We start from the raw sequence: 140,169 nt of genomic DNA, 5'->3' as shown, positions 1-140,169 counted from the left end.
GCCCTAAGCCGGGAACTGGGGCTGAAGACTCCCCATTATGTTCCAGCGTCACACCCACCGCCTCTTATCCTCCTTTCTGTGATTCCACTACCATTATCTGTAATGCTCTGGCTCATCTGCTGTGTGTTGCCTGTCTTTCCCTGGGAGCAGGGGTTCCTCTTCCTCATCACTAGATTCCTGATGCCTAGAATCATGCCTGGCCCATTTAAAACAAAGTTCAACAAATAATTCTTGATGAACGGATTGATTTAAATAATTGATTAACTACCAGTGAAGAGTCTAGGTTCTGGAAGCAGGCTGCCCGGGTTCTGATCTTGGCTGCTGTGCATTCCAGTTGAATGTCCCAGGGTATGTGCATTTGGCCTGTGAGCCTCAGTTTCCACAAAGTGTCGGACCCATCCTTGGTGCTATGAGAAGAATGAAGCAGTGTCTGCAGCACATGCCAACTTAGCCCAGGACTGGCATCTCCGACACAGTCAGTGACGACTTGTGGAATGAGTTAATGCCTTTTATTAGTACAACACTTACTCATTTTCAAAACACTCCCACACTCTTTCCTTTTAACTGATTCAGGTAGAACCTTATGGAATTACTGACACTTGACCATTTTTGACCTACGAAAATGGCAGTTTCACAGGGTTCTCTCCACATAGGTAGGCAGGACAAGAATATTACTGAGCTTGTTTTGCACATAAGTAAAATTAGAGTCAGGCAAAAGCTAGCGAACTTTCCCCGGGCCACACAACTGGGAAAGGCTGGAGCCAGTCTTCAATCCAGACCTTCTGCTCAGTGCTCTAACTGCGACACTTTGAGCCTTTAGAGAAGCTGGCATAAGATGCCAAGAGAACTTCAGAATTCCTTTGTTCCCTCCTGGGTGTAGGAAGGAGGCCTCTATCAAAACAGAGGTGCCAGCAAGGGGTGGGGGTGGGGAAATCATAGAAGGGAGCATTTTCCAGCTGAGCAGGAAATGAACTCATTCTGTGATAAGAAGATAGTTCCTACCAGGCCCCAGGAGAGCCCTATCCTCCAAGCATATCACACATTTCCCTTTTTCCCTTCCCCCTCTCTCCCTCTTCCTTCCCTTCCTCCCTCCCTCTCTTCCTTCTTCCTTGCTTCTTTCCTTCCCTCCCTCCCTCTCGCCTTCCTTCTCTTTCTTTTCTTCGTTTTTTAATTAAACAGTGACAGGATTCCTTTCTAGAAGTTTCACAAGGGGTGAAATCACTTAGCAACCTTAATTATTTTCCACTTAATAACTTCCTGGGGTGGGGGGAGAAATGTAGCCCCCAGTGGGTGAAGCGCCTTGCTGGTTAAGCTGCTCAGAGGCCGGTTCTGGAGTAAATGAAGCGTTTGACCAAATACTTCTCATATTTTCTCTCTCCCTGGTAAGCGCCTTTGTTTGGAGTGAACCTTTTCTTCTCCCCTGATAAACATGAGTGACTACAGTTGACTGCAATGTTTTCAGCTGGCTGTAGCTTCAAACGTTGGAGGGTTTTGAATTCCAGGCTTTTAAACTACTTTTTAAAACATGTTTTGCTCTCAGACACACCTAGAGTAGATAGTGGAAATATGAATTTCACCTTCAGATAAGAGAGACCTAGAGTGGTATGTCGGAGGGAGTCGTTCTCGTGGGGTCAGAGTGGCGTGGACCATTTCCAGTGGTGGAAACCCCGCAGCTCATTGCAACGTCCTGAGCGATGACAGGAACGCGCGTTGCCGCTGTCCAGCCCACCGCTACCAAATAACCACAGGAAACGCAGACTGAGGCCTGACCACGAGCCCCCACGCAGGTGCAAAGTCATGATCCTCAAGCCAGCCCAGGAGGGGGGTGTCAGGCTAACCGAGGGAGAAGCTGGGACCCAGAGAAGAGGTTAAGCAACTTACGCTGGGTCCCAATGCTCGGGAGTGAAGCTGAACCCAGAGGTGGCGAGCTTCCAAAGCTGGCCTGCCTCCTCAGAGGCCCTCATGCCTCGGACTGAAGGACTGACACCCCTTGAGCAAGCAGCTACAACTCAAGACCAAGAAAATACCTACTCTGAAGTGCTGCTGTGGTGATTCAATGAGATAAAGGGCATAGATTCTGGTAAGTGATTCCTTAAAAAACATTCGCCCATTTCCTGCCTCTCCCAGCTGGCAAGACACATTTGTAAATACCAAAGACAAAAAGATTCCGACAGATTAGGGCTCAAATTGGGCACTCATCTTGCTGACTGGTCATGTGATTGTAGGTGAGTCATGTAACCCTGCGTCTCAGTTTTCCTCATCCGGAAAATGGAGCTAATGGCAATGAATACGCATGGGGCTGTGGTAACAATGAAGGAAGAAAGGCGAGGGAGTACGGATTAACATCATCTATATTTTCTGGAAACAAAAACAGTAACAAGCTGGTGGAACGACAGAGGTTGCACTGGCAACATAGAGTGTTTGCTGAAATGAATGTCATGATCCGGCCTGAGTGACCTTCCCCAGCACCTGCTTTGTGCTCCAGCGAGCTGAGCTCTGCTGGGCCCCTGCAGTCAGTCAGCGAGAACTGCGTTTGCTGGGATTCTCCCATTTGACCCTCACCACGACCCTAGGAACTGGGTCCAGGTCTGAGTTCGGTTTCACAGACAAGGAAACTGAGGCTCAGAGAGACGTCATTTCTTCAAGGTCACTCAGCAAGGGCCCGGCAGAGTGAGAATTGAAACCCAAGCCGGTGCGAAGACCTCCACCCCACTTCCCAACCCCAGCTGCCCATCGCTCCACGGCACTCACTTTCTACCGCATTTCCATTCATTAAAGGGTGGGCATCCATCTTCTGTGTCCCCTGCTGAGCGACCTGACACCATCACTGGACAGCACAGTCCTGACGTCCTCACCTGCCCCCCTCGATGTTTAGAAATGTTTTACAAGGTCAGGACTTTGGGGAAACCTCCAAGGTTCTTCTGTAGCTACTGCCTTCACGACACAGCTTGCAGGGCTGCTGTCAGAGGTGAACAGGGGTTGGGGTTCTTTCAAAACAACCAAATCCCACAAAACAGCCTGGCTGTGACCTGTACAGACAACCCCCCCCCAACACACACACACACACACACTCCCTGAGCCTAGCAGTAGCGAATCCCTGAATTCTTGCAGCCCCTCCCCCCCACTAGCGAGCAGAGTGTGGGTCTGGTGGGATATTGCAGCCTCCTTGGTGTCGGGAGACACGGGAGGTTCTTTGTCATGTTAATGAATCATTTTAATAGAGGATTTTAACAGAAACATTCATCACCTTTTGTGCAACCAGGCTTTTCTTTTTTTGTTTGAATTAAATGGTTAAGTAGGTAATAAACGCCTATCAGCTCCACCATGACAGGCTGGTGTCCCTCCAAACCGTAAATCATCCCGGAGATTATTATTGTCCTGATAAATTAACGCGGAGGAAACTGGTAAGCCAGGGTTGGGGCTGGCTGTCCCACAGGAGCCAGAACAGCTGGTTCTCTGAGACACGGCAATCTGCTGACCAGTGTGGGTTTGCTTAGAGGCGGCCACGCTCCCACCCACTGAGGCCCTACTCCCACCCACCGTGCCGCAGTGCCAAGCCGGGATGGGCACTTCTCCCCCTCAAACGCTCACCCTCTCTGTCAGTTACAAAAGGCCCTACCATGTGCCAGGCACTTGACTAGGCCTGGGGCAACCAAAAAGAAGGAACCAGATGGCACAGTCGCCCCCAGAGAGTGAATGGGTTTCTGGGGGAGCCGGACAGGGACGCCCAGCGACCCAACGACACACTGTGTGATCACGCTGTGGTCAGCCTCAGGAGGGAGCTGGGCAGGCCCTGGCTCGGGGCCCTCCACGAGGAGGTGAATTTCTTCTGGGAGGCTGGGGTGGCTCTGTCCCGACGTGGCCAGACCGGGCCATGTATCCCGGAAGCCCGTTCTCGGTGGGTGTCTGGGCCAGGCTGCATTTATTTCCCTATAACAGAGTACCAGAAACTCAGATGGCTTCAAATGACAGAAATGCATCCTCTCACAGTCTGGAGGCCAGGAGTCCAACACTAAGGTGTGGGCAGGGCTGTGCTCCCTCCGAAGCCTTTAGGGGAGGACCCCTCCCGCCTCTTCCAGCTTCTGGTGGCCGCAGGCACGCCTTGGCTTATGGCTGCACCACTCCAATCTCAGCCTCTGTCTTCACGTCCCGTATCTTCCTTCTATGCCTGTGTCCAAACTTCCCCTCCTCCTCCTAAGGCCACCAATCCTAGTGAATTAGGAGCCACCCTACTCTAACACGACTTCATCTTATCACGTCGACTAATTACATCTGCATGGACCCCTTTTCCAATGAAGTCACACCCTGAGATGCTGGCGTTAGGACTTCTGCATGTCTTCTGGGGGACACAACTCAACCAGAAACAGAAGGCCTGCAAGAGAGGTTCTTGTGAGAGTTGGAGGGAGAGAAGGGACCACACCACTTTTGGGGCTCATGTCACTAGCACTGGGTGACCACCAGGCCTGCCACTGACCCCCTTCCCCTGGCTCCTCCTTCAGCGTGACTCCCGGGCCAGAAGTGTGTTTAGCTCCGTAGTGAAGGGCCCGGGCACTACAGGACCCTCGTCACACGGTCAGAGAGAGCAAGAGCCGATGTGGTTCCAGTCTGCCCTGGTGGGCTCCAGCTCAGACTTGTGGCTTCCAGCACGTTCCTGCTCTCACCCACGTTATTTCCACCTTCCATTCTCAACTGTCTGTCCTCCAGACCCCAAGTGGCAGCATGTGTCCTGGGCTCCTCAGGTCGCCCTCTGCTCTGTGCTCTCCTCCCCGACTCCCCGAAGCCCCTGCACCCCCCACTCTCTTCAGAGGATGGCCCCTGGCCTGCTGTAGGCGAGGGAGCAGGAAGCACCTGGTTGTGGACGCCCAGCAGCCCTTAGCTCCTGACCCAACGCACTGTGACCGAAAGCCCATTCCCTGCCTCTGAGGGTCACTCGCACTCCAGAGATCCCTGTGGGACCCTGAACCTGGCATTGTCCTGAAGCCACCCCAAGTGTGGTGTCCTCCCACCCCCATCCAGATGCTCCTGAATCAGCATCTGGGGGCTACTGCAGGGGGTCTCAGCCTCACACAGAGACATTTAGCCAAGTGGTTTCAAACAGGTTTCACACAGGTTAGGGGTCAAGCCAATCGTGTTCAAGTTTTGAGAAGCCAGCACCAGGGCCATCAGTGTGCCAACGTGCGTGCATTTTGAGAGGCTTCTCCATCAGGCCATGCTCTGTGTTCGTGGGGGCCACACAAAGTTGGAGGACGGACCAAGGAGACACCTGGCCCCCCAGGACCAGGAGAGCCAGTCGCGCAGGTTGCCCTGACCATGGGACAAGCAGGGCCTGAAATCAAGCCCACTAGGAAGGTTGGGAGGAATGGGTTCCTTTTCTTGTTAATGTTTTGGTTTGGAAGTAATTTTAGAGTTGCAGCAAAGCTGTGAAACCATTACAGAGTTCTGGTATGTCCCTCATCCCGCTTCCCCTAATGTTAGCTTCTCACGTACTCATGGCACAAGGGCGTCTTTTACAGATTCACCCCAAGGTACCCACAGTTAGCAGCTGCACTCCCCCCAGAGGGAGAACGAAGGGGCAGCTCTGCCTTCTACCCCAGGGGAAGGTATTCCAGGAGGAACAGCTTGTGCAAAGGTTCAGAGCAGGAAGTGTAAGGTCTGGCGGGTGCAGCTGGAGGCCGCAGTGTGAGGGGAGTGGAGGTGGGGGGGCGGGGGAGGTGGAAAGGGCGGCCAGCTACAGGTCCACATGCTGAGCAAGCAGTTTGGACTTGATGTGCACACCTGGGGACCCCTGGCGGTTTCTCAGGGTCCTCCCTGAGCCCCAGAGCTAGCTGTCTTCACCCCAAGAGAGTGGAAAGGGAGTGGGTGAAGATGTGCCAATGAGGAGACCCAAAGAACCCACAGAGAAGCTGGGTGCATAGGACCCGTCCCCTGGGATGGCCTCAGAGTCTAGCTGGGGCAGCCACAGGCTTTCCTGATGCAGTGAAGACAGTGACCTTGTCACCCAAGGGCTTTGCAGGCCACTAGGAGGCCCAAGCCCTCCCCAGGTCCAGCACGTAACTCTGGGCCAACCCTCTAGGAGGCCCAAGCCCTCCCCAGGTCCAGCACGTAACTCTGGGCCAACCCTCTCCATCCGAAGCACCCCACCCACCTTCACGTTCGTAAGAGCCCAGGAAATAGCCCCTCTCCCCACCGATGGGCCAGTTCTTGTCCTGCTGGGGTTTGCAGAGGCAGCTGTGCTCTACAGTCACCACTTAGTCACCCCTCTCAGCCGTGGGCTACCTCGCCTCAGAAATAAGTCTGTCTCCTTCCTGATAAGCCCTCAGGGGGAGTTTGGGTATCTCGGAGACAAGGTGTTGATCTAATTAGCTGAGTAAAGCAATTGACACTAAGGTGTGAATGACTGACAGGCCTCAGCTGGGGCTGGCGGTTTGTGGGTCACAAAGGGAAGCGGATGAGTCCAGACCAGTGTGCAGCAGAGGGGAGAACAATGGGAGGGACACAAAGGCGGCTACCCCAGAAATGCAGAAACTCCCAGAAGGGACTTACCTGGTTGTCATCTGAAAGTGGAAGGGTCACTCGCTTCTGTGCTTCTTCAGCTTTGAAGGGATTCTCTGCCCCCGCCCCCTTCCCTGCTAAGAGCCATCAAAGCCTCACCCTGGGAAGAGTCTTGCTTTTCTGTGGATGGAACTCTGTCAGCTCTATGCCCAAATCATCCCTAGCTGCCCCTCCAAAGGCACTCTAACTGCCATCCACTAGTGACACCAAATCCACCAACAACATACGCAGGAAATGACCGGGGAGAGGGTCACCTGAGTGGTCCAGGAACCCCTCGGGTAGCCACAGAATTCTTACGACCATTTTCATGTAAATGTCCTTTAATGTGAAAAGTAAACAGATATCCTAACCTCAAATCCCCTTGTACCAGCTGGATGATTTTAAGCAAGCAGTCAACCTCTGTGGGCCTTCGTGGTCCCACGGGTAAAGTGGGGCAGTAACAGTACCTATTTCATGGGCAGCTGTGAAGGGCACAATGGGATGACATGCGAAGCATTTACAAAGGGCTCTGTGGATGCGAGCTCTGGTCCTCAGTGGCCCCCTTGGCTGGGAAGTAGGGAGAAGCCCTGTCTGTCAGCAGAAGTGTCCTTGGGCATGACCTTCCAGGAAGGTCAATTTCGGAATGTGGCTCAAAATTTAAAACACACTTTTTACCAGCTGTGGGATCTCAATCACTTCACCTCTTTGTGCCTCAGTTTCCACATCTGTAAACTGGACTAATAGTGACTGTTTCATAGATTGCTATTAAGGATTAAATTAATTAATAAGCAAAAAGCACTTTAGACAATGCCTGGGACCTGGTAAATGCTTGATTAATATTATGGCTATTATTTGACCCAATGATTCTACTTTCCCAATTCTAACTCCAATGTTTAATTTTATGATTCCTCAAGTGCCATACAATATATGCATAGATATTTGGAATAGCAAAGAATTAGAGACTATCTAAATATCTACACACACGGGAGGGAAAATGTACTATAGATCATCCATAAACAGATTCTTTGTAGCTGTTATAACAGAATGACTGATTTGGAATGATGTTTAAGATGTGCCTAAAGTTTAAAAAAAAAGGTAACTAAACAATATGCAGTGTTATTCCGTTTTTATTTAAAAAATATGGTCAAACTACTCATTTCTGGGTACTTTTTACATGTATGTTTCAATATTTTTACAATGGGAATATATGGTTTATGTGATATAAAAATAATAGTAATATAATAATAAAGATACATTGACATGAAAACAGCCATAATAGCACTCCTCAGAGGAGGGCGGACATTGAGCTCCTCAGAGGTGGGCAGGAACCAACCACGGAATAGTCTGACTCTGGAAAGGGGGAGAGCCTGGCTCCAGGGGTCAAATTCCACTGCAGTGACCTGGAAAGGGCTGTCACATACTTTGCAGAAGGAACCTCAGCGCATCGAGTGTGACTTTCTCGTAGGTGATCTGTGGGCTGGGCTAGGAGATGCTTTGCTATTCAGAGGTGCAGGCAGGCAAGGCCTGGTGCCTGCAGTGCCCTGTATCAGCCTACACTGGTCACGTAGAGAGACCTACTGGCTGCTCAGACCCAAGAGACTTTGGGTCATAATCTTTTCCTTCCCGTCTCCCTCAGACCCACCTTCTCTCTCAGCGACTCACAATTCATGAGCTGGCACAGAGCCGTCCAGGTCATAAGCCTGATTAAAGTGAGTGTTATCGTGGGCTTTCTCCAGGCAGGCACTGTGTGCTAAGCACTTTTCAAGGCTCACTTCATCTCCTGAACAAGGCTGTGGGTTAGGTTGTCATCCCCCTTTATATCGTCAAAAACCTGAGGCTTAGAGACTTAAATCATCTATCTCAAATCACATAAATCCTAGGTGGTGAAATTTACAACTCTGTCACGTGTTCATCTTTTTGTACAAATGACTGTTTTTACAAATTGTAAAAGCTGGAATTTCAACTCATTATATGTTGAAACCATCACAAAACAATAAATCAACCAACTAACGTTCATTGCTGGCAAACTCTTTAGAGATTCATTCCGTTATCAAAAAATATATATTTATTGAGCATCTTCTATATACAATACACTGTTCAATTCTTCAAGTCCTGAGATGCCTGCTCGTACCTTCAAAACGACCTCAACCAGTCATTCAAAATGAATGAATGAGTGAGTGAATGAGTGAATGAATGAATGTGACTGACAATTTTTGGCATACACTTTTAACACTTAAGAGTTACTCTAAAATTCCTGGGTCAAAAATCTGGTAGGTGTATTCCCTGGATGAGTTTGGAAAGAGACAGACTGGGAGACAATGACAACACATTTTCAGAAATGTAAATGTACGAATGCTATAACTGTCTACCCTAATCCCATAAAACCGCAATCTACTGAATTTCAGCACTTACTTAAAACCTTTTACAATAATGTTTAAAATTGGGCTTCCTTATACTAATGTCTGCAACAACTCCCAAAAAATTACATGGAATGAGGGTGGAAAGAGAGAAAGACAGATAGACAAATATGAGAAAAAGCAAGTTTAGTAAAATGCTAATTACAGAACCTAGGCCATGGAACACGGGTGTTCGGTGTACCATTTTTTCCCGTGTTCTATTCTTTGAAAGTTTTCATAATAAAAAGGGAACAATCTGGACTTTCTCATGGAGCAGCATGTTAAAGAGTGTTCCTATGATTACTCATGCTGATGTCTCTCTCTTAATAAGCGAACAGATCATAAAATCTAGTTTTTAATCTTGTAACTCAAAAGGACACGTGAAATGAGAATGGAAAAAAATCCACCTGGCAGGGTAAAGCCAGATTCAGACTTTCATGTGAAGAAAAGCAATTGTCCTGCTGATTGGGGACTCAGGAAATTCTTTCACTGGGGGTTGGGAGGAGGGCCGATGCAGCAGTGGGGGCTTTGGCACAGCTCAGCTTGCTTGTCCTTCTCCCCCGCCCGGAGCTGTAACAACCTCGGGATGTGCGTGCCAGGCGTGAAAACTGAGGCACAGGAACAGCATCCACGGAGCAGGGAGAGCCTGCAGGGGGAGCTGAAACGTCCTGCGTGGGTCAGGGAGCCCAACAGCAAGAGCTCGAACATAACTCCCCAACTTCCACTTCTGCTCTATGAAAGAGTTTCCTCTCCTTTGTTTCTTGGGACTTACGAGTGGTTCGCCATTAGATAGCATGTCCCAAACGGTAATTCTTTGTTGTTCCTAAATAAACCCATTTTGCTGGAGAAATACCTGGCTGTTTATTGAAGTTCAACAGGGCCGGGGAAGACCTTGAGAATCCCTTAGCAGACAGCCCGCTGCCTCAGGCCAGCCACGAGAAGCAACAGGATGTATGAAAACTTTTTCTATTTTTAAAACTCCTCCTCTAAAGGGACTTGTACCTCTCATTTCTCAAGATTAGAAATATTTAACCAAGACGTCATCCTTTTGCTGGCGTGAGGATGGCAGGCTCTAAGATGGTCCCCAAGGATCCCTGCCTTCTGATAGTCACGCCTTTGTGTAATCCCTTCCCCGTGAGCCTGGGCTGGCCTAGGATATATAGCAAAGATCAAATGAGGCCTACCCCAATGAAACTTCTGCCTCCTCAGCCAGTTTTTAAGAATATAAATACCACCATCGGCAAGATTCAAAGGCCAGGGCCACGTAATGACTACCCCTCATGGCTCCTTAGTCTAAAGCAGGTTTCAGCTTGCTACGCAGGGTATGGAGCTTCTGACAGGCGAGGCTGGGCAGCAAACAGCCTTACCTTGCAAGGAGTATTTCATCTCAGCTTAAGGAATAAGAAGCACACGGGAACTATGCTATCTTCTTGGTTCCAGGGTTCAACACTCTTAAAACAGAAATGGAACAGTCAATGAACGGACAGGAGCTAGAGGACACTAGGAAACCCCATCACTGAATGGAGCCTGGGAATGAACTGGCACAGCACACCCACCCTAAACCGTCGCTGAGGACGCTACTGAATCATGCTGTGTGTTGCTGGAGCTTTTTCCGCTCACAGAGCACTCTTCGAACATCCTGCTATTTGTGAAAAAATGCTTTTACCACCACATGACATTGAGGTCTCACTCAAGCCCGTGTCCTTGCATAACTGGGGATTTTCTTGGAATGACATGGAAGTCAGTCCAAGGCATTCTGGAAGTCAGGGAATAGTTTTGTGAGCTGAGTGTAGGCTTCGAAGCCAGTTCTTGTGTAAGGAATGGGATCTGAGTGGTGGAAATGAAGCACATTGTCTGCATTTGACTTTTTTAAGTGCAATGCATTGTACAGCACAATTTTTTTGTGCAGTTGTCTCCTCCCCCATAGTAAACTGCAAACTCCTTCAGGGTAGGATGGGTCTTGTTTGGCCGTGTCTGTATACCAGCTCGCTTAGTTTCCTAGTCTGCTAATGGTTCCTGCTTAGTTGGGCTGCTATAAAGATTATATCCTTTATATGCTGAGCCTGTATCCCACACAGGGCGTCCTTCTAAGTGTACTACCGTGTTTTCCCCAAAATAAGACCTAGCTGGACAATTAGCTCTAATGCATCTTTTGGAGCAAAAATTAATATAAGACTTGGTATTGTATTATATTGCTGTATTATATTACATAAGACTAGATCTTACATTATAGTAACATAAGACTGGGTCTTACGTTAATTTTTGCTCCAAAAGACGCTTTAGAGCCGATTATCCAGCTAGGTCTTCTTTTTGGGGAAACATGGTTACATGCATTACCTCATTGAATCTGGGCAACATCCCAGTGAGACAGGTACTAATATTATCCCCATAAAGACACATAATATTTATGTATGAGGAAATTGACACAGAGGGAACCTGAGCAATTTGCCCAAGGTCACAGATCTGGCAAGTGCTGGGACCAGAATGGAGCCCAGGTAGCTGGGCAGTAAAGCCCAGTCTTCTGACCACATGCCCGACTGCTCCCTAGTTCAACACGCTAATGGACGTAGAGCACACGCACAACACAGCCTCTTCATCCAGCAGTCCATAAACTGTAGTGTTTGGTCACTATGTGCGTCCTCCACAGTACTCCATACATATCATGCAACATCCACTCATTAATATCTAGTGAATGAATTAATGCAATCGCTCATCGAAGACTGACTGAGTTCCCACAATGGGCAGGGTGTTTTTCTAGATGCTGGGAATGAAGCAGCCGACAGACTTGGCAGGCCTCTCCTCCGGATGCTTCCATTCCAACGGGAGGAGACAGGCAGCAAACTGAGAGTCACATACAGTATCAGAAACAGGGTCAGATGGCGATAGGAAGAAAAACAAAGCAGCCCAACGGGGAAGATGAACAAGAGCCGAAATGATTGAGTGTGTTTGGATACTTGGAATTTTAATAATGGGAGGGGCAGTGAGAAAAGTCCCAAAGGGAATTTATTTGTGACTTCCTCACACTTCAGTCATGTTAACGGCCATCCATAGCAGCAAAAGTTGTAACAGGGATTTTGAAAGGCCAGGGAGAGAGACGTTCCTGAGGATGGCCTGGGGCAGGCAGAAACCTCAGACCACACCTCCTCGCCCTGGCTTTCCGAGCCTAAGGCACAGTGTAACAGGAGGGCCAGCCCCCAGCAGCGGCTATCCACAGGCACCTGCCCAGCTGGCTTAGCAGACATGGAAGAGGCCTTGCGAACCCTGTATTTTTCCTACTCTTGGGTGAGTGGTAAAGAGGTGAGCACAAGAGCAGGATGTCGTCCACGTGTGACCAGCACGTAAGAACCAAGCACCCCAAGACAGAACGTTTAGTGGGAGCCAAAGGTAGCTGCTGTGCCCCAGGTGCAGCCGCTGGACACAGCGTGAGGGGCTCCTTGAGTCGGATTTACAAGCACAGGACGACATGGACAGCTTTCCTGGCTGCAGATCGTGCAAAAGAAGGTCGGTATTTGAGAGTCAGAGACAACTGGAGAAGAAGGAAAGGAAAACAGATGTGTGTACAATTCTGTCCCGACACTGAGTCAGAAAGCACACACGCCGTGTCCTGCAGGAGCTGTGATCTGCAGGCTGCAGCCTCCCTGCTTCTCTCCCTTCTTTGACACCCCCAGGGAGCTCGGTAGTGACTTCATTAGTGTCCAGTTCAAATGGTCCGGAGGGAGGGAACCGGCTGTGCAGTGTCCAGATTGAGGTTCGCCAAGGAAATCCGCAGAGAGAGCCCAGGATCAAACTTAAGAGCAAACAGAAACATCAGTCTTTGACCCAGGGCTTCCCCATTAAACAGGCATGGGTGGAATTCCATTAAACAGGCAATGGCTAAGCAGGATAGCAAAGAAGACCCCCCCCCAGTGCCACCCCCATCCACACCAGCACCTCACCGTCCCCTTTGTGGGCTGGTCAGATGGTAAGACCGTCCCCCCACCCGCCACAGAAGGCAGGGGGCCTCATACCATGTGATGGCCCAGTGATGGCGGTCTTGCAAGCTAACAGAGACTCACCTCAAAAAAAAAAGCACGGGAATGACAGAAGCGCGGGAAGGAAGCTGAAGGTTATCAAAAATTATCAAAACTCCCCAGTGAAGTTGGATTTGGCATGCAAATAACAGGCCCCTCTTCACACGCTCAGCCCTGGAGACAGAACAAGCGTCAGCTGCTGTGGCCGAGTCTCTGATGACACATCATGTTTGTCCTCTGCCTCTAGCATCTGAGGACGTGGCTGGCTTGGCCATCCCCAGAAGAAATCCATCTTGACAAGAACATTCTCATTTGATTAGTGAGGCATCTGAGCCAGGCAGGAAGAGAGGCTCTTCCCTGCCTCTCTGGAAAGCGTGTCGGGACCGACCGTGACACACGGAGAAGGGACATAACTGAAGGCCCTGTGCTGGGATCTCCCGGAGCAGAAGGTAATGTCACTGTGCAGGGTGTGCTGGTCACACAGAGTGCTTCCAGCTGGGACATGCAATGGCAGGGATCTTGTCCCAGGAGAAACGGTCTCATGCAGTGGAGAAGCTCTGCAGTTTGGGAGACAGGCCTGGATCCAAGTCCCAACTCCAGCCCCTTTCTTGCTGGGGTCCCTGGGGCAAGTTCCTTAACCTCTCTGAGCCTCGGTTTCTTGCTCCGTAAAATGCAGATAATACAAGCACCGACCTTCAATGACCTTTATGAGGACTCGAGGAGCCAGTGCACACCGAATGCTAACCAGACCCTCACACGGAGTATGCGCTCGCGAGTGTCTCTCATTTACTGTTAGCGTTACTGCACTTCAGCGCTGAAGGGCTTCCGTGTTCCAGCAGCCTGGGGCTGACAATCATCAAGCACTCACAGGCACTAGCTCTATGCCAAGTGCTTTACAAACATTGTTACCTCATTTAATTTACCGCAAACCTATGACCCAGGGACTGTTATTGTGTCAGAATATGTCTGACAGCAGCTCACAGGTCAGCTAATTAAAAGTGGATTGAACAATGAAGAAAATGGATTTTTTTTTCTCCAGGAAGGCAATGTCTACTGGTAGGTGGTCCCAGTCGGGCTCAGTGTCCCAGTGAACTCTTCAAGGACCCAGGCTCTTTCTACCTTCTTTCTCCCCCATCTACCACAGGCCAGCTCGTCCCCTTGTGGCCATGAGATGCTACTGCTGCTCCAGGTGTCTCACACACTGTGAACCATGTCCTGTCTGTGGCTCTGTATTAGGGAGGGACTCTTTTCCCCTAGGCCCTCGGTGTCATCTGCCCTCCATTTAGGCCCCTGGTTCCCTAGCAAGGAGCCAGCTGGAGGGTTCATCTTCCATGGTGTGAGGGTGGCTTTGCCAGCGAGAAGAATTAGGCGAGGGAGGCAGTCGCTAGCACCTTCTAAAATGCTAACCCACCCTTCACAAGGAGCACATTGAGGCGCAGAGAGATGAAGCAACATACCCAATAGCACATTGGTGGCAGATGGCAGAGCTGGGGTGATTCCAGCTCCACAGCCGACCCAGTCCTTCCCACCTAGAACACTTAAGAAATCCTTCCCTACCCAAAGTCATATTCTCCAGTGTTTTCTTTTTGAAGTTTTGTTTTCATACAGCGGTCTTTAATCCATCTTGAATTGAGTTTTGAGTGTGATTTACAGTAGGAATTGAATTTTTTAATATACAAAAAAAGTTACCACAGCACTATTTTTTCTGAATAGCTCTTTCTTTCCCCTTATCTTTACGGCGACCTGACCAATACCAGGCTCACTCAATAAGTAGAGCTTTGGAACAAGTCTTGATGTCTGGTCGGGTAAGTCACCCCCAACCTTCTCCCAAATTGTCTAAGTTATTGTCTAAGTTATCTGCCTTTGGTTTCTCCATTCGAGTGCTAGGATCAATTTGTTACGTTCCACTAAAAATGTGAAATCCAAAAATACTTATTAGAATTTCACTGGACTTAGGTTGATGTGGGCACAGTCTTACCTGTGTAATACTGAGTCTCACACCCACGAATGTGGCACGTGTCCCCATTTATTCTGGTCTTCTTTCATGTCTTAATGTTTTGTAATTTTCTCTGTAAAGGTCTCATCACTGTTTCCTTAGCTATATTCCAAAAACCCACATTGGAGAGAAAAGGATCTTAGACCTTTTCTGCTCCAGTGGCCCTACCCACAAGTGAGAGACTGAGAAGGCGTCTGGGTCTCTGTCGGGGATCCCACCTAAGCACCCCCAGGAATATGCTGCAGCCTCGGGAGCCGTAGGAGTGAGAAGCAGGGAGAGGCAGGGAGGGCAGGGGAGTGAGGAAGGCCGTGTAGAGCAGATGATCCTCAGGAACAGACAGCCCCAATTAGATGAGGGGAGATGGCACTCTGTGCGAGGACGAAATAGGTGTGGGAGACTGCAGGCAACGGTTGGAGCAAAATAATTGGGTGGGATTCCCCAATGGTGAGGAGGCAGAACTGGTTTTATAGTTAACAAAACCCAGGATCTGAAAGGGGTCAGAAAATAGCTTTTGGCCAATCAAGGCAGATCTCATGATCAAATCGACAGACACAGAGAAGATGTGAGCAGAGTTTGAGCATGTGCATATACTGACCTCCATTTTCATCACAGCTGGAAGATAACGACAACGGGGACAACATGTGGTGGGAGAGATAATGACAGCTAATATTCACTGAGCACTTACGATGGGCCAGGCCCCATCCGAGGCCCCTCACGTGTATTAACCCTCCCAACAACCTGTGAGGTAGGCACTTTACCATCCCCCACCTGAAAAATAGAGCAACTGAGGCCCACAGAGACTAATGACTTACCCAAGGTCACACAGCGAGCAGGTGGCAGAACTTTGGGGTGACTGCAGGGATTCTGGCTGCAGAGCACATGCTGTTAGCCGCTATGAAACCAAAGTGAATTGTGTCTGCCACTGGGAAGTTGGGCTACTCTCAGGGAGGTTTTCTTGCTTCTCGTCCTGACTGAGGAGCCTAGAACCCATCTTTTGAAAGAGACGCCAAACCAACTCCGCTAAACATGGTAGAACTAGGGTTCTCAAAAATTTTTTTCACTTTCCCGTTCCCGAGTCTTGAGATATAAACTGTTTTCTGTTCTCCATGATGAATCGTTTCCACAAAGTGACGGCTGATTTTACCAACCACTTGGGTTCAAGGAGCCGATTTTCCCAATTTCCCAACCAACTTTTCTTAGGATTCAGGAATGGGAAAGCAAAAAAAAAAAAATCACAAGAACAGGCAGAAATTCCCGCCTGGAAACCCTAACTGAAATAATTCAGTTCAAGGGGCTGTCCAGACACCAGTTCTACCTCCACACGTAGGATTCACAAACAGTTCCAAAGCGCATGGATATGGTTTCCAAGGTCATTAGAAGAAAACAGTACACGAGGTAGAAGCCACTGCTTCATTTGCTGCTATATCCACCACGGGGCCAGGGGGCATTTCCCACTCATGCCATGAAATAAGCTGGCAGCTAACTTTGTTTAACAACAGGTGGGCTGGGCATTGGCAGAGAGCAAGGAAAGAGAAATGAGTGACGCCCTCACAACGAGACCGTACTCAAAGCTACAAGACCCATCCACTCTATTTGTATTAAGCAGCAAGTCAAGAGTTCCAAAAAGCACCAGGCAGGAATAAGGATTTCTGTTTTAAGAACCCCAAGCTCTCTGAAGCTGTCAGGAAAGGGGGACAGAGTCACAGAAATACAAAGGTCCTCGTTGGCTTCTCTCACATGGGACTCCTCCCTTTCCCTTTTTCTTGATTACAAAGTTATCCCTACCTTATAAAATAATTCAAACATTTCAGAAATACAGACTGTAGAAGTTGGAGTTCCCCCAAAATATAATCCACTACCGTGGGATTATGTGACGCAAGTGGCTTTTTCACTCAGTGTACCTCGGCAGCACTTTGTTCTTGTCCGCTTGTCGAGTTTCCCACTGTATATATGGAAAATATTGAGTCATTTTTGTATTGGAGAATATCTGAGTGTTTGCAATTGTTTTTGTTTTGTTCTTGAAAACAGTGAGGTAATGAATAAATCTGTGCTGATTTTTATGGATGTGAATTTTTTAGGAGAGACATTTGTTGTCACTACAGGCCTTAGAAATAATGATTGCTCACACTGCCTGTGTCTTTACATTGTGGATGCATTTTATCCCCACTTTACAGATGAGCAAACTGAGGCTCAAAGAGGCTCAGAAACATGCTCAGAGTCACAGGGCTAGGGAACGGTGGGGCTGGGACCCAAAACGAGGTATGTGAAGAGGAAACGCCTGTGTCTAATCCGTATGATTATTGCAGCAACACAAGCTTGAAAGAATGCAAGGAGTGGGTGAGGGTGGGAGACGTCCACCAGAGTGGCCAGGCCTCTGATGCCGTGGGTGCTCTCAGCAAAGATGCAGCTTCTACCTGGAGGTTCCAGAGCTTCACACTCCATTCTGCTCAGATCACAGGGCCCTCGTTTGTCCATTGTGACCATGAAAACACAGGTAGGGATGGAGCCTCGGTCAGCCTGACCTCTGAGTGACCATCAGGATGTGTAGCGTGTGTGAGACATGAACCTTCATTGTGTCCGGACATGGAGAGTGGGGGCTGCTTATTATTACAGCGTAACACAACTGAGCCTGATCCCAAAGTCCTGTGTCTCAAGAGGGCACCCGAGCAGAAGCATCCAGGAAGTGAGAGAACAAGTCATAGGACTACGTGGAAGAGTGTTGCGGGAAGAGGGAACAGCAGGTGCAAAGGCCCTGAGATAGGAGGGTACTGGTGTATTTCAGGGGCAGCAAGGAGGCTCGTGCGGCTGGAGCAGGTCCAGCAGCAGAAAGGTGTCAAGAGATGGAGGCAGAGAGGTTTGGGGTGGGCCACTGTGAGGCAAGCACAATGGTTACAGCTGTCTGGAGAGGGGAGTCCCCACCACCCAGCACACCTGGCCTCCAGAACCTGCTCCCAACACCTTTAAAGTAACAAGGCCAAGGTGCGGCCCCTGGGGTCCCCCCGCCCTCCACACAGGCTGAGCACCCCATTCCACCCTCCTCCTCCCCACGGGCACTCCTCCTCCCTGGCTCGGGACCGTCCAGCTGGCTTCACGTTTGGCTGCAGGTCCTTGTTTGTTTGGGGCTTGCAGAGACTTTCCGAGCTGTTCCTCTCGGCCTCTGTTTATGAAGAAGACTCCGCTGCATGAGCCTCCCAGGGCTGTCCTGCTGGTCCAAGCATCTGTTCAGCTGAGTCTCTTTATTTACTTCTCCAGTAAACAACCAGGGCAAAGGCAGGGTTCTGTGGTATTTCCACAACTCCCACTGCCGGTGCCAAGATCTAATGGGATGCAGAGAGGACAAAGGACACACGAGGGCCCCGTGATCTGAGCAGAACGGAGTGTGAAGCTCTGGAACCTCCAGGTAGAAGCTGCATCTTTGCTGCGAGCACCCATGGCGCCAGAGGCCTGGCCACTCTGGTGGGTGTCTGCTGGCTTTGTCCCACCGGCGTCTATTCCCTCTTTTGCTGTGCACAGCACCCCACTGACCCCCTGAAGGACCATCACTGCCCTTTCTCAGTCCGGGGGTTTCAAAGCAGGCCTGAAGCCGGCTGCTCTGTGCCCGTCCCCTCCACACCCCACATCCAGGAACAGGTACATGGCTGAGGCCTGGCCGCTGAATTTCTTCTACCTCCTCCTGGCCTCTGGGACCCAGCAGTCATGTGACCCATGCTGGACCAATGTGACCAATGTGACCCAGGACTTGCAGGGGACCACATAGGAAAGGTGGGGTCTCTTTGTTTGGCTCAGTAAGATGGCAGGATGTGAGCTCACTGTTTCTGGTGACCATCTCAGCCACCACGTGCTGAGGGAGGAGGGAGTCTGCCTGAGAATGAAGACAACACAGAAGAAACCAAAATGGAGGGATGGAAAGATACAGATTTCTTCTGAAAGTAATATTTTAGCTCCTGGTCCAGCTAAGCCTGAAGTCCCTAAACTTAGGGGCCGAGTAGTTTGTGTAGTTTCCTGTCACTCCGTCAACAGCGCCCCAACCTAGTCACACATACACATCGGTAGATGGATACGAGGCAGTGGGGTGTGGTGGTGGCATGAACGCTGGGCAGGATGGGCAACGAGAAGGCAGAGGGTGAGGAGGCCTGACACACATGCCTGTGGTGGTGCTCCGTGTGTCTCAGCACCAACGCCAAACTCTTCCCACGACCAGCACGCCCTGCGGGATCTGGTTCACCACCTCTTGGGCCGCCTCTGCTCTTTCTCCCTCTTGTACTTTCTAGCCACACGGCCTCTATATCCAGTTTCTATGCTGTATAACAAATGGCCCAATTTAGCAGCTTCAAACAGCACCTATTTATTCACTCACACGATGTGGCTGGGTGCTCTGCTCAGACTGAAATCAAGGTGTTAGCTGGCTGTGTTCCTACCTGGAGTAGGAACTCCTCTTCTCAGAGCTCCTCTTCTGAGCTCGCTCTGTCATCAGCAGGATTCGTGCCTCGTGGTTATAGGACTATAGTCCCCATTTGCTTGATGGCTTTCAGCCACCGGCAGCTCTCGGCTCCTAGAGGCCACTTTGTCACGTGGCTCCCTCTGTTTTCAACCAGCACCAGCACCTCGAATGTGTCTCCCGCTTCCAGTCCCCCTGCCTTCTCCTCCTGCCTCCAGCCAGAGAAAACGCTCTGCTCTTTAGGGGCTCACCGATTAGGCGACACACACCTGGTGTGTCTCTGCATCTTCAGGTCAACTGACTGGGGACTTTCATTCCAAACGCAGAGTTCCTTCACAGCAGCACCTAGATTCATGTTTGGTTGAATAACCAGAGAGTGGGGGTATTAGGGGGCTGGCTTTAGGACTCTGCCGACCAAAACTTCCTTGTTTCTCAAACATCCCAATCGTACTCCCCCTCAAAGCTTTGTCCTTGATGCTCCCTCCTCCAGGAAAGCTCTGGCCGCAGGTGGCCCCGGCTCACCCCCTCCCTCCCTTCGTTCAGGGTCTCCCTATAAATGCCCCATCCTGGAGAAGCCTCCCCTGACCAACCAGCAGAAACATCGTCCTCGCTGCTGTCTAGCCCCTTAACCCTGCTTCGTTCTTCTTCATAGAGCATATGTGCTATTATAGACTAAATAAAGACGGCTCTGTCTCCCCCTCCGGACTGGTAAGCTCCGAGGGCAGCGACTTTGTTTGCAGAGACCGACACAGAGTAGATGCTCAATAAATATTTGTTGAATGAAAAGAAGAAACATGTTTCTTAAATTTCTTAATGGTCTTAGTCACCCCAAGGCCGTTCTTGTGTTTATCTGCCAGCCCTGGGCTCCCCGGGAGGCAGTAAGGCTAAGAGGAGAGCCCAGGCACACAGCCCGACAGCCTGAGCTCACAGCTACGGGCCTCTCAAGCCCGTTTCTTCCTCTGCGGCACAGGGAAGATAGTCTTACTATCTCAAAGGGCGTCTGGAGGTGCTAACAAAATAGTCCAGGTCAAATGCCTGAAACCCAAAATCAGAACCATAAGGTGCCACATTTCACACCGTCAGACAGGCACCAAGTGTAAAGCTGCCATTATCAAGGGGTGACGAGGATGGGTGCGACATCCACTGGGAGTGTGTACCACTGCAATCACTTTAGAGGTTCATTTGGAAAAATCGAGTGGAGGCGAACATGTGCATGTCCTACGTTCCGCCTGGGAGACAAGCACAGAAGTCCTTGTCACGCTGTTTGCAATTGTATCCACCAATATATAATCAATAGGCTCTGACAAAATACACACGCACAGATGGGACTAGCAACAATACGGCATCGATTGACTGACTGCCAGACACTAGAGTGAGCACTTTACATAAATAATTTCATTTCATCTTTAGCACCACTTTACAGGTGAGAAATGGAGGCTCAGAGATGTAGAAATTACTTGCTCCAGCTGGGAAGTGGCAAAGTTCTGACCTGCACCCTGGGTGGTGCGTAGGGTCGGGAGGGTGGGGGGAGAGGAAGGAGGAAAAAGGAAAACGAGGGCACAGACTACACAACAGCATCGACACATCTCAAAGAGTCAAAGAGTACTCTCTCCTGCAAAATGCTAAACCTAGAGCTGCCACATGTCCCAGAATTTCACTCCCAGGTACAGATCCAAGAGAAATAAAGACCCGTAACCACACAAACACTTGTACCTGAATGTTCATAGCAACGTGACTCGTTATTGGAGCGTTTCCTGTCTAGTCACTTACTTTCCTAATAGCCAGATATGTGTTCCCTGTAATACATCATTATGCAATTCACATCATGGATTTGGGTTTTTCCTTATAATATGAGTTCCCCACCAAAATAACCAGCCATGTGTGTGCGGGCACTTGGTGATCTTGCTCTTCGTTGAAGCTGTGGTGCCAAGAAAAGCCCTGGGCACCAGGAAGGTGCCTGTCTGCAGGGGCTGGATGAATCATGGATCTGTCACTCTGCAGATGGGGAAGTCTGGTGGCCTGTGCACAGTGAAGATGGGGACGTGGAAAACACCTTAGGAGTTTTTATCACCTAACATGACTCTGTTCTTTTGTAAAAGGTCTCTTTCTATCAAAACCAGTTGCCAAGACGTCTTTAAAATGGAAAACAAACAATGAAAGAAAAGCAGCAGCAGAGGGAGAAGACAAGATTGTCTTTATTTTTAAAGTCTCCTTAAATTAAAGCAAGTCTCTATTTAGTGTCGGCTGATTTTTCAAATAAGGCAGAGGCTAGACATTGGGGCAGCACTGGAAAACAGTTGTGGTGGGGTGTCTCTAGGTCATGGCTTCAGCAAATCCAACAAAATGGGTGGGGGGGAGGAAGAGCGACTAGCAGCCACGTGGGGCATAAGGAAAAAAGAAATAAAAAGCAGAGGATGAGTCAGGCTAGGCTGTGGCAACAAGCTACCCTGCGTGCTAGCAAGCAGAGAGGGAACCAGGTTAAGGACGCTTCCCTGGAAATCCACGGGACAACTGGATGCAGCGGTGGGCACCGGGGCTTCTAAAGCGCTCCCCAGATTTCCTCCTCTGGGTTGGTGTCCTTTGCTGGGATTTTGCTGAGCACGTCTGAGCCTCCCAACCTTGGCCTGTCCTTCTGTTAATGAGAGACTCAGGCTCCCGCAGAACTTCTCGACCTGGAGGCCCCAGCCAGAGAGATCCTGGAAAGTTCTACTGGAGGTCCTAAATATTTCAAACACCCTCTGAAATATTATTACTGAAGAAAAATAATCAAACCAGAAAGAGTCAAGCCTCTGAATCTAACCACCAATTTATAAGAACTACCAGGGATGGAAAAACATGTTAAATGATACCACGGGGATGCAATGCACAAACAATTGCACAAAATTCTCTGGGACAAATGACTTTGTGTCTTCAGCAAATCAATTGCCAGGAAAGAAAAGAAGGGAACCTATAGAATTAAGAAGACTTAAGAGACTTATCAACCAACAACCACGAATGGATGGACCTTATCTGCACTCTGAGAAGAACGACCTATAAAAACAATTCATGGGCTGCTCCGATGGCTCAGGCGGTTGGAGCTCCGTGCTCCTAACTCCGAAGGCTGCCAGTTCAATTCCCACATGGCCAGTGGGCTCTCAACCACAAGGTTGCCAGTTCAACTCCTCGAGTCCTGCAAGGGATGGTGGGCAGTGCCTCCTGCAACTAAAGATTGAACATGGCGCCTTGAGCTGAGCTGCCCCTGGGCTCCCAGATGGCTCAGTTGGTTGGAGCCCGTCCTCTCAACCACAGGGTTGCTGGTTCGACTCCCACAAGGGATGGTGGGCTGCGCGCCCTCCAACTAGCAATGGCAACTGGACCTGGAGCAGAGCTGCGCCCTCCACAGCTAAGACTGAAAGGAAAACAACTTGACTTGGAAAAAGTCCTGGAAGTACACACTGTTCCCCAATAAAGTCCTGTTCCCCTTCCCCAATAAAATCTTTAAAATCTCATTTCTTTAAAAAAAAACACACAGAAAAACAATTCATAAAATAATCGGGGCTATTTCAACAGTGATGGAATATTTGGTGATACTAAAAGACGATTGTGAACCTAAGGTTTGGCATGATAACGGGACTATGGTTATTTTTAAGAGTCCTTTTCTTTTTTTTTAGAGATACCTGTACATGTTCAAATACGTATGGATGAAATAATATACCTAGGATTTGCTTCCAAATAATCTGGAAGGGGGTTTGGGAAGGTGATGGATGCAGATGAAAAAGGTTGGCCGTGAGTTGACAATCATGAAAGCTGGTATTGGGTCTGTGGTGACACATTATAGTGCTTTCTCTCTAAAAACAAATACCATGTCTTCATCAATAAGATGATCCACAGGCTTACAAATATTTTGGTGATCTTATTAAAATTCAATTTAACTTTCTTCTATTGATCTGCTTTACATCATACATCCAGCTACATAATCACTGGCTATGGAAAATGGGCAAATGAACTCATCAATACCAAATGACCTTGACTTTGAGGCAATACCACATGGTGACTGAGAACAGAGAAACTATTCCTCTCAGCGTTTTGTCATTTGTATCTCTGACACTGAGCAATTTTATTTATACTTCTCAGATCTTTGACTCTCCCCTATAATATGGGAGAGAGTAAATGAGGTTTGTGTGCGTGGAGCCCCTGGCCCACGGTCTGATCATCAGCAAACTGCAGTCACTGTTAGGACCAGCGGCAGTGCTACCAGAAGAATGTAGAGTATGGTCTTATTCACATAAAAATGTATGCTTCTCCTGGCATGTGTAGAAAGACTCTGGAATATTGCAAATCGGTAACAGAGATCATCTCCCGGGAGTCATTCATTCATTCAACAAACACTACCGAGTGCCTTCTGTGTGCCAGGCACAGGGGACCTGTGGAGCCCAGGATGAGTCAGTCCCTGCTCTCCTGGGGTTGACAGAGTAGAGGAATGCAGGCATGTGGAGACAAGGGGAAATCGGGGGTCAAGGCTTCTTAGGCGTGGTCCGAGGAGATGTCCAGGTGGAGAGCTGAAGGCTGCAGGAAAGTTAGCCAGGCTGGATTAGAGGAGGGAGGGCAGAGAGTAGGGAGAGAAAAAGGAGAGAGAACTCCAGCTGCGAAGGGAAGAGCAAGTGTAAAGGCCCTTGGAACAAGAAGGAATAATTCCAGGCTCCCAAGGATTGCAGAGCCCAGAGCAGACAGATCAAGGTGGAACAGTGAGTGGCTGCCACAGCCAGAGTTTCACTTTTACTTCATACCCTTTGAATTACATCAGTATTTCATGAAAAGCATGTATCATTCTTATAATTTTTTAAAAAGTTAAAAAAAAAAAACCATACAAAAGAAAACACCTCATAAAGCCCCAAGAAGAAATTATTATTGCTTTTTCTCTCAAGAACGTATGTTAAAATTCACCTCCCTTTGCTAAAGAACCCACCTCGTTTAAATGTAACAAGCATGACATCCTCTCCTCGCTGGCTCACTGCTTTTCTTCCATCCTCCCCTCCCTCCTTTCCCCTTGTTGGTGAGTCAGACCCAATGCAATAATTGTGCCTCATTCAAAAGATACAATTTCCAGCTGACACAGAGGCTCTGGCCCTCAGACCAGTGTCAGGACGTCAGGCTGAGCTTGGGGGAAGCTTTTCATTCTCACGACCGAGTGTGGCTGAGCAGCGTCCCTGGGCCGCGCGCAGATGGCCCCCAGGAGGGAAGCCCTCGGCATCGTGCGGGGACTGCCCCGCAAAGGGGCATCTGCCAGTGTCAGCCACGGTCCGCGGCTGGGGTGGGGCACGTTTCTCCGGTTCCTCTCGTAGCTTGGGCTGCAGGGGGCTTCCACGGGAGGGGTGCACACAGCACGCGAGCAAGTTACCGGAGTGGGGCTAGGTCCCCGGGGCAGAGGGGCGGCCACGTGGGCGGATGAGCTACGCGTCCCGCTTCGGTCCCCGCGGTGAGAACCCCAGCAAGGCCCTCGCGAGGCTGCCCCTTGCGGTTCCTCCGCACAGAAACGCCAGGTGTGCGGGGCGCCTGTCCCCTGCACCGTTTTGATGCCCTCCAAGCGGCGCCCAGCTCGGACCGTCTCGTTCCATGTCGACCTCGTGCGGCCCCGGGCTCCTGGCTGAGCGGGGCGCCACGTGGCCGGAAGGGGCTGTCCTGGCGACGGACGGACGAGGAGCCGGACGGTTCTGGGCCCGGGACAGAGGCACCTCCTCGTGGTGCCCGCGACTTGGCCGCTGCTTTCAAAAGCCTTTGCTGCTCGTTGAAGACAATGAAGGAAAGCGCGCCGACCGCGAAGCCTCCTCTGAAACGGGAGGGCACGGAGGCCAGAGAAGCCGCGTCAGCAAAGAAGCCGCCACGAAGCGACGACACGTCCCGGCCGGACCAGCGGCCGTGCCTCCCGCCCCCGAGGTCAGAGCTCGGGGTCAGGACCCACCTGCCCGCTCCGTCCCTTCCCCGCGAAATGGGATGCACATGGGAACCACCCGGGCTGCTGGCTTAAATCCGCTCCCCGGCCTGCGCACGGCATCGTTCAGACGTCCCGGGGGCCGGGCCTCTGCGCCTCGGCCGGCGCTGTGTCCCCAGGACCGAGGCTCCCGGGCCCCAGGACCGAGGCTGCCGGGCCCCAGAACCGAGGCTCCCGGGCCCCAGGACCGAGGCTCCCGGGCCCCAGGACCGAGGCTCCCGGGCCCCAGGACCGAGGCTCCCGGGCCCCAGGACCGAGGCTGCCGGGCCCCAGGACCGAGGCTCCCGGGCCCCAGGACCGAGGCTCCCGGGCCCCAGGACCGAGGCTGCCGGGCCCCAGGACCGAGGCTGCCGGGCCCCAGGACCGAGGCTCCCGGGCCCCAGGACCGAGGCTGCCGGGCCCCAGGACCGAGGCTGCCGGGCCCCAGGACCGAGGCTCCCGGGCCCCAGGACCGAGGCTGCCGGGCCCCAGGACCGAGGCTGCCGGGCCCCAGGACCGAGGCTCCCGGGCCCCAGGACCGAGGCTGCCGGGCCCCAGGACCGAGGCTCCCGGGCCCCAGGACCGAGGCTCCCGGGCCCCAGGACCGAGGCTCCCGGGCCCCAGGACCGAGGCTGCCGGGCCCCAGGACCGAGGCTGCCGGGCCCCAGGACCGAGGCTGCCGGGCCCCAGGACCGAGGCTCCCGGGCCCCAGGACCGAGGCTCCCGGGCCCCAGGACCGAGGCTCCCGGGCCCCAGGACCGAGGCTGCCGGGCCCCAGGACCGAGGCTGCCGGGCCCCAGGACCGAGGCTCCCGGGCCCCAGGACCGAGGCTCCCGGGCCCCAGGACCGAGGCTGCCGGGCCCCAGGACCGAGGCTCCCGGGCCCCAGGACCGAGGCTTCGGAGCCCCAGGACCGAGGCTTCGGAGCCCCAGGACCGAGGCTTCGGGGCCCCAGGACCGAGGCTGCCGGGCCCCAGGACCGAGGCTGCCGGGCCCCAGGACCGAGGCTGCCGGGCCCCAGGACCGAGGCTCCCGGGCCCCAGGACCGAGGCTCCCGGGCCCCAGGACCGAGGCTCCCGGGCCCCAGGACCGAGGCTCCCGGGCCCCAGGACCGAGGCTTCCGGGCCCCAGGACCGAGGCTCCCGGGCCCCAGGACCGAGGCTTCGGAGCCCCAGGACCGAGGCTCCCGGGCCCCAGGACCGAGGCTCCCGGGCCCCAGGACCGAGGCTTCGGAGCCCCAGGACCGAGGCTCCCGGGCCCCAGGACCGAGGCTCCCGGGCCCCAGGACCGAGGCTCCCGGGCCCCAGGACCGAGGCTTCGGAGCCCCAGGACCGAGGCTCCCGGGCCCCAGGACCGAGGCTGCCGGGCCCCAGGACCGAGGCTGCCGGGCCCCAGGACCGAGGCTGCCGGGCCCCAGGACCGAGGCTCCCGGGCCCCAGGACCGAGGCTTCGGAGCCCCAGAACCGAGGCTCCCGGGCCCCAGGACCGAGGCTCCCGGGCCCCAGGACCGAGGCTCCCGGGCCCCAGGACCGAGGCTGCCGGGCCCCAGGACCGAGGCTGCCGGGCCCCAGGACCGAGGCTGCCGGGCCCCAGGACCGAGGCTGCCGGGCCCCAGGACCGAGGCTGCCGGGCTCCAGGACCGAGGCTGCCGGGCCCCAGGACCGAGGCTGCCGGGCCCCAGGACCGAGGCTCCCGGGCCCCAGGACCGAGGCTGCCGGGCCCCAGGACCGAGGCTCCCGGGCCCCAGGACCGAGGCTGCCGGGCCCCAGGACCGAGGCTCCCGGGCCCCAGGACCGAGGCTCCCGGGCCCCAGGACCGAGGCTGCCGGGCCCCAGGACCGAGGCTGCCGGGCCCCAGGACCGAGGCTCCCGGGCCCCAGGACCGAGGCTTCGGAGCCCCAGGACCGAGGCTTCGGAGCCCCAGGACCGAGGCTGCCGGGCCCCAGGACCGAGGCTCCCGGGCCCCAGGACCGAGGCTCCCGGGCCCCAGGACCGAGGCTCCCGGGCCCCAGGACCGAGGCTTCGGAGCCCCAGGACCGAGGCTCCCGGGCCCCAGGACCGAGGCTTCGGAGCCCCAGGACCGAGGCTCCCGGGCCCCAGGACCGAGGCTGCCGGGCCCCAGGACCGAGGCTCCCGGGCCCCAGGACCGAGGCTCCCGGGCCCCAGGACCGAGGCTTCGGAGCCCCAGAACCGAGGCTCCCGGGCCCCAGGACCGAGGCTCCCGGGCCCCAGGACCGAGGCTTCGGAGCCCCAGGACCGAGGCTCCCGGGCCCCAGGACCGAGGCTGCCGGGCCCCAGGACCGAGGCTCCCGGGCCCCAGGACCGAGGCTCCCGGGCCCCAGGACCGAGGCTTCGGAGCCCCAGAACCGAGGCTCCCGGGCCCCAGGACCGAGGCTCCCGGGCCCCAGGACCGAGGCTTCGGAGCCCCAGGACCGAGGCTCCCGGGCCCCAGGACCGAGGCTGCCGGGCCCCAGGACCGAGGCTCCCGGGCCCCAGGACCGAGGCTCCCGGGCCCCAGGACCGAGGCTTCGGAGCCCCAGAACCGAGGCTCCCGGGCCCCAGGACCGAGGCTCCCGGGCCCCAGGACCGAGGCTTCGGAGCCCCAGGACCGAGGCTCCCGGGCCCCAGGACCGAGGCTCCCGGGCCCCAGGACCGAGGCTGCCGGGCCCCAGGACCGAGGCTGCCGGGCCCCAGGACCGAGGCTGCCGGGCCCCAGGACCGAGGCTGCCGGGCCCCAGGACCGAGGCTCCCGGGCCCCAGGACCGAGGCTCCCGGGCCCCAGGACCGAGGCTCCCGGGCCCCAGGACCGAGGCTTCGGAGCCCCAGGACCGAGGCTCCCGGGCCCCAGGACCGAGGCTTCGGAGCCCCAGGACCGAGGCTCCCGGGCCCCAGGACCGAGGCTTCGGAGCCCCAGGACCGAGGCTCCCGGGCCCCAGGACCGAGGCTGCCGGGCCCCAGGACCGAGGCTCCCGGGCCCCAGGACCGAGGCTCCCGGGCCCCAGGACCGAGGCTTCGGAGCCCCAGAACCGAGGCTCCCGGGCCCCAGGACCGAGGCTCCCGGGCCCCAGGACCGAGGCTTCGGAGCCCCAGAACCGAGGCTCCCGGGCCCCAGGACCGAGGCTCCCGGGCCCCAGGACCGAGGCTGCCGGGCCCCAGGACCGAGGCTGCCGGGCCCCAGGACCGAGGCTGCCGGGCCCCAGGACCGAGGCTGCCGGGCCCCAGGACCGAGGCTCCCGGGCCCCAGGACCGAGGCTCCCGGGCCCCAGGACCGAGGCTCCCGGGCCCCAGGACCGAGGCTGCCGGGCCCCAGGACCGAGGCTGCCGGGCCCCAGGACCGAGGCTCCCGGGCCCCAGGACCGAGGCTCCCGGGCCCCAGGACCGAGGCTTCCGAGCCCAGCGCGGGTGGGCAGCGTCAGGCAGAGCGGTAAGGAGGCCCCGGCGGGGCCTGGCGGAGGAGCCATCGTCCCGGCCGTCGGAAGCCCGTTATCATTGAGGAGGGCCTCATACCAAAGCGTCCTCAGCAAACTATTTCAACAGTTAAGAAACCATTTAAAACCATTTAAAATACATAGTCTTCCAACACAAGAAAACCGTTTTCTTGGTATAAACCATTTTGAGGAACTATCGCTGCCACACCCCAAATTCACCCAGCTGCGGTCTGCTGCTTTCCAGACGACGCTTCAACAAGAGCCCAGCACGTGGACGCTCAGGCGGGACTGCCGGCTGGAGCCCCGAGCGCCTGCGCACTCGACTCCGGGGGGAGGGGCTTTGCGCATGCGCCCGTGGATCGCGCCGCCCGGGGGGAGGTGTGCGCATGCGCTCGCGGACCCTCAGCCAGAAAGCGCGGGAAAAGCGCGCGGCGGGGTCTGTGAGCGCGCGCTGCAAGTGCGGGGGAGAGCCGTTTGGGGACCAGTTGACTTCCGGTTCTTGGAGCTTTTCGTTGCTGTCGGTTTCCATGGCCTTTGCGCCCATGGGGCCCGAGGTGTCGTTCTTCGAGGTTTTGGATCAGCACAGGGCTGCCCTGCTGGCCACCCTGAGGCGAGGTGGCCGGGAGCCCGCGGGCGGGGGGACGCACCTGGCCTCCAGGTACAGGGGATCCGCGGGGGCGCACGTGCCCCGGAAGTAGAAAGCGCGAACTGTGCGTGGGCTGGCGGGGCTCCGGGGTGCTCCGTGGGGAGGTGTCCGCGAGCCCCTTCCTCGCTCCTGCGTTTCGGAGGCGCCAGGCTGCTCCCCGGGCGTTGCGGCCGCGGGGGGGCCCTGGCCCTCCGCCCCGGAGCCCCGAGGAAGCGCCTTCCTCAGCGCGCGGTCCCTTCCTGCGTTTAAGTCTTGTTCTGAGTTCACACCGGCCGAGCGACAGCCCTGGCGTCTTCTAGAATGTCCCACGTCTGGAATGTTCCCGAGCGTCCCCCGCTGGGCTCCACGCGGTAAAAGCAGTCACAGCGGTTCTCCCGCTGCCCGCCTTGGAGTTGACTACGGAAAAGACGTTTGTCTTATTGCCACATTTCGCTTAAAATTCTCGGTTGTTTGGCTTCCTTGGTCTCCTCTTCCGGTTTATCGGCAACGTGTTTCAGCCTGAACAAACGACTGCCTTTTTACTTTTAAGCCCGAATCAACTGTCAAAAAACCAAACAAAAACAAAAAAACCCACAAGCAAACAAATTTTACAAACAAGCTTTACGTGTAAGGGTTCAGTTTGGGGGGGAAGTCACGAGGGCGAGGGAAAGAAGGGGGTACATACCCCTCGTGTGTATTTCAGCCGTAAACGAATCTGATCGTATCGTCAACTTGGTCAATATTATCCTGCGACTCTTTTTCAACTGGAAAAAAAAATGAATGAGATGTGAGTCAGTTTTTATCTCGTGATATTAGAAAACAGCGAATGTTTTAAAACTTGTTTTCTGATACATGCATTTCTGATGAGAGCAAGTTCCCGTGGAAATTAGAACAACCCACATTTTGCCCATTTTTTTAGAGTTTATTTCCCGTCCTAGGCAGTGTGCTCGTGGTATTTATAACTGAACGTTTTTTGGAGCTGATGGCTTGTGAAATTAAAAAGTCAGTTGACAGAAAACTGGGCTAAGTCTTCACAGCTTGCTGTAAAACGGCCTAAGAGTTGCCAAATCTTTTCACGGTCGTGATTAAACTTTTTTCTTTTTTGTATCACTGAAAATTCAAGAGGGCTGATTTAAGGCATGAGATCAATTAGGGCAATGTGCTACAGCAAGAAGTATTTCTTTTGAAATATTTTTGCATTGCATTTTTGGGAAAGAAATTAAATTCAAAGCCAATATTACATCACTTTTAATTAAAACATGTATCAGGAGTATTTCAAGCCAATGTGTTTGTATTTAAGTAGGTTAATATGAAAAGTAGATTGAAACATATTTATAAATTATGTTGTCTAGTTACTAACCTACAAGAGAGATCTTACTTCAACAGGCAATTGTTTGAAAAGTGGAATTACAAGCAAATGAAATGTCACTGTAAATACTGTTGTGTTAATGCAGTACCTGTGAATATGTCAAACTTTAGTGGGAGATATCATTACTGACGTGGATGACTTAGTCTTTAAAAAAAAAACAACCAATGAAACAAAAAGTTATTTCAGTATTGATCTGGGAAAATGTTACATATTGTAGAGGCCTAATTTAGGATTAAGATTAAATCATGGTGTGTTTATTGTTTCAGTTCTGAGGTGCTTGCATCTATAGAAAATATTATCCAAGATATAATAACAAGCTTGGCAAGAAACGAAGCACCTGCGTTCACAATAGACAACAGATCAAGTTGGGAAAATATAAAGTGGGCATTTTGCATTTTTTATTTTTAAATTCAGTATCTATGTCATTATTTGAATTTATTCATGTTAGAGTTTTAGTCAGATTTCATTCTTTTTATTGCCTTTACCCTGCCTAAAAGGATTTAAGGAAGTTTACAAAATACATACCATGCAAGTAGGTTAAATAAACTAGAACTAGATAGGAAAGATAAGGCAAAGGGAAAACAATGCTAGGAACAAAATATGGAGCACCGAAAGAGGTTAGAATTCAAAATGTAAATGATAAAGACTTACAGTCCTAAAAATGGGCTCCAAACTTAGTCTAAGCTTTCCAATATTCAAAGGGGGAAATTCTCATCTACACTGCCACTTGCTCAGGGGCCCTACAACCAATCCTGATACTGAGAGCAAAATGAATGGATCTTGAACACAGAGCACATTTCAAAGGCTCTTTCTCCTAACTGATCTCCCCCTGCTAAATTATGTGTCCAAGAGGGTAAAATCAGCAAACAGCTTTGTCAAAATCCTGGAGCCTAGTTACACAGTTTGTTTTTCTGAGATCCTCAGCCTGTAGAATCTTTCCACTAAATAATGAAAAATACTACAAGAATAGTTCTCAGAGTTACAGAAACAGAATTAGTTTCGAGACTCCATAGTCACCATGTATTCTTTTATTCAATATAATTAGTATAAAATGTAAACTCTTGAATCATATTTTGCTCCATATTTTGCAAGATGCGTCAAGCCTTGAAGCAGCTGACACCTGGCCTGTTTGCCTGGTGCTTTCTGCCACCTTTAGGACAGGCTTGGTAGTTCAACTTAACTACCTAATATAAATAATTTCATTTAATATACTTCGGAGGTAAATCAGAAAAAAAATTTTAATTTATTAAATTAAGTTATTGAGAAAATTATTAAAATTAGCAAAATGCTACTCAAATTGTGAAATATTTGAAAATAGTTCATATACACCAAATGTCTTCCCAGGAAATACACAGATGCACACACACACACTTCATAATCAAAGGTCTATAATTCATTTATTTTAAACACTTTCTTTTAGTGACTCTATATGTGACAAAACTAATCACCTAATTACCACCTGGAATTATCTATGCTTATAACTGAGGTTATCCTAAAGCAGTAGTGCTTATACTGAAAAGTAAATTTAAATGATGTGCAGAAGAGGACATTAAGTGTATATTGTTTGGTGTTCAGAAATTAATTCTTTTTATTTTATTTTCTTGCTTTAAATAAAATGATAGGTTTGAAGATTCTGTGGGTCTTCACATGGTATCCCACTGTACCACAAGAAAAATCAAAAGTGATTCACCAAAATCAGTTAAAAATTTTGGTAAGTTCTTCTTTCTTAGTTTTTAGTGATAAATAAATTCAGTAATCTTCTGGGTTTTAGTTGTTCCTAGTTAAATAATTTTGTTTGTTCTTTAATAGATCACCCTTGTACTTGAAATAAATTGACAGAATTTTGCATTGTTCATAACCATGGGAGTAAATTGTGATTCCAGAATTTTCAAGGTGCATGACTAAGTAGAAATGTATTCTCTCAGTTTTGCTGTTCATTTAGCAATTAATTTTATCTGATTCTTCAGACAATTATATTCTGTACTTAACACTTCTATTTTGGAAAGGTAATTTTTTTAATGTTATGGAAAGTAACTGGGGGACAGTTAAAATCCTTGGTAGCAGTATGTTTTGAATTGCTAAAAGAAATGATGAGTAACTTGTTTGTTGCATCTTATTTTCCAGCTCTAATTCTTAAAATATTGTCCATGATTTATAAGTTAGTACAGAGCAACACTTACGCAACCAAAAGGTAAATACATTGTTCTGGTCTATTACTCTTTAAAAGGCAATATAAGATTCAATTAAATTAACTTTCATTGTATGTTTAGAAAAGTTACATAAGACTAAACTATGAGTAATAGGTTACTTTATTTATATGGGTGTTTCATCCAGTTAAAGCTTCCTGCAAACAATACTCCAATATTTGTCATATTCAAAGAGAATCTGGTTAATTAAAAATATGTTTTAAATTTTCATAGAGACATATATTACACTGACAGCCAACTCTTTGGTAACCAGGCCATCGTGGACAACATTATCAATGACATTTCTTGTATGCTAAAAGTGCCGAGGAGGTGTCTACATATAGTAAGTAGCATTTAATACAAACGTTTTACTTTAAGACAAACCGTTTGTATAAAAATTGTAATAGAAGAATACATGTGAAGTGTGCCTTCTTTTGATATTTTTTGGTACTATGTTTTTCTCACTATGAATTTAAATAATCTATTCTCAATATTTTCTCTTGGATGAATGAACCAAATTAGATGAATTACCAAACATTTTTCATTCCTAAATACTCTTACATATTTTCTCTTTCATTTCTTAAATTGCATCCTAAGCTAAAAATATATATATCAGCAGGTGAACATGAAAAGTGACTCTGCAGTATAAAATATATTCGTGAAAAAGCTTTCAAATGTCTATTATTTTTTCAGTTATCAACATCGAAAGGTTTAATTGCTGGCAATTTAAGGTATATCGAGGAAGGCGGCACCAAAGTGAGTTGTAGCTGTGCAACAGTAAGCATCATTAATGTTTCCACATGTTTTAACTCCCTTTCGGTCCTTTGTCTTTGAAATGTATTTTATTTCCTGCTTTGTTATGTAGTTTGGAGCTTAAGATTTTAAAATAAAACTGAAAGATGAATAAGTATATGCTTTACCATGTTGTACATTACATAGTTTCAAAACATGCCATTTTTGTCAAATGTCATTGAAAAAAAGTACACATTTCCTTTTAAAATGTACTGTTGTTTCAGATGGAGCATGGCTTGACCATTTTAGCATGGTTATTTATATACTCCTCATAACATTTTCTGGTTCGGAAATTAATGTTTAAAACTAAACTATTTGCTAGGCTTTAGTACATAGAAGGCCTTTGGTACATATAGAAGAAAGCATAGGCTTTGGTACATAATACTAAACTAGCACAGCAGCATGGAAAGGGCCAACTTACCAATTTGGAAAGGAAGAAGGTGACACCTACCATGTTTACCCAAAAATAAGACCTATCCGGACAATCAGCTCTAATGGGTCTTTTGGAGCAAAAATTAATATAAGACCCTGTCTTTATTATATTATATATTATATAATATTATATTTATGTTATGTTATGTTTATGTTATATTATGTTTATGTTATGTTATGTCCGGTCTTATTTTACTATAGTAAAATTTACTATACATATTTTTTTACTATATTTTATTTTTTACTATAGTAAAATTTACTATACTAAAATTTACTATATATAGTAAAATTTACTATAGTAAAATAAGACCGGGTCTTATATAATATAACGTAATATAATATAATATAATACCAGGTCTTATATTAATTTTTGCTCCAAAAGACACATTAGGGCTGATTGTCCAGCTAGGTCTTATTTTCGGGGAAACACAGTATGAGATACTGCATAAAGAAGTCGGTCTTTCCTTCTTCGGTTTGTGTTTTTTAAGACGCATATCCACAAAATTTCCAAGAAATTCTTACCTGCTGGAAAGTAGTTTGGGTCATGTGTTCTGTTTTCTTACTGAAGAATAAATCTGTTTCCTACCGTTTTCTTACTGAGGCATAAACCTCTGATGACAGGCATATTTTTTTTAATGAAAATATAGAATTTTTGTGATAAATTTTTAAATGTGGTTATACTTTCTTTTTATTTAAAATAAAAACTGTCTTTGTTAACTTAGGCTGTTGCTGTGCCATCTAATATTCAAGGAATTCGGAGTATCCTTTGAATAGGAAAATTATTTAAACTTCTAGAATGTTCACTCACTTATTACTTTGATAAATCAAACCTTCTAATGTATAACCAACAAGCTAGACCCTACAGTGGTCAAGATAAACACACCATGGTCCCTTCTGTAGAATTCTTTTAGGAGCTCACCATCTAGTAGGAAAGACAGGTATCTCCATATATGAAAAGATATCTGTTACATATTTGAAGATAAAAATGAAAATACTATATCGATAGCTGCTTTTGAATTGATCTATATGGCACCATTAATTAGTTGGTGGTTAAATTGAAATACTCTTGCCTTAAATTTGTCAGCCTTAACTTCACAGATTTAATTACAGATGCAAAATTTCTATTAATTGTGGAAAAAGATGCGACATTTCAACGACTCCTAGATGACAACTTTTGCAGCAAAATATCTCCATGCGTCATGGTTACGGTATATTATCTACCTTTATTAGAATCCAGGAATAATGGTGATCGGTAAGAGGGGTTTATAACATCGTCTAAACACCTTGGACAGCAATCTGTTACCAATATGATGCATCCTTTGGGGTTATAGAACAAGAATTTCCAAGGTGTTTATTTAAACATCCTCAAATCAGACTAAAATCAGGGTGATGGTCCTGATTCTTAAATACCGGCGATTTTCTAGGACCTCAGTGAGTTTGCACAGGCTCATGGTGTTTACCTCACTCCCTTCCCACAGGGACTATGACTGGCAAGATCTGCTCCTTGTTTCCCGCAGGTTTGTGTTCCAGATAATTTCATTAAATGTTTAAAGAATAGCCAAGAACACAGAAGAATACATTGAGGTAACACAGGGAGCTAAAGGCATCAGTTAGCAAAGGGTAGTAAGCCACCTGCTACAGGGTAATGTGGGAGGAGTTCAAAACTGGAGGGATGGATGATAACTGCTGGCGGAGGAAAGAAAGAAGTGAGAATAAAGGAAGGTTGGGCTGTGTGTAGGTGGAATGATGACAGAATAACAGAATGGATCAGGTTCCCCTCCCCTGTCCTGGCTTTCTTCTACTTTTACAGACCTTTATAAAAACCTAGATTTTTGAAGGACAAAAGCTCATCTACTTAAAATTATTTTGGCTTTTTAGGTTAACAATAAGTACGATGTTTGGGAGATGTGGTATGTTTGTGGAAGCAGTGAGGAGAGCTGCCCTGGAGAGGAAGCAGGATGTTAACTAACTTTTAAATTATTAATAAAATAAGGATATAATTTTATCAATTTCATTCTACTGGAATTAAAATGCATAATTTAAAACTTGCTTTTAGGGGAAGGGAGTACCTGATCTGAACACAAGACTTTTAGTCAAGAAGCTGTGGGATACATTTCACATCCCTATTTTCATTCTTGTAGATGCTGATCCACATGGTAATTTATCATTGCACTATTTGAAACAATCATAATTAAATCATTTGTTGTGTTTTTCTGATTTTAGAAAACTTCCATAAATATTTTAAAGAGAATATAATTATTAGATTAAACTTATTAGATTAATGACTAAATTATTTGAGGCAATTTATTGCTAATTTAGCCATATTAAGCGGAACCATACATTTTTCATTGGTGATGGCCACAAAAATAAAATTTACAGATGTTGAATATAATTTGAGAATGCCAATTATCTAACCTATAATATACAAGAAGTCTAATTTTAAAGTTAACTTTCTTTTAACAGGCATAGAAATAATGTGCATTTATAAGTATGGATCTATGGTAAGTATAGAAAAGAATTTTTCCTTTTTCCACTATTGAGATATTTTATATTCATTGGGGTTAGTTCTGCATTTACTTGTCAGCACCTAGTAAGCAGAGGGCCCCCAAAATGTACGAGGGGAGCTACTGTCCTAGTCTAGGGCCAGTCTGTTTCCCTAGCTGTAATTCCAGCTTCCACCATGACCAGTGCGACCACAGATGACAGAGTGGGATTAGCTGTGGGCAAGAGGCCTCATTATCCTCCACTGCCGGCCTACTCAAGTAACCTTGGGCCTCAGGGTACCAACATTGTCTGATCACCAAATATATCTCTGATAAAACTAAACGTAGCCTTGGATTCTGACTTTGCCAATTCACCTTTCTCCCACCATAAGGAGAAATGCAAACACCACCCAATTTCACCACTAGACTGCAACTACCATACATCAGTGTTTCTCAAAGTGGGGTCCTGGACCCAAGCGTCAGCATCGCCTGGAGACTTGTTAGAAATGCAAGTCTCAGTCTCTGTCCAGACCTCCTGAATCCAGATGTCTAGAGGCAGCCCCTCCAAGTGATTCTGGCGCAGGGTAAAGTTTGGGAGCCACTAGTATACACCTTGAGTGTCCCAGACGTACGCATGTTTATAGCGGATGCAAAGGGTGATGGAGCAAGGTGTTCAGATGTGGAATCACAGTAATACAATAATAAATGCAGATAAGAGGTTCATTTGTGGTTTTGCTTTATAGAAAATCAACCCAGAAACATTACAGAGTTTAAACAACCTTCACTGAAAGACTAGCTTAAGGAAGCGCCAGATGATTTTCTTCTGTTGGGCTCTGGGGTGTGAAGTCTTTAGTACTTGTTCTTCTAAATAAGTAAAAAAAATTTGGCTGCAAAAAAAATGTTCTAGTTCTCTGCAATTTAGCCTTACCTAATGTGCTTTTGCTTTTGATTTTAGTCTATGTCTTTTGAAGCCCATAATCTCACAGTTCCAGCTATTAGATGGCTTGGTCTCCTCCCTTCTGATATTAAAAGGTTAGACAGTTTAGTAGAACTGGGATATTAATGACTCATTGTAATGTGTCACAATAAGCCTCAAAAGTCACTACGAGGGAAAGCTCTTAACATTTTTTATTTACATTGTTCATTATGACTCAGGATTACATAGTTATGAATTAAATTCATTAATGTTTCTGTTTCGACTACTAAAATAGTTCACAAATGAATTTGGTTAATTGAACTTTCAGCTCACTGAAAAACATTTTTTGTTTTACCTTTATGGTTAAAAAAATATTTTGTAATTTTTTTATAGTTAGTATAAGACATTGAATCTAGTTAAATGGTAATCATTGACAACATCAATTAACATATGAATCAACTTTATCATACATTTAAAATTTTAATTTCATAAGAAATCTCATTTTAAGATTATGTAAAGTTTGGGAACCTAAAGTTTGGCGAGTTTGTTGTATATGTTCATTATAGAAAACAATACTAAGTAATAGATGTTAACTACAGATGAACAGCTTTACCCTTGTAGGTTATATTTTCTGTGCATAGACATATCTTTTTCACAAAAATGGAATCATACTCTAATGTTATTTTGTAATCTCCTTTTCTCGCACACATGGTGAGATCCCTTTTCCATATCAATAAATACATTTCTTTTCTGAGACCTCATTTTAATGCCTTATATCGCTGGGTTCAAATTCTGCATGTACCAGTGTTTATCCAGCCGATCCCTCAAAGTCAGGCATTTGGGTGGTTTCCAAATGTCTGTTCTGATAGATGGTGCTCTGATGGGCCCTCTTGTAACTGAATCTTCTCCTGCAGCTTTAATTAGTCCCATAGGCTAGATTCCCAGAATAGCTGGGTCAAAGGGTATGCACATTTTTAAGGCTTTGACTGCCCTCTGGATAGGTTAATTATTTCTCCTTCCCTGGAGAATAAGAGCCCACCTGTCCCCCCCCCCCGCACAGGACATCATCCCTTTTATTCATCTCTACTAATGTGATATTTAAGAATATTTTATTATTGTTTTGATTGGCCAGTGACAATGAACTTAAACATGTTTGTTGGATTTCTTTAAGCAGTGAGCAAACTTTGGTAACAGGTGCCGATTTCTTAAATATGGAATATGAACAGATTTGGGGTGATTGCCACTTCTTACAAAATGAGGGCACAAGAGAAAACTTCCAATTTTTGATTTTTGAATATTTACACTGTAATGAATCAGAGTTTTGTTCAGTTTAGTATTATGTGTCAAAATCCCTCGGGGGTGATTTATTTGTATGAATATCATTTCTAACACAAATTCAAGCCAAATGATCTCATAATTATGAAGGTGGAGGACTTACAGAAACACTAGTTGCAACTCATAAATTCCATTAGTGCTCTCAAAAGCCACTCCAAAATAAATGTGCAATCAAAGAAAAAAAAAGTGTGCTAGCTTCACAAACATGGCTTCAAGGGAAATCCTCCCTTTCAATCAAATTGTCATGCTATCCAGGAGCTGCCACTAGCAAGTGGTCATAATTATGGGGACATTGAAAAAGACTATTTGAAACTGGAGCTCTCCCAGGAAATCCGGGATTTGTGACTTCAAAAAGTAGTCCACACCATAAATCCTGACCTCTCATGTTCTATTTTTAAAACACGTACCAATATAAAATTACATTCTACTTAAAACAATTTTTAAACTAGATAGCTGTGTATGTGCGTGTGTGCACATATGTGCACACAGTGAAAAGTGAGAGATCTAACTTCCATGGCCCAGAAACTTCTCACTGAATTACAAAGAATTAAGTACTCGATGGGACCTGAAACCCCACAGAGAATCTCGCAGCTGGCCACGCATGTAGAGCTCTGGGGGCTGCCTTGGTGTTGATATACATGATGTTAGTGCTATTGGCATTTTATAACTAATGTCTGTCTTCCTGTCCTCTTCCTGTGAGTGAGCTGTGAACAAAAACAACTTAGAACAGACTTCCATTATGAATGTAACCCTTGCTGGTCTAGGACCTGCCAGATTCCCCAAATTCTGGATTTAAAAGGTGGAGCTGTACTAATTTTCTTACCTGTCATTTCTGAGTTTTTTGAACTAGTACAATAAATACAAGTGAGTATTTCATAATTCAAGTTATAGGAGTACTTTGGTTTTACTGATTTTTTTCATCTATTTTTTTCCAGGTTAAATATACCTAAAGATACTTTAATTCCATTGACAAAACGGGACCAAATGAAACTTGACAGTATCCTTAAGAGACCTTATGTTACTTGCCAACCATTTTGGAGAAAAGAAGTATGTTTCTTTTTAAAATTCAAGTGTTGTATGTTTTAATGACCTTTTACTTCAGTAGTGGATATTCACATAATATTTTGAATTTCAAACTTCTTTGAAATTTTATATAATCAACAACTAAGGTGAGTGTTGTTTGGGAGTACATGGTTGTGGAAACATGGAATTATGAATGCTAATAGATAAGATCACCTGGATAGAGCTGATCTATTTTTATCCTTATCATAGTTATATACCCATTGTCTATGGCTCTCTCATAGTTTAGGAAGAGAAAAAAGACAAAGAAATTATAAAAACCCCAGAGCATTCCTAGTTATTGAAGGCATCCACACTTGGTATTCCTCTGATATTTTCTAGTTGTTAACACCTCTAGAATATTCTGGCTGACCCTAAAGGCTATTATTGCCCGTGGTTTTGGAGAATAAAACAAATCTAGATTTACTAGTTTGTTGAGCTGACAGAACTATAACAAAAGACTCTGGTATGACTATATTTTACCTTTTTTGACAGATGGAAATAATGGCAGACTCTAAAATGAAGGCAGAAATTCAAGCTTTGACCTTCCTATCATCCGATTATCTTTCCAGAGTATACTTACCTAACAAATTAAAATTTGGAGGATGGATATAAAAAAATATATCAGAATATATCTCATGATTGCAAGAGGATTCTCATTCTTCTTCTTTTTTTTTTAACTAGTAGATACTGTTGTAGAAAAAACATATATTCATAATTCCAGAGGTAAAATAATTTTCCATTGATTTTTGTCAAAACAAATGCTGTAATTTTCTTTAGAAGAATTTATTTTATCCTTCTCTATAGAGACTGCTTTCTATCCCATGTTCTAGAGTAAATTATAAAAGAATGTTATTTTGAGTTTTAAATTTTATTTGAAAAAATATTCTTTACATGTTATCAAAGTCTACAAAAATATTTTACTTACTTTCTACAATACAACTAATGTTAAGGCATGAAATATTAGTAACAAAAATAATAATAACCTAAATTTGAGAAGTTGCAAATGAATTATAATGTCTGGCAGTTTCCTCTTAGGTGCATTTTTTATTTTTGCCTTCATAGTATAGAGGTCATATGTCATTCATTCACTTGTGAAATTAGTACATTTTATTAGGAATAAATATTTGGGTTGATGCAGTCTTCATTCTGTTTTTGAGCATACTTTTTATTAATAATATATTTATTTGAAAATTTTCTCAAGGGTTTGATCAGTTCTCACCCAAATTCAGGTCATCTGAATTCTTCTCTAGTCTAGGTTTATAGACAAAGAACTTCTCCAGTTTCAAGATTTACAGAAGCCTTGAATTTTAATAAGGCCTTTCTGTAACAATAAAGATGTGATCTTTTACCCTCATAAACCTATCTTAATTTCTCTAGAGATGAGTTTTATAATTTCATTCTGTACCTTCAGTAAACTTTTAACAGCACTGAAAATTTTCTTGTAATTGTAAGCAAGAATATGTATTTATAGGAGAAGGACAGAAATGTTTGGTTACTTATTCTATCAAGATAAATGCTAACAACATTAGGTAGGTACAAAAGTAACTGCAGTTTTTGCAATTGTTTTTAACCTTTTACACCATAATTACTTTTGCACCAACCTAATAGTAATGGATACCATTTCTGAGAACTTCTGTGTGCCAATCACTGCTTACACATTGTCTCATTGAACTCTCCCAAGAACCTTGCCTACCGAGACCCTATTACACCTATAGCTTACAGGTGAGAATGCTGAGGATGTTGCTTGTCCAAAGTCAGACATGGCTGAATGGGGACAATAATACAGTCAACCTCAGGAAAAGTACCAGCTGCTGAATATGAAGGGCTCACTGCAAAATGTAAGCATAGGGTCCTTCGTTCAAAAGTTAAGAATTTCAAGACAAAAGCAGCAGAGAAATCAATCACAGGACCCATCTTAGTGTGGGGCCCTGTGTGACTGCACAGGTTGGGCCCATGAAGCTGGCCCTACTCAAGAGGCTCTAGGAACGATTAAATAAGGTAATACAATAAAGAAAACACTTTATGTAACACTTATTATATACCAGGTATTTTTCTAGGTGCTTTATGAACATTAATTAATGTCATCTTCACAGAAACCCATGAATGTGCTAAGTACTTATCATCCCCATTTTACGGATGAGACAACAAAGGTACAGAAAGGTTAAGTAACTTTCCCAAGGTCACATAACTACTAAGCAGTGGAGCTGGGACTTAAACCCAGAGTCTGGCTCCAAAGCTCATACTTTCACCGTGACACCGGTACACGTAGAGTGCTTCATGTGTGGCCGGCTGTGCACACTGCTCGGGAAAAGTCTCCAGTTCTTATTGTTGGCTAGCTGTCCAGGCAAGGTCCCTGAAGCCAACCCTGTGATGTGAATAATTATGTTATATTCCCTGGTCACATCAGAACTAAATATTTCATTTTAAGAATGTTCTGGTATACTGTTAATTTGACTTGTGAGACTACAAAAAATCCTAGAAAAATTTTTTATAAATCACAATTTTTTTCTTTGAATTTATACTTTACATCTTCCATTAACATCTAAATATATCCTTAAACTTTGAGAAGTTTTATAAAGAAGAAGATTGCTAACTTAGAAATATATGGTTAAGTCACAAAATGTCTGGATCTGGATAAACTGTCCAAAGGGGAAGGAATGAAAAATCTACAAGTCATTAAAATTTGAAATAAATTTGAAAAAGGCTTGCAGATACATTCAGTTTAGATAATTAAAGTCATCTCAAGTTTATGATTGGAAATTTACTTAAAATAATTTTCATGTACTTGGGAAATGAAAGTGGAAAGAGAAAAATACACTATATTATATGCTGATAAAAATTAATGTTAGTTATTTGGGAATCATCTAGAATTCTAATTTTTAAGATTTGTTACTAAAAAGGATTACTATAAAAGAGGCAGCTATTGAAAATGGCAACTGACAACAGCTATCCCCTCTACTATCATCTACTGTATTTATTTTATTTTATTTTACTGTATTTATTTTATTTCCATAATTTTAATCAAGAAAGAACATTTGGATTAGAATCTGTTTTTAATTTAAGTGAACGAAAACTACTGCAACATGAAGGTGTTCAGAGTATCTTTTTTCCTTATGGGTTCATAATTATAACCTCATCAAATAGCTTGTGTAATATCCCCAGGTTTCTGGGAAATTTGACTCTCATCAATGATGATGCTAAGTGATTTCAGAAATCACGATTTCATAGGGGAAAAAAAACAAAATAGGCAAAAAACACTCCAGGATTTCTATCTGACTTGAATAGAATGTCTCAGTTGAACTATTTGATATAGAGACCTGTTCAGTGGTGCTGAAAAGAAAAAATGCTTTCAAAGCTAAGCCATATGTACATGTACATTTTTTTCAACAGAATGTTTTTGTAGTAAAGTATTGAGAAATATTAGTTCTGTTCATTAGTAAAGGTCTGGATCCCAAGTAAACAATCCTTTTAAAATGAGCCAAGGTTGACCTCTGCTGGCAAAAGCTCTACTGCTCTTTCAAATCCTCCCATTACTTGGGATGGACATTTCTTTAAGACATTTTCAAGTCATTGTTTTAAGGAATGGGGTTAAAGAGTCTGAGACACAACAAAAGAGGGCGGGGAAAACAGGATTTCTGTGTGAGACTGAGTCCTTGACAAGAATCCATTTTGTATCATCAGCCTTGGAGGCCCCCAATTCCTTTAAAAGCAAACTTAGTGTGTGCTTCTTTGCAACCAAGCTGTTAATATCTACACAACTTTAAACATATTAAAAAAATTTATTACAATTTCAGAAATAAATATCACTATAAATGAAAAGGAACTGATGGAAAATTACAAATATATTCCATTTCTATTCACTTAGAAATGGAATATAAACTGTGTAGTCATTCATAAACATCCCGTGTGTAAAAACTGCAGAGGGGTTTACCAGTGTGAATGATAGCCACGACCAAAACTTAATTTTAATTATTTTTAATAATTTTTCACCTATAATCTATGGCTCAATAATCATAGCCATGGGCACAGCTTGTAGCGATTACCTTTCTTGTTTCTAAGGGGAGAAAGTAGTACGACTCACCACAATCTACCATCTGTGGAGGTGTAGAGTCAGATTTGGGGGACAGGCTGCTCATCCCAATTCTGCTTCTACTCACTGCCCCTGTGGCTGGGACGAGTTACCAGCTGGCCTTGGTTTTATGGACTGGAAAATGGAATAACAATGATAGTACTATCCTATAGAGTCACTGTGACAATTAAATGAGATAATTCATGTCAAGTGTGTGTGTGAATACCACCCTTTAGAAAGAGTCAGGGGATGCTAGTTATATTTGGTTGAGCGTGCGGCTGCTGCTGTTCCACTGATAGTATCTACAAAAGCAGCTTTTCAACAGAGCCCTAAATAGGAGAAAGATTTGTTAAAGTAAGCTTATACAAGAATCTGCATTATAATAGGTGCGTCTGGAAGATTCCTCAGGCATAGAACGGTATAACTCAACAAATATTAACACTGAATATATGTAAGATACTGCAAAGGGTATACATGGGAGTAAGACATAAAGTTTAAAATCAAGGAAATTAGACGAGGCAAATACACTGCATTATGAGGCAGAATGTGATCAGCGCTGAGTGAGCTTGGAGAGCTTAAAGGAAGGATGGTATGAGATGATCCATTTGGGATAGAATGGGGGAAGGTGTGGTTGAAGAGGGAGTCCGTCTCAGAGGTGATTGCTGGGTTTTGCTGGTAGCAGAGTTAGGCACAGGACCCACTTCACTGGCACTGGCTCTTCTACTTACCAGCTTTGTGATCTCTGACAAGTCATGTTACCTCCCAGCCTCACCTTCCTTGTCTGTAGAATGGAGGTTATTATAGTAACTATAGGACTGCTCTGGAAATTTCAGGAGGGGGGTCATCTATGCACAAAATAACATTATTATTATTATTGCTATTGTTGTTGTTATTATTATTATTATTATTATTATTATTATTATCTAGACTAGAGGTTCTCAATCTTGGGAGCATCTTAGAATCATTTGGGAGCTTTTAAAAAATACGAATTCCCTCCGTTCCACCCCAGGTCACCTAAATCAGAATCTGAGAGTGAGGCCCAGGCATCAGAGATTTAAAAGGCTCTCTTAGGTGATTCTAAATACCTGCTCCAGATTCTTGGTGCTCAACTGCGGTGCGTGGCCCAGCAATCCCAGCGGAGACTTGGCTAGGAATGTGGGTTCTCGGGTCCACCCTGGACTTCCTGATTATGAATTTTATGACAAGATCCCGCGGATCCTAAAGCTCCCTGCAGATATCAAGGCTCTTGGTATGCAGACCACACTGAGTAGGAAAGGGGAAGATCCAGTGCATGTATCTCGGGAGATGCCTTCCTCTCTTTTTCTTCAGATATTCCTGAAAGGGGAAAAAAGCGACCAGCTGAAATTTTCGAAGTTGGCACGTGTCCTAACAGCCCCTTCACATTCTTATGGAACCTTACACTTAGCAAAAGTCTTTCACGTATGTTACTTCACTTGAAACTAATTAAGAACGGCCCTGGAAGTTAGGCATCATTATCCCATTTTACAGCTGGAAACAGGTCGAGAGCCTCGGATGGCTCACGATACCCCACTCGCAAACAATGAAGCCAAGGCAGGAACTCGGGCAGCGTCTTATCAACTTCTCAGAGGATGGCCTTGGACTTGAATTGACTTTTAATTCACTAGAGAAAATACTACCCTGCACCAGCCGGGGATGAGGATTTATCAAAGCGGTCCTTCAAATGTGAATTTTCGGCTAATCCGCAAACTGCTGGCAGAAGGACTTCCTCTCGGCGTCAACAGTGCTTCTGCGCATGTGCCACCGCCTTGCGGCAGGAAGAGCCTTTTTCTTTCTTGCCTTCCGGGCCAGACAGGAAGTGGCTCCGAGGCGCGTGCGCGGCGTCTCCACGGTGAATGGGGCAGTTTTCCTCCGCCGGCGTGAGAAGACCTCGGCCTCTCGAGATTCTGGCTCGCGTCGCTTCGCCGTCGCCTCCTCCGCGCCGGAGCGGGGTCGCAGGCTCCCGAGTCCCTGCCACTCCTTGCCACCGGCTTCCCGCCGCAACGCGGCTCTCAGGTAGGCCCCGCACCGCCTTCTCCCGCTACCCGCCGCCATGGCGCCGTCCAGGCCGGGTCCCCTCGGTCGAGTGCGCCCGGTGGCGAGGTCCTGGGGCGCGAGCCGGACTGTGGACGGGCTTCGTTAACAGTCGTTAACGGCGCCTGGGAGTGACGTCCGAGCGGGAAGGGCCGTGGCGGTCCCCTCGGGGCTAAACCCTCTCGTTTCTCTTGTGGGGAAACGGAGGCACGGGGCAGGTCCCACGGGTTGGTGGCAGCGGCTGTCGCTCTGCGCTTCCCCGTTGTGTGCCTGGCTTCTCACCAGACACCGGCCACCTCCTCGGAGACCTCCCGTGGCCCTTCTTCCCCCGGAGGGCATCTCGTTGCAGGCCGCCCGCCGCGGCCCGGGTCGCCCTCGGAAACCGAGTCCTTGTGTTCGCGTGTCCCTCCGCCGGGGGCTGGTCCGCGCCGTGCGCGCTCCCCCCACCGCCCCGGGCTCGGGCCGAGCCGGGCTGGGGCGGGGCGGGGCCGCCGTCCTCCGGGGGGGGCGAGGCTCGCGACGGGACCTTCCCGGGGGGACGGGGAGGTGGGTGTGTTAGTGAGCGCGGCCGCGGCCCCTGCAGACACGACTGTAGGGAACCGGACCCTGGCAGCGTCGTTAAAGCGTGACCTCCCGCGGTGGCCCAGTGATAGGGGACGTTCGGAGGGGCGCGCGGAGTGTGAAGGACAGTTGTGTCCACATCACACGTCGTGGGACCCCTCCACCGCGAGGTCTGCGGGCGGGAGGAGGACCCGGGTGACAGCGGCGCCGCGGGTGACAGCGGCCGGGTGACAGCGACAGCGGCCGGGGCTCCGGGGAGCTGCAGGAGCTGCTGTCAGCGCAGAAAGGAAGCGGGGCACTTCAGGGAGGGCACGTGGTCCGCACAGGCCCGTTAGCGCTTGGACGAGGCTCGGCCCTGGGTCCAGCGCTCAGGGCAGAATGTTCTCTGCCGTATCGGTGGCTGAAGAGGGGGAAGGAACCGTGGGTGACCTCACTTGGTTTTCGTAACCCTGGGACACGGGCGTCAGGGATTGTTTTTACGGATGAGAAAACCCAGGTTAAATAACCTGTCCAAAACCATACGGCTAGTCCCTGCTCTCTGATTGCAGAGTCCTTGTCTTGCTTTGTTTGCTGTGAGTTAACTGGTATTTAGAGTACATTCCTGAAACATTGAAGACGGAGGTAGTCGGCCAGCACTACGTCCTCTCGGGAAGTCGCTTTCCGAGATATTCATGTGCTCACAGCTGCTGCTTTTACCCAGTATGTCTGCACTTGCGTATTTTTCATGAAGCTCGGGAAACTCAAATGCCTTTCCTAAAATCTTAGCAGTTTCCCCATTCTGTGTTGTTTTCTTTAGAGATGCTACCCTGTTAGTGAGTCACTCAGCTCCTAGGCTCCTTTGGGAGAGGTGACTGACGTCGGTGTGAAAATACGGTAACTTAAGACAGAATGAAAATGTGGCATTAACACGTGCGTCATCAGGGGGTCATAATACATAGACTTTCTCCTTACAAGGAAAGTTGTTTATTGTACACACTTTGGCCTAGACACTGCACTGTCTACGTAGATAATCTGATTGGATCTGAATACCCCTGGAGAAGGTGTTAATGTTCTGTGTTAGCAGAACAGGAAAATGAGGTCTCTTGAGAATGGGGTCCTAGCTCTGGTGAGTGGCATGATCCAAACCCTTTTAGGCCTACCAGACCGTGTGCTCAAGAAAAAATTCAAAGTGGGATTCTTGCTGGTAAATGTCTAGACTTTTGGGTGCTCAAGCAGACCAAAGTGGGTTACTTTTTTAAATTGCTCCTGCAAAGAAATGGCTGAATCGCGGCCAGGACTGGTTGCTTTTGTAAGTATAATAACTTCATGCGGAGATATTGACCTAAACCAGCCTGCAGAAATAGTAAGAAGAAAGTGGACCCTCACTAAAGGGGACCCTGGAATAATGGGGCCTTCGGCTGGCTTTCTGTTGTATTTCTGGTGCTCAGCTTAGTGTCTCTGTGTCAAGAATGAGCGAATTGATTTTCTAGCTGGTGACTGAAAAAGTGCTCTGCTGTAATGCGTCGATATTGGTTTATTAATGGAAAATGCAGAAGGAAACTACATGTGGGGTGTATGGGAACTCGCTTACATTCACATTTTTCTGTAAATCTAAAACTACTCTAAAATAGAAAGTATATTTTTAAAAAACACTCTGCTTATCATATGCACGTATTTAGAGCTTTTCAAAACAAAGAGACCTGGCATCAAGCCATGTAGACTTTATTTCCCTTCTGTGACTTAATTAGCTTTATATTGCCTCTCAGTGATATTTGTTGCTTAAGAAAGGACCTGTCCTTAACATTTTCCATTCTTTTTTAGGGTCAAAATGAGTCTGTTTGGAACAACCTCGGGTTTTGGAACTGGTGGGACCAGCATGTTTGGCAGCACAACCACAGACAACCACAACCCTATGAAGGTACCAGAGGGGGCTCCTCAGGCTTGTAGAAAGCGCACAGGCCGGAGTTTCCCACAGCAGTGACCGCGGGAAAGACCGAGATAGCTGGGAGCCTCCTTTGGGGTGAAAACTCTGAAACTTTGTCTAGCCGCTTTCTCAGACATTGGAGCACAGAAACTGTGTCCCCTGGACTAGTGTCCTGTTCCCCCTGGCTTTCCCAATCACCAGAATTAGCCGAGGTGCTTGTTAAAATTGCAGGTTCCCAGGGCCCGGCCCACACTGTTGAAATCAGAATTTGCACGGGGAAGCAGGGCAGGCGATACGTATGATGAGGCACTTCGGGGCAAGAGTGAAGTGGTGGGCATTTCAGTTAGCGCACTGCTTCTAGTCCCAGCAGTGCTAGTACTTTCACTGGTTTATTCACTTCCTTTCCTAGCAAAGTAAGACAAATCAAATTCGGTTAGTTCTTGAGCACACGAGGAAAGTCCTCTCTGAGGTGTTTGGTGAGAAAGAAAGCAATTTTGAATGAAATTGTGATGATGCATGCATTTTAACGTTGGCTTTCTCCCTCCCAGGATATTGAAGTAACATCGTCTCCTGATGACAGTATTGGTTGTCTATCTTTTAGCCCACCAACGTTGCCGGGGAACTTTCTTATTGCAGGATCGTGGGCTAACGATGTAAGTGCTCCTTAAATGCATGTCCTGTCTTTTTGTATGGGCAATTTTAGCTTTCCTTTTGGCGCCATCCTTGCCAAGCAAATGAAGCCAAGTTCAAGTTCTTCCTGGCTCTTTTCTAGACATTCCTGCTCTTGTTCAGTACCTTGAAGTGTATTCCCAAATCAAATGTAGTATTCGTTGAGAATGAATGTTCGTGGTGGCATACGCAGATTTTCCTTCTAGGTATCCTGGAAGTGTTCTTCAGGCATATATTAAACTTTTTCAAGTTTAGATACAGCAGCGATTCTGCACAGACATTATTCTTACCTGTTACACACAAAAAAGAAAGACAAAAAAAAAATCATAGTGTACAAAAACGAGCTAAAAGCTGGTAGAAAAATCAGCAAAGGATCTGAAGAGGCACTTCAGAAAAGGAGCTCAAGGGGCCCATGAAACTAGAACCATTCAACCACATTTATAATCAGATAAACACAAATTTACGTGATAGACTTTTTTTTTCTATCAAATTAACAAAAATAAAAAATCTAAAAGACTTGTGCTTGGTGCTGGCAAGGATAAGCTAAAGCCCGACATGCGCTACTGGTTAGTGATGTAAAATGCTGCAGCTCTTCTGAAGGGTAATTGGCAGTATTTCTCGGAAATCCTTAAGTTTATACCCTCTCAGTGACTCCCGCTTCTGGTGTTTGAGGAGGAGCTCTGGTGTGTACTTTCTATGTGTAGCTGAATTAATCTCTACAGCAGCTAAAGCACTGTGAATCTACTGTCATCTCCAGCTTATGAAACTTGACATGAGGCTTAGAGATGTCAAGTAACTGGCCCAGCGCTCGTGTCTAAGTGAGTGGCCAAGCCAGGAAGCTGATCCACGCAGTTGGCTGGGAATCTGCTCCTAGCCACTACCCGATAACCGCCTCATTTGAAAAGGTCTTCATGCGTGAAAATTTAGAAAATTGTAATATCTATTAGCAATGGTAATTTTTGGTATGTCCGTATGATGGAATACCATTTTAAAAGTTTTGGGGAAAGTTTCTGCAACAGGGAGTCAGCAGTGCAGCGAGGGTGGGGGGGAACAGCAGGGAAGGAAGGTAGTCATGGTTGAGCAGGTTTGGTTTCTACATGTAGTTTTTGGAGAGACTTCAGTCGATTCTTTGCTTAAAAAATGTTAGAAGAATGTTTTTTGGCAACTGATGCAAGTGAGAAAAGCTGCAATTACCAAAGTGAAGATACTGTATAATCTAGTTTTTTGAAGAAAATATGTGTGCATAGAAGGACTGAAAACACACTGAACTATATCAACTCTGGTTTTCAGGTGGGCGGAAGGTGATTTTTGTTTCCTTATATTTATGAAGTCCCTAAAATGCATTACTTTTATAATCAGGAAAAAGGTGATATAAAAAGTCAAAGTAAAGTATTCTGAGAAGAAAGGTAAGTTCCACTTCGGTCTTGATTCTCTGAATGGTGATGGATGGCATTCTACTTCAGAAGATAGATATAGCTCATAGCCGTGATGAGAAAATAATCTGCAATTTCAGGTGAAGGCCAAAGAATGTGTGTTTGTTTGTTCTTTTGTTCTTTCTAAGCAAAAGAATGGCTTAGAAATAGGAATAGGAAAATAGCTCCTTGCAAATACTTTTCAATTGCTTCATTCTTGAAGTTACTTAGGTTGATATGGGAAGTCCATCTGTATTTCAGTTGCACCCCATTAGTTTTCAGGTGTTAAATACACGTAATTTATCTACATTTCTGTGTTGGCATTAATTTGTCTTCCTGTAGGTTCGCTGCTGGGAAGTTCAGGACAGCGGGCAGACTATACCGAAAGCCCAGCAGATGCACACGGGGCCTGTGCTGGACGTGTGCTGGAGCGACGTAAGTCTCCTTCTGTTCTGCCTGCTTTCTTCTGGGAGGGATTCAGAAGATCTGCGTGTTTTCTGGTTTTATGTAATCCAGAACACATAGCTTGTATGCACGTTACAGGAGTTGTAAGTTTCTTAACGTAAATGCAGCAGTTTATTGGTGTTCCTCATGTAGTCAGCTTTAGCTTTAATCTCTCTGAAAGCTTTTCTCACATCAGAATCCATTATTTTATTGACACGGTACCTTGAATGAAGGATTAGATAATTTCTTGAAGCGTTTCCTACCTTTAAATGCCATGAGCTTACATTGTTTTAAAATGTACTGTCTCAGAAAATAATCGGAGGGGGTAAAAATGATCATCTGCTATTTTTAAACATTTGAAGTCTTTTGGTTTTTTTCCTCCCTGATCCTTGAACATCAGCAGTGTACGTGAACATGTTCAAATTTATTTGCCTCTGCTTCGCTCCTCCGTCCGTCCTTCCTTCTTTCCTTTTTTGTGTTGGTGTTATTGTTGATTGAGGAGAGGTTAAGGAAAGGACTGTTTACAGAGAAACCAATGGGAAAAGTGAAGTACCTATGGCAAGCCACAGGGAAAGCTGTAGCTATTGGCGGGGACGGCGGGGGGTGGGGTGGGGGGACTGACACCCAGCCCTTCTCCTGGTGGCTGAACCCAGCAGCAGTGGGAAAACAAAGGGGCCTGACCGATAGAAGCAGATAAACGTACCTCCATGCAAAGGAGGCTAAGCCTCAAGGTCCCTCCCGGGCCTCATAGGCATGTTTTGTCAGCTTAATTAGATGTGACTTGCAAACAGTAAAACTGAATCTTTTATAGTGTATAATTCTGTCAGTTGTGAGAAGTGCATAGAGTTGTGGTCAAGATAGAGAACAGATCCATTAGCCCTCAAATTCCCTCCTGCCTTTTCGTAGTCAGACCTCCTCAACTCCCAGCTCCTAGAAACCACTGATGTGTTTTCTGTCCCTCTAGTTCTGCCTTTACCAGAATGTCCTATGAACAGAATCCTGTAGCGTGTAACCTTTTGAGTCTGGCTTGTTTCACTCAGAAAATGCATTTGTGACCCATCGAGGTTGTGGTGTCGGTCATAGTTTGTCCTTCTTACTGCTGATGGGTATCCGCTGTCTGGAAGTATCATCGTTAGTTCACCACCCCCCAGTACAAGGACCTTTGGGTTGTTTCCCATTTTGATCATCCTGAATAATGCTGCTGTAAGCATTTGTGTACAAGAGTTTCTGTGAACCAGAGTTTTCGTTTCTCTTGGGTAAATGTTTGGTAGTTGGATGACAGGTCATGTGGTAAGTTCTGTGTTTAACTTTGTGGGAAACACCAAGCTACTCTATTTTATGTTGTCATTTTAAATTACATTATGTTTTTATGTAATCTTATTTAGCTTATTGACAAAAACTGATTCTATTTATAAACATTTTGAGGTAGTTTAGGAGCCATAGTTTCTCCTTTTACGATACTAGCTTTGACAGGATTCTCTACGGCATTTTTATCATCTGTAAGGTGTATTCCTGACGTATTTGATTGAGTTATTATGAAACTAATAATAGATATAAGAAAACATGCAAAATGATGCATTTTTTACAGATAAAACTTATTTTTAATTTACATGTGGGAAAATAGCAACTTGAATAGATTTTAAATATTTCTATTTTATTTTACCTGTCTATCTTTGCTAACCTGGTAATGGATCAGAATTGTAAAGTTTCTGATAAAGTATGGTAAGAAGTAGAGTTAACTGACACAGGGATTGTTTCCCAAACCTTACTGAGCGACTGTTGGCATTTACAAAATGAGTGCAGCATACAAAGTTTGGGAAGGATGCCGTGAACGCTTCATTAAAGAGGCAAGAATTGAGCTGAATGTTCAGAGAAAAGGGAACCACGGGCCTGTAGCTTTTTGAGCAGCATCTCATCCAGTCCAGGCCTAGGTTCAGATTTCAGCTCTATCTCCTCCAGCTTTTTGACTTTGGCAGGTTACATCATCTTTCTGCATCTATTTCTTCACATATAAAGTGAAGATAACTACAACAGATAATAGCATTCTTTATTTTAGCAAATAGTTAGCAGGCACCTCTAGTATGCTAAAGCACTGGGGATACAGTGGACACGATATGCAGAGTCTTTTCCTGAAGGATTTGTCAGTGGCCCACGACTGCCTCTGAGGACAGCAAGGGTCAGGTGGGAGAGAGACAGTTTTCATCATATAACTTTAAGTGCCATTTGAATTTGTTATATCCTGTTCACATACCGTCTCTTGGAAAAATAATAAAAAATAGAGCTGAAAAAGTGTTTTGTATATAACAGTGTAGTTTAAATATGGTAGCCTCAAATAACTGGAAAAATAAAAAATGCAGAACGAAACCTGCCTGAATATGTTCAGCCTGATATCTAAATATACATATGGATTTTCTTTTTCTTAGAATGACAGATTTTCTCCATTTTAGGATGGGAGCAAAGTATTTACGGCTTCTTGTGATAAAACTGCCAAAATGTGGGACCTTAACAGTAACCAAGCAATACAAATTGCACAGGTAATAGAAACTTGCCTTCTAAAAAGGGCTGGTGCCCAAGGTTGTGATGATTCTTCAATTATAACTATATTTCTCTAAATCAGTTTGACTATACAAAATTGTATCAGTTAGATTTAAGTATATCAGAAACCCCCTCTTTCATACAAAAGTAACACCAGTTTTGTATCCATTCTCATTCCTACTAGTCTTTCACAGATTGTTTTATCTTGCGTCTCCACTGTGTGTGAGTGAGGATAGCACCATACGGCGTTAGTGACTTTAAATCTGTAAAAGACAGATGTTCCAGGTGGCCCTCAGCATTCACGTGCTTGAATCCCAGCAGCAGTGCGTGGCTTCCCTTGTACCAACGTGTTTGGTCACTCGTTCACCCGGCCAGGATTGAACGCATGCCTGCCGTGTGCCAGGTTCTGTCACTAGGTAGAGAGGTACAGACGTGAGAGGATCCCTTCCACGTGCCCCTCGAGCTCTGAGAGTCTCCTCAGGGACAGCGGGCAGGTTCTGTATGAAGGCTGCCGAGGAAGGCGGAGGTAGCAAAGCAGAGCGGACCTGGAGCCACAGGGTCTGGCCTGCTGAGGAGGAGCCCGTGGCACCGAAACATTTTCGGGAAGGCACCACATACTCTAGAGCACAGTGCTGTGTGTGAGAAGCATGTCCTTGATCTCTGAATTCAAGTCATGTCAGTAAGGAAGTAAACGGTGGTGGAGTTCCCTGCTAGTTATTTCTGATCATCTCCCTAGGGAGGGGCTAACTTTCACTCTCATATACTAGTTAATTATGGGTAAAATCAAACTTGAGAACGGAAGGTAGATAAACGCTCTCATATTACACTGAATGTTTTGGTCATGGGGAAGGGCTAAGATTTCCTTTTTGTTTGGTGTGACGTCAATATTTAAATTAGTTCTTTCTCTTTGGATTTTCAGTACTAAAGCTGTTCAGCACATTGTTACATTTACCTTTATCTGTTTTGGTTTTGTCTTGTTGAAAGCATGACGCTCCCGTTAAAACTATACATTGGATCAAAGCACCAAACTACAGCTGTGTGATGACCGGGAGCTGGGATAAGACTTTGAAGGTATTTATAATGCACATGCTGAGGACCGCATGGCCCAGCCGAGGCGGCACGTCTTCATTTACCCCACGCTTTGGGCTGTAGCTCTGAGGGTTCACTTCCTGGCTTTTTGTTTTCTTTTAGTTTTGGGATACGCGATCATCAAATCCAATGATGGTTTTGCAACTCCCTGAAAGGTGTTACTGTGCTGACGTGGTAAGGAATATCTAACAATAGCTATTTCCTTTAAAACATAAAAGCATTTTTTATGATATCCCTCAACTTTCGTAATAGCTGCATGGGATGTAGTTCAGATTGCCTCAGTCATCTCAAATCAGGAGAATTTTGTGCTGCATTTGTTCCGGAATTACTGCAAACTAGGTGTCAAGGTATTTGGTTACTTGTTTTTCGAATATTAAGGTGGTGTAAAAGTAATTGCGGTTTTTGCAGTTATTTTTAATCTTTTAAACCACAGTTACTTTTGCACCAACCTAATATATCGATAGCTGCATGCCGTCAGTATATGACATTTATCGCGCGGCTGGAGGAAAAGGAGCAGTAACTTCCTGGCGTGTACTAGATCTTTGGGGACTGTCTGAGTGGGAGAGAAACTGAAGAACTTTCTCCGTCTGTTTAGGCATAAGTCTTAAAGTTTTGTACCATCTGCCCCAGTAATTCCACTTGTATGAACTTGTCATGAGAAAAATAAAGATTCAAATGGTCTTTGTTATGTGTAATATAGTGAAACATCGGCCATGATTTCATGGGCCAACGAGACAGACCATGGTTAAATGAACTTTGTAGTAGGTTCAGTGGAGAGACTATCAGACGGTCACTGCTGGTATTCTTGGAATACACGCTCTGAGTCAATGATACAGGTTACGTAAAAACACACATGTATGTATAATGCTCAGAAAATAGACTGGAGCGAAATATAGCATAATAGCATATTTTCTAAGTATTCACGTATAGTATAGTTTTAAAAAAGTAAAAATATATGAATCTTCTACTTTCAAATGCAGTTTCTCTAGGTTTTCATGAAACACGTTGATCACATTGGATTTTTAAACATAGAAAAAATTCAGGCTTATTTTGGTGACTCTGAAAAGTTGATCCAATACTTTGGTATAAGAAAAGCACACTCCTGGCTGGGGAGGATGGGAATAATAAAAAAGAAAGAGCACAGTCCTTTATTTCCAGCATGTGTCTGCTCTCCTCCATGTCCTAGATATATCCTATGGCCGTGGTGGCAACCGCAGAGAGGGGACTGATTGTCTATCAATTAGAGAACCAGCCTTCTGAATTCAGGAGGATAGAATCTCCACTGAAACACCAGGTGAGTCAGAAGTCAAATCAAGAAGTGTGTATCTAGCACCTGCCGTACGCCTGCGTGTGGAGTCAACTTGTACTTTTAAACACATGTAACGTTTTCAAAGGGAGTGAATCTAAGGATACAAACAAATATTTAGTGAGTGAATATTCTCTATCTCTAGATAAGCCCCCCTCCTATCCTCCCCGAACTTCCCCCTGGATAGCTGAATGCTACTGAAGAAAATTGCGCCTCAGTGGATTGGTTCCATTGTGAATAAATGCATAGCTTTCAACTGTGCGTTGGTCATGTCCAGACGGTAACTAGGTTTTCCGTCTTCGGCCCAGTCTTCCACTTGCCATGGACTCTTAGGTCTTTTTTACCCTCTTCGATTCCTAGACACTCCCTCCTTTGTCTTAGTGCAGATCCACTCCTACTGAGAAAACAAGCTGGTGGTTGGGAACTTCCTCCTCCTCCTCCTGCTGAGTCTACAGTAGAAATCTGCCTGCACTTTCCCTGCCCTTTCCCACGTGTTCGGTGGGGACAGTGTTCTCCAAGGCAGTGTTGTGGTGGGACCCCGCACCCCCACCTCCTTCCTGTGTCTTCACTCTCTCGCCCTATTCGTACTTCTCCATTAGCACTGAAACGTGCTCACGTCTGATTCATCCATGAAAACAACCTCTCTTGACCCTGCACCCTCCTCCAGTGCCACTAGATCCTCTTTTCCTTCACACTTGAGTGACAGTAAGAGATTAGACCTGTGCCCTGCTCCATTCCCTCCCCCACAGGAGTCCCGGGCTCTTACAACCACACATGGACCTGCCACGCCCCTGCTCCCAGCCCAGTACTGACTCTCATTGCCCTCTGGGTAAATCCCAGACTCCTCGATAAAACCTAGTCTAGTCTGGCTTCACTTCCTGCCACCCCTGCTAGGCACCCTGGCCTTTTGTTGGTTATGGGATGGCTGCCATCAGTCTTCACATAGGGTCACTGTACAGTTACGTTCTTGTAAGTTGCACCCCTGGAGTTGTGCGGTTCCTGATCTGTGCATTAGATGCTGTGCTGAGCTGGGGGGCACAGCTCGACCAGTCGTGGTTCCTCCTATCCTCTAAGAACTTACAGACGCTTGTCTCTTCGTTAATGTTTTCTTTATTCACAGAAGTAATGGGCTTGCTATTGAAAAAACAAAAAAAAGGCAAATAGTCTACAAAGAGAACTAGCGTACAATTTTCACATAGGAAATTTGCATGCTCTGGCATCATCATGATAACAGAAATGGCTCTTTACCTTCGTCTACTGTGGCTTAGCCCCCCGGCCCTGGTCCTGCCCCAGTACCTGACTGAACTCACAGGAGTGAAAATGCCCAGTTTCGGGAGTAGGTGGTCATGTTGGTTAGGCCAGAAGGCAGAAGTGAGGACCCATGTGTGCCCCAGCCCCTGCTCCTCTGCCCCAGGAGGCTGGGTCGTGGGCTTTCTGTGGGGTCTTTTGTAGAGTCCAGGAAATCCTCCTTTGGGTCCCCAGACTCAGTGTTGGATCGAGGGCAGAGTGTCACGTCTGCATAGCATGCTCGTGGTTTGGAAAGTGCGGGCCCAGCCGCTGGCCCACTTGATCCTTGTTTCCCCTGTGGTCACCCGGCAGATGCGCCTTCACTTCCTGCTGGGGAAGCGGAGGCACAGAAGCACGGGCTGACTGGATGAAGGGCGCCCGCCTCGTCAGTGGTGGGCGCGAAGCAGAGTGATGGGTCTTGCTCCCCACGAGGGGCCAGCAACAGAATGGGAACTGGGGGACAGCTGGGGTGATGGGTAGGCCTTCAGAGGGTTGGCAGAGGAAGAACGAGCAATTGGGTCGAAGCATGTGCTCTGCCGTTTATCTATAAAATCACGTGGCTGAATACAGTGATTAAACAGTTACTAGGAAATAGTGCTTAGTGGAGGAAGAGAAGTATGTTCTTTATCACATTTGAGTAACACGTTTCTGGTTCTTCTAAAACCCAAACTTGGGGTAAAAATCATTTACCTTCCAAGTAGTGATGAAATGTTATGTTTTACATTGTGATAATATGCTTTTCTGTTTTTTTTAAACTGTAGCATCGATGTGTAGCTATTTTTAAAGACAAACAGAACAAGCCGACTGGTTTTGCCCTGGGAAGTATCGAGGGGAGAGTCGCTATTCACTACATCAACCCCCCAAATCCGTAAGTGGGACGCGATCAGCTTTCAAGGTTTCACGTGAGACTTTCTTTTTTTAAAGGAAAACTTAGTTGGGCCTTTGTTTTTCAGTGCCAAGGATAACTTTACATTTAAATGTCACCGATCTAACGGAACCAATACTTCAGCCCCTCAGGACATCTATGCGGTACGTTTTAGAACTTTAACCTTGACAATGCAGCAGAAAGTCGGCTTGGAGGGGAAGCTGAGTCATTACGGGATCAGAAAAAAATCATTGTGTCAAGTGTGTTCTCATCTGGAGATAAACAGCTTGTACTGTAGGTTTCAGTTTTCTGTTTTTATGAACATGTTGACGATCTTTGTTCTCTATTTGCTTCTGAATGCAAGCTACAGACTTTTGGGGGAGAGTCTCCCCTCCTTCATGGTGCTGGTAGACAATTTATAGATTTGGCTATTAATAAAAACCAAGAATTCTGTTTGCTAAGCAAGAAAATGTCATTTTCCTGAGGTTTGCGCCATGGTGTCACTACCTGCACAGTTGTTAAGTTCTGTGACTTGTGTGCATGACAAGAGACAAGATTCAGTTCTGGGCTGGCAATTGGTCTGGAAGCGTGGCTGGTTTGTCCTGTGATTGGCAGGCAACCAGCTTTAACCACAGGACTGGCGGTGCGTTCTCTCTCCTAACTGAAGCAAGAAGCACTCGTGGCCAAACGGATTTCTCCCTCCTCTCTCTACTTCACCATGCGTGTTAATCCTTACAGGTGAATGGAATCGCGTTCCATCCTGTTCACGGTACCCTTGCAACTGTGGGATCTGATGGTAGATTCAGCTTTTGGGACAAAGATGCCAGAACAAAACTAAAGACTTCAGAACAGTTAGATCAGCCGATATCAGCTTGCTGCTTCAATCACAATGGAAACATATTTGCGTATGCTTCCAGCTACGACTGGTCCAAGGTGAGGGTCCCCGGGCCCGCTGCACCCTCCATGGGCACAAGCGGGCACACTAACCACCACTCACTCGTACTTCCCCTTCTCTCTGGGTCTGTGGGGCAGCTCACCCTGGGAGGAGCCCTTGCCCCTGGGAGGTCAGAGGTCAGAGGTCTCCTGTTCCGTGAAACCTCCAGTCCGAGGGTGACCACGGCTCCCAGGGGGCTTGCTCCCTGAGGGCAGCCATCATGGCTCTAACGTGGCAGCAGGTTAAAAAGAGTCAACAGCTGAAAGACAGACTCCTCCAAGGGGGACACTGAAGACATTTCCACCATGTCCTCAGGCTCTTCTCTGAGGACTGAAGTGTTTGTTTAACCTCTGGCTCTCCATCTTCCTGTTTAGTTCCTCCAGAGAGATTTCTGCTTCATGCCTGTAGCACAGGACTTGACATACAGAAAGTGCCCACAAAATGCTAACTTTTGCCTTTTCCTAATAAGATCACTGTGTTTCTTCCCCCCTTTAGGGACATGAATTTTATAATCCCCAAAAGAAAAATTACATTTTCCTGCGTAACGCAGCTGAAGAGCTGAAACCCAGGAATAAGAAGTAATGGCGGAGACTGGTGGGTTGTCAGAGTTGTTTTCTCTCCACGCTGCCTCGTCTGTACGAATTTGGATCCCAGCTTTTGGAGGGTTGTCAGCCATGGATGTGGATTTCAGCCCCTGGGGAAAACAATGGCACTGTTTAGCAGTCAGGGGCCCAGCAGGCCGCAGCAACTGTTAGTCTCTCCATTCCACTGCCCAATACAGATTTCCTCTAGCTCAGGGTGGTGGTGTCTTTGTAGAAGTTAGATTCGTGGGCGGCCGCCAGGATTTCCCAGAGCTTCGTTCAGCAATGTCTGTGATAGAGAACGCTGGGAAACATTTCATGAACCCTGTACTGTACTTTGTAATAAAGCATTCTGAAGGCTTCCTGCTAAGCTCCCTTTGTCCCTCTTCTCGCCCATCCCGTAAGCCTTGAAGGGGTCGTCGTGTGCTGCAGCATCATTGGGTTTTCATTTGTGACTTCCCACACCCTTTGGGAAACGCAGAGATCTTTCTCCTTAGGAAACGGAGTCCTGAGCTGTGACTCTTTACCACGTGGGATACCTAGCAACGTCTCCAACCACTGGTGGGCTGTTTGAGTGCGGTTTTCTCTTCCCTCCTTCATTCCTGTCTCCACCATCCCTGGTGCTTTTTGGCTACGCTGGGCAGCTGTCCTGGTGACTGAAATGGGGAGTGTCCTTGTGCTGAGGGACAGGCCTCTGTGGTCGTGTTTGTGTGGCCTTCAAGTCAGAACCCACGTTCCTGGCATGGGAAGTGCTCTTTACTTGTGCCCCCGGTAGTGGTAGTTTTGGGGTGCTGTTTTGTTAGTTCCTGTAATTTAAAATTCCTGATTGGTAAGTACCAAATGAAATTCGGCTTAATTCATGTTTGACTTTTGAGTCTGTTGCTGTTTTTACCCTTTGATCCCAAATGCTTCTTACGCTTTACCGTTCGGGGCTTATATGTAAACTAACTTGCTGAGTTTGGAAATCTAGTGTCGATAATGTAAGATGTATTTCCTACTCAAAAAGCAATGAAAATAAAATGTTTTGCTGGAAGAGATTGCCTCCATGGTTTAAATTCTTTGGTAGTCGGATCACAAATGAATTCAGACCCATTAACTCTTTGGCTCTGTCTTTTAGCCTGAAAAGTTATTTTTGGGGAGAGAAAAGGGCAGATACTGTTAGAAAAAGAAATCTGAATTTTCAAGTTAATTGTTTACAGCTTGTTTTCCCCTCCCCTTTATGAGTTAGCTCTGTGACTCTATGATCTGTTTGCCCAGGAAGATAGAGCAAGTGGGAAAGAGCCGTGAGGAGAGCGAAGCTTGACTGTCTCAGCAGCCAGCTTTTGTTAGAGGTGGGAATAGATTTACAGCTTTAGTTGAGCCCTAGTGTCATTATTCTTTTTACAAGCTATGGTTGAAAATGACCACAAAATAATAAATCTAAGTCATGAGGTTTTTAGAGTGTTCTTTCCCATGATTGCGCCTTGCCACATTACCAAGGGGATAATTTATGTAATTGGCAAATTTGAAACATTTGCCCAAGTCTAAGGTTGGACTCTAGTGGCCAGAAGCAGGAGTGAGGGAGCTCCTTGTTGCCCACCAGGAGCTTAAAACGATGAACCAGAGGTATTTGTGGAAATCACTAAACTTCTTAAGATACTTGTTTTCATGTTTCCTAAGGCTTAGGGAGTCTTGAAGAACTCTCAATTTCCGTGCCCTAAGGGCACCAGTACTGTATGTTGCATACAATAGGTGCTCAATAGGTGTTTGTAAATCTGATGGTATTGTCTACTTCAAAAAGAAGTGTAATCCTGACTTAATATGAGGTCATTCTGCCTTTAATAATTTACTGGCTACCCAGTTAAAAATAGAACATAGAGTCTCCAAACCTCATGGAAAAGATGTGTTAGGTGGTTCACTTATTTTTTCCCAACATATGAGAATTTTCAGATGTACAGAAGAGTTGAGATTTACAGTGAACATACACCTACCACCTGGATTCTACTGTTCACATTTTGCTTTCACTTGATTTTTCCATTTGGTTTTGCCAGGCTTCTGTCCTCGTGTTTGTAACACCACTTTCTTGGTTATTGAGTGTGGACGCGAACGGGTGGAGAGGACTATGTGTTCAGATTTAGGAGTTGTATTCAGGAGCGCTTATCTCCGTTCCTGTCATGTTTGGTCTGACCCTTTGTTCTAGCGGGGACAGATCCTGGAAAAAGCATAGAAATGCGCTTTGTGTACAAGCCCGTGCCTGTGCCCGCCCCAGTCTGGGGTCTGCTGACCCTGCCCTCCTAAACCCCCTCTCGGGTGGCTTCATCTGTCAGGAGCGTGGGGTTTGGCAGGCCATGTGAGCATGGGCTTACCGCACTGAGGGATTGTCCTTCATGAGAAATGGCGACCCGGGCGCGTGGCCATGGGTCAGCGGCCGGTTCCCGCACGGTTTCCCAAGCACACGGCCCCTGCTTTCACTGTCATTTGCTTCCTTTTCTTTAAAGTGATCCACTTTTTTAAAGCATAGTTGCCTTTCAAAAAGACATTTGTTGTTGCCATAAAGTTAGAGAAAAGAATTCAAGTGAATGGAAAACTAACATCTTTTGCCCAAAGTGGTACTGATAAAAAATGAATACAATGAAAATGAAAGAATATTAGGTTGGTACAAAAGTAATTGCTGTGTTTTTTTTCCAACCTTTGAAACCACAATTACTTTTGCATCAACCTAATAAATATGAGCCATGAAATAATACAAGAAAGTTAAAATGTACCACCAAAAGTCACCTTCAAGGGACGAACGAACATACCTCACTGGGAAATTCTATTAAGGTGATGTTATTTTATGTGTTGTAGCCTACTTGGTAGAACCCATCTGCCTGTCAGGAGGCGATGTGGGGAAAATTTGTTTTTGGTGCAAAATTTGAGTTTCCTTTGAAGGAGGGGCTTTGTAAGACAGGAACCAAACACATGTCCTTGAATATAGGCACATGAAAGCCAGCATTTTCCAGATTAAATCATGACCCATTCGCTGGTTGTGAAATAACTATAGTTGCTGCAGCTAGTACTTTTTTTAAAATGGGCGTCACAGAAGATACAGTTTATTCCAGTACATCGCACACAGTGATGGTAATACTGTTTTGCATGACGTAATGTGTGTATATGTGTATTTATGCGTGTAAGTATTACATACTTTATTATCCTGGGTTGGGATTTCTGTCCCTGTTACTTCTTGTATGATTTAGGATGGGTTGTTGGGGTTCAGTAAGCTCAAGTAATACTGCCAAGAGAATTAGCCATAACGCTTTCCTCCTGAATGGGAGGGGTAGTTATATTGATTATAATATGACATTTGAAATGTCCACACAACATTGCAGTTAAGAACTGCACGCAGAGTCAGACCTCCTGCCTTCAAATCCTGTCCCTGTCACTTCCCAACTCTGAGCAGACGATTTAAGCTTCTCTGAACCGCAGCGACCTCATCTGTAAAATGGGAGACATTAAAAGTAGTTACTGCAAAAGATAGTGAGTATTCAGAGTTCAAGCGTGCAGAGGGCTTCCATGGTTGGCTTGAAATAAGTGCCCAAATGTTAGCTTCCACTGTGTAACTTCCAGGAAAGGGGGGCGTCCGTGGGATGCTTCTCCCCAGGGAGAAAAATGTCCGAGACCTTTGTAAGAGGATTCCCACGGGGTGGGGGCCGAGGTGGGGGGGCTGTGTTTCGGTGCGGCCAGCAGATGGCGCCAATACCTCCAATGCCGCCGTCAGGGAACACGGTCCTGTGTTCAATTGAACGGATTCAAGTTTATTAAAGGAAGTCAGTTTTGGCTCCCCGTTTGCTGCGTTACTAGACTTGTAAGATACGTGGAGAGTGGAATCAAAGGATTGTTTATCCTGTTAGAAGAATATTCTTTAAAATAATACACTTTTATCTTTAGAAAAATTGATGGCCTCCTTAGGAAACGCTGAAAGCAACACTTTTTCAGAGGCCGGAGGCCTGATTTTTCCACTTAAGAATTGAATGTCCCCGTTGGTTTCCTTATGGGTCTTGAGGCCTGGTTGCCTGTGGTGTTGGAAACTGTGAGCACCGCTCACCTCTTAGCCCCATCCCGGCCCTGGTTTGGGAAGGGAAGGTTTGGAAATGTAAATCTCCACCCCACATGGATACGGGTGGCAAAGAGGCCCGTTTTAGATGTGTTTTAGGAACTTTGAAGCTCCAGACCTACATGTGACCGGTCGGAATTGAGACGTAAGTAAATGTAAAATGCACAGCTTTCAGACTTGGTACAAAAAGGGGAACATCTCATTTTTTGTTTCAATTACAGGTTGAAGTGGTAATATTTTGGATAATAAAATTAATTTTACCTGGTCATACTTTTGTAACCGTGGCTACTAGACATGTGCCTACACTGGCTGGCAGGATATTTCCCTCGGACTCTGCTGCCCTGGGCCATCTGCCGTTTGGAGGTACCTCCGCTCATCACATCAAATATTAACGTGCACCTACATCCCATCTTAAATACACCTTCTTTTACTGCAGAGTGTTTGAAAATCTTTTGCATGTTTTCCTTCTGAAGTTATTTGGCAGTCTTTACACTCGGCAGTGATCTCTTAATGACCACCTTGAATACTGGGGAGCTTCTCAAAAGTGTTTTCTGACAAATTGTTTTCAAATGTATTGAGTGTGTCGAAACGCTAATGAAGTCTAGAGCATTGATTGGCTCTGTGGACATTTATTGAAACTGACTCATTTGGGCTTGTTATTTTTACATTTTGAAGCCAGTCCCTCTCTCCAGAGGGCCTGGTGGGAAGTCTGTCCTGGAGACAATGCTTAGGAAAGACAGTTCTGCACAAGCCCCGTTTCCCCTGGCAGTGCTGGGGCGACCGCCAGAGGCTACTAGCATTTCACAGCTCTGCCATACTTCCTGCTGAGTGAGGTTTATTCCCCTATTTCACAGATCTTGCTAGGGAGAGCCCTTGTGGCTGCAGTTTTGAGAGGTTTTTTTTAGCACAATAGGTGTTATGTTACCACAAGGCAAACATAAAAGAATAAATCACTGAAGCCTGATGTATTTAAGTCTGTTGTGAATTTCACATCAATACATTGAGAAATACATTTTAAGGTGAGCACCCGTTTCTAAAGCGAATAAGGAAAACCTGTTGCAAACTTGCTGAAAGCAAGTGGGTCCCTGAAAATACCTGGCATGCATTCTTTTTTTTTTTTTTTTAACTTTTAAGTGTGTTTTTTCAGGCCCCATCAGCTCCAAGGCAAGCAGATGTCCCAATCTAGTTGTGGAGGGCGCAGCTCCCAGTGACCCATGCGGGGATCGAACTGGCAACCCTGGTGCTATGAGCATCGTATTCCAACCAAGTGAGCTAACGGGTTGCCCCTGGCGTGCATTCTTCTGTTTGCAGTTTCCCCCACTGGGTGAGGGCCAAAGGGTGGGGTGGGGAGAGGAAGCGGACAAAGTCCTAGAAGGAATGTCCCCCCAGCAGCACATGGACCCCATCAGTGCTGCCCTTTGGGTCATCACGGCCCTCACACCTGTATCCTTTTCCCTCCCCTGCTGCGGGCCAGACGTGCAGACCGCTTCCTCTGCGTCTGCGTCTCAGTGTTCAGAAGCGTCCCAATGGCCCTTCAGCACCGTGTCAGCATTACTCCAGGTGATGTACGGGGGTTGGTCCCGGGCCAGATTTCAGGAGGCTGCCTCGGGACCGGGAGGGGCTGGCTTTTCCTTACTGGCTGCGACCTGGACTTGCAGCCACCATTTGCTGCTTTCCTCAGCAGGGCCGCACCGTGGCCCCTCCTGACCTTGGGTGCCCCCTCATGCACCGTGTTTGCCACCATTTCCCTTTCTCCGTGGATCTTTCTAGCTCCAGGGTCAGTCTTTGAAATGAAAGTACAATGGAGGCTGGTTTTTTTCTGAGAAAGAATTGCTGAATGACCAGTACTTCCTACTGTCTTTAGATCCATGGCTCCTGGTGCCGGAGAATCCAGGGAATTTGTCAAGTCTTCAACCCTTCATCCCGAGAGTGAACACGACTCACTCTCTTGGCCAGTGTGGAAGGCCCCGCACATGATTCTGTGCAGCAACACAGAGCTGCCTGCCAATGCAAAACAGGCATTTGTTACGGACTGATTTGTGTCCCCCCAAATTCACATGTTGGCGTCTTAACCTCCAGGTACCTCAGGATGTGACTGTTTGGAGACAGGGTCCTTAAATGATTGATCGGTTAAATGAGGTCACTAGGGTGGGCTCGGACCCAATATGACGGGTGCACTTCTAAGAAGTGGAGACTAGGACACAGATACACAGAAGAAAGTCCATGTCAGGTCACAGGGAGAAAAGGGCCATCTGAGAGGCAAAGAGAAAAGGCCTCACAAAATCCCAACCTGCTGATACCTTGAGCTTGGACTTCTGGCCTCCAGAACTGTGAGGAAATAAACTTCTGCCACATAAGCCGCCCAGTCTGTGGTACCGTGTTTCCCCGAAAATAAGACCTAGCCGGACCATAAGTTCTAATGCGTCTTTTGGAGCAAAAATTAATATAAGTCCCGGTCTTATATAGTAAAATAAGACCGGGTCTTATATAGTATAATATATAAGACCGAGCCATATAATATAATAATATAATATAATATAAAATACCGGTCTTATGTTAATTTTTGCTCCAAATGGTGCATTAGAGCTGATGGTCCGGCTGGGTCTTATTTTCGCAGAAACACGGTACTGTTACAGCAGCCTGAGCTGAGTAAGACAGTATTCCCGGGTAGCCACTTGCCCTTCAGCTGTGTGACATAGTGTCCCTACTACTGACCTTGGAATAGATTCCACATCCATGCCATACCTACAGGAACCACAACACACTCCCACAAACACGCTCCCAGAACAGGGGGTGTCATTCACCTGCCAGGCTGCCCCCACAGAAGCAGGCAGGCGCCCTCACTCCGATGTGGGGATAGGCCCAGCACTCACCCTAACACTGAGTCAGACTTCTCACAGCTCAGGTATTAGCTGCACACCATACAGGGAAAAAGGGCTTCCGTTTGTACAACGGTGCTTCCCAGCTAACCAGTGGAGTACCCCAAACTAAAAAGTGTATAGCCTTTGGGGTGCAACCAGCCACATTCAATCCATGTTAACATATCAGCAGTCACTGCTTATCTAAGGTTGACGGAGGCTGGGCCCTTCAGCACTGGTTTGGGGAGGTAGGGAGGGTGTCTTGAAGAAAGGGATTTGGGACTTTGTCCCACAGGTAACAGGGAACCACTGAGAGAGCGTGTGTGGGAGGACTGACGAGGTTGCCACCTCCTCACCTGGCCACAGGCCGCTGTGTAAGCTGGAAACTGATGTGCGCCGGGCAGAAACATGAAAATTGCAGGGGTTTGCATTTACCAAGCTCCTATGCAGTATGGGAACAAGCTCAGCACTTTCTGTGGACTATCTTGTTTCATCCTCATAAAAGCCTGTGAAGGAAGTAACCATCATTATGCCCATTTTATAGCTGAGGCAACTGAGGCCCAGAGAGGTGGTTACTAGCGAGTGCGTGATGCCACAAATGCAGGGCTGTCTGGTCTCGGCCTGCCCTCTGCTCTCTCTGCCAGGGCACCGGCACTGCCTGCACAGAAGGAAGAGTGACTTTTGCCATTTGATGAGGAGGAACAGAAAGGAACCTAAGCGGCGGGTGTCTCTGCAGAGCTAAGCAGCGGGGCCCAATCCAGGCTCGGCTGACATGGGAAAGTCTTCCAGCCTCGTGTCTCTCGCGCTTCCTCCTGTGTTTGCTGTGTTGATGTTTTATTTCAAAGCTCCTCAGGCTGCGGGTTTGGGCTGAAGTGGGTGCAGGTGGCCACACGCCCCATTCTGCAGCCTGGCTCTGAGATGAAGAGGCAGCCTCTCTGGCTTGAATCCACAGGAACCCTGCGATGCTCACGTCTCTGGGAAGAGAAACAGGCTTTGGGGACCCTCCATCCCCCCAGTGTCAGTCTTCTGGAATGCATTATTCAGGCGTTTATTCATTCACTCAGCACAGAACTTATTGAGCGCTTTCCACGTGCCAGGCACTGGGAACATGAGAGTGAACAAAGCGGACAGCAGCCTGTCGTCCTGGAGCTGACGTCTAGTGGGGAGACAACGGAGGGAGAAGCAGACCAATGTCTGAGATCGGGTTGGGCAGGGACATGCGCGTTTGAGGGATGCTAGAGAAGACACCTGGATGGAGTGGGAGTCCCAGGGCCTGGGCACCTCCAGACCAGTGACGGCTGATCCAAACACCAGGATGGGCTGAGTGAGGACTGAAGGTCTGAGTTGGTCCTGGCGCTGCAGCCAGTTGGTGCCTCTGAGATGCAGGTAGGGATGGTGGGGTCCCAGCCTGGCCACTGGCTGAGTGGAAAGGGCCCCAACTCAGGAGACGGTCAGGAAGCGTGCAGGGAAGGTGGGCGCAGGTTCTGTTCCCAGTGGGGGTTGGGTGAGGAGGACAGGAATTGACGTAAACTAGGGGTGTTTTAAGTGCAAGGACTCCTAGCTGGACCGCCGCCTTTCCCAGCTGAGCAGTGATTCCATCTGCTCAGGACTCTGTCAGCATTCGTCTCCTGGGGCCATTGAAGCAAATGACAATGAACTGGGCAACTGGAAAACAGAACTTTATTCTCTCCCACTTCTGGCGACCAGAAGTCCAAACTCGAGGTGTCGACAAGCCGCACTCTCTCTGAAATGCTAGGAGCGGAGAATGCACCCCCAGCATGCCTTTCTCTTTAGCCCCTGGTGTGGCCTGCGGTCATGGCAGTCCTTGGCTAATAGATGCCTCACTCCAGCCGGTCACGTGGCATTCTCCTTGTGTATCTGTGTCTTTACGTGGCCTTCTTCTAAGGACAGCCGGCATTGGAGTAGGCCCCATACTAATCCCATGTGACTTCATCTTAAATGATTATATTACGAAAACTCTTTCCAAATAAGGTCACATTCATGGGTACCGGGGGGAGAACTTGAACATATTTTAGGGGAGACACAGTCCAACCCACAACAAATGCTCATACCCAGGCACCACCTCGGGCAAGGACTGACCTTCCAGAGCAGGGTCCTGAGTCCAGGCTCTCCCTGTAGGGACAGCGACAAAGCCTGTGAGGTGGGACTTAGCACTCAGCCATCTTCTGAGTGAGCTGTGTCAGTCAGGCAAGTGTCGGTCGTGGGCAGGGGGACAGGGCCCTTTCTGTCTGACACACCAGAGCTGCGAGCCTGGGACACCATCCTGCACGCGGGCAGCAGTGATCAGGCGGTGACCCTGAGCAGCCTGGCTGAGTCGCCACACCTGTTCTCTTTCCCTTCTGCTTCCCAACCCCCAGTACAGAGGGCACTGCTGTGGGAAGGGGCTGGGGCTTTAGAGGGGAGCAGCACCAGCCCAAGGTCATAAGGGATGGCATCTCCCTCCGGACTCACCTCCCAGCACCCCGTGCCACCCGGACTGAGGGAAGCGGGGGAGGACCCCTGTCCAGGCCATGCTGACCCGTTCAGTAGCAGTGACAAGCTGTGTATGCACCCTGGGAGCGCTTTGGGTTGTCATCATGGAAAACCCAACTCACAGTGGCTTAAACACTTTGGGTGGTTGGCATTGGTTTAGCACACGTTTTCTCAATCTCAGTACTGTTGACAGTTTGGGCCAGATAATTCTTTGTCGTGGGGGGATGTCCTATGCACCTGAGCAGCTTCCCTGGCCTCCACATTCTAGATGCCAGTAACATTATTTCCCTCAAGTCGTGACAACCAAAAATGTCTCCAGACGTTGCCAAATGTCCCAAGTTGAGTGGTATCAGGACTGGTGTCTGTGAGTGTCTAGGACTTTGCCTTGTGGTCACAAGATGGCTGGCGCAACATCCCATGTTCAGAGCAGAAAGAACGACGAGGGCCTAATACCAGCTGCAACTGCGACTTTTAGCAGAAAAGTAGAAGCTTTCTCAGAAGCCCAACAGATTTCCACTTAGGTCTCACTTTACTGAACCTCTCTGAGGTCCCACCTGCCCAAGCCCTCAAAGTGGCGAGACAAAGCCTCCTTCAAGGCTGTGGGCAGGACTAAATTGGATCCTGGATCAGCCAGCCATTTACTGGCCCTGGGTGACCTGACACCACTCTGAGCCTCAGTCCCCTCCCCCTTAAAACTGGGCTGATAGTACCTACTGTAACAAAGGCTGTTTTGCGGTTGTCACCTAATTTATGTGAGTAACCCAGTCAAGGACCTGGCCCCAAATGGGCACTCCAAGGCCATTGGAGTTTATCTTCTTAGTGGTGTGTGAGGCTGAACCACATAAAAGTACCCGGCACTCAAAAATAGCTGATAAATGTTGGTGGCTGTGTCTCCCACATTGGAGCTTTCATCTTTTCTGTTCCCTCCGCTGTTCCTTACACTCACACGGCTCTGGCTCTTACTGCCTGCTCTCACCAATTCCCAGAGGCCTCCTCTGACTCTAAAGTACACCTTTTAGTACACTAAAGTACACCTCTAAAGTCACGCTTGGCCCTCTCTCTCGGCTCCTCTTTGCTCCCTTCTCAGCAAGTTCCTGGGAATTTACCTACATATAGTATTTGTTGTATCTCTACTCCTCCTAAAATGTAAGCTCCTGGCAGGAAGCTGAGAGGCATGTTTGTTTCCTACCTGTAGTATGCCCGGGGCCTAGAACCTGGCCTGCCACCTGATGGGGCATTACATTAATAAGGATGTGTTGGGTGAATGGCTGTCAGGCAGAAGTTGGTGACACGTGGGGACGTGGGGCCACCAGAGGGACGAAGTTTGGCGATGCAAAAACAAGAGGTCGGGGGAGGAACGAGTGAATGAAATCGAATCTGGGCATCCGCTTTTTAAGACACTTCCCACCCCACCCCCCACTACCCCTGACCCCCCCACCCCCACCCCCCCACCCCCGCCTTCCGGGCTGGGCAGGACTGTGAGAGGCACGCAGCAAGCCTGCCTTGCCCGGGTGGACCAACGCCCGGTCTGAGTCTTCTGCTTCCCCCTTTTAGACGCTGTGGCCCCGCCCTGGGCGCCGGCCCGGTCGGGACCCTTCGGGAGTCTCCGTACCCCGGTGCCCCTAGGGCGCCAGCACGTGCTGCGCAGACGCCCGCCGCCAGCCTGCAGCGCCCTCCGCTCGGGAGCTCCTCCCCGCGCGGCCGTTTCGCCCGGGTGGGGTGGGGAGAGGCGGGCGAGGGCGGGGCCGGCGCGGGCGGCGCTGGGATTTGAAGTTCAGAAGCTTTGGCCGCCTGCGCCCTCGGGCGTGTGCCCGGGTGACACCCATCCTGCGGCAGCCCTTCCTGTCCGTGGCTGGGGACAGCCTCAGAGAGGCCGTGTCTGTGACAAAAGGGGGAACTGAGGCCCGGTGAAGGGACATAGCTTGCCCAAGATCACGCGGCCGACCAGTAGCCGCCTTCCCTGGCCCAACAAGTGTGGGTCACACTTCCATCACTCTTCAAAGGTCATTCTGAGGGTCCCTTGTCTAGTTGAGAGCTCTCCTCACCTCCTTCATTCCATCTTGCATTAACTCAGCAAACGTTACCTGGGGCCCTTTTGCATGCCAGGAGGTGTGGCAAAGGCCCAAAGGCAGGCTTGCGCCCGGTGAGTTGGAGGGACAGGGAGTGACAAGAGAAGGAGAAAATGAGGTGAGACAGAAAAGTGTGTTCCCAGTAGGCTCTCTGAAGACTTTGGGGTGCCATACCCAGCGTGAGGGGGCCAGGGCCGGGATTTCAGGAAGGAAGGATCATACTGCAGTGGCTGCTGGGTGGAGACCGGGGTCATCGAGTGCAGGGGCTTGCGACAGGCTCTTCTGACCCAGGTTCCAATGCAGCCCGACAGAGAGGAGGTGCTGGATCAACATCTGAGTGACCAGTGACCACTTTGCCTGCCTCCCTGTCCCCATCCATCCACCAGGTGACACTCCGGACCCTGCAGGCCCAGCCTGTGTCCCATTGTCCTGAGAAGAGGCCATAGGGTGGGGGCCGGGAGTGACCCTCCGTAGAGCTGCAGTTCCCCACTGCACAGGGCGTCACAACCACAGTGCCTGGACATGCGGAGGGTTTGAGGCCCCCAGAGACGGGTTTGACACCATGGTGTGGCCCACCGTAGGGAAAGTTGGTGCCAGGGCCAGCTTGGAGGGCAGTGCCTGTGCAGTCCCAGGGCCTGACGCTCAGAAAGGCCCGGCCTTGGTTCAGTGCTCTCCTGTCGGGTGGGAAATTTCTAATAACTTTGAACAAGGGGCCCTGGAAATTCTGTAGCGGGTCTTTCCTGGTGTGACAGTCACAGAAGCCTGGAGGTGGGCCTGTTTCATGGTTGGGGACCAAGGAGCAGACCTCCTCCTGCTTTCCTCCAGCAGGAATCCCTGACTCCAGCTGTGGTCGGGGACAGACTTTTGAAGAGGTCAGAACTACTTCCCCGGGCCCAGTCACCTTCTCAGGGGTGCCTAGGGGACAATCTGTTTATTTCTTTCCATATTATATATTATATATTATTGAATTGTTTGTCTTATTCATAGAAGCTCCGTGGCGCTAGAGTGTCTTCCGTGCATCCCTGCAGCCCCCATGCCCTGATAAATATTAGTCCAACGAATTATATCTTTAGATAAAACAAAAATCATTTCATCTTTAATATGTGTGGCTGTATCCTAGTAGCCCTGGGGTAAATGTTAAGTCAATAAACATGACCTAATAATCGTTTACATCTGATTCATTACACTCTGCGCTTCAGCTTCACGAGGGCAGAGGCCTGGAACCCGGCGGGCACGTAGTAGGACCTCGGGAAACATCTGGGAGCACTCCCTCGCCCGATGCTCGGGGCGCGGCCCGGACTACGCTTCCCGGCGGTCCCCGCGCGCCCGGGGCGGGAGGGGGCGGGATCAAAGCGGGTTGGGGGCGGAGCCGGCTACAAAGCCCGGAGGCGGGCGCCGGGGCTCAGAGTGCCCCGAGCGCCGGCCGAGCGCAGCGCATCTCGGCGCGACGTGCACGGCGGGAGCGGCCCGCGAGTGGACGGGCCCAGCGGCGGGTCCGGCGCCTCTGCTGTTCCGCTTGCTCCCCGCCGCCGCCCATGAGCGCAGCCCCGCGCGGCCCGGGTCCGTAAGCGGTGGGGCGCCCCCCATGCTGCTGCAGCCCGCGCCGTGCGCCCCGAGCGCGGGCTTCCCGCGGCCCCCGGCCGCCTCCGGCGCCATGCACGGCTCGCAGAAGGACACCACGTTCACCAAGATCTTCGTGGGCGGCCTGCCCTACCACACCACCGACGCCTCGCTCAGAAAGTACTTCGAGGGCTTCGGGGACATCGAGGAGGCCGTGGTCATCACCGACCGTCAGACGGGCAAGTCCCGCGGCTACGGCTTCGTAAGTGGCCCCGCCGCCGGGCGCGCACCCCAGCCTGCACTTAGCGTGACCCGGAACGCTGAGTCAACCGGCGGGCGCACGCCCAGCCGCCGCGGGCCGGCACAGGCACCTGCTGTCCCTCTTGGGCTCCAGGGTGGCGGTTCACGGTCCAGCTGGGCCCGCCCCCACTAGCCTCACTCCAGGCCGGGCTTAAAAGGGAGATCCGCTGTGTTCAAGTAGAACTCCTAAGTTTGCGGAGGGGTTCTGGGGACAGACGACTTCCCGGAGCAACAAGCTAGGGAGGGGCAGAGGCTCTCTGGAGCCCTCTAGCACCCCTCCCTCCATATTTTCCAACAGCCCCCACAAATAAATAGCAATTTAAGTAAAAATCGGCCTGAAAACAGCCTCTTCTAACTCTTTCCATGAGGAAATTCACAGACCCCCACTGGTGGGCAGGCCAGACGGGTCCCCTGCTTCTCTTGGGGGTGCCCATTTCCCCTGGGGATTGTTTCTGTCCTTGAAAGCAAGGCTTCCCAGAACTTAAACTTGGAGGAGCTGGAATCCAGGGGGCAGACAGCTTTGTGGGAGGGCCCCAGGATGGTGTCAGAGGGGTGGGGGAAATGAGCGCCAGGGCCTTGGCATAGCTCTGCTCCCCACCCCCAGCAGCCCCCTCCAACCCACACACACCTGGCAAGGGAAGCCCCTGACGTGTCTGTGCTCCTCTAGGTGACTATGGCCGACCGCGGAGCAGCTGAGAGGGCGTGTAAAGACCCTAACCCCAACATCGACGGCCGCAAAGCTAACGTGAACCTGGCCTATCTAGGCGCCAAGCCGAGAAGCCTCCATTCGGGTGAGAGCCTGTTTCCCTTCCCTGGCTCTTCTTGGCTGCTATATTCAGCGCTGGTATCTGTCTCCTGGAAGAGCCTCCTCCCACCCCCACCCCCGCCCCAGGAGTGGTAGTTGGCGGTCATGTGTTTGTTGAGCCGTCACAGGGCAGTCATCCCTTAGTTTGGGAGCTGGACCCCTTCTAGCTGTGTGTGCCCGGGGACAGGGTGAGGAGAGTGTGTTATCCGGTGTTCAGCTGTCCTCACGGGAAGGAGGAAGTTGGTCCCTGGGACCTGAGGTCCGGAGGAGGAAAGCATAGAGGCTGCTGTCCTCTGGGTCGCCAGACCTGCTCAGCTGGGAGCTTTGAGGGAGTGGCCTGGGAGGGGAGAGGAAGTGGATTGTCCCTTTTGGTTAGAGCTATATGGCCCTGGTTCTTCCCCAGGTGAGGCCGAGCCCCTAATGAGTCTCTCATTGTAGGCTTTGCCATCGGCGTACAGCAGCTGCACCCCACCTTGATCCAGCGGACGTACGGGTGAGTGGAGTGGTTGGCTGGGGGCGGGATGGGGGCCTTTCTTGGTCTCTCAGTGTGGGCGTCCATTGGTCCAAGGGACCTTCCACCCCAGTCCTCCAACCCCACCGCCTTGGTTGTGCCCTTTGCAGCCACCTTTTTGTGTCAGAGAACCGTCACTTTCTCCAGCCTTTCAGAAACATGATTGTGTGTTGTTGGGGGTGGGGACGGGGGAGGACAAGCCTGGAGAACTGAAAGAAGGCAAATTGCATTTCTCTACCTCTGGCAGAAAGAGGGGGAGCATGAGCTCTGGAGCCTGCTGGCCTGGGTTCAAATCCTGGCTTCCCCCTTGCTGTTACTAGTTGTGTGACCTCCGGCAGATGGCAGCTGTCTCTGCCCCTGTTTCCTCACCTGTGAGGTGGGGATGGTACAGCACCTCTGAGTACTGTGAGTGGAGGCCCAGGACGGGTGTGGTGTGGGTCGCTGAGCACTCTGCAAGTGTTGCCCACAGTCCTAGGAGATGGTGACTGGGCTCTTCTCAGGGTGCCCCTCTGACCTGCTCCAGGGCCCAACAGATGGCGGCAGCAGGTCACTGCCGGCGGGTCCGATGTTTCTAAAAGCTGGAGCAGGTGAGACTGGATCAGGGCCAGATGTCCCCGGCCGGCTGGCCTGTGGGCCTATTGTCTGGCGTGCTTTGGAGCAGCGTGTCCCACCCTCCTCCGTCCAAAAAAGGTCCCCCTCCCCTTGCCTTTTTTTTATTTTATTTTATTTAAACATCTAATAAGGCCTGGCAGCTGCTTGGGGAAGGACAGGCACACTTCAGGCCTTCAGGCGCACAAAGGAGCCTGCCGTGCTGTCTGACTTCCAGCCCCGTGATTGATGCAGGGAGCTGCTTGTTGGGTTTGGGGGTTGTTTCTTGTGGGGGTTGGGGAGGGCAGCTGTAAAACAGGCAGCCCCTCTTAGAATGTTCGCACTTCCTAAGGTGTCAGAGAACGATCCTGGGCTCTGGATTTTGTGCTTCAAGGTGCGCATGTGTGTGTGCCTGCCCTGGAGAGAGACACAGTTTGAGGCGCATCCTGGCTCACAGGGGCAGCGTGGACCAAGGACCGGAGCAGGGACAAAGCTGGGCTCTAGTTGACTTGGCAGGTCAGCCAGATGGCCGAGGAGCCGCTCCTCGATTTGCCCACGATTTGGAGTGCCTGCCCTGCCAGGTGGCATCTGTGACTACACAGTGGCTTCCTCGTGGATTGTGGACGTGTGTGAGCTCAGCTCCGGTCTGCATTCTTGGGAGAGAGCCTGAAGGGTGGCCAGGAGCAGGTGGTTCTGGGTTTCTTTCCTGCCAGGGATCTGCTTCATAAAGGTCTGTAGCATCTTGGAAGAAGGAGTTTGGGGACACCCCAGTCTTCTGCCATCACCCCAGAGTTTTCCTCTCTGGGGTTCAGGCCACATGAGGAGGGCGTTCCTCATTTTCATAGCCCTGGCTGTGTTCCCCGGGTCCACAGCAGGTGCCTGGGGGCAGGGCCAGCTGCACAGAGATCAGGCAGCTCTTTCTTGCTTACAAGGCAACAATACCTTCCCCACCGAACTCCGGGCTCCCTTCCGACTGATCACAGCTGCCTCTGGGACTCTAGTAACTGTCAGTTTTTGGCCTCTGGAACTCGGAGACTTGGGTTCAAATCCTGATTCTGTCACTTACCGTCTGGGTCCATCGTCCTGAGCCTTCAGTTTCCTCATCTGGAAAATGGGAGAAGTAACCACCTGACGATGCCAGCATGTGGGGCTGGGTGCCCGTGGTCCTGCCACGTTTCTCCTGTCTTCACAGCCACCCTCTGAGGTTGGGATTGATATTATCCTTGCTTCATAGATGGGGAAACTGAGGCAAAGAACGGTAACAACCTGTTCAGGGTAGCTGAAATGACAGGAGTTGAATCCAGGTGGGCTGGCTGTGGAACCCAAACTCTCAATGGACAGGTTGTTACCTCTGGGGCGGGCAGGTAGAAGGACGCCCTAACCTCTCCCCTCGTGGTCCCCAGAGTGCCACCCAGGTGAGGGTAGTTGAGGGTCGGTCACAAGATTTTACCACCACGTGTTCCTGACTTCAGGCGACAGTGTTTTGTAACTAAATCTGCTGGCTGGCCATTTAATACCTGTGACAGGCAGGAGGCCTCCAGCTATTTGTTGGTTGCCAAGGGGTAGAGACCCAAACGGAGGAGGAGCCAAAGGGACTGTCCAGTGGCAGGTAGACTGAAGCCTCTCAGAGCCACGCTGCCTCCAGCCAGGCGTTGCTGAGGTCCCGGCAGCAGGAGGGGCCCGTGGGTGCGCTGCCCAGAGAGGCGTCCAGCCGAGCTGCCTGGGTCAGCTGTCTTCTCCCAGGACCCGCCTGCCCTGCCAGAGTTGGGCCGTCAGCGTCCCTTTTGTCTTTGCAAACAATCGAGCTTGGGAGCACGGCTGGGCCTGACTCAGCGGTCAGTTTTGTCGGCTGTGGATGGCAGGGAAGCCAGGCCCGCCGTTGGCTGAGGGCAAGGTGGGAGCCAGAGCCTGGACAGCTCAGAGTTTGTGAACCAGTTCACCCCCTCCTGCCTGGCTGAACTTTCCCAAACTTTCTGGCCCCGATCTTATGCCTCGGACAGCTCTGAAGATCTCACAGCCCCGCTTTTGGGCAAGACCACTCTGGGTTCCTCACCTGGCTGGGCCGTAAATGTCAGTGTGGAAAGAATCGCCAAAGAACTTGGCTCTTGATGCCTTTTGCTTGGATGCCGCTCCCCGCCCTCCCATTTTTCTTATTTTAGGTTGAATGGGGTCTTTCAGGACCTGACTCGGCCTGTCGTATAGCTACACATGAGGCCGAGGCCTGGGGTTTGGAGAAGCCTTTCTTGGCAGGTGACAAATGGCTCAGTCAGGGGAGGAGACATCTCTAGCCATGGGCTGCCCAGTTGAGCACCCCGTTGCTGGTTGGTGAGACAGGCAGAAGGGAAGGTCTGAGCAGTTTGGAGAGGTCACATGTCCCAGCAGAGCATTGGGTCTGGCCTGGAAGGAGCCTCCTGGTGTCAGGGGGGCCTGAGCCGCCAGCATCTGAAGTGGGTCCTGGGCCTGGCCACACTTGGAGCTCCTCCTTGCGTTAGTCTTAAAAGGCCAGCTGCTTGTCTGGGCACAGCCTACCCACCCCATGCTTAAGGGGGCCCTGCTGTGGGTTCCACTCCCACTCACTGGGAGCCCTGCTCGGAGCCAGGTGTGGGGCCAGGCCCTGGGGACCCAGGCGACAACACAGTGTCCCGGGGCTGCTGGGTATCGGTGTCCTGGGTGCTAGAGCAAGGACTCTGGGGTCTGCCTGGGTTCGAGGCCAGGCCTAGCCCCTCCTCTCTAGGCTCCTCTCCTGTCTGTGTGGTGGGGACTGTGACAGTGCCACCTCGCAGGGCTGACTTGAGGCCTGAGTGAGCGTCTGTATGCAGACCCGGTCATTTGGGACCTGGTCCGTTGGAAGACCCGGGATTTGTCAGTGACGAGTCGCATGGCAGCCCCATGACAGGATCTGTCATCCCAGCTGCGTGTGAGGCACCGGGAGAGGAGAAGCTTGCTGGAGCTCGCAGTGCAGCTGTGGGGGCTCAGTTGGGGCTCCGGCACCGTGGTTCCTTCCACGAGGTGCCAGCACCTCGTCTGGCCAGCTCTTGGACAAATTAGAGCCAGATCCCTGGGGCTAAGGACCCTCTCCCAAGCAGTACTCACCTCACTTGGCCTGTCAGTTCAGGGACCCCTACCGTCCCTGTGTGAAGGTCCCCAGTGGCCAAGTTAAGACCTGCTGCTTTTGCCATCACCGGGCCGTGGGTGTGTATATGCCTAGGGGTCTGATGGGCGGACCAGGGTCACCAGGGCAGGACAGGAAGATCTGGAGCACACGGGGCTAGGCATGTAAAGAGCTGTTCCCAGAGTCGTTCATTCACTGAGTATTGAGCGCCTGCTGTATGCCAGGCCCTGAGCCTGGGACACTGAATCAGAAAGACATGGTTCCCCCTGCAGGGCAGTCACTTCCCAGCGGGGAAGCCAGACGGTTACAAACCTGTCTGAGCACGAAAGGACCCGAAGGTGTGATGAGTGGGACTGAGCAGGGAGGGACATCTGTGCGTCATGGCTGTCACAGGGGTGGATGATCTGTGCGAGTGACAGAATGTCACAGACTTAGACACCAGGACATGCCAAAACGTGGTGAAATCCACCCAACCCTGGACCCCATGCCATAGCCGCATGTCAGTGTCAGGCTCCTGGTTTGGGGAATGCACTGGATTGCAAGACGATATCATTAGGGGACCTCTCTGTCCTGTTTTGGCAACTTCTTGGGATTCTGTCACTGCTTCAGAATATAAAGTAAATCAAGCCAGGGCTGGGGTGCGGTGCCTTGAGGGGGCTCAGTGCCTTGGGGGCATGGCAGGAAGTGAAGTCAGAGCCAGAGGCTGTGGAGGCTGGGAGGAAGCCAGTACCTCCCCTGGTGGGGCGTCACGTGGCTTGTTTTTACTTTCAGGTGTCTGGGGTGACCGGCACTTCCTGTTTGTCACTCACTGGAGCGAGGTGGGGGGCAGTGCGTGGCCCTCCCCAGTGGGTGGCTTTGTGCACACCTGCTGTTTGTCCTCATCTGTCGTAACAGAAACCAGCCTCCGGAGTGGTGCTTGGGTTCCTCTCCAAGGTTGAGCTCCTTGCCCGGCCCCATGGCCCTGGCAGGAAGGGCCTTTCTGGAGCTGAAGCCTCAGACCCAGGGGAGAAGCCAGACCACAGACAGGCTGATGCAGGCGTCTAATTCCCCCTAGGGGAGAGTCCCGGAGTAGGGGCAGTGGGGGTGGGCTGCCACGGGGGCCGTTCTTTACGCCACAGTGGAAAAAGCACTGGGTGACGAGTGTTGGGGCCCCTTTTCTGACTTGTCTGTGCCACCCCGTGTTCTCATGACTTTCCTGGTTGAGCCTCAGTTTCCCCATCTGCCACGTGGACATGACAAGTGCTCTGCAGGGTGCTGGGGGGCATCCGGACGTTCCCCTGACCCCTCCTGTGTGTGCATGGAGGACACTGCATTCAGTCAGTCATTTAATTCCACAGATAGGTGCTTGCTTTGTGCCAGCCTGGGGACGCTGTGGGGATGAAAGCAGACGCGGTCCCAGCTTAGAATCACGGGGCATCCTGCAACAGAGGCGTCATGGGAATGGGTAGAAACGGAAAAGGGAATAGTTGTGCCTCAGCTGGCAATGGGCGCTGTGGAGGGAAAGGAGCAGCCCAGGTAGGGCAGGAATTGGGAGATGGGGGCGGACGACCCGCGCCCAGCAGGGTGGCCTCAGCTCACTAGGGCCTGTGGGCCCAGGGGAGCGTTTGGATTTTACTCTTGAGTGATTGGGACCGAGGTAGGCGTTGAGCAGACGAGGGCTGGGTCACTTGCTTCCTTAAAGCACCCCTCTGGCTGCAGGGTGGGCTGGGCGGCCAGGGCCCGGGTGGAGGCCCCGCGAAGGGACCCAGTGATAGTCCAGGCTTGAGGCTGTGGTGGCCATTGGTGGCCGTTGGCCGCGGGCCAGCACTGGGGTAAGAAGGGTGGGATTCTGAATGCATTTTAAGGAATGTGTTAAAGAAAGGGGAATCCAAGGAGATTCCAGAGTTTGGTCCTGAGGAAACGGAAGGTGAGGTTGTTTTGGTGGTGAGGGGGGGCTGGTGTGGGGTGCACTTTTGAGGGGAGAGCAGGAGATCGGGTTTGGACAGATTCCAGTGGGCACGCTGTGTCGGGGCCTCACATTGTCCCGGGGAGAGCATCTTCCCTGCTCTGTACCCCCCCCACCCCAGGGCCTGGGGGCTCTGGGAGGCCCTCCTTGGCCAGGTTTCCTGCTGGCCCTGGTGGCGTGTGCATGTCCACCCCTGGCCCGAGACGTCTGGAGTTGTGTCTCCAGCACCGGGCAAAACCTCCAGAGAGCAGAAAAAGTGAAACCAGCCCATTTGCCTTTTTTATTTTTATTTTTGGCGGTAGCTTTGCACTCGGAAACACAGTCGATTCCTTTTCACTGAGTTTTGCTTTGAGTGTGCGGAGAAGGTGCTTGTCTGTCTCCTGGGCGCTGGCTGCCCTTGGCTATTGTCCATGTCCCTCGCCAGCCTGAGAGTTTGCAGACCATGGAGCTCAGAGCCCGGAAACAAATGACTTCTAAGGGGACCTCCAGGGACCTCACTGGGGGCTCTGTGAGGCGCTGTGGCACACTTAGTTTACAGATGGGGAAACTGAGAGCAAGAAACTGGACAAACGTGGCCAGGATCTGAACTCAGGGCTCTCGCCTCTGGACCCCTGGTCTCCGATGGGCCAAGTCAGCTCAGGTGCTCTTGGCTGTGTGTTATTAGCCCTGGGTGTGGGGGTCTGGGCAGAGACCCCAGCCCATTCCCCTTTCAGTGGGGGTTGCTGGACCGAGGCAGGCTCAGCCTGAGCAGATGTCCCTCGAGGGTGGTTGAGCCTTTTCATCCCCGCTGGCTGCAGCCCCTCCGTGAACCCCTGGTGCCTGTGGGGCTGTAGTGGGAGTGTGGGGGTAAAAGAGGGAGGATTGGGGGATGGGAGCATGGGTCATCTGAAGGACAGTGTGGGTGTGGCTGCAGCAGAAGGAGAGGGCAGGGAGTCTCCAAGGGACTGACCAGGGTGTTGCCAAGCCCCATGCCCTTTTCAGAGGCCTGCAGATCAGGCGTTTGGAGGCCGTGGTACCCTGACCTTTCCAGGGAGTAGGCGGGGCATCAGGGAAGCTGCCGGCACAAGTGCCTTGTTCCGTGGTGCCAGGCAGCTAGGAGCTCTGCCTGGTTTGATGCACAGGCTTGGGGGGGGGGGCATGGGGGCTGCCCTCAGATGAGCTGGCTTGGCTGGGTTGTCTTTTTCACTGAGGAGCTCAGTGGGTTCCAGGATGTGTGCGCACGTGTACGCCCCTGGACCCCCCCTGGTCCCCTTCCCAGCCCCCTGGCGTGGGTGTCTGTGGTCAGGAGAGTGATGAGAAGTCCTTGTGTTTGTCCTTCACTTTGTGCCTGGGGCAGGGTCCCCCTCTCGGCCTGGTGCCGGGGACTGCTCTGTGGCGGGGCCGTCCCAAGAACTGCAGGAGGCTGGCAGTATCCCTGGCCTCTACCCACTGGATGCCAGTGGCACGCCCTGCCCCACCCCCCAGTGTGACCGCCAGAAATGTCCCAGACATGGCCATGTCCCCTGGGGAGCAAAGTGGCCCTGGCTGAGAACCGCTGTGGTAGTGGAGGGTCTCGGTTCTCACAGCGAGCCCTAAGGGCAACCTCTACGGGACCCGTTTACGGAGGACAAGGAAAAGCTTTGTAACTTGTCCGAGTGCACAGCTGAGGACAGACGGGACAGGGCTGCTGGGCTCGGTGGCTGCCTTTCCCCTCCGCTTGGCGAGTCTTGCAGTGTTGTGTCCTGGGCCCACCACACAGCAGGACCCGGCGCCCTTCCTCTCATTCTGATCTACGTCCAGGTACACACACCTGTCTCAGGTCTGGCCTCTGGACACACTGAGCTCCTTGGTGGGGATGGAACCACCAGGGGCTGCGAGGCCTTAGACTGCCTGGCGACCGTGGTACGTGGGCAGCTCTCCCATCTAGGGGGTCCCCGAGGTGGGCTCAGGTTCGCAGGCCTCAGCCCATAGCCAGCCTTTGTGGGGATAGTACCAGGCGGCGGACAGATGGGGCAGACCCTGCTGTCCATTCCCTTTGGCTGTGGGACTGTACAGGTCACCTGGGCATCTCTGAGCCTCAGTTTCCATTTGGAAATGGGGTAACAACAGCACCTATTTCATGGCTATGAAAAGCTTTGTAAGTTATCTTTGGGTTTTCTCACAGTGGTAGGGGCAGAGCACCTAAGAAACAGGTGACTAGATATGGACAGCATACTCCAGGATCAGGAAACAGGGCCCCCTTCTTCCCAGCCTAAACATGATTCACCCCACCGCGTCTGAGCGCCCCCCAGCAGGGCGCCTCTGTGCCTGGGGCAGAGCGCTGGTCCTGACGTCCGGCAGTGGAAATCTGTAACGTAACAGCTGCCTCAGCTGACCAGACCTTGAGGCAGGTGTGGCCAGGAATGGGTCATTTTTAAAGCTCCAGGTACTTGTGCTGTGTGGACAGTGTGAGGCCCTGGTTTAGGCAGTGGTTCCCCAGTGCACACGTGTGTCAGAATTCTTAGGGCTGTCAGACACAGGATCCCACACCCCACGTCTTCAGTCTGCAGGGTCCACGTTGTTAGCAAATACGTTGGGGGTATCTGAGGCAGGACCGCTCCTGCCCATGTGCGGAGAAGTTTTGGGCTCAAAGCTTCCACAGCCTCAAACTAAGGAAGGTTCCGAGGTTTCGGAAGCTGGGTGGGGCTCATTTGGTGAGGGGCACTGACGATGCCAGGACGGCGGCGTGGTGGGTGCTGCCCCAGGAGAGGCCTCGTGCTGTCTCCATTGCTCCTTTGCCGGGGGAACTCCAGAGGGCTGGAGGGGTCCAGCCCTTTATCAGAGGGGTGTGTGCCCAGTGGGCGTCGGAGCAGAGCTCACCTCCCCAGCCACTCACTTGAGATCCAATGGTGGAGACGGGTGATAAAGCTCCTTTTCTGGGCAGCCGCCTCCTCCTCCAGGAAGCCTCCCCTGACCACTCCTGGGAATCCTAGATCTAGTTTATGGGCTGGTATGTTTGTGTGACCTGTCCCCGCTCCTGGAATCCAAGCCTCAAGAGGCCAGAGGTTGAGTGGCCTTCTCAGCCCCGAATCCTGGCCCAGAGCACACCCGTGATAGGTGAGAGGATTGTCTCTCAGCTCAGAAGGCCGAGGAAGGATTTGAACCCAGGCCTGGCTCTGTTCAAGGCTCTTAATCCTGGGAGAGTGGAGGGTGGCCGGAGGGGTGGACAGCAGAGGCTTCTGAATGGATGGGGGGAAGCAGCCATTGTGGCCTTGAGCCAGGGCCTCCTGACAAAAATTGTGAAAGGTCTCCTTCCCATGTGGGTGCCAGGAGGAGCCACCTGTTGCTGGTGTGGGTATGTTGTCATGGCAACCACTGGGGTGCTGCTACCTGGGAGGGCCCCTGGTCACGGGGATCTGGAGGTACCTCAGGCATGGAGCCAGGTTTGCCCCAGCTTCTCAAACCCCCAGGTGTTTGCTTCTGGCTCCATGGGGCCCCCAGCGCCATCCTCCACCCCTGCTCTGCCCACACAGGTGTTTTGTTCCTGGCTCAGGATTTTCTCATATATATGTTCTTGTCCTCATGGAGCCCACCAGACCTTGACTTACTATTTGAAGGCATTACGTGTATTCACAAAGTTGTGCAAGTCACCACTGTGTAATTCAGAACTTTATTCTCACCCCAAAAGGAGACCCCTTAGCACTCCCTTCCCCCATTCCCAAAGCGCCTGGCAGTTTAGCCACTTTCTCCCTCTCTGCATTTGCCTGTGCTGGACATTTCATCTCGATAGAATCATACAGCACGTGGCCTTTGTATCTGGCTGATTTCACTCAGCACCATGTCCTCACGGTTCCTCCAGCGTTATAGCACGCGTCAGCATTTCGTTCCTTTGTGTGACTGAATGATGTCCCCTGGCCTGTCTACACACCAGTCTCTTTATCCTTTGTCTACCCATAGTGCATGGACACTTGGGTTTGTCAGGGCCATTGTGAGCCGTGCTCCTAATTCCTAATTCTGCATGTGTCCATTTGCCAGCTACAGGTGTTCAAACCCACAGGTAACCCGGCAGCCCTTTTCTACAGGTTACAAACGATACCACGTAAAGCCGTCAGTCAGCTCTTGAACACATAAAAATGACCGTTTCCTGTAGCTCAGCCTCACCTGTCCTTCACATACGTGTAAATACATTTGTTTGGTTTTTTTAAGCACAAACAGTAGCACCATTTAGCATAAATAGCTCGGTTTTGCATAAACAGCATCGTTTTCCTGCTGGGTTTTCTCCTGAGAGCCTGGAGGGGAACGAGTAGGGCTGAGTGTGGGCCTCCTGGTCTCACAGCCGCGTGGATGCTGTCCTCAGGGACATTGGCGAGGCCTGTTCCTCGGGTCTCTGGTTTCTCACAGACTCTGTAGGTGTATGTCCCGGAGGGAGGGCTCCTCCTGGGTGTGGACGGGGCCTGGCTAGGGGGACAGAACACCTGCTTTCTGCCCAGCGGCTCTCCGGACAGCTGCCCCGACTTGGCCCCTGCCAAGTGGATGAACGCACCCGGATGGAGCTTTTCCTTTCTCTTTCAAAGCAGCTTCTCTTTGGACCAGGGGCAGGGCAGGGATGCTGGGCCTATCTTATGGGTACAGAAGGAAGTTGGGGTTTCACTTCCTTCTCCCCGTCCTGTGTGACTCGTGCTAGTGTGAGAAGAGGAGGAGATGCTGCTGCCAGCGGCCGTGGTGTGTACCCCGCGAGGTGTCTCTGTGCCCGGTGTGGAGCAGTGTCTGCCGGCCTGCGGGCACTGCTGACTCAGATGGCGGGGAGGCTCAGGGCTGCCCAGCAGCTGGTTGGCAGAGCAGGCACCTGCTGATACTGCCTTCCGGAGCCCAGTTCCCGTCTCTGACATACGGGGGTTGAGCCCTACCCTGGAGGGCAGGGTGTGCCAGGCAGCAGTGGCACCTGGTAAAGGTTTGCCTGCCACATTAGCCGGGTGGGACCCGCATGGCAGTAAGGAGGGTCTGGTGGGGCTCGGGCCAGCTGCTGACCCTCGGGGCTCCATTGTTGTGTTATAAAAGGAAGTAATGAGGTGAGGGCCAGCCTGAGGGGTCAGTTCCCCCAGTCACCACACTTCAGGCTTGACCAGTGCTGGCGTCGCCTCGTGGCTGAGGCCTCACTGTCATCTTCATTCCCACCACCATCATCATCATTGCACATTTTCATTTCACCGTTCATGTATTCATTCACTCAACACTCCCTCACTGAACCCCTCCCGGGGGCCAGGACCGGCTGTTAGTGAAAGAGGTAACGTGTCATGGGGAGCCGATGCTTTGGGTGGGGAGACAGACGGGGTAAGTCAGCAAATGGTATAGGGTCCCCTTGGTGGGTGGCAGATGCTGGCCGGGTGAACGGGGACGTGGGAGGACGAGGCTGGCTTCGTGGGCGTGCGACCATGGGCAGTCACATGGGGACCCCCTCCGCCACGCAGAAGGGCCCTCTCTGGGTTTGATGCTCAGCTGTCACCATCTGAAATTCTAAGTCATTTTCAAACATGGTCCCCCAATCATGTAGGCAGTCCTGTGGGGGTGGACGGCATGTGGGTACAGGCTTGGGAGGGGGTGCTGGGAAGGGCCCACTGGGAAGGAGACATTCGCATACACACTTGGAGGAGGGGAGGGGCCCTGTGGAGAGCTGGGGGCGGGGGGGACACTGCAGGGGCAGGAACAGCGTGTGCACAGGCCTACATAGCTCATGTGTGCAAGTCACACTGAAACTGGTGTAGCTGCAGCCATTTGAAAGCTGAGGAGAGAGCGTGGGAAGGGGACACGGCATCACCCAGCTCACCACACCCCGGAGCCATCTGTGCCCCCTGCCCTTCGCCTGACCCCCCTCTCTTTGGCCCCACAGGCTGACCCCCCACTACATCTACCCTCAAGCCATCGTCCAGCCCAGCGTGGTGATCCCGGCTGCCCCTGTCCCATCGCTATCCTCGCCCTACATTGAGTACACGCCGGCCAGCCCGGCCTATGCCCAGTACCCGCCAGCCACCTACGACCAGTACCCGTACGCCGCCTCACCCGCCTCGGCTGCCAGCTTTGTGGGCTACAGCTACCCGGCTGCCATGCCCCCGGCCCTCTCGGCGGCGGCCCCCGCGGGCACCACCTTCGTGCAGTACCAGCCTGCACAGCTGCAGCCCGACAGGATGCAGTGAGGCCATTCCCACCATCGAGGCCCATCACTCACACACCCATCGGGCAGGCGACTGGCTGAGCTCGGGGTGCACACCAGCACCTGTGTCTCTGGGGACCCCGCAGGACCCATCTGCACCCTGCACGGCCCAGAGACCGCTTCCCTTTCAATCCAGGACCCACCACGTCTCGAGGGAGGACTTTGAGAAAAAAGAATGTCCGAGAGCTACAGAAGATACAACCCAGGCGTCCTCGCACACACCGCTCACCTCCCTTCACCTTCCCCTGCCTCTCCCCTCGCTCCAGGGCTCCAGGCTGCTGTCCAGTCCCTGCCCAGTTTCAGGCCGGGCCTTCCCCACCCTCTGCAGACCCCGGCCGGCCGCCCTTTGGGCTCTGCAGAAACTTTGTCCCACTCAGAGATGCCTTACTCCAGGGAAACCTAAAAGCGCCGTGAATGGACTCTCGTCACTCCATCCGCACAAGCTGTGAACGCAGGAGAAGATGTGCGGGAACCCCCGCCTCGTGGGATTCTCGTTTTCTGATGACGGCATGGGGGCGGCTTGACCCGAAGGCTCCTGGTGCAGCAGGGCCAGCAGCCACAGCCGAGGCCCTTGCTGTCGAAGCACTGCGACTTTTTTTCTTATTGTTTTGCTACTAAGATGATTCAGAATTTCAGTCTACTTTTTCAACGGAGGCTCCTGCCACCAAGCATCTAGAACCTGTTTTGATTTTGAGACACTCACTTTTGTTGGTGGCTCCGCCCATGGAGACAGGGACAGTATTTCTGTTTGATAAAGTGTCTGCTCGTTCAAGCACCAGGAGACCCTCGGAGGGTCGGTGCCTCCAGAGAGGTGGTCTCCCTCAGCGACAGTAAGTTGTCTCAGAAGCTTGTCCCCTCCACTTCTCACCCCCACCCACCACCACTGCAAGGGGCAGAGGGAGTGGGGTCCTAGGTGGTGATGCTGGCTGAGGGGCTGGACCACAGCGTACCCCCGCCAGCTTGCGGCCCCGCCCTCTCATTCTTAGTGTCTCCTGCTGTACACCAGCCTGAGCTATGAGACCAGCCTAAGACACGTCCTGCCTTCCTTGGTGACAGGGCTCCTGGAGGGTGTGCCGGGGGAGTCTGCAGGAGGAGGCAGGGAAGGTGAGATAGGGGGGCAGCCTGGCAGGGGTTTGGGGAGGCTGGGCTGGAAGATTGTGGGGCGCTGGGGGTATTCCTTCAGACCTACCTCAGGGAAGTGGGAGGCCTCAGGGGGCCGACTGATGTGGGCAAGCGCTTTGCAGCACGCCTGGTACAGAGTCAAGGCCCAGAAAATAAAGGTAGCTAATATTATAATATTTTTATTAGAATGTTCTGATTATAAAAATAAAACTTGTTTTCTTTAAAGAAAAAGTTGGTCTGTAATTTTTCTCTTGAGGTGGGCGCCTCCCACCCCCCACCCCCAGTGATCGTGGGTGAGTCAAGGCCACATGGTATCAAAGCAGGGACCCTCCTGGCCAGAATCTTCATTGATGGCTGTTCACTGAGCACCTACCTGTGCTGGCCTGTGGGCACCCAGTGATGGCAGAGGCACAGCCCCCCCACTGCCACCCACTGACGTCGGGAGGAACCGTCACCCCCATCCCCAGGTATTTCCTCAGTCAGCAGTCTGCTTAAAATCTCAGGGGAGGACAGACTGGCCCAGCATAGGTGACATGCTCAGAACAGGGCCTTGGGAGCAGTGGCTGGGGGCAGGTCTCAGTATCATGCTTAGTGCGTCCACCAGAACCCTATGGAATGGGGGGCAGCTCCCCATGAGAAAAGAGGGTACTACTAGAACCTGAATAAAGGTTCAGGTGGCCAAAAGGAAGCAGGTGGCCATGCAGCTGCCCTAGGGGTGCTGGCAGCCAGGCGGGGCATGAGGTCACAGATTTAGAAAGGGAGGTCTTGGTTGGGCTCAGGGACCCCAACCAGGAGATAGTCCCAACATCTAGAAATCACCTGGAGCCACTCAGCACGGGAAATCACGGGGGCCTCACAGAGGAGGTGTTAAGTGCGGAGAGGATGTTAATTCACTCATTTTTTCAATTGCTCACTCGTTCGCTCATCCCAGAAAATGTGTGCCAGGTCACTTGCAGAGCACTGGGGATAGTCATAAACAGATACTGTCCTGCCCACTGGGGGTTATAATCCAGTGGGGGAGACACAACAAACATGCAAACAGGGTCATTTCAGATACTGATCACAGTGAAGGAAATATTACTGTGATGGAAAATGACTGGGTTCTGGGCAGAGGGCACAGCCAGTGCAAAGGCCCTGGGGTAGGTAGGTAGGGTGCATGGACCAAGGAGGCCAGTGTGGCTGGAGAAGGAGCAGTGAGGGGAAAGTGGTAGATGAGCTTAGGGGTTGGAGCTGGGGGTGCAGCAGAGACCCAGAGCTGTGAGCATGGTCTGGGGAGGGACAGCAGTGCACAGGCACCACTGGAAAGCACAGTGTGATTGATTGAACCTGGGGCAGGGGAGGACGCTGTATTTGGGAGGAGGCACTGAATGGCAGCTGAGCCGTGCAGGATGGAAAGACTTCTGGTGACCTAGGGGACGAGTGGGCAGGGACGCCCGCCTGCCCCGCTCCTCCTGCTCCCCCCCACTGGCTGGGTCATAGTTTGTGAACACTGTTGAGAGTCAGGGAGGTCCTCGCAGGGCTCCAGGCTCAGAAGAGGCATTTGCTGCAGCTGATAAGGAATTGGGGGCAGGGAGGGGGTTGTGGGTGCTGCCAGGGTTATCAGCAGGGCCACTCTCCACCAGCCGGTTTCCTGTCACTATCGGCCAGTGGCAGCCTCTGGGACAGGCCTTGAGGCCTCAAAAACATCCTCCTGGGGCCTGGGATTGAGGGCCCTGGATGGTGGCAAACCCAGGAGAGAGAGCTTCCAAAGAAACCCTCATTTTATGGAGAGCGGGCTGTTGTCTGCACGTGGGAGGCAGACACTAGTCACGGCAACAGTCATCATAGGTGGCGATAATGACCATAAGGCAACATTGCGGTGCTGACCCCGGCGCCAAGCGCTTTTCGGGGATGCTCTCAGTGACCCATGAGGTGAACACTGTCCCCATTGACCAGATGGAGAAACAAGACACCGAGGACTGGAACCACCATTGCCCAGGCCCCCAAGGAGAGTCGGCAGGAGGTGGCCTGATGTGGAGGTGGAGGGCATGGGCAGGCCAGCAGCGTGAGCTCAGCCCGGCCTCCAGCTCCCTGAGCCTCGCAGTGAAAGGGGCCGTGCCTGTCCTGCAGGGGCGGGACGTCATGTCCCTTCTCCACTGTGTCCCGAGCAGCCAGTGCAGTGACAGTGGGCACAGGGAGGGGGCCGAGGGAGCCACCAGCTCCTTCCTCATCTGCTTCCGTCCTGTCGTCCTTGTTCCTGTCTTTGAGCCTTGGTCTCACACACCCAGAGGGTCAGGCACACGCGCACACACATGCACATGTATGTGCACACACACATTAATGCACACTCTCCCCCCCCACACACAGACACACATAGACAGCTGCACACACAGTGTCACAGACATGTACGCCCAGACATACACTGCTATGGAGGCACAGAGACATGTGGAAACGTACACACGCCCGCGTGTACACACGCCCATGTGTACACACGCCCGCATGTACACACATGGCATGTACACAGTCGTAGATACACAGGAATTCACAGGTACGCATCTACACGGACACTCACACCATATGTAACAAGAACACAGGCTCAGACACACAGTGTATATGTACACACACAGACACATCACACTTAGACAGGACACACACACATACACATACACACAGATGTATTCACCCCTAGACTCACACACACACACACACACTCCCACGACACGTGCTAAGTGACAAGCCACCATGGTCTGGGCTCCACGCTACGTGAGGGCCTCGTGTGTCAGCAGCAGCCGTAGTGTTGAAGGGGTCATAGCTCTGACGTGCTGGGGGAAGAGAGGTGGGATGGGAGCCAGCCTGGTGGGTTTAGAGGGTTTGGGTGGGGAGGAGGTGGCAGGGCTGGTGGGTGAGGGTTGGCAGGAACAGAGCCATGAGGTGTGAATGAGCCTCCCAGGGGCGGTTCCTGGCCAGCCTGGCAGAGAAGGGAGAGGAAGATTTGCTTTCGGGGCAGAAAAGGAAGGGAGGGGAGTGGTGGGTGCCCCCATGCCTGGTCGCTTTAGCCTGGGCTTGGCCGCAGATGCAGGGCATGGCATTGGTGCCTGCCCCTGTCCTCCTGGCACTCTTGCTGGGGGAGGCACACAATGGCCCAAAGGGAAAGCCCAACAAGCAACTGAGGATAGAGGTGAGAAAACCACCTGAATTCCTGTGAAATCTGCCTGCCAGCCCTGGCTCCTATCTGTGGTTGAAGGACCCACATTTCCTGTCAAAGGAGACAATCACTTCCCCCACCTTACTTGCTTTAGTCTCCCACCCCTGGAGCTAAGGTTGTATTCAAAGTCCCAGAACTCATGAAAACTGACATTTACTAGATACTTTCTGTGGCTTTATGTCTATTCTTTCTCTGGACTTTCCCAGCAAACTGTGGGAGGTTGTCCAAGCCCAGTTCACAGATGGAAAACCCAAGGTGGGGGCGATTCAGCCACTTGCCCAAAGCTAGAGAGCTGGTATGCGGCAGAACCAGGATCTGGATCCGAGAACCCTGCATTTGGAAGGCACACACTACCCTGCCCTGAGCACTGGGCTCTGGCCTCCCCACCCCCACCCCCAAAGCCAGCCGGGCGTGTCCCCCCACATCCCTAGCTTGGCTGCTGAGTCACACTTGTGTTTGTCCCCCAGAGATGTAAACACTGAATTGGGAACCCCCTGGGGTTGAGGACCATCCAGATACAGCAAGAATAACAAGGCAGCTGCCCAGCCTGCCTGGAGGCTGGGTGTCTGCCCAGGGCTCAGCATGGGTGGGCACCTGCCCCTCCAGATGCTTCCTGGGCTCCTGCTGGGGCCGATAAGTGCCTGGCTCTGCTTATCAACCCCACTCCCCCATCTGCTCTACCCCAAGCCTTGTACACACATTGGGGTGCACAGTGGCCTGGAGATCAAGGGTGGGGCGAACCCCCCCAGGCCAGCCCTCAGACAGCTGAGCTTGGTGCATCAGAGACAACTCGAGTTCCTGGGGCCTCCTGCTGGCCTCCCTGGTCCCTGACCCTGTGATGGGGACATTTTTAGAGAAATTAAAAATAAAGGCATTTTTTATCTAAATGAGAACACTAACAGTGTTGGGGGAAAAAAATTCCAAAATAAAGGAACTGTATTAAAATAATTTCTATATGTGCATAAAAAAAAAAACAGTAGGAAGGAAAGATGTTAACGGTAGGAGGTCTCCAGGAGAGTTTTACTTTTTCTCTTCACAGTTTTACTGTTTGCAGTAGAGCAATACAAATTGGGAAATCATGTTTGGTGCTGGGTTGCTGTCACAGTTGTGTGGACAACCTGCAAACACTAATGGGACGGGGTTACCTCTGTGTCCGTCAGCTTGCTTATACGGGTCTTCTGGGCATCTCTGGTGAGCCGGAGCTGGGTGGGTTCCAGTCTGTTCCTGCCACCTCCAGTCTCTGGCCTATGGTAGCCCACTCAATCTTTTAAAAACGTAACTCAGAACGTGCTGCTCCCTGGCATGGAAGCTTCTGTGGCTCCCCATTGCCCTGGAAAAATCCCAGGTCTGGGCCACGGCCTCACGGGCTCACCTTTCCAATGCCTGTCTTCAGAGCAAGCAGTGCCTCTGCCTGGTGTGTCCTTCTTGTAGACGTCCATGCCATCTGCCCATCTCCTAGCCCCCTTCCCTCACTCTGCACCCCACTAGCCTCCTTGGAAGCACCTACTAGGGTTTGTGCTTCTCAGCGAATTTATTTGTTTTGCTCATGAACATCTGTCTCCCTTCCTGGGCCGTGAGCTGGGAGAGGCAGGAGTGTGTCAGACCCATTCTTGATGGTACCCAGCTACTATACCCAGTGCCAGGCACGTAGTAGGGGGATTTATAATACTTACAATAGATGAGTTGTAAAGAATTTAAATGAAAAGATCTTCCAAGCTGAGACGTCATCTGAGGCAGCGTGGGCGTGTGTCTTCATGAGAGAATGCATGGGGAGGGGGAGATGGATACCCTGGCCATGTGCTCAGGACCTGGTCAGGTGCTGACCCGGGAAAGGCACACAGGATTCCATGCCCGGGGAAAGAGGGGGCCGCCTCAACTGGGAGCGAGGGGGACGAACAGAAGTGGGTGACTGGGTGACCTCCCTCCCCACCCGGACCCTTCTGGGATCATCGGAGACGCCTGTGGGACCGTGGGCTGGGCTGCCTCCGCCAGGCTCCTCTCGGGCAGCCTGGCTCTCCTCTGAGGGCCACAGAGTTCAATTTTGATCATATTCGTCTCAGAGCCAAGTGGCCACCCTTTGGGGCTGTGGTATAAATATCGGTTTATTTACTCTGTCCCAGCAAAGCATACTTCCCTGTTTGTTGGTGCACAAGCTTGGAAACATGGCCCTGGGACAGGCGAGAGTCCTATGGGGCTGGGGACGGGGTTGGGGGTGGGGTGGTTTCTAGACGTTCTGAGTCGGCATGCTGTGGGGCCATCCTACACAGTGCTTCACCTTCACAAAGTAAAACGAGGCAAATTCTATGTGAAGCAAGCCATTTTCAGCTGCATGAGCGAATCATGTCCAACCAACCCTTCTCCAGAAGGAAGACAACTCAGTCGAGGGTCTTTCCTTTGCAAATGACAGAAAAACCCAGTCAGGCCGCTGTGATGGGCAGAATGTTTCTCCACTCAACACCTTCCCGTTCTACTCTCTGGAACCTGTTGACTATGTTAAATTTCATGGCAAAAGGAGCTGCAGATGTGATTAAGGTAAGGTCCTTAACATAAGGGGAGTATCGTGGATTATCCCGCTAGGTCAGCATGAGCCAGAGAGCTTCCTCCAGCTGGAGACAGAGGCAGCCGAAGGGGCAGCTGCGATTCGGACAGTGAGAGGTACCTGACCCGCTGTTGCTGACAGGGCCCACGTAGAAAACATGACAAGGCACGTGAGCAGCCTCTAGGAGCAAAGAGCTGCCCGCACTGTCAGTCAGCAGGGAATGGGGGCCGCAGTCCTGCAGCCACAGGGAACTGACTTCAGCCAGCAATCTGAATGAGTCTTCCCCAGAGCCTCCAGTAAGGACCACAGCCCTGCACACGGATGCCTGGATTTCCTTCCCCCAAGCTGAGGACCCATCTGAGTCATGCTGTGTCGAGTCAGCCAATGGCCACAGAATCCGGGCTCAAGCGGGTGGGTGGGAGGATCCTTTCCTTGCCCAGGCTCTGTTCTGCTCATAAGAAAAGCTCAGGGCCCTGGCTGAGGACTGTGTATCCTGGCCCACAGCCACTGCCAGCCATTTGCCTCACAAATGAGCTCAGTGAGCTGTTGGACGCTGGCCAGCCCGCCCGGTGCTGCCCTTCCTTGGTGACTTAAGGACACAAGCCAGTATCCAGCTGTAGCAGAAGCCACCCGCTCCCTAGCTGCCTAAACTGTACCCCTGGCAGTGGGTACCTGGCCAGTCCCTAGCCAGCTGGGGATCCCTGACCTGGCCAGCCCTCCCCACCAGCTGGGAAGAATAATCGTGTGGCCAATAAACTCAACTCGGGTCAAGGAGGGCTCATTGAATGTCGGGGGTCTCAGCACTGACATTCTATCCTTTGGCTCTCACATCAGCCCACTGTACAGAGGAGGAAACTGAGGCTCAGAGAGGGTGAGTGACATGCATAAGGCCACTCAGCTAACACCCACAGCGCTGGTACTCGAACATGTGTCATTCTGCTCTAGAAACTGCTGTGAACATGGGCCATCCCCTTGGGGGTCGTCTGTGTTTGTCCACCATGCAGTGGGCACCAACAACTGTGAGCTGGACAAATAAAGGACCATCTGAGCTTGAGCCTCCCTTCCCTGCAAGGTCGGGGTGAGTGGCTGGGCTGCTTCCCTTTCTAGACTCTGAGCCCTGGGAGGTCAGGGCACTGCCGATTTCTGTCTGTGATTCGGGCATGCAGCAGGCGCTTAATAAATGTTTCTGGAGTAAATAATTGAATAAATCAACACACAAACTTTTTTGGGGCCTGAGTTGTGCTTTTTCCGCTATAGACTCCTTCCCAGGCAGGGCTGAGTTGTGTCCAGCTCAGGGTCCCGAGTGCTGAGCACATGGCCTAGCCCTCAAGTGGGGGTGCTGGAAATTTCTCTGAGGTTCAGCCATGACTTAGTCATCACAAGCCTTGCCCTGAGCTGGGGCTCCTGCCTCAGAGCCTGCAAGCGCGGCCTGGGGAGGCATTCAGGGTACCCCTTAAGGAAGTCAGGTATAGGGAGACCTGTCTAGCTTCCCATGGCTCCTTGACTCGGCTCCAGGAATTCCTTCCTGCTCCAGGGCCTTTGCTCTTACTACCTTCCTGCCTGGATGTCTCCTAGTGTCTCTCCCATGGCTGGCTGCGGGAAGGTTTGGTGTCATCATCCTTTCCTCGGGGAGCTCCCCATAGTTGCCCCATCTAGCTGGAGCTCTCAGATATTCTCTGTCCCCACCCTGTCTGTCTCTGAACCTTGAGTGTGCCTTATCATTGCTTTTATTTGTTTCCTTGGGTTTTGCCTGTATCCCCTTTAGAACAAAAAAGGGAGAAAAACGCACACACAGACATAGAGCAAAATCGAATGAGAAGGGGGAAAATAAAGGGAGAGTCAGATGGAGAGAGTGACAGAGAGAGTGACAGAAATGCAGAAATAGAAACCAAATGGGTGAGAAAACAGAAGGACTGATAAGCAGAGACACAAAGAGAAACTGAAAGAAAAACAGAAATGGAGTCCCATATCGAGAGATGGGGCCCTGGGAAAGAGGGGGAACAAGACAGGATCACGGGGGTGAACAGAAGGGAGAAAGGACACGGGACTTCCTTTTGGGATGATGGAAATGTCTGGAATTAGATCATGGGGACGGCTGTACAACTCTGAGTACACTAAAAGCTATGGAATTGTACTCTTGAAAAGTTTGCATTTTAAAATATGAGAGGAAGTCGGACAAACCCACATTGATGTACAATCTACAAAATACCTAAGGGATACTTACAATTATGGCAAGACCAGGAAAGGGAGGGACCTCCCCAGGCTGCAGGAGACTAAGGGGACAAGATGACCAAATGCCATGTGAGTCCCAGAACAGAAAAGGGACAATGGGGGGGATATCTGAATAACGTCTGTATTTTAATTAATGGTATTGCATCAAAGGAATTTCTTACTTTTGCTAATTGTACTATTATGTAAAATATTTATAGTAGGGCAAACTGAGTGAAGGGGACATGGGACTCATACTCTCTTTGCACGTTTTCAGTATATCTTAAATTATTTCAAAATAAAAGGTTAGACAAACAAAGGAGATGGAAATGACAAGAAAGTAGCACTGGAGCTGCCCCAGCAGCTTGCCCAGCAGGGTCCAGTAAGCTCTGGGCTGTGGGGAGCCCGGTGTCGTCCCCCCCATTACTGCCAAAGAGGCTGCTGGCTGCCCTGCGGAGGGGGAGAGCTGCAGCTGGGATCTGCCACGCCCATGGCCAGCTGCTGACCCCAGGCCTGACAGCAGAGACTGCTGAAAATTCAGGGTGACACCTCTCCTTGTCCATCTAAGGGGCTCCGTGGTGGTGGGGGCAGCCCTGGGGACTCCCCTCCGCCTAGGACTTGCCTGAGTGTACCAGCCACCCAGACAAGACAGCCGTTGGTGCTGGCCAGGCGGCTCCTGTGAGGTGCGAGCCGTCCTTCTGCAGGAGGGAAAAAAACACCTAAGAGCCTGCTTTCCTATGACAATAGCAAAGCAGCAACCCCATGCCAGAGTTGGGGGGTCACTTCATGTTAGTCCTGGCACAGGACATGCAGGCCTGTTTTCTGTCCCCTTGCTGGACTCTGGGCTTCTGGAGGGGAACCTGCTCATCTTTATTTCCCTGGAACCCAGCCCTGTGCCAGGCGCATAGCAGATGTTCAGTTAACATTGCATTTCCGGCCCCTGACTCAAAGGACCGGAGTGAAGAACAGCTTTTTTCTAATCCAATGCTTTCAAGTTTTGTAACGCAGTGACACTACCGTTTTAAAAACAAAAATATAGAGGAAACTTTAGAGAATAAAAGAACCCCTTATGACTACTACCCAGAATTAAACGAAACCTGAATATTTTGTCCCCTTTGTCGCTAATCTTGTTTTCGTTAAGAAATAAAACGTGATCCATACATGTAAATGCTGCGTAGAGAAGGAGTGGGGGCTGCCGTCCCCTCCCTGGTTTGTCCTGCATATTTATGGCGATGGTCAATTGGTGGCACTGTTGTGAGTCCCCATTTAAACAATCTGCAAGTGAACAGTCTCCAACGTGTGCAGTGCTCTGATTGAATGTTCCCATTCGAAGAGGCACAGCCTGCCCACCTCCTCCCTCCCCTGGGCGTCCGCTCACGTCACTCACAGTGGCACGGCTGGGCGGGCACATGGGCCCAGAAGGGCATTGCGCCAGGTTTACTGCTCCACTGCCTCTGCGTCAACAAGGGGCCCTGAATTTTCAGTTTGAACTCCCCCCACCCCATCATGGAACGTTCTGACGACATGGAACGCCTGTGGAGCCCTCGTCGCATGCCAGGCCTCTCCGAGGACGGCCATCAGCACATACACCTCAGTGAATCCTCCCAAACACTCCGAGAGGCACGCTTTCATCAACACGTTCCGCAGGTGGGGAAACCGAGGCTCAGCGAGCTCCAGACTCGGGCGCCCTTGGCCTGAAACAACACGTGATACCCACTTTGAAAATCGAACCTGGTCCAGCTCCCTTCCTTTTAAAACCAAGCCACGGAGAGGTTAAGGCTGGCTCAAGTGGATGTGGCCTGTGTGACCCAGAGCCAGGTTCCGGGCCATCCCCACAGCCAGGAGCCAGAGGCCCCTGTCTTGGCAGTGGCAGCTGAATTCATTTTGCCACGTTTCCTCTTCCCATACGGACTGTCTCAACGAGGGGTGAACAAGCCCGAGTGTTAATCAGAGTGCTACTTCCTCCTACCCGGGGAGAAGGGCCAGCCCTCTCTCACCCTGTCTTCTATAATTAGCTCCTGGCTTCGCCTTCTGAGCCTTTCGAGCTGGGTCTGCACTGCTTCCGGCCCTGGGGAGGGGTTTCCACACTGTTTCCCAAAGGCCCGGAAGAGCCTCAGGGCCCAGGGTGTGGGGTGCTCCTAGCCCGAGGCCCACTGAAGAGGTCTCCTCCGGCTCTCTGGGAGGCTCCCCTCCTCTGCAACCACGAAGGAGAACAAGACCTATTTCTAGGACCCGCAGAAGCCCATCATCTCATTTGATCATTGGTGCAGCTCGGGTTTCCTGAGTGTCTTCCATGAGCCCAGAGGGCAAACAGGACGGACAGACCCCTGCCCCAAGGAGCTGAGAAGGAGATAAATACATTAATAAACAAGAGCAGAAACAGGATAATTTATGAAAAGACAACAACAATGCTGAATCATGGAGATGGAAGGAGAGGGTGGTGGGGTGGGGTCCACTCCAGGGCGTGGTCAGAGGCACCCCTCTACCAGCCCCCAGGGTGTGAAGGGCCTGGCACGGGATGAACAGCGGGTGCCCATGTTGGAGATGGGGCAAGCTGGAGGGGGGGTGAGGTTCTGCAGGGCCCCTGTGCGCCACCAAGAAGGGTGTGGATTCCACAAATCAGGAGGAACCATGGGACACTGGACACTGGAGGAGCTTTTGCCATAATCTAGAGCAGTTGTTCTCCACTGGGGGCGATTCTGCCCCTCAGGGGACATTGGGTCATGTCCAGAGCTATTTTTTTGTTGTCACAACTGTGGTGGGATGGTCCTGGTGTCTCCAGGGTAGAGGCCAGGGACACCACCTGATGCCCTACGATGCCCAGGACGACCTCACAGCACAATGACCTGGCCCCAGGGTCCATGGCACTGAGGTTAGAGGAAGTGGTGAGGGTGACCAGGATGAGGGTGGTGGAGAAGGAGAGGGGCTTCGGGTATATTTTAATGGTGACAGGAACATGTAGAGAAGGAGCATAATAGGGAACAGCCTCCAGGAGGAGAGGTGGGGGGGGGAAAAGTCTCTGGAAGGAGGTGACAATGAGCAGAGGCTTGAGTGACTAAGGACAGCCCTTGGGCCATCCTGGTGGAGAGCTGTAGGAAGAGGGACACAGGTGCAAAGCCGGGTGGGAAAGGATTTCAAATTTGGGTGAGGAATTGAGACGAAGCTGGGGAGGTAAGTGGGGGTCACATCCTACAGGGGCTCCAGTCCCCTTTCTGTCAAAGTAGGGGCAATGCTACCATTGGTTCCCCCAGGGGCCTCCGTGCAGGGTCAGTGAGGTGCTGGGTGTTGGGTTCCAGGATGTGTGTAGGATGGGGAAGTGACTTGTCATTCTGCTCTGAGTGTTTAAGAGTGACCCACGAGAGCTGTAAACTCAAGTCCTCAGGGTGGGTGACCTCCAAGACCCAGACAAGGGGTTAACCAGCTTGGGCATCGCTGCAAAGTACGCAAGTGTCCACAGGACTGTTTGAAATCCACCTTCAACAGCAATCCCATGATTGCCAGAGGCCATGGCAACAGTGGTGTTTGTGGGGAACCCACCCCCACTGGTGGGTTGAGGACGGCTTTGGGGTCCTTGGACATTCAAGGTGAGGAAGGACCAGAGAAGGGGGTTCTGGGTGTCTTGCTAATATTGCACCTGGAAGCCTGTGTGACTCAGGAACACCCCATATTGTAATGTGGTGGAAGGGCCTAGTGTGCCTTCATTCATTTGGAAGAAAAGTTTCCTGGTACCCAGGGACTCCTGGGAGAGCCGGGAGGCAGGAGTGGGATCGTCACTAGTGCCTCACTGACTGGCTTACATCTCCAAAAATTTGGTCAGTCCCCCTGGTTCCTCTTTTCTTCCTCCCCCTGCCTCGGTGCCTGCATTCCCAGGCCCCAGGAAAGGATTCTTCAGCTGGGGAAGCTCTGAAGACATTCAGGAGAAAGGAAGGCAGGCGACGCGGGGAGGGGCAGAGGCTTTTACCGCCTTCCCAAGCTGCAACCTCTTCCATCTCCCCTTCCCGCTCAGCAGATGTGACCTGCCAAGGGAGTGCGGCAGATGCCACCTGAGAAACATTCAAAGGAGCTGAACAAACCATGTATCCCTGAGGAAGTATAGGCAGCTAACTGCTGCATGGAAGAAGGCACAGCCTTGTAGGCAAAAAACAGAAATGCAAACAAAAGCCCTATTACCTACTGATTAAATCAGAAAACAATTACAAAATGATAAAATCCAGTGCTGGCAGAGATGTGGAGAAAACGGTACATCAGCTTTGCTGTATACAGATTTGGATTTTGAAGCTCCCTCTGCCTGAATGAGACAAGTGCCGTGAAACTGCTCATGCCCTCTGACCCAGCATTTTGTCTTTTGGCAAAATGTGTTTGTCCTTGTCCCCAGGGACAGAAACATCCAAAGTGGTGTTATTTGAAAGTGGGAGGTGGCTAAAACAAAAACCCAACAAACCCAGATGCCCCGTGCTAACACTTGTGGAGTGCTTACACTCCGAAATGCTGAACGCGTTTCACCTCTAATCCTTACCGTTGCTCTGTGGTGTGTGTGTTTTAAGATCCCCCACCTCACAGATAAGGGCCAGGCGGCACACACTTTCCCCTCCTTCCTCCAAAGTCACTCAGGTCGTAAGTGGCCCAACTGAGGTTTGAACCCAGGCTGCCCTACCTGAAACTTAGGGACTCCCCATTCCATGCTACTGCTCTGTAACATGAAGGCAATAGAGGAGGAGACGTGCAGCTGTGTAGGGGTGTGCTGTCACCAGGATGCGACCTGAAGACAAAAGGCCTTCTTTCTGCTTCTTCCTGGCGGTAAATACAAGCCTGCTATCTGGCAGGCATGCCCTGGCCTGTGGTTCTGGAATGCGGGAGAGCCACCATCTCTGGACACCTGCCATGGATGGCTGGCCTTGGGGCAGACAGGCCCAGCCCACAGACCCAGCTGGCACTCATGCTCTGTGTTTGCCCAAGGAACCGAGCCAACACCCTTCGTGCAGCTCTCATGGCAGTCAAGTGGTTGAATCGATGCCCCAAACCCCAGTGTTTCTTTTGGGCAGAAGTGCTGGTGGCCTCATGGTTGAAGGTGCTAGAAGGCTAGAGGACAGCGCCAGGCACCTGTGGCTTCAAAGAGGTCGTGACATTTTGGAGAGGCTCAGGGCGTGGGGCCGAGCTTGGAGACCCTCTACCTCCCAAGGAGGGCACAGGAGGGGACACATCTCGGTGACACAGCCGAGTCCGGTGTAAGTGCTGATATGCTACAAGCTCTCAGCGCACAGTGGCTCCTGTTCTTGGGGTCCCTGCTTCCCATCTCTAAAGAACAGGGTTGGTCTACTGAGCGAGTTGGAAATGTGGGACCCAGATCTCCGTGGCCCACAGGGTGTTCTGCATGGGGCCCAGGGAGAGGCCTTTCCTTTTCACCAATTTTTTTGTCCTCGGTTCAGCTTGGTACTCATGTGTCTTAATGGCCGCCTTGCCACCCCCTGCTTACTGCCCTTTCTATGAGAGAGACAGAGAGAGAGAGAGAGACAGAGACAGAGACAGAGACAGAGAGACAGAGAGACAGAGAGAGAGAGAGACAGAGAGAGAGCAGGCTTCAAGGTCAGAGCCGTGGGCAGGCAACAGTAGTTAATAACACGATTTCTTGCCACAGAGCCCTTTTCCACAGCTATCTTCTGGTAGTGGTGAGTGATATTGGTTTCCTATTTACATTGGTGGTAGAGAATTTCCTTTTAAAATAAACTTAAGTAACAAAACAAAAAAAATAAGGTCAGTCATTTTAAATAAAAATATGAAGCAAATGAGAGATCGGATGAAGATGGTCAGGATCATAAAGTTGGCCCCTGAAGGTATGAAGCTTGGGACCCACAGATGAGGGCCCTCTTTGGCCCCTGGCAAGATGTGTAAGATTGCCCCAGACGGTATGGGTCTCGCCAGCTCCCCTCCTGGCCCCTCCTCAGTTCCCCATGTCTGCGTGGCTAATTCTTGAGTCTCTGAGACCTTTGACCTCCTTTCCCCTTCCTGCTCTCTCCCTCCTCCCAGGTCAAGCCCAGGAAGTGTCCTCCCAGGTCCGGTACACACCCCTGCCATCGCCGTCTTGATTGGAGGGTTTCCTTATGGGCAGGGGTGGCTGCCCTGGGTGTTGGTTCTCACTTCCCCAACTCTTCCTCTTCTGTGTTTGGCCAATACCCCAGTTCTTACTTTGGCTGCTCATTTGTCACTGAGAGTCTTTCACAAGATGCCCCGGCCTGGTCCTGCCCCAACCAATTAAGCCAGCATTCCTGGGCCGGTCCGGGGCACTAGCGGATTTGAAAGCTCCCTGGGTGGTTCCAAGGAGCAGTGAAGTGGGAACCTGGCCTGCAGCTTCTTCCCACAACCAATTCCCTCTCTGCCCAACAACTTGGCCAGCCCCAATCTGCCCAGAACAGTGCCTGGCATACTTGTTGAGTTAATGACCATCCTTAGAAGGTGGGCACCATTGTTGTCCCCACTTCATAGGTGCAAAACAGGCCCAGAAATGTCCAGCAACTTGCCCAGGGTCACAGGGGTCTCCAGGTGAGGGAGCCTAGAGCTGAACCCTCGGGGGCTGGCCCCAGTGCCCTTGCACTTCACCCCTGCAGAGTCCTACCTCCCACACTGAGTGTGGGTCTGAAACAGAGGATTCTAGACTCAAATCCTTGCTTCACAGCAAGGATCAGTTATCCCGGGTCATAACTGGGTGACCCGGGACGACTGTCTTACCTTCTCTGGGCTTTGCCCCTTATTTGCACAAGTAACGGCTCTTCCTTGCATGGATGCCCGGAGCATTCCAGAGGGAGATGGTTGGCACAGCACTTAACACAGAGCCTGGCATCCAGGAAACCCTTGCCTGTTGCCAGCTGTTGTTGCTCTCCCATTTTATAGGTGGACGACTGAGGCCCAGAAGATGCTGCAGGTCACAGATCCTCTGGACTCAAAGGCAGGCCTGTGTGACTCTGAGTCTCTACTTGGGGACCGAGCCCTCCCCACTTGGCCAGTTTCCCAAGTTTGCTTCCCTGGCGGGCAGCCGCCGTCCTCCCTTTGTTCTGCTGTTGCTGGCTGTCCAGGGGCCAGCGGCGTTGCCCTGGTGCAGAGAGAGGCTGAGGCGGGCCATGCACGGGTTGCTATTTGCTTTCCTCTGCACAATTCCTTCCCGGCCTGGGTGGAGGTGGGCATGGGGCCAGGTGTGCAGGTGGGGAGGATTTGGCAAGGAAGAGCACCTGGATGTCCACTCCTCTCTCTAAGCTCCTGGTGGCGCCTGAAGCCTCTGGCTGGGCCACCTGCAGTACAAGTAACCAACTGTCCTGGTCCGCCCAGGACTGGGGGGTTTCCTGGGAAGCAGGAATTTCAGTGCTCGAACTGGAATGTCCCGGACACACCAGGGCCAGCTGCTCACCCACCCTGTAGGAGACTGTGGGTGAGCAGTGGGCGGGAGGGCAGGTGGGAAAGGGACAGGACCAGCCACCCCCAGGACGCTCAGCTGCTCCCCTCCGGCCCTGCTGCCTATGGGGTTCTGTCCCAGGCTGGCTTTAACATCAGGCAGTGCAGGGTGACGAACCCCTGTCCTGTCCCATAGTAATGACTCAAGCAAGTCATTTCAGCTCTTGGAACCTCAGCTTCCTCGTCTGTAAAATGGGGATAAGGTCCCACTCCCCTCCCAGGAACACTGAGGAATCACATGAGAAAATGAACATGTGGCACCTACCAGAGTGTAGACGTCTGATCCAGGGAGCACGTATGAGTCTATGATTAGAGCTCCACTCAAAGCCCAGCTTCCCACTACGTTTAGAATAACTGCCCTCCACCATGGACCCTCCAAGCTCCTGTAACCTGCCCGTGTGAGCGCAGACTGCAATTCCTCTGCTCACTTCGCTCCGGCCATGCTGGCCTCCTGCTTGTTCTAGACCCACCCAAGCCTCTCCCTGCCTCGGGGCCTTTGCACGTGCTGTTTCCTCTGCCTGCAGCACAACCCCAGCCCTCTTTCCCGGGGGAGCCTCCTTCACATCTTTGGGCCTTAACTTTAAAAGTCATCTGGACAGAGAGGCCCTCCCTGTCGACCGAGTTTGAAGGGATGTTTGTCTTCTCGGAGAAAGGTCATTTCTTAGCTGCTTCGCTGTGGTTGCCCCAGGGCCTCGGACGATGCCTGGCCCAGAACAGAGTTCAGGGCATGTTGGGCAGTGGATGAATGAACAAACCTTGGCCTACGGAGGCCCCCATTGGGTTGGAGAAAGCTCGGAGTCTTAAATCCCTTTCCTTCTCTGAGCCTCCGTTTCCTCATCTGTCAGCAGGAATAAGAGGAGTATTCAACTCCTGGGTGTTTGCAAGGCATGGATGAAGTGACAAAGACTGATGAGTTTTTCCCCACACTGCACGTAGTAGGACTCAGGGACTGGTGGTGTGCCGACGGTGCACACCGGTACCCCACCCCGTGTCCTCAGGACCCCCTACACACACTACGTGCAGATCAGGAAACGGGGGCCCAGAAGGAGTCATCCTGCCCGCTCACTCCGAGCGGGGCAGCCCTGAGCCTGCTGCCTTCTCCTGAGCATGGTTGCCCAGTGCTCTTTCCAGAAGGGGCCTGGCTGCAGATCTCCGCGGGCCAGGCAGGCAGCTGACGTGTCACATGCCCTCGGCCCCCAGGGGCGGGCTCCCCTGCAGACTCCAGCACATTGTCAAGGCTGTCAAACAATTTCCCTGCCAGGATTTTATAAGAATCCAAGAATCACTGCCCGATGCCAAACACCCTCTGAAAACAATACCTCTGGCCCGTCCCAGTGCTGCCGCCTCATCTCAGCCATATATAGGCAAAAGCTGGGGAATCCCTCGCCCATCCCTGGGCTGGGCTCCCAGGGACGCCCTCATAGCCTCAGGCTGACCCCTGGGATCTCGCGTCTCCAAATCTGTCACTGTACAGCCAAGGGGCTGGGTGAGGAGGCAGGTGAGCAGGAGCGGGCTGCCCAGCCAGCGGGCACTTGGCCTGTGCAGGGCCTCCTGGTGGCCCATCATCAGTGGCAGCCCGAGTGACAGGGCCAGTGCAGGCTCTGACCAAATAAGGCCCCGGCAGCGGGGCTGCACAAGCTCAGAGCTGCAGCCACGGCTGCCGCAGGCCTGTCGTTCCACCCTTTCCTCCTCCTGCTCAGTCCTACACCCCGAGCCAGCTGGCCCTACAAACTGTGTCCCCGCAGCGCTGGGGACAGCCCACCCTAGGAAGCCCAGAGGACTGTTAAGCATCCCGGGAGAGGAGCCTCCCTGTAGAACCTCTGGAATGTTCCATGTGGAGCCTTCAGAGAGCTCCACTTAGAACCTGAGAGAAGGGCTGCTGGGGAAGGCTTCCTGGATCCCCTGCTGCACAGGGGAGCCCCTCCCCTCAGTGCACACTCCGACACCTGCCCCCATGCCCCCAGGCGTGTCCTGCTGCTGGCCATTATCTGTGGGTCGCTGGTCACACCAGTCAGGCGGGGTGAAAGGGAAGGCTGGCCATAGGGCTAGGTAGAAAGCCAGAGGCTCCAGAGAAAACTGAGGTCCCTGGGCAGTGACCTTGTCCCCTCACTTGTGCCTGAGGTGAGGGGGTGTGAGCACTGGCTAAACTGGGAGAAACCCACCCCCACCAACCAGCTGGAGCAGCACTGGGGGTGAGATGGGGCCGGGGGGGTTGTCACGTCTCAGGAGCTGCTGTGGAGCACGGGCCTCCCAAGTCTGCCAGCCTTGGTTCCTGCAAGCAACTTCACTTGTTAGAGCCTCAGTTTTACCACCCTGAAAAAGGGTATAATACAAACCTTACCTCAGGGAATTCAGTGGGATAAGGTGGGTGGAGAGCTGGCTCTGCAGAAAACTAACTGAGGATTAAGTGTGATCCTGGGTAAGGGAGGACATCTCTTCTTTCCTGGGTGACTGGGGGAGGCCCAGGGAGGCAAGGACTCTCCCTCTCCCCAACACCTCTCCTTAGCTTTTCAACACCCTCCCTGCTTTCTCATCAGCCTAGGGGTATCAGGGTGACATTCTGAGATCTCCTGAGCCACTCTCAGAGCAGGAAGTATGTGTCTGGGGGTGACCAGCTATCGCACATGTGTACACGTGTGAGCATGCATGAATGTGTGGGACACCCATGAGCCCCCGTGAGCACTGCTGTGCGAGTGTGAACGTATGTAAGAGTGTGGGCGCCTGAATCCCCAGTGTGGGTACGAGGATGCCAGGGGTGTTTGTGGTTTGTGCTGCTGCCCATTTTCCGAAGCCCTTTGATGAGATCTGGGACTCTCTAGGAGATGGAAACCCCCCTGCTGGGCCCTCAGAGCCCCTCTCGCAGGATTGGCTACAGAATTAGGGGCCCAGTACAAAATGAAAATGTGTACCCCTTGTTCAAAGTGTATCAAGACTTTCAAGATGGTAACAGCAGAGCAGTAAACCACGCTGGGGCCCCTTCTGAGCGTGAGTGCCCATGTGACTGCCTGGGGCCTGTCCGCTCCTCTCCCTGGAAGCTTGGGTGTGTGTGACCTGGGCCAGGCCCACTGGACACTCCGGCCGGCAGAGGTGGTAGGCTCAGCAGGAGGGGTCTGTACAGTCTATGAAACTGACCCCCCCCCAATCTGAGAAGCAGCCAGAAGCCCCACGTCAGGACAAGCAGCCCCTATAAAAAGTGCTCTTCCAGGTGTTGTATTTACGCTCGGGAGAGGTTGGTTCCCACAGACCAGAGGCCAGTGATTTTGTGCGGCTCCTGTTTTAGCCAGCCTGGCAGGACACCATGGGAGGCCGTCTGTGAGTGGACACCTACAGGGTGGCCCAATGGCTCTGCCAGCTGGACAGGCAGCCTGGGCAGAGCTGGTGAGCCCTGGAGGTGGGAGGCAGGGTGGGGGCAGGATGTCCTGAGAGCCCAGCACCTCTCCTGGCACAAGAAGAGAAGGCTGCCCCTAGGGGGGCTCCTGTGAGGGGTTTGGGGCTCCTCTGATGGTTGCCACCTTTGATGCTGGCCTTAGGGGTACACTCTGCTGGAAAAGTGTGTCCCCCCACTTCTCCAGGAAGTTCCGGAGGCTGTGCACACACCATCCACCCAGGCACTTGAACGTGCCCATTGGGAGCTCGTGGTAGTTCTGCTGGAACCTTGGGGACTCAGCTCACAACCTTTCAGATCGGCCCCCACAGCGGAGCTCTGAGCTCCTTCAGGGAAGGAACTGGGCTTGGCTTGTTCACTGGGGTCTCCCAGAGCCTGGCACAGCCCTGGCACAGAAGGGACGAGTGGCCAGCTTCCTGTGGAGGTGGAGAAAAGCAGGGCATGTCCCAGACACTTTGATTACAACAGGAGCTGGTGTTTGTCACAATCCTGCACTGAGGCTGGACCATAACCGGCGTCATTCTCATCCTTCGACATTTCATTGTAATGGAAAGCCTGGTGACTCACATTCACCCACCTATGTTAAGATGCTGGGAAAAAGGTCTTCTCTCCAAGGGTCTGGGGGCTCCCCCTCACCTTTCTTGCATTTTCTGCCTTTTGCAATTTCTCCTTCTTTAAAGTGAAGAGAGAAGAAATATGTTCTCAGGGACAACCAACCAGAGAGCTTCTGGGCAGACCTCAATGCTCTAAAGTAAACTTGTCCTTTCAATTAATGAATCAGCAAAGATTTATTTGTATGGACTGCCAGCCAGAGCCGGTGTTAGATGCCGAGAGACAAGAGGGAAAAAGAGCTGAGAGAAATTCTGCCTGAGTGCAGCTAGGTCCATTTTCTGTTATACAGAAACGAGGTTCAGAGAGCTGGTGTGAGTTACCTAAAGCCACACAGTGCATGCATGACAGGTTTGGGCGTGCAAGGATGCTGACTGCAGAGGTTGGCTAGAAAAGACGGGAGAACGAAGTATCCTTTGGTGGTTAAGACTCGGGCTTTGGTGCTGAGAAAGTGGGTTCAAATTCCACCTCTGGGACCTTGGGTGGTACCTTTCACCCTCCTAAGCCTGGGTTCCCTCAGCCTCCGAGGGTTGTACTCTGTGACACGCCAGCTGACCTTTTGTAGCCTCAGTTTCTCATCTGTAAAATGAGAACAATAAGAGTACCGCTCATTCTTTCAGTCCCTCAACGAGTATTTGTTGGGCATCTACTGTGTGCCATGGGCCACTCTAGGTACTGGGTTCTGCCGTGAGCCAAGCAGCCCCCACGGATTGTTGTGAACAGTGACGGGGTGTGTGGGCAACGCCTGGCCCAGGCTCCCTCTGCGGGCCAGCTGTGGGGCCAGTCAGGGTAAGAGGGCTGCACTGCAGCTGGAATTCGGCACAACAGGTCCCAGTGCCAAGATTGTCTCTTCTGTCCACAGCCTGCAGGGGGCCAGGGCAGAGGCCTGCAGGGAGCAGAGGGATGATGGCGGAGGAGGGAAGGAAGGAAGGAAAGGGGGAGGAGGGAGAAGGTGGTCATCGCTGTCATCCTTCTCTGAAGAAGAAATGACAATTGTCAGGCACTCACTGATGGCTGGTCCCTCTGCTCAGCTCTTCTGTTGTACTGTCTTGTGGGCACTGAGGACCACCCCGCAAGGCAGGGGCCCCATTTGACAGATGAAGAAACTGAGATTCCCTGGGTGAAGCCAGTTGCTTAAGATCACACAGCTCGTGAGGGTGGAATCCTCCACAGCCCAGTCTTTTCATTATCGAGGTGATGAGAGAGGAGAGAAGAGGAGAGAAGAGAAAGAGACTTGACCAGGGGAAGAGAAAGCCCTCTTCCGGAGGCCTTTCTGGACCCCAGCTCATCTTCCTCTCCATCCATGCCTCTCTGAGGGGCTTCTGATCCTGTGATTCAGGCTCCGCTGAGCTCTCAGGCAGCCTGCGGGCCTGCCTCTTGGGCACGTAACGGTTGTTATTCTTCCCTAAAGATGGTGCCCCCACCTTAGGGCTGGAGTCTCTCCCCAGCCAGGGACCTGGCACCTCTTGCAGCCTGGAGAGGCTATTTTTAAACCTTACAGCTGGTTTTTATCGTGGCTGCTGCTATGTACGTGCAGAAACTGTGGGTTCATTCTGCCAACACTCGGAATGAACTTTGCAAATAAGCAGGGATGGTACTGATCAAAGTGGAAGCTCAGGGGAAGTCCAAGGCTACAGCCAGTGCTCTGTCCCCACCTGGGCCCTGGGAAGAGAAGAGGGTGAACAAGCCAGAACGAGGCCGGAGTTCCCAGGTCGGAGACAGCAGGGTGTAGGCCCATTGTGCAGAAGATGTAGATTGAAGTTCCGAGGGGAGAGTAGGAATTGTAGCAGTGCTGGGCTCTGTTATACTCATTTTCCTTCTGGGAGGTGGCAAAATATAGGGGTTGAGATTGTGGATTCTGGAGTCAAACAAACCTGCGTTGGAGTCCTGACTCTTCCTTTTAACAGTTGCATGATTGTGGGTGTATCAGTTAGCTACTACTGTGTAACAAATCACCCCCCAAATTTAGTTGCTTAAAACAACAGGATTTGGCGAGTCAACAATTTAGCCTGAATCATCAGCTAGATGGTTCTTCTGATCTGAGCTGCAGTGCCCCCATGCAATTTGTGGTCAGCTGCTGGGTCAGCTGAAGGCTGTTTCTGAGGAGTGACTATCATCTAGGGTGACGGACACAACAGGCGTGCAAGGCTGTTTGAGCCGTAAGCTGAGATTTGGCACAACATCACTCCTAGCAATTCTGTTGGCCAAAGCAAGGCACAAGAACAACCCAGATTCGAGAGGTGGGGAAATACACATAGCCTTTGGATGTTTGCAGCTGCAAAGTCACTTTGCAGAGGGTTTTGAATACAGAGAGGGATGGAATATTGGGGATCTTCTTTTTTTTTTTTAAATCAGTGTAGCTTATACTTAGGTAGCTCCCTGAGCCTCAGTTTCCTCATTTGTAACATGTGAACGATATGGGTATTGTGACAACTAAATAAGGTGATGTGTGTGAAGTCACTAGCATAGGGCTTGTACAGAGTAAGTGCTCAATACTGGAGCTATCGCAATTCTTCGAGGGGAAGGATTACATCCTGCTCCTCCCCCACCATTTCTGTGAAACATTTCCCAGAGGCTGAGCTACTGTCTAGAGAAACACTGTTGAAAACGAGAACCTGTAGTTGCAAGAAAGACACCAGAGCCAGGAGCCTTTTGGTAAATAAATCTCCCTCCTCCCTGCTTCAGGGTGGGACCCAAAAGGTCCCAGTTCAGCACAACTGAAGCTGATCGAGCATAAGGACTCACTGACATTGTGTCTGTCCTCCAGACTATGGAGGTGTCTTCACTCTTTTATTCAATGACACCCAGCACCTACTGTGTGTCAGGTGCCATATTAGGTGTGGGGCATACACTGGTGGACAAACGACAATCTAGCAGTTCCTGCCCCCGTGGAGCCAACAGTGTGCCACTCACAGGCTCCCACGTGTATGTTTATAGGCACACATTCTCTAGCACACCCACATGCCCTCACACACCCACGTGTGACCACTCACACTCACACAGACCGCTCTCCTGACTGGTTGGCTGTAGCCCTGCAGACAGAGAAGCTGTGCGGGTCGAGGGGCAGGAGACTCATTTCTGCCCCACTCAGCCAGCGAGTCTCTGTGTGACCATGAGCATGTTCCTTTCCACCTCTGGGCCTCTGCCTCTCAGCAACAACGACAGCCTGACACGCTCTTATCTAAGACTGGTACATGGGGAAAACCGGGACCCAGAGAGGGGAAGCAGCCTGCCAAGGTCACCCAGGCTGCAATCAGAAGACCCGGGCTTTGAACCCAGGTCTCATCTGACTGTAAAGTCCATCCCCAACCCACTTCACCTTCACAACAAGGGCACACTGTCATAATCCCATTACACAGGTGAGGAAACTGAGGCTGGGCGATTTCAGTGATGTCCCCAGGGCTCTGCGCTCCAGTCACACTGGTCTTCTTTCCTCCTGCCTCAGTGCCCTTGCACCTTCTGTTCCCTCTGCCTCCGCCCCTCTGCAAGTTGATGCCTGTTCATCCTGTGGGTCTCACCTCAAACTCCACTCCTTCAGGAAGCCTCTTCTGGCCCCCAAACTAGACTATGCTCTCCTTTTGGTACTTTCTGTATAGGTTTTCCATTTGCTGTGATAACACATTACCATAAGTGACCTGAAATAACACCTCCTTTTTAGCTCACCATGTCCATGGGTCAGAAGCACGGTGGGCTCAACTGGCTTTCTGCTCAGGATCTCAGAAAGCCAAATTCAAGAGTTTGGCTGGCCACACTCTTTTCCTGAAGCTCTGCGAGCCCCCATTTTCTGCTACTTGGGCTGTTGGCAGAATTCAGTGCCTTGGCCTGTGGCCTCTCCTCCATCTTTGAGCCAGCAATGTCCGGCCATGTCCTCACTCTGCCATCTCTCCACATCTCTCTTCCACCTGTGTGTGTGTGTCTGTGTGTGTGTGTGTGTGTGTGTGTGTGTGCGCACGCACTCACGTCGTGTAATGAACATATAGCATTAAATATGTTATCGTCCACTATTAAGGATGTTTGTGTTTATATTGAGCCTACTTGGATAATCCAGGATAATTTCTTCATCTCAAGGTCAGCTGTTTAGCTAATAAGCCTTGGGGGTGTGAGGTACAGCATGGGGACTCCAGTAAACCATACTGTGGTGCATATTTGAAAGGAGCTAAAAGAGCGGATCTTAAAGTTCTCACACAAGCAAATAACAAAAAAAGAAAACACTTTTGTAACTATTCATGGTGACAGATGCTAACTAGGCTTATCGTTGAGATCATTTCCAAATGTATACAGATATTAAATCATTATATTGTACACCTGAAACTACTATAATGCTATATGTCAATTATACCTTAATTGACATATAAGAAACAAAAATAGAAATAAATTTTTAAAAATAAAAAAATTCAAGACTTCCTCAATGTAAACTGCAATGTAAAATAAAATAAGGAGTATAAATTTAAAATTAAAAAAAATTTTTTTTTAACTTGTTCCTTTAAAAGTGGGTCATTGTAATTTGCCTAAATGTTTTCGCTCTATAATTTCTCAGGAATTTCTTTATCCTGTTTTCTGCCACAGCTTTAAGACCTTCCAATCTATGCACATGAAATCATCACATATCCTAACTGTACCTAACATTTAAATTAAGAAAAAAAGCATCTAGTTTGATATATGAAAAAACAGTTCGGCTGTTTAGTAACCTTGATTCTATCTGCAGCCTTAATTCCCTGTGCCACAGAACCTAAGGTGTTGACAAGTTCTGGGAATCTTTTCCATTACACGCACTTATCGAATTTGTCATTATATATTCATTTGTGAGAGTCTCTGCTTTCTGTCTGTCTCCTTCCCAACACCATCAGCTCCACAAGCGGGGGTGGCAGGAACCGAGTATACATTCCTGAAGAAACAGCAGGATCAGGCTTTGAACCTGCACCTCTGAGTTGTTATTTATCAACAAAGGGGGTTGGAAGCTCAGTCGTCCCCTGCTCCCACCAGGGCTGCTGTTTCCAGTTGCACAGATTGTGGAGCTCACAGCTCCAGTGCTCCGCGCACACTTCAGGCTCTGATCCTTGTACCTGGGGAGGTCCAGCCTTTAGGCTCATGGGCCACGACTTCTTCGCTCCTGAACCTGGAGCCTGTGTTCTCAACCTTGGCTGCTGTTGGAGTCATCAAAGGACTCTTAAAATTCTGATGCCAGCCATGACCAAGACCACTTGCCTGAGACTCTCCGGGATGGGCGTGGACATCTGCATTTTTAAGGCTCCCCAAGTGACTCCAAGGCTGGGCTGAGGGGCAAGCCTCCCTGTGGCAGGTCAGAGAGACAGTTACACAACTCAGAGGGAGGGGATCCCACTCGGCTAACTTGTGTAACCCGGGTCCTGCAGCTGCCAGAGCCACACGCACCTTCCTCCCCCACAGGCCCCCATTTCTTCACTCTGTGTGGCTGCGGCCGGCTCTCAGGTTTCCTGCAGTCCTCAGCCTTATCAGCTGGCCCGCATTGGGCAGCTGCCCTTTGGCCTTAGGGCTGATTTACGACCAGCCAACATCTGGCTGTCAGTGGACGTGGATGTGGGCTGCTCTTGTCCATCAGCCCTGCTCCATCGAGGGTGGCAATTGTCTCTCCTGGATGACAAACTAGCTGCAGAGAGAGGCAGGGAGGGCTCAGGGGGCCAGGAAGAGGAGAGTGGGTTCCCGGGAGGAGTGCGTCCTCACGTCCCTTGCTTGGAATCACTTGGGGGTTTCTGGATCTTGAGTTGTACTTGGCCGTGGTTGATTTGTTGGCACATTACTTGGTCATTTTTTTTTTCTCTGAAAGTACTGAATACAGCTTCCGAGGTCTAGGCAGCTCACTTACGGGGGCAGGTGATGAAATGCACCGGGTGTGGGGCCTGGCAGCTGGGGTGAGAGTAGGCCACGTGGGCTCTCTGGGGCAATGTGCTGTCAACATTCCTTCCAGGACACTTCCACTCTGCCCTGCGCTGAGGGAGGAAGGAGAAGGTGGCACAGAGGAGCCTGGGGGTGGAAGCCAGCAAGAGATGGGATTGCAGCTTGCACATTTCATCATTTGTGAGAAATGCTTCTGGCCTGGTCTCTGGCCTCATGTGAGATTGTGGTCCCTTAGATATGCCCCACCCCCGGAAGGATGCAAGCCCAGAGATGGGCCTGGCAGGTGATTCCATTTCCCCAGGGCATACCCATAGCATCCTCAGGCCTGATACCGCTCTCCTCTTGGCTCTCATCTCTGCCCTCCCCAAAGGGTGTGTTTCTTTGCCTCTTGGATGTGGGCCAGGACATTCAGTCTTTGTGTTTCCTCCTCGGCGAAGCTGCTGTGGGTGTGGGGAGACTCATGGTCTGCTCAGGGCAGGAAACGAGGGGAACCATGGCTCCTCTCAGGCAACCCCCCCACCAAAGATGATGCATTAACGTAGCAAAGAAGCTCCCTTGACAACTAACACAATCCCTCTGCCCGTGGCCCTGGGACGTCATTGTGCAAAGGGTCTGTTGTGTCCCCTGCTTTGGCTTGGCTGTGTCCCAGGCGGGGCTCATCACACATGACAGCTTACCCCAAGAGTGGGGTGCAGGGTGTTGATGGAAGACCCCCCTTCTCCATAGTACTGCACATTCTTTCCATGATAATACCTGCTAATGCTTGCTGAGTTCTTGCTGGAAACATTCTCAGCCTGGACATGCATGAGTTCATCTACCCCTCACACAGCCTTGAGAGCCAGGTCAGCTCTTGTTGTACCCATTTTGTAGATAAGAAGACCAAGGCATGGAGAGTCCAGTGAACAAGTGTAGGACTGCACAGCTTGTGGGGTCAGCACGGGTGCTGAGACACAGCCTGACCTTCCCCGCCTCTGTGCAGAAGTCCTGCTGAGCCCTCTCCTGCAGGCTCTGTGAGACAGGGTGTCGCAGCCTGGCCACAGAGGTCACGGGAGTGTTTCAGCTGCTTGAGAGGAAGCGAAACTCTGGAAACCACATTCTTATCTGTTCCCCACAAGAGTTGCGACTAGGCAGCACTCATGCGCCTTTATAGTTAGATGTCTCTTAATCACTTGCTTCATTAATTCATTCACTCACTCATTCATTTGTTCAGCCAGTGTTTATGGAGTCATTCTCATGTGCCAGGTTCTGGGCCCAGGGGCACCCACAGCTAGACAGACCAAGGCCCCTCTCCTGGAGTCCAGGTCCGAAGTGGGGATTGGTAATGGCTCAGCAAGCACGTGGTGTATATGCTATGGCAGGTGGAAGGGCCACAAAGACCATTACAGTGGGTAAGAGATGGGAGAGTGATGGGACAGGAGCTCAGGAAAGGAAAGGAAAGGACAGGAAAGGAAAGGAAGGGAAGGGAAGGGAAGGGAAGGGAAGGGAAGGGAAGGGAAGGGAAGGGAAGGGAAGAGAAGGGAAGGGAAGGGGAAAGGAAAGGGGAAAGGAAAGGGGAAAGGAAAGATATGAGGGTTCAGAGAAGGCCTTTGCTGAGGTGACATTTGAGCAGAGAACTGAGAGAAGAGAGAGAGTGAGCCAGGCAAACAAAAGATGTATTCCTTTTCAATGTTGCGTAACAAGTGACGACCAATTTAGCAGCTTAAACGACACCCATTTATCATCTCATGGTGTCCACAGGGCGGGAGTCAGAGTGTTTTAGCTGAGTCTCTGCTCAGAGTCTGACAAAGCCGCAGTCAAGGTGTTGGCTGGGCTGCGTTCTAATCTAGAGGTTCAACCAGGGAAAGACCCCCCCCTTCTTGCTCCCTCAAATTGTTGGCAAATTCAGAGCTCGACCCCTTTGTCCCTCGAGCTGTGGGCTTGGGACTGCTCTCAGCTTTTAGAGGGCACTTGCAGGCCCTTACCATGTGACCCCCTTCTTAGACCCTCTCACACTTCCAGTCTTTGATTACATTAGGGCCTTGTCCTGTCTAAGAGCTCACCTGATTTGGTCTGGCTCACCTAGGCTCATTTCTCTTTCGATGAACTCCCAGCCACCTAATGAGTAATTCACTTATGGGAGACAGCCATCACATACAGTCCCACCCTCGGTCAAGGGGAGGGGTTATTAGGGTGCCTGCGCCAGAGGGCAGGGCTGGGCCTCCCGGAGGGACACTGGCTCTCCTGGGCTGCAAGGGAAGACGAGACCATTCTTCGGAAGGACTCCTGGCCAAACTGGCTTAGAAAGAAAAGTCAGCGAGAGGCACAGGCCCCTTGCAAAGCCTTCCCTTGGCCAGCTTTAGGAATTTCTTCACATCCTGGGCACTGTGTTTGGGAGCCAAGTGTGGATTCTGCTCCTATGGAGCCACAACCTTCACAACAGAAGGAGACAGTCTATTGCTCTGGGCTCTTTCTATCTTGAGTGACACCAAACCTGACTCAACTGACTCAAGAAAACCAATTTTTATGTAACTGAAATGATCTGGGTCTGACTTCAGGCACAGCTGGATCCAGGGGCTCCTATGCTATCTTCAGGATTTGATTTCTCTCCATCTCTGGCTGTTTTTCTCTCCGGTTGGCCCCTCACAGCTCACGGTTTACATCCTTCCACATTCCCTTCCAACAGAACGACAGATTCTTTCTTCCCAACCCTTTCATAAAATTAACTTAGATTGTATCGATGTGGCTCATGTTCTCATCCCTGAACCAACTGCTGAGTCCTAAGGGTGGAATATGCCGATTGGCCAAGCCTGAGTCACATGTCCACCCTTCGATTCTGGGAGTGGGCTCTCCCCGCCCAAACCACCAGGATTCAAGTAGCATAGGGGGTCCTGTAAGGAACTTCTAAGTGCTTTTCCAGAAGATGTGGGAATGCAGACTAGAGAGTGGGGGCGTGTGTGTGTGTGTGGCAGAGAGTGGTGGCAAAAATGACAGTTGTCTGCACATTTGGTGAGACAAAATGGTGTGGTGCAAACACCTCCCCAACCCACACCACCCAGGGGCAGGAGCCGGGCCCAGGGCAAAGTGAAAATGCAGGCCTTTGTTCAAACACTAGTAAGGATTTCAAGATGGTGACAGCAGAGCATTAAACCAAGTGTAGGCCCTTCTGAACACGGGTTGAGTGACTGCCCAGGCCACTCACCTGTGAAGCCCGCCCTGCACAAGGGAGGTCGCCCAGCACTTCCCTCCAAAATTCAAATTTCATTTGGCTTAGAAGAATTGAGTCAAGGGTACCACTGCAATGCTTATGGCCTCAACTATGATTTTAAATGAGGAAGAAAATTTGTAACTTACAATAATTTTATTTCACCCTCTATGTCTATCTCTGTTTAGTCATCATTCCTCCAGGAAGCTTTTCCTTATTCCCCAAGAAGGGAATTGCAACCTGTACAAAAAGAAAAGAGAATAGAAAAGAGGAGAGGAGAGGAGAGGAGAGGAGAGGAGAGGAGAGGAGAGGAGAGGAGAGGAGAGGAGAGGAGAGGAGAGGAAAAAAGAAAAAAATGAAAGCCGCACACTCTGCTCACCTGTGACAGCAGGAGACAGACTTCTGAGCCTAAAACCTCACTTCAAAGATGGAGGAATGTAACTCAAATCTGGGTTAAAGACTGCGTTTGCCATGGACCAGCTGTGTGACCCCAGGGCGGTGGCTCCTCTCTCTGCAGGATGTAGCTCTTGGTAGTGGCTCATCAGAGAGCTGTTGCCAGGTTAGTTGAGCCCAAGTGGACGCGTGGCTGGGCTCCGTGGTTGGTTACCATGTCTGTTAGGGGGACTTCGGCATGGCGTGGGATGTTGGTGGAGGGCACTGTCCTGTGGACTGATCCCAGAGTCTGGACACCCCGAGAATGGGGCCTGGTCTCTGTCTGGAGCCACCTCTGGGAGCTCAGTTCATCCCTCCACCATGCTCTTACACTGCTCCTGCCACCTGGCCTCCCAGCCCCCAGGGCCCTGGCTACTTCTGCAGTGTAGCCCATGCCAGAGTGCCTTCGTTTTGTTCTGAGGGGCCCATCTCCTTCCCCTCCCCTGTGTGCCCCCATCTGAAGGCCCTAGTGGTCCCTTGTTCTCGGCTGGAGCTTTCCCCAGTGTGGATTCCCGAATCTGCAGGCTCAGGGCCCGTTCTCCTGGATGCTGTTGGCCGAGGTGTCATAGGACATCCTAGGAAGGTGTCCCAATGCCAGGCTCCATCCTGCACTGTGACTCGGCAAGTGTAGAAAGCTCAAAGTGCCTGCCCACTGCCTGGAGCAGAGCAGATGTCTCCCGTGTGTGAGCTGATTTTCTTCTAGGACCACGGGAACCAGAGAAGTGCCATTTCTGGTATCATGGCAAATTCTGGCAGCTTGCTGGCTGTCGGCCACTGATTGGCTTATGTCCTTCCTATAGCTGCCTGGTGACAATTTGACTGTTCCCAGAGCCCCCTCACCTCCTCTCACTGCCCAACTCAATAATAGTATGGGCCACTCTGACCTCTAAATTGATTTGCACTTTGACCAACAGGGAGCCATTGGGGGAGGTTGGAGGGGCCAGGCTGCTTGGGTGAAGGCATCTTTTAATAGTGCTCTCTGATTTCACTCTGTGAAGGCAGAGAGGCCTCTGAGCAAGGCTGGCACATGGCCCTGAACTCTATAGGACCCCATGCTTGGTTTAATGGCCTGCTGTCACTGTCTTGACGTTCTCAATACTCTTTGAACAAGGGTCCCAAATTTTCACTTCTCACTGGGCCCTTGGATTATGGATATGGTCCCGGGCCTAACATGTCGCTGCGGTGGCAAGAGTACTTGTTTTCCACCAACATTCAGGAATGTCTGCTTTCTCCTGAGTCGTGTCCCCATGATGTGGCCCCTTGGGGATAGTTCTTTCATTCCGGTTCAGGGTCTCCCTCAGAGCTGCTTTTAAACCCATCGTGGGGCTCTGTCACGCCCCGGTTTTGATCCTCCAGCTTTTCCCTAAGTTTTCGACCTTTCTCTGGCACTCGTTGAGTCTGAGCAGGGAGCTAGAACTGCCATTGTAGCAAAGCATTTAGTTACCTTATGCAGAAAGAATAGGGCCGCGGGGAGAGAGCTGGGAGGAAAGGAAGAAGGATGTGAGAGGAGACAAAGGAGAGGAGGTGAGGTCATTCTTAAGAAAAGGTGCAGCCATAGCCAATGGTGATGCATTATGACACTGTCAGCATTGTGGGCAAGGAAAATCTCCGCTCCTTGTGTCACCGTGACAGTTCCCACAAGGGCCAAGTAAGAACAAGGGAATCCCACCTCCGGGTGGGAAGGAGCGGTCAGTGAGGAAAGCATACTCCCCTGGGAACGCCTATATCCCACCCCTACATCTTGACTATTTCGTGATCTCATTCGAATAAAACCCTAAGCTTCTTGGTTCTTTCAAGCAATTACCCACCTCCTCGCCTGCCCACTCCCACTATTTGGGGAGTGTATTCTCTTCCTTTCCTTTAATAAATCACTGCTTGTTTGGCTTTGTTTGCATGGCTTACTTCGGTGCGTCCTTGAATTCCTTCCTGTACTGATACCAAGAGCCCATTCTCCAGTAACACTCCGGACACCCCTGTGCAGTGGACGTCATGGTGAGCTCCATGTCACAGCTGGGGAGGTTGAGGCTGGCAGACAGGTGTTGCCGCTCACCAGGGCTGCACTGGCTGCGGGTGGCTCAGATGGTCTGGAATAGAGATCCTTACCAGAAGTTTCCTGACCGAAAGGGGCAGGGGTGACGCCGTGGATGTGGGAGGAGAGAAGAGCGTGTCCTGTGTCCACATCTTCCTCCTTTGTGCAGTCTCCCGTCCCCAGCGCCTGCTCTGTGAGGGAGACCGTGGAAGTCTCCGAAGTGCTTGGGGTCTGTGGCTGCACCCCTGGGGTCAGGGGTCGGGGACTCACAGGACCCCTTGGTGGGGACACAGTGGAAACACGTGTGGTTAGTCCCCGAAGCCAGCCTCTGCATACATCCTCTCCTGGCCTCACTTGGGCTGGCAGAGTGGCCTCCCTGGGGACATGAGGAACTTGCTGTGCCAGGGTTCCCAGGGCTGGTTCTAAGGGAGTTTTTAAAAGCCATTTTCTGGGCTCCAAAGAAGAAGATGCCAGTTAAGTGGCTGGCTGAAGCGTGAGACCCAAATGTCCTTAAGCCCAGCCATGGAACCTCCTCTAGTTTCTGTCCTGGCCCGGGGACCTGTCATCGGTGTCCCTTTTCTCACGGTTAGGGGAGCGGTCTAAGCAGACTTCTCAGGCGGTATGTGCTCATCAGCGCCCAGGAGCTCCTACAATGCACATTCTGACCCAGCAAGTCTGGGACCCCAGGCATTTTTAGCAAGTTCCCAGGAGGCACAGCTGCCTCTGGTCCTGGGGAGGGGAAAGGAGGGGAGGAGGAAAGGGGAAGGAGAGGAGGCAGGGGAGCGGAAGGGGGCGCATGGCCCTTCCGGGAAGAGAGGCCCCAGAAGGTGTTGCTGTGTGGTGGTGACTGGCACAGGCTTGGCCACCGGGGTCCTAGGCCTGAATCCCAGCTCCATCACCTCTGGCTGGGACTCAGGGCCTCAGTTTGCTCCTCTTGAGAATAAGACGAATGTCAGTTCTTGTTGGGTGGGGCGATAGGAGGAGGCAGAGGACCTGGTGCCTTGCGGAAGCTCAGGCCATGTGGGTTTTGTTATTTGAAATATGACCAAGGGTACATCTTTCCAAAAGACACCCCCCACCCCCGATTTAGGACTTCTTCACAAGGAGGGGTAATCTGGCATTGGAAAGTTCCTGTAAAAAAAAAACAAAGAAAGAAAGTAAAGAACCTACACATCAGGTTTTAGGTACTAGGGAGTAGATTTGGGGCAGAAGGTCTGGAAAGGAAATTTCAGTTTTTGCTTTGCACACTTCCGTATACGTCAGCTCCCTGGGGCTCCTTTGTGCACTTCAAGGGGTGCCCTTGAATTCTGAGGAAAAGTTGCAAAGGCAGTACAGAGAGTTCTCATAGATCCCGTACTCGGTTGGAATGTCCCGCCATGTTGTCTTGTCACATGACCAGGGTTTGGCCAAACTCAGAGACCAGCACTGGTTCGTTGGTATCCACTGCATTCGAGACTTCATTTAGAGTTCATCAGTTTCCCGCGCTGTCTTTTTCTGCTCCAGGGTCCCATCCAGATGCCGTGGCATTGAGGCCTCCTGTCTCCTTAGCCCTCTGGTGGGTGACAGTTTATCCATCAGTCCTTGTTTTGATGATCTGGGCCATTTTGGGGACATAGTTCGGGGATTTGGTGAAATGTTCCTCAGTCTGGGTCTGCGTAATGTTTTTCTCATGCTTAGGCCACGGTTATGGGTTTTAGAGAAAGACCACAGAGGTCAAGTTCCCTTCCTATCACATCCTATCAAGGCTACATGATCTCCACATGGCATTATTTTTACTTTTAAGCCATTCTGGAAAAAGAACAATACTGTATATTTCCAATGGGAGATTAGAGATGATAGATAGATAGATAATTATTTTTTTAATGCAAAGAGTGGTGGTGTGATATCTACCTCTCAGAGCCATAGAGCTCTCCACACCAAAGAGCTCTCCGAGGTTAATTTTGGGGAGGGCCATGGGGACCAGTAACGGGGCGGTCAACGGGCACTTGAACCCTACCTGTCACATTTTCATTTTTACAAGTGATTCACTTTTCCCACTAAACAGTCATTGAAAATGTGAGTAGCCCCCTGTGGTTCCAGAGAGTGCGTGCGCACACGCACACGCACACGCACGCACAGGAGACCCCAGCACGCAGCGACCTGACCCCGTTGCATCTCAGGGTTTCAGTCAGGGAATAACCCTGCTCCAGTTTCCACCACAAAGCAGTTGTCCTGTGGGCTGAAGTGGCAGGGGTTCAAGGAGAGGTGACTGTCTCCTTGGTCACTCTTTGGGGACACACTCCTGGGCCACTGTGGACAGGAGGAAGGTGAGGGGCCGCTTACAGCGTGTGGCCTTGTCAGGCTGACCACCCAGTGTGGCCATCATTCAGGCGGTTAAAGCTCCATTCATCCGCATCTTTTCCATCCCAGCAAAACTCAGAGCCTCCCAGAAACAGAGCAGAAACCAGGGAAGACCCACCGGGGTCAGCCCAATGGAATGTATGTTAGTTGTGCACCCTTTCCTTCCACATAAAATATCTCAAAAGAGTAGTGGATGTGCCATTTGTCACTCCCTCCCTCCCTCGCTCCCACCCTCTCACTTGGTGACAAATGAAATCCCAGGGAACCGCAGCCACCAACCACCACCAAAGGAGATGCAGCTCTGCGGCCAACTCACATTCCTGGTCATCGGAAACTCAGCTTTTCATCCCCAAAATAGCACATGCAAATGAGACTGCTCCAAAAGACCTCCCTGGCTCACTCAGTGTCTGGCAGCAGTGGGTACAGTAGCGGCTTGGATGGTGGCCCCCAAGATATGTCCACCTGGAACCTGTGAATGGGACCTTATTTGGGAAGAGGGTCTTTGCAGATGGGATGAAGGATCTAGGAATGAGATCATCCTGGATCAGGGTGGGCCCCAAATCCAATGACAGGAGTCCTTAGAAAAGAGAAGGGGAGAGGACTCACACAGAGGACCATGTGACGACGGACGCAGAGATGAGGGACTCTGCCACAAGCTCAGGACGCTTGCGGCCACCAGAAGCTGTAAGGAACAGGAACAGATTCTCCCCTGGAGCCGTCAGAGGGAGCACGGCCCTGCTGGCACCTTGACTTTGGACTTCTGCCTCCAGAACTGGGAGAGAATGAATTTCTGTTGTTTTAAGGCACCTATTTGTGGTGCTTTGTTATAGTGGACACCGGAAGCTAACATACGATGCCATAAATGGCTGTGATTATAGTAATTATTCCACCTTGTCATTCAACCAAATTTCACATCCCCGTCTCAGCTGAGGGCAGGGCCTGTGGGTTGTGTGCACATTTCCCGGCGGCTGTAGATGGGAGGTTGAACATCTTGCATTTGTGGTTGGGCCTCTGGGCAGCCGGGCCACTCCCTGGAGGGTGTAACGCCCTCCTCTCACCTCCTTTGCTTCATGAGTTTTGAGGAAATTTCTCTGACATCCTGCAATCTCACTTGGCCAATTTCCTTGCTGAAATCAGACCTCCTCACAACACTGAACCCCAGGAGCCTGACTTCCTGGAGGCTGCCCCTCCCCCTCCCCTACCCAAGCTCTTTGGAAAGACAACAGGTTCAGGTGGATGGACAGACAGCAGAAGGCTCAGGTGTGTGGTCCTGGAGGAAGCAAGTTCTTCAATGCCAAGAGATAGCAGGAGAAACTGGAGGGTGCAGGAGAATATTCCGTGTCATTTGAGGGGCATTTGGCTGGAAACGAGAGGAAGATGCCGGTAGGGAAAAAGCATTTGTTCTGGAACAGGACAGAGCTGGGTGTGAACCCCCCCCCCCCCCCCCGCCCACCGAGTACCGGCTGTTGACCAACGTGCAAGTTACACCACCTCTCTGAGCCTGGCTCCCCTCACCTGCACAAGGGGATACTGACAGCCCAGATCAAGGAGATAAGGCTGTGTGTTGGTGCCCCAGGCTGGTACAACCATCCCCGGGCACACAACAAGGAAGCACCCTAAGATGGTACATCCCAAGATTCGCCAGCCCTGTGTGACTGGTTACACAGGGTCCTGGACAAGCAGGGAGGGACTGATTCAAACTGATTCAACACAGGGTTCCCTGTGGCTCTGGAAATTCAACACGAAATTTCCGAGGTTGGCCATTGCTGCTTCCTTGGCTCCCTGACACCCGCCGCCAAATATTCTGCTTTGTATTTTCTAAGGTTTCCAGCATCCAGGCCAGCCTCGTCGGTATCTCCCTCCGTCCAGGCCTGGACCATCGGCAGTCCAGGTTCTGACCTCCTACATGACACATAGTGTCAGTTGCAAAGGAAACTGTGCTGGGACAGTGCCTCCCTGCTCGCTTGGCGTCTGGCACGTGGGAAGGTTGCTACTGGCATGGTGACTGCTCTCCGCTGCTGTCGGTGCCAGGCCGGGACTTCCCCTCTCGCCCAGTCACAGAGCAAAGGGACTCTGGTGCCTGTGTATGGACACACGGAGCTCTCCAGCCAGGGCTTCCGAGCTGTCCCGCTGTCCCCTGCACGTGGCTGTCTGGGTCCTGCCCACCTGGAGAATTCTTTTCTCCAAGCCTTGTCCAAATGTCTCCCGGGGTTTTCTCAGCCCACCCTTATCCTTCCAGACCCATTTGAAGATTCACCGATGATGACCAGCTCAGCTCCTTGCAGGTTTTCCCACAATCCTTTCGGCCTCCATGAATTTGAATTTGGCTTTGTTATCTAGTTGACAATACCTAGTATTTTTCAGCCCTCCAGAAAGCTTCTGCATATAATATCTCATTTAATTTCCACAATATCCCTGCCAGGTGGTGGTGTGAGGGTCACTGGCTGCATTTCACTGGGAAACTGAGGTCTCCAGAGCTTAAGCCGCCGCCCAAAACCACATAGCCAGTAGGGGACAGAAGTGAGGTTTAGAAGCAGGGCAGAGTCATTTCTGAGCCTGTGTTTGTTCCACGCAGCTGCCTGGAGCCCTTCTGGAATCCTTCAAGCAGGGTTGGACTAAGGTACGGCAAGTGAGGCATTTCTATTGGACACAGAAAACACTGTCATCAAGATAAATACTATTTTAATGAAATTTTTAAAATCAAAACCAATGCAAAGAAAGTCCACAATGTACAAAATATGAAAATGTTAAACAAAGACCGCAGCCCTGCACTGGCTCACTCTCCTGGCCCTGGCACCTGGCACCGGCCCTGCTGCCAATGAACATTATTTACCAAAATGGATGGGGCTGGTGGGCTGGAGTTTGCCTATTTGGATTTCCAAATCTAAAGCTTCCAGTATTGCTGCTTCCCACTCCACCAAGTTTTTATTGTGTAAACTTTACAGCATGCAGGAAAGATGAAAGGATTTCATACCGTATGAAGCCTATGGTGCAGGCCCTGTTTTTTCTGGGACCACAAGCACCTCAAGGGTATGAGCAGTACAGGGGGGCGCCCGTGACCATGCTCCCCCATCAGAATCTGCACTTCACCGAGACCCCCAGGGCGTCGTGGGCACAGTGAGGCCTAGAAGCTCCGGCCTGACGGAGGCTTTTGTTCACTCTGGTAATCCAGCCTGAATGAAAGGACACCAGCCCCCTCCCCTCCACTGGGTTCAGTGCTCTCCTGGACAATGCCCATCAGGGGTTAACCTGAGGGCCCAGAGCTTGGATTTGCATGCATTTTGACTGAGGACCTGGGCAACTGCCACGCAAATGTCAAGGACAGGGGCCCTTAGGTCTGGGAGAGGCACAGATAGAGCTTGTGGAGCAAGGTCTAGCTTTATTCCCTGCAGCCTCGGTCCCCCACCTGGACACACTGTCCTATTTATAGCCAGTGGGTGCCCTGCCCCGACTCTCCCCAGACAGTCGCCAGGAGGAACATTCTGGGCTTCTTGAATTCCTCCAGCACCCCCTGCCCCATAGCTCGGTGCTGGATGATAAAGGAAAGCCAAGCCAGCACTGACCTGGCCCGGCTCTCAGACCTTTGCTACCAGTCCTGTAAAAATAGCCTGCTGCTAGTTATTTTGAGTCATGGAAAGCCTCGGGGAGACACACTGTTCTCAGGGGGACCGACAGGAAACCCAGAGCAGCTCACTCACTGGGGACACGATGCCTGCAGCAAATCCAGCTGCAGATCCCCATTTTCCAGCGAATGGAAATGTTTCTAAAAGCTGCAAATGAGTGGCCAGTACGTAAGAATAATGGGGAATGTTCGCATGAAAATGAGGTCCTTCTTCTCTCTATTGGCCTGACCCAGAAGGCCTTTAAGCTTGTGGCCCTTGGATGACTTGATCCCTGGGCGTGGGGTACTTGCTGGGGGAGGGTCTTTGCATAAATACTGGTCACAAACTAGCTAGGTGGACAGGGCTGCCAGAGTTCTCATATGTAGAATGAGAAGGTGCAGCTGAGGTGTGAGGTCCCTTTAAAAATCCCACCCCATCCCAGCTGAAATGTTCTCTCTTCTGTGTAAATACTTCTCCCTTCAAATGAACTCAGTCTCTCAAAGTCCCTCTTTTTTTTCATTAAAAAAATGTTCAAAGAAAATTTAAGGACATTTTTATAAAGGTGAGGGAGGCGTCACTGTAACCCCACCACAATGGCTCAGCTGGGTGCCATTTTGCACCAGAGTTCAACAGCAGGTGTTGCGCCTGGCCTTAAAAGGATTAGGAAGAAAACTGGGTCTTGTCAATGCTGATGCCAGTCAGCTGCTGTTGACTGCGATGCCCACGTTGACAGCAGCAGTTTTCCAGGGATTCTTAGCTCGGTTGACAAGGTGTGCAGAGGTGTTGGTGTCCTGGGTTCGCCAGCTTCTTTCTCCTACTAGTGAGCCTCAGTTTCCCCATCTGTAAAATGGGGGTGGTGACCTACCTCACAGGTGGTTGTGTAGATTCAGTGGATTCCCGTGGAGGGTTTAGTCCAGATTGCGTCCTTCCGTAGCTTGGTACCCCTACTGCTCACTACTTACGTTGTTTTCATATTATTTTGCTATCCCGAAGAGCAATACGATCCAACACCCACAATCTTCCTCTCTTTCCTTCCTTGCCCTGCCCTCTCTCCCTCCTTCTTCCCTTGTGACCTTAGGTTAGGTTCCTGGAAGCAAAGTAGCATGACTTTTTTTGGCAGGTCTGGCTTCAAGGTCAAGCAGCTTGTTCAGCGCCAGGCTGAGTGTGAGGACAAACAGCTCAGCCAGGGTGGTGATTTCTGGGGAAGGAGGGGAGCTGAAGATCTCTGAGCCCCCACCCCCACCAGACCGTGGCCTGGCCTCCCCTCTGGACAAGGAGCCTCTTTGCATATGCAAAGGAGCGGCTCTGCTTCCCAGGCCTCATGGGGCCCCATTCTGCCACCTGCTCTGGAAAGGGAGGCTAAAGCCACTGGGTGGGGGTGGGGGTGGGGGTGCACTTCCATCAAGTTAGGGATCCCCCATCAAGGACTGGAGAGGAGCCTGCATCCCCTGGGGGGGTGGAGAGACACAAATGGCTTTCACTTCCTCCTTCCCTCCTTCCATTTTCCTCTTCTCTTTCTCCTCTCTCCTTTCCCTTTCCTTCTCGCTCTCCCTCCCCCCTCCTTCTATTCTTTCTCATTTATCTTCTTCTCCCCTCCCCCCACCCTCCCCTCCCTTCCGGTTCTCACCCATCCCCCACACGTCCAGGACAGTCATAGCTGGCCAGGTGCCCAACAGGGGTTTGGAGTGGGTGTCATTTATCTCTTCTGATCCTGGAGTATGACCTGCAGGTGGGGTGGAGCCAGTGACAGGGAGTCCCATTTCTGGGCTGACCTCACTCTCCATCTCCTTTTACAAATGAGTCAGGGGTAGCAGGGCCTGCCAGTGAAGATGAGGCTGGGGGTTCTGCTCTCCATCTTGCACCTGAGTCCCCAGGACCTTCTCCAGAGTGATGCTCAAGTGGGAGCGGAAGGAGGATGGGCTCGGGGCGTTTTCATGCCTCCCCACTAGTGCCAGCTGTCCAGGATTCTGAGGCCAGCAGGGAGCAGCCCCCCGCCCTCCCCCCAGTGAGTCACAGGACCTGGCCAGGTGTCCCTATCCCAAGCAGCCCACAGAGGTGGCACCCGCTTCCAGGATCATGAAGACACCTGGCTGGGGGGTTTCTGGAATGGGAGATGGTTCCTGAGGACCCGTGTTGCACCTTATGCTCTCCTCTCCCCGACCCTGTGTGGTGGCATCTGAGGCCAGGTGGCGGCTTGGAGGCCACCCAAACTGCACCCCAATAGCTGGGATCCCCCTCCATGTGAGGGCTCTCAGGAGGCAATGACAGAGGAGAGGCTTCTAACTGTGGGGGCTCACCTGTTCCCCAGCAGTTCTGACCGAGTAACAAGGGAGAACTTTGAGCCTCTCACCTATGACGTCCGTGATCATTCTATCCACCTCAGGTGCCACTGCGATGGGGCCGCCGTAGGCATTCCCACTCCCACCTCCAGGCCTTTGCCCTGAGGAGATCTGACTCTCAGTGAGTGTCTGGAAATGCCCTAGTTTGGGGCCCTGGCTGCTGGCCGGACTCCCACCCCAAAGGGTCTGGTGTTACTGGTCTCGGTACAGCTTGCACGCTAAGAATTGTTAAAGTTCCCTGCGGAATTCTAATGTACAACCAAACTTGAAGATCATTGTGTTAATGGATTTTTGTGAATTGAAATAATGTTAGCTGTCCTTTACTAAGCATCTTCTGCATACTGGATATTTGTTAGCAAATGTCACAAACTGAGCTCCCTCCAGGGACTAGGCAGGCCACGTAATTAAAAGAAGCTAACTGAGTGAGAGGCAATAGGGACGGGTGGGGACTGTGTGAGCTGGGGAACCATGGTTTGCCCTAAAGGGACAGCCACAACTCCGTGCGGTGTTGGTCATCACATTAACAACTAATTCTGATTTTTAAAGGAGCAGGTGGGGACCGATCCTGCCCTTTGGATGTATCAGCAGGTGGCCAGTTTGAGGTCTGGGCTTCGGGTCCATTATCTTTTTTCCTCACTGCAGTATCCCTGGAAGTTAGACATTATCACTCCTTTTAGAGATGAGGAAACAGAGGTGAAGTGGTTCACTCCAGGGTGCTGTGGTTGGCAGAATAATGACACCTCAAAGAGGTCCCCGCCTTCATCCCTATAACCTGTGATATGTCACATGGCAAGGACAATTAAGGTTGTGGATATAATTAAGGTAGCTAATCAGCTGACTTTCAGATGGGGACATTATCCTGGGTTATCCAGATGGGCCCATCACAAGGGTCCTTTAAACGTGGAAGAAGGAGGTAAAGAGTCAATGTCAGAATGAGAAAGACCAGCCTTTCTTGACTTTGATGACTGAAGAAGAGGCCACAGTCAGGGAGTGCAGGTGGCCTCTACACACCAGAAAAGGCAGCCAGTCTCCCCGGAAGCCTCCAGAAGGAAGACAGCCCAGCCGACACCTTAATTTTAGCGCAGTGACACCCATTTCTGACCTCCAGAACTGTAAGAGGACAAATGTATGATGTTTCAAGCCACTAAAGTATGGCTCCAGCTGTGGGCTCAGTGTGCGTCCTGTGTAAACCGTGGGCTCCATTTGGGCCACGTGTGTGTGACTGGCCATGGGGGATGGCAGGTGGGGGCAAGGAAGGAGTCACTGATTTCTCCCAGGTGTGCACTTGCTGTGGAGAAAAGTTCGGAAAAGTAGTAACTTTTACCCTTTTACAGTCCATCTGAGATGGCTTGGACCTTGGACTTCACCACCCCCTTACATGGGGGATGCTTTGTTCCCAGTTCAGCCCAGAGTTATTCCATGTGATATTTAAACCACTTGCAGCCATGATGGGATTAGCCCCAGTCTATAGACGAAGTAATGATAATAATTAAAAACATTCCCTCCGCACTCACTAAGTACCAGGGTCTGTGCCAAGCAGAGTTTCCCGTATCATCTCATTTCACGATCTCAAGAGTCCAAGAGGTGGGCAGTCTTACAGACAGGGAAACTGAGGCACTGAGAGGTTCAGTACCCCATCTCTCAGATGAGGAAATCTCTCAGCTCAGAGGAAGGAACTAGTTTGGCACCGCTGGGAGGCAGTTGCTGGAATCCGAGGCCAGGTTGGTTTTCCCCAGTCTATGCTCTTTCTTCTGTCATCTGATTAAACATTAATTCCAGATTTTATTTTCCCCCCAAACACCACCTTCCTCACTGCCAGCGTGCTGAGTACATGGAGGTGGGAGAAGTGAGGAAAAACTGGACTTCTGGTGGAGGCTCGTTACTGTGGTAGGTGTCCTTGCAAATCCACATTGCTTTGCAGAGAGGGACTTCAGGGGTGAAAGACGGCTGTTTTGCGTCTAAATCAGATTTAGAAAGCCTCATGCTGTGAGTTGTGCTACTTAGAAATACTGCACATTATTAGGTTGCTTTTGCCATTTGGTAAAGAATTTAAATCCTCCATCAAGTAAATGAATTGCTATTAGTTTAAATGAATGGTCTTGAATATCCACTTCTTTCTAAATAAAGCCTCAGGAGGACAAAAGGGACATGTGGAAGTTACAGGTTAATTTTTGTGTAGGCTTGTAAAATTCCAGGATGTATGCAAATGAGGACAAACAGGACAGTATGGATGTTTACTTAAACTTGCTGCGAGGGTGCCACTTTTTAACTCATTTGAAAAGTCAAATACATTTAAGAAAAACACTGCTATGGCAAGTGGAAAACACTGTCACTTGCCAAACACCGTAATAAAATCACCATTATTGTCAGTGACATTTTGAGCATTTCCTCTGTGGCGGGCACAGCTGGAAAGCTTTCCAAACGGTGGTGTCACTTTGCGAAGCTGGTACCATTATTCCCATCTTGCAGATGTGGAAACAGGTTAAATCCTTCTTTCAGATTGTTAACAATAGAGGTGTCCACTGAAGACATGAAATTTACTTTAATCCATCATTTTGATGTGCCTGAATCGCCATCTTCTCCTCCTTCCTTCCCTATTTCACCTAGCTCCTATTCATCCTTCAAAAATTCAGAAACGTGGCCCAGCATCACGGCTCCCCACCCCCCAGCCTAGGCTGGTGAATGCCCTGTCCTTTCCCCACCATGGTCTGAAGCACCTTCCACAGGCCTGTCAATGCAACCTTCTCCACCACCAGACAGAGCTTCTCCTGGGAGGGGCAGAATCCCACCCCCGCCCCCTCTCCAGTGCCTTGCACACAGTAGGTGCTCAGCAAACACATGTTGAAGGAGCACATGCATGAATGAATGAAGCAAATGCAGAAAGCAGATTCAAAGTCCAGCATAGCGGAGTCTCCCCATCGCGAGAGCCCTTGGAGATAGTCGTGTCTTTCTTCTTGGTAGTGATGTGTCTATTTTAAGGTGCCGCTGTTCTGTGTCTTTCTGCATCTACAAAATGGGGATACTGGTAGAAAGGGTGCACGCTGCACCTGCCTCAGGGGGGTGTTTCCAGGATTAAGTGAGTTGACGTTGTGGGGTATGAGAACCGTGCTGGGCACAGAGCAGTGTTGATAACAACAATATTCGGTATCATTGTGACCTATATTATCGATGTCTCCATGTATCATTACTATTTATGACAAGTGTTGTAAAGTGTTATTTAAAAATCAGCATATTTGGTTATATTAATATAGTGAGTTGAAAATAAGTCAGTGTCCACCCGGGGGTATCCAGGTATGGTCCAAATCCTGAGGTGGTATTGAACGATGGGGTAACACGACCATGGGGGGAAGGTAACTCAATTTGGGGCAGCTTCTGTAACCACTCCCCGGTCATCTGGGGACAGGCACCACTGGGCTGTGGGTGTCGGTGTTAGAGGCACAGGCTCAGTGCAGGAGACCTGAGGAGGCTTTGTCAAGGACCCCAGATGCAAATGTGCTGCCACCCGGCCTCTCCCACCTTGGCTGCTCTGAGCCTGCAGCCTCCACCCCAGACACGGGCTGGTATTTTTAGCACAGACGCACCCCGCACCGCCTCCTACACTCTGACCAAATTTAGAAATCTCAAGAGGTCTTTGCACTTCCATGCCCCCAGTAGGAGCAATGAATGGAAAGGCCCCCAAGCTGCCGGCGCAGCCAGAGCCAACCCTGACTTTTGCGGGACTCTGTCTACTGACTGGTAGAGAAGACCAAGATTTACCGCACGGTGAGAAAAGGCGAGCTGCAGAATCATGTGTGTGGTCTGAGGCTACTTCCGCAAAAGCAACCCTTGCCCCCTCCCCCGCATGTGTAAGAGACCTCACAGCCAGGAGATGGGTGTGGGAAGAGCCTCGTGAGGCTGCTAACAACGGGAATGCGGGAATGCGGGGTGAGGGTGGGAGGGGCCGGGGGGTGGGGGTGGAGGCTGGAGAGAGGAGTAACTCTGCCTTTATGCAAAGCTTTGTATTTACTGTTTAAAACAGGTGTGTACGACTTCTTAAATGTGAAAATCTTGAACACCAGAAAGTTTACATCCTGAGATTGAAAAGCCTCAAACCACATTGCTCATACGGGATTCCACAGTTCACCAAGGGATGCTGAAGCTGTGTGTGGTGGCCCCTCACTGTTTCTGAGAATTGGACATCCACCCTCTCTCTTCCCTAATGTCACTCAGATGTTCTAAGAACATTATTGCTCCCCACTGAGCCGAGAGGGGCGTGGCCAGGGGTGGCCAATGAGAGCACTGTACTCCCTCTCCGTCACCCCGCACCGGTCCTTCAGGGCTGGGTCTGGCTGCTGGCAGGGAGATTACTGTGGACCCTTTGCTGAACAGCTACTGTGGAATCTTTTGTCATGTGAACCTGTTGGCTTACCTGAGGTGGGGTAGCGTCTCTGCAAGTCGAGGAAGCTGATGAACTCACACAGGCTGATGGCTGAATTGTCAGGAAATTTGCATGTCAGTTGTTAAACATGGCCAGTATTAAAATTAAGGTATATACACTTATAATTAAATGAAATATTAAAAACAAAGGTAATAAGTACTCAGAACTTATCACCCCCTAGTTACTTTACTACACTTTACTGCTATCCATGCCCTTGGGGATGTGTACTTCTTTTGTTACTGTACAGTGGAAATGCTGTATAAAGGTATGCCCTTGTGTATCTCCTCCCAACTCCACACCGTGAGCCACCCTGGTAATTTGAAACCCTGCCATGGTGGGAATAGTTACACCACAGAAACTGGCAAACGCTACAGATAGGGCTCTCCCACCAAAAGCTGTTGAAACATTTACTAGTAAGCCTTTGAATGCAGGCCTGATAACATGTGCAGGGTCTTGTCTGCTCTTCAGGAATCCCAAGTACCATGTTTCCCTGAAAATAAGATGTAGCTGGACAATCAGCTCTAATGGGTCTTTTGGAGCAAAAATTAATATAAGACCTGGTGTTGTTTTAATATAATATAAGACTGGGTATAATATAATATAAAATATAATATAATATAATATAATATGTAGGGTATAATATAATACCGGGTCTTATATTTTGCTCCAAAAGATACATTAGAGCTGGTTGTCCGGCTAGGTCTTATTTTTGGGGAAACACGGTAATAGAAAAGAGAGATTGTAAACATCTGTGGGGCAAGAGCCATACTTTATTTCTCGTGGTTTCCCCCGCATCTAGCAAGGGCATTTGATTTATGTATGTTGAATTACTTGAGGAAATCAGGGTCCAGGAAGTCAAGGGCTTTGCCTGAGATTTAATTCACAGTTAAAACTTTCTAAAAAAGAAAACACCAGACCAGGTGGCTTCACTGGTAAACACTAACATGCAAGGAAGAAATAATCCTCATTCTATACAAACTCTTCTAGAAAATAGAAGAACAGGGAATACTTCCCAACTCATTTTGTGAGGCTAGCATTACCCTAATGCCAAAGATATTACAAGAAAAGAAAACTGTAGACCAATACTGCTTGTGACTGTAAATGAAAGAATCCTCAACAAAATATTATCAAATTCAAACCCAGCAAAATATAAAAAGGATAATACATCACGACCAAGTAAATTTTATCCCGGAATTCAAGGCTGGTTCAAGAATTAGAAAATCAGTCATTGTAATGTTATAGAAAAAGCATAGAATCATCTTAATGTATAAAAAGCATTTGACAAAATTCAATATCCATTCATGAAGAATTTTCAGCAAACTGGTAATAAAAAGAAATTTCCTCAACCCAATAAAGAGCATGTACAAAAAACCTGCAGCTAACATCAGACTTAATAGCAAAAAACTCAGTGTTCTTTCCCTAAATTGGGAACAAGGCAAAGATGTCCATTCTTACCACTCCTATTCAACATCATACTGGAGGTCCTCACTAGTGCAACATGGCAAGAAAATAAAAACAGATAGATTGGAGAGGGAAACATAAAATTGTCTCTCTTTGCAGATTGCATGATTATCTCTATAGAAAACACCAAGGAATCCATGAACTACCAGAACTGATGACCGGTGAGTTTAGCAAGATCGCAGGACACAAGATCAATATACAAAACTCAGCTGTATTACTCCATACTAGCAATGAACAATGGGAAATAAAGAATTTAAAAACAGTACTATTTACAAATAGTACACACCTGGGGGGAAAAAACCATGAAAAACTTTGATATACTTCCAACATCTGTACATGATCTGTATGCTGAAAATTACAAAACAAGGGTGAGAGAAATCAAAGAAGGCCTAAATAAATAGAGAGCTACACTGTATACTGTATTCACAGATTGGAAGATTCAATGTTGTTAAAACGTTCAATTCTTCCCAAACAATCTATAAATTCTTCCCTCCTCCAATCCCAGCAACATTTCCTTGTCCAAGTCAACAGGTGTATTTGAAAGTTTATATAGGAAGGTAAAAGATCTAGAAAAACCAAAACAATTTCGGAAAGGAAGAGCAAAGTTGGAGGACTCACATTTTCTGATTTTGATGCTAAAGCGACAGTAATCAAGACAGTGTGGCTGATGAAAGGTTGGATCAGTGCAACAGAATGGCATCCAGAAATAGATCCCCACATGTGTGGCCAATTTACTTTCAGCGCAGCTTCAAAGGGAATTAGATGGACAAAGAATGTTTTCTCAATAAATGGCACTGGAACAATTGTCATCCACATGCAAAAAAAATGAACCTCAACCCACACCTTCATCATAAACAAAATTGGACTCAAAATGGATCACAGACTTAAAAACAAAACATAAAATTATAAAACTTCTAGAAGCAGACCTAGGAAAATATCTTTGTGATTTGAGTTATGCAAAGATTTCTTATATATGATATGAAAACTAATGATTCATAAAAAGCATTTGACAAAATTCAACATCCATTCATGAAGAATTTTCAGCAAACTAGTAATAAAAAGAAAATTTCCTCAACCCAATAAAGGGCATGTACAAAAAACCTGCAGCTAACATCAGACTTAATAGCAAAAACTAAAACTAAGGATAAATGAGATTTCATCAAAACTTTAAAAAAATCTGCTCTTTGAAAAACACTGTTAAGAGAAGGAAAAGAAAAGACACATCCTGGGAGAAAATATTTGCAAAACATGTGTCTGATAAGGAACTTGTGTTTGTGGGTGAAGAGGGGGAAGGGATTAAGAAGTACCAATTGGTAGTTACAAAATAGTCATGGGGATGTAAAGTACAGCATCGGGAATATAGTCAATGACAGGGTAATAACTACGTAGGGTGTTAAATGGGTACTTGATTTATCAGAATGATTACTTTCTAAGTTATATAGATGTCTAATCTCTGTGTTATACACCTGAAATGAATATAAAATTGTATGTCAACTGTAATTGGAAAATAAAAAAATAATAAAAGAGAACTTGTGTCCAGAATCTATAATAACTTTCAAATAACCCAATTTTAAAAACAGTTAAAAGATTTGACCAGACATTTCACCAAAGAAGATATGCAGATGGCAAACAAGCCCATGGAAACATTTTCATAGTCCCTAGTTATTAGTAAAATGGAAATTAAAACCATAATGAGATATCAGTACCCACCTACTAGGACAGCTGAAAACAAAACAAATACAACAAAACACACCCTGACAATACCACGTGTAGTGTACGTGGGGCAGCTGGAGAACAGAATGGTTCAAGCACTCTGGGGACAGGTTTGGCAGTTTCTTATAAAGTTAAACATACATCTACTTTATGACCCAGAAATCTCACCTCAAGAGAAATGAAAACATAGGTTTGCACAAAGCCTGTACACACCTGTTTATGACAGCTTTACTCATAATCCTCCCCGAGTGGGGACAACTCAAATGTCCTCGAACTGGTGCATGGGTAAACAAGCTGTGGAGTGTCTGTCCGTACAACGGGATGTTACTCTGCGATAAAATGGGCACGTGAGCCACACAACAGCAGAACTAAACCTCAAAGTCAGTATGTTGAGTGAAGGAAACCAGACTCAAACACATAGTGTATGATTCCTTCTAGATGTTCTGGAAATGACAACTATAGGGACGTAAAGAAACCAGTGGTTGCTAGGCCCTGGGAGTAGGAGCCCAGTGGGATTTTGGGGTGATGGAGACACTTGTCTTGATTGTGGTGATGGGTGTATGACCATTCATTTATCAGAACTTGTAGAATTGTACACTTAAAGGGAGGGTTTTACTGTAAGTTATACCTCAAAAAATTTAAAAAAATGTTTAAGAAAAAGGAAAAAAGATGCACTGTTGGAAAATAGCACTAAGAAGAATTGCAGTATCCATTTCACTTTGATAAGAAGTTGTGAAACTAATTTTCATTTGGCCAACATTCGAAGGCCCCACCTTCCCATGACTCATTTCTGATTCTTCATGGGATTAAAAAAAAAAAAAAGAGCAAGCATTTATCTGTACACATCCAACCATCCATCCATCCACCATCCATCCATCCATCCATGCCAAGATTATCCCGTCACAATAAAAGGTAAGAATAATGTTTAAGAAGAACCAGCTATGCTTGTTCTGAGCTGGTCTGTATCCTCAAAGCGGAATGTTATTCAGACCTAGGACACCAGTATGCAAAGTCAGACACACGCATTTTCAAACGGTCTCTGCATGACACAGTTCAAACTCTGCATGACACAGCTACTGTCTGCCTGGAATAGGAACTCCTCCGCTGTCAGCAGGTCCGGAGTCTTCTCGCTGTTTCTTTGCCTTGTCACGGGTTATGCTCTGCCACTGTAACACAGCTGTCACGTTCGCTCCCAGCGCACCTGAGTGTGTGATCTTGGTGCCAAACCATGGAGGAGGCCTGGCAAATTCCCCAACACGGGTCTTATGTCACTTCCAGAGGCTCTGCCTTCTTCCATTCCCTCTGGAACAAACACCAGTAGACAGGCCTACAGAGGGAGGCTGAGTCACTGTTTTGGGTAGAACTACCCAGAGTGAAATGCTTAGGGCTAGTTACTGAAAGCATCTTTAGTTTTTCCAACAAATGTGAAAGCAGGGAAGAAAGCAGCCTGAGAGCATGTGGTCCCCAGAGCTGGCTTTGCAACAAAACTGGAAAATGCTGGTTCTGTGACATACGCTGATTGTCGGGTGCTACCCCCAAAATTATAATTTCATGGGCCTGGGGGTCCAGGAGCCTGTATTTTTTCACATGGTCCCTAGGTAATCCGAACACCCTGAGAGAACTATGAACCATGGTTGTCGGGGGTCTCCAAGAAGAGGGAATTTCCCCCAAGAGTATGGGATCAGAAGATGGCCAGATGTGTTGAGTGGTGGGGCGACTCGGGAGGAGGAACCCCGCTGGCCCAGGCAGATGGAGTGACCAGGTGACCAGCCAGCACAGGGAGCAGAGCTCAGCCAAGGGACAGGTCTCACTGCCCTGAGTGAGACCCAGCACTCTGCACAGGCTGCCCCTGGCGCAGGAGGAACCCCAGAGGACTGGGTGTTGCCTGTAGACAACACGACTGACACTGATTGATTTAAAATAAAGTAATTCATCGTCTAGCACACTATTTCCCATGATTACTGATCTTCAGGCCTTGGGCGGTAATTATAATAATTATCAGGAGGAGTCTTTTAATCAGCGACCTTTGGACTCATATACAAACTGTCATACTCCATTAACAGGAATGACAGCAGCGTGCCTTTCCGCTCCTTTGGCTGCTCCTAAGAGGAACATGTCACCAGGAGTGCTATTTGCGGCCTTCCTACACAGCCCCTGTGGCCGGCTTCCAGCCATCGTGGTTCAGTTAAGAGGTTTTTTAACTGCAGTTTTCGTCTCAACGAGCATGGTGAGTGTCCTGTATGGTATTCTATCTTCAACTGCGGAGAAAACAATAAGCATATGTGTCTTTGAAATCCTAAATGGTGCATTCCATCAAAGACAGTGATTTAAAGTCATGAGACTCATAGTCAGTCATGTTTTTGGAAATGATACAAAAGCTACTCCAGTAGCATCGGAAACTGGGCTGCACGTAAAATCTGTTTTATCTGATACCCTCAATTAAAAATAAACGGCAATAAAAATTTGATCGGGAAAGTGTAGAAATAGTTGAGTAGGGAAGTCAAATGTCCTTAGGCTGTAATCGAACATGTTAAGTATGAATAACACTGCCCATTAATGACTGATAGTCATATATCCACAGGGGCTATTCGGTAAGATGATCGACGGTTATCAAAAAATGTAACATTTATACTGAAAATGACATCTGGAAATGCTTGCCATTTTCCAAAGGTAGGCTGTCGAACTTCATAATATACACTGCTTCTGTTCATCAGGACTGACCCCTGGGGTAGCTAATTCTTTCCGCGAGGGACCCCAACAATAGAGGCATCAGCCAGGTCTTAGGTTTGTTTAAAAAGCATCCTTTATACAGTGAAACTGTTGTCAAACAATGTTGTAATTTAAACACCCTCCCCCCAAAACAGAGATGTTCACTTGTGTAAGAAGTGTACCTTCCAGAATGATTTCCTGCTGGATCTCAAAAACGATTTTAAGCTGAAGGGTTGCAAAGGTGGCTTACCCCCCTCAAGCATTCTGAAACTCTTGGAGCCACAGAAGTGTCAGTTCCAGGTTTTACCCAGGCCCCTTTCTCAGCCACGTCAAGGGCAAGAAATCCTCCTGCTACTATTAAAGACAGACCCCTTTTTATTTATCTTTCTGTATGGTGCGAAACCGAGCAAACAGCTAGAGACTGTTAAACTTGGCGTTCTTGTCAGTCTGTCTCCACGTCCTGGGGGGTAGGGGTGGGGGGAGCAACTGCCCTCTTGTGGGGACTATTGTCATTGCTTCTGTCACAAATCCAAGGCATTAATAATGCACTTTAGGAACAAATGAGTTTTTCCAGGTATCTAGTGGGAGTCTGGACACGTAACCTGAACTGCATTCTCATCCAGATGTTATACATGCAAGACACCACAAATTTCTTATAGAAGACTATTTATGAGGAGGTTTTGATGGTGTTTAGACACAAAGTGGTCTTTCATTTTCAAACATGTTTTTTATATATCTATTCTTTTAAAATCAAAACAATTTTAGTTATAGTAAAACAAATATGAAATTGTAGCATCTTGATCATTTTTAAGTGTACAGTTCAGTCGTGTTAAGTATATTCACAGATTTGTGCAACCACCATCCATCTCCAGAACTCTTTCATCTGTCCTCATGAAACAACTCCCCATTCCCTGCTCCCTCAGCCCCTGGTAACCATCCTTCTATTTTCTGTTTCTATGAATTTGACTACTTTAGGTCCCTCCTACAAGTGGAATCATATAGTATTTGTTTTTTTGTGACTGGCCGATTTCAAGTCGCATAATGTGCTCAGGGTTCACCCATGTTGTAGTGTGTATGAGTATTTCCTTCCTTTTAAGACTGAAGAACATTCCATTGTATGGACAGACCACATTTTGTTTACCCATTCAGCCATTCCTGCACATGTGAGCTGTTTCCACCTTTTGGCTGTTGTGAATAAGGCAGCTTTGAATATGGATGTGCAAGCATCTCTTCAAAACCCTGCTGTCAATTCCTTTGGGTATGAGATTGTTGGGTCATAGGGTAGCTCCAGTTTTAATTTTTTGAAGAACCATCCTACTGTTTTCCAGAGGGGCTGCACCACTTTACATTCCCACCAACATGTGTATGAGGCTTCCAATCTAGCCACATCCTCACCAGGCAAAGAAGACATTTTTAAGAATCACTATTCACATATAACAAAGATAATTTCAAGTCATTTTATTGAGTCATGCAAAACATCTTTAAACAACAGTCGAAGAATAAGAAACCATTACAAAAGTTCAAAAAGTCACAATGACAGCACATAACAGACCATGGACCTGAAGTCTCACTATGTGAATTCAATTATTTGCTGCCATGAAAAGAATATAATGCCCTTCCTGCTGGGAAATTGCTTCCACATGTTTGCCTTATCCAGGGCTTCTGGGTTTGGGGTATTTTTAATAACAGTTCAGCGTTTTAAGAATCTGAATTTAGTTAACTCGATGGGAGAAATTCTTTCTCAATGTAGACGTATGTCAAATCACCATGATGTACACTTTAATATCTTACAATTTTATGTGTCAATTATACCTCAATAAAGCTTAAACAATAATTTGAATTTAGGACCTATTCTTGATTTTAAAATGGGGGGAAAAAGTTCACAGTGAAAGCAAGTGTTGAGCTAGAAAGAAGACGATGGCTCATTATAAAGATAGGTACTAGTTAATTTTAAGTACTAAAGAGACTTATGTACTTAAAATTAAGTACTTAATGCTGTTCTAAGGTGGAAAAAGAGGTCTTCAATTGGTACAGAGAGAAATACTAGTGATAGGCTGTTGCAAAAAAAGTACCAATTCTTTACAAGTACACATTTTCATTATCAGATTTTTATGTTTCTTCTCACCCTGCCAATTATTTTTAAAAACATAAACAAAGTTGTTTTAGCAAAACAAAAGGGTGATGAACTGCTATTCTCGTAAACAATAAAGGAATGTAACTGGGGGTTTCCTACCTGCCAAAGAACATAATTAAGAAAGAATACAAAATCTAAAAGTAAACTTTACTCATATACCAAAGGAAAATATGTTAAACATCATTTTCTTGTCTAACCTAGAGTTTTTCATCTTCTACTCAGTTGTTGTTGTTTTCGGCATAACTTAAGGTCTTTTGCATTGAATTTCAGAACTAATTAAAAGTATTTTGATGGCTTTCAATTTTGTGGAAAATTCATTTGTGTAAAAGAGGATATAAAATTAGTATTTTATGTTTAAAAATCATATTAGAAATCTCAGGGGTGTGTACAATTCAACATCACATTTCCCAGCTTTGGCCGTTTGCCGAAGCACTAAGTAGCCTGTACTACGGTCAAAATAAGTGTCATCCCCCAAATCACTGCTCATTCATTGTGGGGCCGCCTTGCCAGGATCGAGTGAATGAATTCATAGGTTTGAGGGGTTTATCCTCCAATTCAAGATGTGGGGCCCTTTACAAAATACCTGCAATGTTTTTTTGAAATAACCACTCAAACATAGGCAAACAATTCTAGGCACTCCCTGAAGCTTTTGATAAAATTGTAACCATTCATTGTCATGAACTTAGTTGTTTCAAAGCAGATGCTAAGAGTTTACAACTTGCTTTAAGAATTATGTGCTCCAAGCATGAAACTCGAACCTCTCTCACTTATCCAACATGTTGAGAATCATTTCACAGGTCATGTCTTCCTCGAGGTCTTCGCTTGCTACCATGGTTTCTTCACATCCCACAGGAACCAGCTCTTCTGGGTACTGCTCTCCATTCACCAGGACTGCCTCCTCGGCAGCGGCTTCTTGGGGAAAAAGCACAGCGTCGGCACATTTAAAATACAGCCAAGAAATCAGCGCCAATTTCTTTTGGAAACAATCGCTGAATTTTTAACTTAGCAGCAGACAGTTTAGAAAACAATCTTTCCAGGGATAGCTCAGGACAAATGTTCTCATCTCCATTTTACTGGATGTCAGGGTTTCTCAACCTCAGCTCTACAGACAGTTAGGGATGGGTCATTCTGTGGCGGAGCTTTGCTTAAAAAAAAACAACAAAAAAACACACCCAACACCCACTTAGGTGTCAAGAGGGGGCCTTTAGGTGCCTCATTAGCTGATAAGTCACACATGTACATTGATGTTTCAGGATTTGTCCCACTTAGAGCAGTGGTCCAGGTGACCTGGCCTTGGGCTAGGAGTGGGATTTCACCTGTT

The 140,169-nt window shown here is 49.9% G+C and overlaps 4 protein-coding genes across 4 annotated transcripts in view; 3 read left to right on the top strand and 1 right to left on the bottom strand.

The window, feature by feature from the left end:
- Positions 1 to 30,037: 30,037 nt before the first annotated feature.
- SPO11 (SPO11 initiator of meiotic double strand breaks) lies at positions 30,038 to 41,087 on the top strand. Its single transcript, XM_081033631.1, has 13 exons — positions 30,038 to 30,156; positions 31,005 to 31,118; positions 32,361 to 32,449; positions 32,863 to 32,929; positions 33,159 to 33,267; positions 33,618 to 33,701; positions 34,871 to 34,907; positions 35,247 to 35,356; positions 36,205 to 36,304; positions 36,612 to 36,649; positions 37,587 to 37,663; positions 39,818 to 39,929; positions 40,437 to 41,087. The coding sequence occupies exons 1-13, from the start codon at positions 30,146 to 30,148 to the stop codon at positions 40,554 to 40,556; spliced, it is 1,068 nt and encodes a 355-aa protein (XP_080889757.1). The 5' UTR covers positions 30,038 to 30,145; the 3' UTR covers positions 40,557 to 41,087.
- Positions 41,088 to 45,858: 4,771 nt separating this feature from the next.
- RAE1 (ribonucleic acid export 1) lies at positions 45,859 to 60,684 on the top strand. Its single transcript, XM_081033670.1, has 12 exons — positions 45,859 to 46,047; positions 48,427 to 48,523; positions 49,078 to 49,182; positions 50,953 to 51,045; positions 53,502 to 53,588; positions 54,574 to 54,660; positions 54,781 to 54,852; positions 55,865 to 55,972; positions 58,033 to 58,139; positions 58,225 to 58,300; positions 58,875 to 59,069; positions 59,566 to 60,684. The coding sequence occupies exons 2-12, from the start codon at positions 48,434 to 48,436 to the stop codon at positions 59,650 to 59,652; spliced, it is 1,107 nt and encodes a 368-aa protein (XP_080889796.1). The 5' UTR covers positions 45,859 to 46,047; positions 48,427 to 48,433; the 3' UTR covers positions 59,653 to 60,684.
- An 11,849-nt stretch (positions 60,685 to 72,533) lies between these two features.
- RBM38 (RNA binding motif protein 38) lies at positions 72,534 to 87,474 on the top strand. The gene is made up of 4 exons (XM_081033288.1): positions 72,534 to 72,965; positions 73,671 to 73,794; positions 74,247 to 74,301; positions 85,810 to 87,474. Exons 1-4 carry the CDS (start codon positions 72,729 to 72,731, stop codon positions 86,111 to 86,113), a joined length of 720 nt encoding a protein of 239 aa, XP_080889414.1. The 5' UTR covers positions 72,534 to 72,728; the 3' UTR covers positions 86,114 to 87,474.
- A 50,684-nt stretch (positions 87,475 to 138,158) lies between these two features.
- Positions 138,159 to 140,169, bottom strand: part of CTCFL (CCCTC-binding factor like) — a gene marked incomplete at its 5' end in the record, with an annotated part of 15,888 nt that continues 13,877 nt past the window's right edge. The window contains one exon of the mRNA XM_081033249.1: positions 138,159 to 139,760. Coding sequence (XP_080889375.1) covers positions 139,612 to 139,760 — 149 coding nt within the window. The 3' untranslated portion in view covers positions 138,159 to 139,611. The remainder of the gene's footprint in view (positions 139,761 to 140,169) is intronic.

The sequence above is a fragment of the Rhinolophus hipposideros genome, assembly GCF_964194185.1.
Source record: "Rhinolophus hipposideros genome assembly, chromosome: 22".
In the NCBI taxonomy this organism is placed as follows: Eukaryota; Metazoa; Chordata; class Mammalia; order Chiroptera; family Rhinolophidae; genus Rhinolophus; species Rhinolophus hipposideros.
Note: the sequence above shows the minus strand (reverse complement) of the source record. Positions and strands in the feature narration are given on the sequence as shown.

Excerpts from the sequence above, each read along its gene's own strand:
- SPO11 (XM_081033631.1), top strand. Across the intron at positions 36,650-37,586 it reads TTTATAAGTATGGATCTATG|TCTATGTCTTTTGAAGCCCA; the intron begins GTAAGTATAGAA and ends TTTTGATTTTAG. Across the intron at positions 37,664-39,817 it reads CTCCCTTCTGATATTAAAAG|GTTAAATATACCTAAAGATA; the intron begins GTTAGACAGTTT and ends ATTTTTTTCCAG.
- RAE1 (XM_081033670.1), top strand. The coding sequence starts at position 48,434 with ATGAGTCTGTTTGGAACAACCTCGGGTTTTGGAACTGGTGGGACCAGC. Across the intron at positions 48,524-49,077 it reads ACAACCACAACCCTATGAAG|GATATTGAAGTAACATCGTC; the intron begins GTACCAGAGGGG and ends TCTCCCTCCCAG. Across the intron at positions 59,070-59,565 it reads CCAGCTACGACTGGTCCAAG|GGACATGAATTTTATAATCC; the intron begins GTGAGGGTCCCC and ends TCCCCCCTTTAG.
- RBM38 (XM_081033288.1), top strand. The coding sequence starts at position 72,729 with ATGCTGCTGCAGCCCGCGCCGTGCGCCCCGAGCGCGGGCTTCCCGCGG. Across the intron at positions 73,795-74,246 it reads GCCGAGAAGCCTCCATTCGG|GCTTTGCCATCGGCGTACAG; the intron begins GTGAGAGCCTGT and ends CTCTCATTGTAG. Across the intron at positions 74,302-85,809 it reads TTGATCCAGCGGACGTACGG|GCTGACCCCCCACTACATCT; the intron begins GTGAGTGGAGTG and ends TTGGCCCCACAG.